Raw genomic sequence first — 132,974 nt, forward strand, 5'->3', positions numbered from 1 at the left:
TGCTAAGCAACGTTTTGGGAGGGCTCAGTGACTTCTCTCTGAAAGAACAGGAAGGGAAAATTATGACTTTAGTCAAGTCTGCTGATGAATTATTTTCCTTGCACGCCTCATATTGTTTTTGCAGGGTTGGGGCAGTGGGGAGGGCACAAATATGGTGATTTCTTTAGCTCAGGAAACTTCTGGTGTGGATCACTCCACTCTTGTACATATACAACTTACCTGCACTTCAGTCTTAGAGAAGCTACTTTTTCCACCCCTGTGATGGGAAAGTCCCCACCACAACATCCCAGGGAGTTAAACTATTTTGTTTTATTGTTAAAACTCTTACTGGGGGGGGGGGGGGGGGCTAGGTAATACAATGGATAAAGCACCGTCCCTGGAGTCAGGAGTACTGAGTTCAAATGCGGTCTCAGACACTTAATAATTACCTAGCTGTGTGGCCTTGGGCAAGCCACTTAACCCCACTGCCTTGCAAACCCCTCACCCCCCCCAAAGCCTCTTAGTCAAACATTTTCACAGACTGGTGACATGGAAAATAGCCGGGATTTGGAGTCCAAGGACCCATGGGTTGGAATCCTAGCACTACTCTTAAAAAAAACCACAACTTTTCTATGTGTAATCTTGGGAAAGTCATTTCTCTTTTATAGTTCACAGATGGGGACATCTCTAAAGAGAGGAATCAGACAAGATGATTTCTAAGGTTCCTTTGAACTGCAAACTTTCAACAATTCTTTAAATATATATTATCTGAATTCCCACCAGAAGAGACCCTGAGAAAATTAGGTTAGAACAGAAAGAATGGGCAAACGACTATTATGGCATATATCAAACTGTGACCCAGAGTCCTGATATTCTTTTTTCATTCCATTATCCTGCACTTACTGTGTTAGACTTATAGGTGACATTCAGTAAATACTAACTGATTGCTGTTGGATATTCCTTTTCCAGAGCTTTCCCACACTCCTTTTGACATCAGGAAGTATTGGGGGAAGCTTTTGAAAATTCTGAAGTTTGAAGGATATTCAGATAAAAGATAATTGACTTCAAAACTTCTTTTTAAAGTGTGCTATTGCTATATAGTAAATGGCCTCACGTGAATAAAACTACAGATATATTGATATCTTTCTGTTTTATAATTAAAGAAATCAATATCCCATCTTCAACATGAAGAGAATAACTGAGAGAATGAGTTAATCTGAGTGAGAAAGATATGATTATTTGCAAGAGAGTATGAAAGTGAATTAAATCCTTCTTTTTTAAAAAAATGGTTCCAAACATCCTATGACCCCTAAATGTTTCTCATGTAACCCCTTAGACTGGTAGTAGTGGAACAGCTTGCCCATTTAACTTCATTAATTAACCAGAAAAGTAGTCTAATATCTGAGTTGTCCACTAAAAGGTGTACTCTTTGAAAAAACAGTGTTGTTCAGTTTTTCCAGCTTTTCAAGTTCCTATGGATCTTAGCAAGTCAGGTCTTTCTATTTCCATTATCTCTCAAAGTCTATTCAAGCTCATGCATGTTGCTTCCATGACACTATCTATCTATCCATTTCATCTTCAGCCATCCCTTTTGCCTTTTACCTTCAATCTTTCCCAATATCAGCGTCTATTCTAATGAATCCCAACTTTTCATTATGTGATCTAAGTATTTAAGCTTCAGCTTCAATATTTGTCTTTCCAATGGAGAGTCTAAGTTTTTAAGTATTGAATTATTTGACCTCCTTCCTGTCCAAAGGACTTTCAAAAGTTCTCTCCAGCATCACAATTCAAAAGCATTGATTCTGAGGTTAGTTCTCTTTAGTAGATGAAATTCCACCAAAGGCTTCATTGTCCTCTTTTTGTCACCAGAGGGTGCTCAGTCTACAATTATCTAGACTATCACCTTGCACTGCCTTGAGGCAGGACTTCAAGAAGTACTAAATAGTTTAAACACAAACTGGCTTCTTGACCTGTACTATGGCCCTTTTCTCTGCTCCAGAATCTTACTGTCTTTTCAGGTTGGTCTTCAACAGCTATTTAAGTCTTTGCTATAGGCCATGACTCTGTTATAACTCATGGAAGTCCTACACTCAGGGAGATAAAAATCTAACAAATATCTCATTCAGCAAGTCCTGTTCCAATAGAGCCTCTGAGTGTTCCAGTTCTCCATACTGCAAGCAGAATAGAAGGAAAAGGATCCCAATCCTGTATTCCAGGGGACATATAGTTCTATATCTCAGGTTCCTGCTCTTAGTGAGAGCTACTTTCCTAGGAGTTGTGGGGATGTATCTACATTTTCCATGCTCCTTCAGTAATTGCATCACCTTTGCCCTAGAGGTAAAAAAAAAAAAATTTAAAGATAAGATACCATGATCACCTTGCCAGCAAACTTTATATAGTCAAGGCTATAGTTTTCCTACTAGCAATATATACAAGCTGTTTGAGTTGACTATAAGGAAAACTGAGCCCCACAGAATTGTCTCTTTCGAATTATGGTGCAAGAGAAGACTAGAGAGACCCTTGGACAATAAGGAGATCAAATTCAAATGATACTTAAATTAATTCAGACTATTTGATGGAAAATTAAATACTGAAACTGAAGCTTAAATGTTTTGGCCACATTATGAGAATGTAGGACTTACTGGAAAAGAGCTTGATACTGGGAAAGATTGAAGGCAAAAGGAGGACAGAGCAGAAGATGAGATGGATAGATTTGTTTGTTATGGAAACAATAAACAGGAGTTTGGATAGACTTCAGAAGATAGTGGAGCATAGAAGGGTCCATGAGTTCATTTCATTATAAAACAAAACAATAATTCAGAAAATGAATTAAGGAAAGATAATTTTAGAATATCTGAACCTTGGGCAAGTCATTTAACCCAATTGCCTTGCAAAAACAAATAAAAAATCTCTGGACTACCTGAAAGCCATAACCCACACTCTATCATCTCTAAAAGACCCTGCATGTCATATTTCAAGAAATTATAAGGGCAAATGGTCTGTTTTGGTCAAAGAGTCAATGAAGCATTTTAAATACTGATTGATTTTCTTCTAGTGGGATATAACCAAAGTAAAATATTTATTTGGAGTCTTGTGAAATGTCTTTACAAGAGCACTGGGGTTTAATTTTATTGTCCTGCTGAGGACAATAGAAGTAATATACTTTACTGTCTTGGCTCTCTACAGTTATAAGACACAATTGTATGGAAGAATTATTTTGAGTTCCTTGTGGCCTGTCTATCCACTCAGTCCATTAAAAGGCAATGGCAAAAAATAAAAAAAAAATAATGAATAATTAATAATTAAAAAGGCAATGGCTGGGGGAGGGGGGCAGCTAGGTATTGTAGTGGATAGAGCACCAGCCCTGGAATCAGGAGGAGCTGAGTTCAAATTTGACCTAGACACTTAATAATTACTTAGCTGTGTGACATTGGCCAAGTCACTTAACCCCATTGCCTTGCAAACCCCCACCCCCAAGAAAGGCAATGGGGTTCAATGGATCACACAATGTTCTTTATATTAAAAAAAGGGTGTGTATATGAAAAAAATGAAGTACAAGCAGTTTTTCTTTCCATCATGTCTAAATCTGACTTTTTTGGAACTTCTAGTCACTGTTCTTAGTTCTGCACTGCAAGAAAAACCAATTATAATCTCTCTTTGATATAGTAACCATTTAAATACTTAAAATGCAATGATCACATTTTCTCTAAATCTCTAAGCTTAACAGCATCAACTTCTTTAACCAGTTCATCATTCAGATTGACTTTCTCTGACTACTCCAGAGATAATGTCCCTTCTGAAATGTGGCCCTTGGATGCCACACTCTCCAGCAGGCTTTTCCCCAATTTCCAAAGCCATTAGTACCTTCTTTCAAGGCAGTTAAATGGTGTAGTAGATGCAGCCCTGTGCCTGGATTCAGGAAGATTTGCATTCAAATTTGACCTTAGACGTGTCAGTTATGTGACTCTAGGCAAGTCACTTTGACTGCCTCAGTTTTCTCAACTGTAAATGATAATAGCATCTACTCCCTGAGGTTACTGGGAAGATCAAATGAGGTAATATTTATGAACACTTAGCCCAGTACCTGGAATATGTAAATGTTTGCTTCTTCCATCCCTTTTAAGCTTATCTTTCATCTCCTCAACATGTCTCTTGTATAGATCTCTTTATGGTCAAATTGTCTCCTTCATTAGAGAATTCCCAATCAACCTAACTTGCTGAAACTCAGAACTCCTAAATTTAAGAGATCTTCCAGTCTCAGTTTCTAGCAACAGCAGGGATTGTGCTACAATGCCCAGCTACACCTACATAAATTTGCTCTAACTCCCATATTAGAATGGCAGCAGATTTTAAATTTTGTTTGATGTAAGTACTACTAAAAAAGAAAATTAGGTACCTTGTGGATAGAGAGCTGACCTTGAAACCAGGAGGACTTGAGTAATCCCAGGCAAATCAACTCCTTAAGGAGCTAAGTCAATGGTGTCAAACTCCAATACAAAAGTGACCACTGTGAAGGAGCAGCTAGGTGGCCCAGTGGATAGGGCACCGGCCCTGGAGTCAGGAGTACCTGAGTTCAAATCAGACTTCAGACACTTAATTACCTAGCTGTAATAATAATAATAATAATAATAATAATAATAATAATAATAACCTGTAATAACCTACCACTTAACCCCATTGCCCTGCTAAACCTAAAAAAAAGAAAAAGAAAAGTGACCACTAATCCTCATGTAAGGATTCCTGTGGTCATATATTAATTTAGTCTTAAAATTGAATGTTATGTATGTTTCATTGTATTTTTATTTATTTTGTTAAATATTTCCCAATTACATTTTAATATGTTTGGGTAGCACATAGGAGTGTTGTGGGTTTGACGCCATTTTGTTATTTGGAATTTTCTATATTAATGAAATTATAGTTGTCTCCCTAGTCCTAATAGAAAAATTTGTAATAAATAGTCCATCAAAATATTATATGAGACTTAGAAGACATTAGAATCAAAGGATTAAGAGCTGGGTAGAATTTTAGTTTAGACTAGAGAATCATATAGGAAACAGCAATGAATTTAAAAAGATCAGATAAAAAAGTAGATTTTTTTAATGTTACAAAACTATAGTAGAATTGTAATTTGTTATAGGAAAAAACCTAACCCATTCAAAGCTTGACTGAAGAGCATATTCCCTTCAAATGCAAATATAAATATCTGAAAATTATAAATACATTTAAATATATGCAAATATAATAAAATATATACAGATATAAACATCCTAAAAGTAATTGAGGCAAAATCTTCTCAGAATGATTCTAAGATCGGGGTCTTCTCCTAGCCCCAAATTGTGTATGTAGTCTCAGTAAACTGATCAGAGACAACAGACAAAGGAATTTTGAAATTAAATTATTTATATTTGGGAAGAATCAGCAACCCTGTGAGGTTGACAGATATCCTTTCTCAGTGGATTGTATTAAAAAAATCCCAATACCCTTTTTTATTGCCCAGTACTTTGCTTCCTGTCACACTTTAATATTGTTACTTTTGCATCATCTCCAAAGTGTGTGGAAATAGAAGCATAGTGACTCTTTGAAGGCTGTATAATAAAGAAAATTGGTATATAAGTCAGATAACTTTTAAATCAACCTTTTATGTGCAAGTTTGTCAAATCATCTTTTAGTGACCCACTATTTATTTAGTCTGGGCTGACAGTTAAAATATTTCAAAAATGGCTAGGAGCTATTTACCACAACCAGAAAAGGGTGGGAAATTATTCTTCAATAAGGATAAAGAAAAATGGAAACAATTAAACTCGTAGTTTAAATGACCAAATTAAAGCAACCAATTGATATTACAAGCCTTTATGATTATTCATTAATTAAATAAAATGATGGCAGGTTTAATCTCAAGGAACATAGAATGTAATAGCTACAAGTTATGTGATATATGGAAAAGATGTTACTTCAAAGTTAACTTGTCAGAAATTTAAGTTTCCAATTAAATTTAATCCTCTTTTGGTTATGCATCAGAAACAGATTTTTGTAATCCTTTATACCATTCAATTTTGACCAGTTAGAAAAATGTTATCTGCTCCTATGATGTAAATTGACTCCTTTTGTTCCATTATTAAATGTGAATTCCTAATGTCTCCTCATTCCCACCCCCCAACTTCCAGTCTTTTACCTGGTTTCAGGTAAAAGGGGGGGAGGAATTTCCCCTTTGCCCATCCAAGGTGGGATTATGACATAATCCAAACATTCCAAGGAGCACCCCATCACTCAAAAGGAGAGTTAAGTGCCTTTTCCAGTGCTTTTTGTTGTTCACTCTTTTCAATAGTGTCTAATTCTTTGCTATTCCTTTTTGAGACTTCCTTGTCAAGGATATCTGAGTGGCTTGCCATTTCTGTCTCTATCTCATTTTACAGATAAGGAAACTAAAGCAAACAGAATGAAATGACTTGCACAGGATCACAGAGCTAGTAAATACTTAAAGCCAAATTTTAATTCAGAGATCTACTCTGTGATCTAGGGAAGTGCCCTTGAGGTGCCTGGACCTTTCACTGCCCTAGGTAACTCTCTAAAATTGTAAACCCCAGCCTGGTGACAGATCTATTTCTGCAGAGGAAGTTTTCCTGATAGAAATCCCCTTACACTAATAAAATACCAGTTCTGGAAAAAATGAAACAAAAAACCAGTTCAGCTCTGGTGTTACCTTCTTTGCTAAGGCTCTCTTGGTTTCCTCTAGTTGTTTATACTCACTTTCTTGAGAATTTTTTGCATGTATTTTATATATTTAATTTTTTAAGTGGCCACTGGGGTAGCTAGGTGGCACAGTGGATAAAACTTGTGATCTAGAGTCAGGAAGAGTCTTGAGTTCAAGTCTAAACTCAGAAACTTACTGGCTATGTGATTCTGGGTAGGTGACTTGACCCTGTCTCAGTTTCTTCATCTATAAAATGATCTGGAGAAAAGGGAAATGGCAAACACTTTAGTCTCTTTGCTATGAAAACCACAAAAGGGTCATGAAAAGTCAGATATGACTGAAAATAACTGAACAATAACAGATATTCCTCTACAAGTAGAATTTAAACTTCTTGAAATCAAGGACTGCTTCATTTTTGTCTCTGTATTCCTAGTATTGATGCATGGAGTTATGGGAATATGATTCAGGGAGTTATGAACACAGGATATTTGTAATAAGAAACAGATTTTATAATCCTTTATATTTTTCAATTTTGACCAGTTAGAAAAATGTTATCTGCTCCTGTGATGTAAATTGATTACATGTACATTGTTAAATGTAAATTCCTAATGTCTCCTCATTCCCACCCACCCCCCAAACTTTGAGCCTTTTACCTGGTTTCAGTCATGTTGAGGGGGAGGGATTTCCCCTTTGCCCATAGTCTCTTGACCCTTCTGTACACAGAGAGGGGGCAAAAAGAGCCTGTCCCAGACTTCCCTTGGGTCCAAGTCTCAGCCTAGTCAGTTCTCCTGGCTCTCTCTCTCTCTCTCTCTCTCTCTCTCTCTCTCTCTCTCTCTCTCTCTCTCTCTTTCTCTCCCCTCTTCTCTCTCTCTCTTCAAACTACTTGCTGCTTCTCCAGGAGGAGAAAATATTTTAATCTGTATCCTTTGCAGGTTTATACAATAAATCCTAAGCAGTTTTAAAAATTCCAGGGCTGTGTATGAATTCTTTCACCATTCAATCCCAGGCAACAGTATTGTGCCTGGAAGATGATAGTTAATTCATAAATGTATGGGGAATGATTTAATGAGAACTAGGTTTGAGTCCTGATATCTCTACTTTTTCCTTATCTATAAATGGAGATAATATTTGTACTTCTTACCATACATAGGATTTTAGTGAGAGAAGTGCTTTGAAAATCTTAAACTTCCATAAACAAGTGCACTCTTTTTATGGCCTTCATTGAGAATGCTGCCAAGGGAAGACTTGATAGCTGGCTCTTTTTGTTCTTTGCATGGTTCAGAGCCATGATTTTCCTGCCCAATGGGCAATGCTTATAAAACACAAAGACAATACCAGTGAGGGGGTGAACAGATGCAGGGAAGAAAGAATCAAGGAAGTTGTCATGGAGGGAGCCCCTGAGCTAAGCCTTGTAGGAAGAGAAGGTGACCATAAGGGAGAAGGGCATTGTAGGTGTGGGTGCTAGCTTAAACCAATGGAGAGAAGTTGGAAAAAGCATTTTCTTTTTTTTCCATCCAGAAGCTACTACCCTAGAAAGCTGTGACACTGTTAGACCTATCTTTGTAGATTTGATGGAGGGGAACTTCTCTAGATCAGTGAAGAGGTAAACCTCATCAGTAATAGAAGTATGAATGGATGCATCCTATGGCATTGTTGGGGTGTGCCCCTATGGTTGGAATGTGCTGCTTTCTCATGCCTCCCCTTAGAATCCCCAAGTCCCTTTAAGGATAGGGAAAGTGCTACCTCCTGCAAGAAGTCTTTTCTGTTTGCTTCTAGTTGTTAGTGTTTCATCTCTCCTGTATTTGTTTTGAATCTATTTTGCATATAATTATTTGTATACATGTCTGTCTCCCCCAAAAGATGGTAAATTCTTAAAAGCAAGGACTAATTTGTTTTTAGTCTTTGTATGTCCAGTGCCCAGCACATTTTTTTTATTATTATTGTTCCATCATTTCAATTGTGTTCAATGCTCCATTGGGTCAAAGATACTAGAGGATAACCATTTCCTTCTCCAGTTCATTTTCTAGATGAGAAAACTGAGGCAAACAGGGTTAAGAGACTTACCCAGGATCATTCAGCTAGTAAGTGTCTGAGACTGAATTTGAACTCAGGAAGATGAAGTCTTCTGTTTCCAGAGCCTGTTTTCTATCAACTGTGCCACAAAGTGCAAGAATTGAGGCAAAGTTGTGTGATGTTTGCTAAATTGATACTCTAGCGAAAGCAGAAAAGTCATTTGCCTATACTTCCTGAGGGATACAGTTTCAGCCTTATTGCCACTTCTTAAATCTTTAACACATTTTCAGATTCCCAGAAATCTCTGTTCTATATATTAAAGAAACCAAGCCCTGGAGGACTTAATATACTAGGAACTCTTGCTTTATCAATCCCTTCCCTTCCCCCCCCCTCCACCAAAGGATGAGAGGGTCCTTTTCTCCTACATACTTTCCAATTCTGGAACTAACTAAATTATGTCATTGCTTCTGAAAATGGTGTTCAGCATAATCCCCTAGTGTTCTCCTCAACATCCATGAGAATTTTCAACTCCTGAGGGAACAAACTTTGCTTTTGGTTTTGTATTTCTAGAACTTAACAGTGTTTGGTAGATAATAAGTGCTCAACAAATAAATAAACAAATAAATAAATACATTAATTAATTAATTAATTAATTGATTCAGTCATTCATTCAGATAGCCATGCTCTGATCATTCTATTTCTTCATGGAAGCTTGTAGTAAATGACCACAGTCCTTGATGGATGGCCCTCCTTAGACCATTGTTTTCCTACAGACGCACCCTGACCTTTGTTCTCATAACATCACACAAAATAACTGAGACAAACTGTGAAATTAGGGGCCAGTTTATCTGCTTTGCCCATGACTAGATTAAGTGGAATATGATCCCAGGCTATAGCAAACCACAAATGAAGGACTCTGAGTAAAACAACAGAGGAAATATTGGAATATAATATCACTGGACATCATGAACCTTGTGGTAAGAAATAACCTTGCTAATCAGTTTGTTTCCTAATAGAAACATAGTTAGAGGCAGCATTTCTAGAGTGTTGAACTTGGAGGTGTGGGTTCAAATCCCACCTGTGATGTTTCTTAGTCCTGTGACCCTGGGCACAGTCACTTAGCCTCTAATAATAAAAGCTAGCAGCATTTATATGGTACTTTAAAGTTCATGAAATGTCTTATAGATATTATCCTAAAATAAATCAAAAACCAAATACTATCCTCACAATAATCCTAAGAGGGAGGTACTACCATTATCCTCATTTTTCAGTTAAGGGAACTAAGGTAGGTGGAGGTTAAGTAACTGTTTTGTGTCACACAGATGATGTGTCTGAATCTGGATTTGAATTCAGGTCTTTTTGGTTCTAGAATCTGCTGGCCAGCTATTGTTGTCTCTAGGTACTCTTGTCTCTGGTACTTATTACTTAGATGATTTCGGACAAGTCACCTCAATTATAAATGAGGTTAAACTAGATCACTTCTGAGGTACCTCCCAACTCTAAATCTGTATATGATCCTATGAGATCCTAAGTCACATTGCTGCAGCAGTTGTTGGGTGTGAGGAATCACTTCTAGAAAATAGAGATTTATTATTGAGTAGTTACAATACAAAGAGAGTGATAAAGAAGTTAAAGAGAGATTAAAGAAAACCTTGTGAATTGCTAATTAATCCTGACAGTCCAACTGCTAGTTTAAGAAGTCTGAAAGTAAAAAGAGGCAGAGCCTCTACAAGCATCTCCTTAAATGCCCACTCAGGGTCCATGGGAAGAGGTGGGGACTTGGGAGTGGCCCAAGTCCTGCACTGGAGGGTTTGCCCTTTGCGGAAGAATCAAGGGTCTCTGATTCTGACCTGGGTGGTCTCAGGATGGTGTTTCAGCCCCTGTGCAATCTAACTTGCCTAACCAATGAAAAAGTGGCCAAGGTCAAACTGGAGGTCAAGATGGAGTGTTTTAACAGAAAGATAGAGAAAGAGTGAAGATTTTTTTTAACAGTGCAAACAAAAGATTTACAAAATTTGTTTCCAATCAATTTCAATATTCCCTGCATCAACATGGGCTACAGCCTGAGTTTCCCCTTGCTGATAAAAATCACAGATCCTTCACATATTTGAATGTATTTCCTAATAATGGAATCATAAACAAAAATTACCACACTAATGCTCTGCCCAGAATTATGATATGCCATAGTGTCTCATTAACATGGGAAAGACTCTACCCAAAGCAAACTGAAACCTAACAAATATGGAGAAATATTACATATTAATCTCACAATACATGCATCATAAGAATTTATTGCTCAGCATAGTAAATTCAATTCTAATACAATGTCTTCTTTATCTTCCCTTTCCTTCACCTTAGTTCCCTTAACTGAAAAATGAGGATAATGGTAGTACCTCCCTCTTAGGATTGTTGGAAGGGTAATAAAATAAAAATTTTTTAAAAAAGAAATGCCTAAAATTTCACATACTTAAATTCAACTCAGGGTACAGTTTAAGAGGTACACTAATGATCCTCAATTTTTTCATTTTTGGCTTTTTATAAATAAAAAAAATTGTAGCTCAATGATTTGTAATTGTTCTCTACTAAAAGTCCAATTCTAACATCTTGTCAGATCATGGAAGTGGGATGCCTGAGTTTTTCTAATCTACTTAAAAATAATTTAGCCTCCCCAATTATGCAGCATGCTGCATATTCCACCTCCTCTTTATTTAAAGGCACTTTATTGTTCACTGTTCATCAGACCCAAACCCTGGTCACCAGACAGACTGCCCTTGGATGGGGATTCACAGCCATTCAGAACAGCAGTGTCTGATGAACTTAACTCTTCTCTTTACCCTGGACAGCATCCTCCTGTCCCAGCTAACTCATTTCCTACCCAAAGACGTTGTCTTGGGTATTTGATGGGGGGGGGTCTCTTCCTCCCCTCCCTGAAGTGCCTTTTTCAACCCCTGGCCTCCCATCTAGGATTTCCTTTGTAAGACCCTGAGTTTCAAAACCTGTGAACTTTAGCCTGAACACCTGTAAGATCCTGAGTGTCGAAACCTATGAACTGTTGCCTAAATTCTTCCCCTAAGTCTCTGCTTGGTCGACTAGCTGAGTTTCTGCCAGATCAGCTTCTGAAGATTCTGCCTGGTCAGCCCTCGGACCATGCAGCAAGGGGGCTTCTCCGAGGCCCTGCATCCAATAAGAACACGCAGCACCATCTCAAGACAAGCTGCAGGCAGATGCTTGAAACTCCCCTACCAAACCATATATATGGTCTCTCCTCACTTTACGCGGGGTTTCAGGATCCTAGCCCTGACCTAGGACAGAACCTTAGCTTGAGCTAGTTTAATAAACCCTTGCTATTGCATCTCCATCATGTTGAGTGCCTCTGTTCTGTAATAGGGGACTTTTCTCCAACCTTAACATTTGGGGGCTCGTACGGGATCCCCAGCAGAGGCCACAAGAAGTACTTGGAGGGGTATCTAAAGTAACTAAGTCTGCGGCTTTGTATTTGGACTAAGCTGGCAAAGGGTCTACATGGACACACTGCTAACGGTTGCCGGCAGGGTTGTGGTGGAAGACGTTCCCCAATCCTTCGGGAGGTCACTACTGGAAGGACTGACATTTGGAAATGAGATAAGGGAACCCTTCTGCAGGTCAGGAATGACTGACATATGGAAATGAGACAAGGTTAACCTGATTTTTCTTTTAGGACTTGGCAAGTGATACTTAGTCCCACTGGAAGGGATGGATGCTGACTGGTTATCTATCACCTTTGCTTCTTTTGCTTTGCTTCTGCTTTGCTTATCACTCTTAATCATTTAATCTAAGTTCCAGCTGGGATGGGACGGACCCAGACCACTCCTCAGAGCCTGCTCCTAGACCACTTTAAGGAGGTCAAGGGACCATACTCCTTGATTCTGTGCTGCCAGAGTGTTTCCCCCTCCTTCCCCCTTACAGAAGAGAGAGCTACTTCAGGAAGAATTAGTAAGTATTAAAAGGGACCTTACTTTGAAGTTAAAGAAACAGCAAATATTACCAAATATGTTAAAGAAATCATAGAAAGAAATGCTATTTTAATTTGAAAATAGGGAAAATAAATTTCAGAAATACAAGAGAGTCAGGTTAATCCTAAAGTGTATAATGTGGTTACCAAGATGCCTGTATAGGGGAAACTAAATAGTATTTTTTTCCCGAATGATATGGCATCATTAGAGCTTTAGGAATTTTATCAATATAGATTCAGATATTGTTAGTTATTACAGAAAATTATGGGACATGTAAGGTTTGAAGAATAGAAGACCAACACCCCCCAGAAAGAATCTAGGATGGCCTCTCTCTCTCTCTATAATAGTTATTCAGTTTGCTCTATTTGAAGAAGGGGGGGCAGGGAATGTTCTATTTGGGCTAGGGGATTTTTGAATGACTGCCTTCTCCAGAATTTTAACAGTTGTATTCAAGAAATGTTACATATTAAAACCTTGGAATGGAAGGTGCATTGTGAAGAGTGGAATCATAGATGTAGTATGAACTATGTGACTCTAGTTTGGAATGGTGTGACTTGAAGTCAGGGGGAGCTAATGAAAAGGAATAGTGGAAAATGTGAGTTGTGTAGTTTGAGTAAGAGATTCTGAAAGTACTGGGAAAGAAAATCCAGACTTAGAGACAATTGGGGTTTCTTTTGAACCATTTGTTAAGTAAGAAAAGTGGTAAAAGTATGTAGACAGAAGGTCTGAGCAGGGTTGACTTTGTACACAAAGATGGATTTTGGGAACTTTGGAAAAAGGTGTACAAATCATTATGAGTAAAGAAGAAAGTATAGAACTGTAAGTCTATAGGGAGATATGTGTTTATCTGAGATTGGGGTGATTTAAAATTGCATTAAATTGGTACTTTTTGCAATGTTTGGCAATGAATTGATAAGAAAAGTAATAAGCCCCATAAAGTGAAAAGTTTGATATGAAAGTGATTGCTAAGTAAATGTTAATTTTATTAATGATCCTATAATGTGCTAATCTAAAGATACCTGTAAATTGAATTAAGGGGTTTGTAAAGAATATGTTTGAGTTTGGATTCTGATGTTTTATGGCCCCCTCCAGAGTCATAGGAGTCAGGACAGACTTGTGAGTCAGCTTTAGAATAACTAAACAAGAGGAAGTTAATATTTTACACTGATTGGAATGTGGATCATGTATTTGGGAAGAATCTGGAGTGAGTAAGTAATGATAAACAGTAAAGGTAAAGAATTAGTGCATATCACTTTGATATCTCAAATTGTGGGGAATCTCTCATTCCCAGAACATAGAATGTTCTAATATTAAGAAATGTTGGTCAGTGAAGACAGAAAGTTCTTATAAGTGAAAACATTGAGAAGTCAGAATTGCACTGATGAAGATAAGAAGAATTTGCAAACTTTTTAGGCTTTTGGAAAGAAAATGATTTAAAACTAATTTGAATGTAACTTTTGGAATTTAAGAGAAACATGAAGAAAATCTTGTAGTCATAAGAAAGGATTTTTTTTAGCAACAATTAGTCTTAAGAATTCTTTGTATTTTAAAGGTTTAGGGAATAAAGAGAACATACATGCAATTGAAATATGCTGTGTACAATTAGTAAGCTTTGCATAAGAACAATTTAAACTACACTTTTTGAGATTTTAAAATTGTTTTGTAATAACAAATGAATTGAAGTTTCACCTATCACATTTGTAAAGATTTTGTTATGGGAAAAAACAACTAGAGAATACCTTGCCAATGGGTTATAGTTCTCAAGGTTCTTCTGGCCAGAAAATTTGTGAAAGGCTTTGTTTTTAACCTCATGTTTATGAAAGGGAATATTGATATGTGAGATCAGTGTAGTTTATTATCTGTTGAAGAGGAAATTATACATATTACTGCATTGTTAAATTTAGAACCCTCAGCCCCTGAATTTCCACACCCCATCCCCCACCCCTGTCACCAGGTCCCTTCTGTTCCCCCTTGGAAGATTCCTTCACTAGATAAAAAGGGGGGAATGCAATAGCAGGGAAGGTAATGAAAATTCCTAGACCTGGCTCCTCTTCCCCCTGAAGCAATCTACTCCCCTCTGGGAAGGTTCCTTCGCTGGGAAAAAAAAAGGGGAAGAAGGTAGCAGGAGGATGGTGGGGAACTTGAAAATCCCTAGCTACTTAAGCAGGGAAAGAACCCTCCACAGGTGGGATGTGTGATTGGAAAAAAAATTATCTAAGATCCAGGGGTTAAGAGACTCCTTTATTGAAAGGAAATCACGTTTAATGACTATCTGCTGGCCATGTGGCTTGAGTGATAACTCGAATTGTTTCTAAAGTTTGTGAACTAGAGTTTTGGAAAGCATTCTGAGGGTTCTAAAAGAAGAATACTAGTGTTGTAATATTCTGACAAAATTTGTACAGAATGGGAGGAATTAAATAACTAGATTGTTAAATTAGTTTGGGATTAAACTGTTTTAACACTATTGTAACTTTTGCAAGGAGTTTGGGATTTTAAAACTCTATTGTAACACCTTTGGGTTAAGAAAACTGGTATTGGGTTACTAAGAAGAGAAACACCTATGTTATCAGGGATGTTTACTGATGTCTTTTTGGGGAAAAGCTCTAATTGGTTTTAATGTTGAGTTTAATAATGCTAACAGTGTTTTTATTTTGGATAGAGCTTTTGGAATGTGAGTGCTAGACTCTCTGTATAAGGTACTCTAAAGTTTTTTATCAAACTAAGCTGTTGGAAAGTTAGTTGAATTGTAATGACATTGGGGTTTAAATGTGTCTTATGCATGAGATTGGATTCTGAGAATTTCGCTTTTGTTTTAAGGGAAATGAGATGTCTAAGAATCTTAATGTTTAATGTATATTAACAATGTATGTTTAAAGAAGTCAAGAATGTGGACTTCTCTCTTGATAAATGCAGACAGCTGATGGGGGCTCTGAACAAGTTGCAATTGTGGGCCCTATTGTAAGGTAACTTATTGATGAATAAGATGTTTTTATCAGTTATGTGATGTTCTTTTGTAACTGCAAAGAGATAATATTTGCAATATTTAGCTATCTCTTATGAAAATTTTTTTTAAATACTGAATTGTTAAAGCCTGGGATTAATGTGATTGCTTTGAAGAGCAATAAGAAAAACATGAAAAAGTAAGACACTTTCTGGGATAGACCTGTGGGTTCATGAATAATGTGATAATGGAGGAATTACTTTGTACAGTATAGTAATTTGTGTGTTACTCTGTTACTCACAGAAATTAATAACACATGTTGGAAATTTAAAGCTACCTAAGATGTTTAGATGGTTTTAAAGAATTCTGAAAAGTAATTTGTATGTTAGGGGCAGCTAGGTGGCACAGTGGTTAGAGCGCTGGCCCTGGAGTCAGGAGACCTAGGTTCAGGTCAAGCCTCAGATACTTGGTGATTGTCTACCTGTGCAACCTTGGGTAAGTCACTTAACCCCAATTGCCTTGCATGATTTCAGACAAAGGGATGTCTGAATGTAAGAGGTAGGAGACAGGCCTGTAGGGCCAGTCATAGTTAGAATACCAGATGTTAGACAAAAACCCAGGAAAAATAATCCAAGCTTTAGGTAGGGGGGTTTCATTAATTGGGACTCCATTAAGATTATAATTGGAATTTAGTGAATTGTATTCACTGGAAGTTCTAACTAGGTAAAACAACCATTTTAGATCACGGGACTTTTAATTCATTTTCTCTTATGTCAGATACCAGGATGGTCAACAAAAAGGAAATGCCACTGGGTAAATGTCATGTTCTTGTAGCCAAGGAAGCCAAGATGTCAGGTGACTGGGATGGGTGGCCAAAGGGGCGACCTCAGTAAGGCTGAGGTTGGACCCCTTTGACTTGATTTCCCCAAAATGACATTTGGATAATAATCTCACCTGGAAGAATAAATCTGGCCTAAGACATTTGACTTACCCATGTGACCTCTGCCTGGACACTGACATTCAATACTTCTATCTATAAAGGAATTTTCCTTTAATGTCCTGGATCTTTATGGTTAATTACTAAACAAACTAGAAAAAGAAATTTTAGGTGAATTGGATCTAATAGCCAGAGATAGGTTAGGTGTGTGGCTCTGACACCTGCTAACAGCTACATGTTATGATAGGAATTAAGTTTCTTGAATTTTTAGAAGGGATATTTAGGTAAGAAGAATGGGAAATCCTTAGGATATAGTTCTAAGGTCTAGCTTAAGGAAAGGAATGTGAGTCAGATAAGTATATCAGGAAAAGGAAAATCAATGGTATATTTGAGAATATTTTGAAAAATTTCATTTTTGGTTAAGGATGTTTGAGCCATTATTGTAATAAGAGCAAAGTTAAGATTGTTTTATTTTTAAACCATATGCTGGGTACTCTGAACTAAGATGATTGTTGAATGTATGTTACAAGCTTAAGACAGTATGACAATTCTCATTGGGAGTTCGCTCATATAGTAAAAGTTTATTGTTTAAAATTAAGTATGTGCATCAATATGGCAATAAGGCAAAATGTAAATTGCAATAAACTCCAAAATCTCATTGTCTTGTGAAGAAAACATGTGTTTTGATCTAAGTAAAATGTTAAGCAAATCCTTTACCAGAAGACAAAGTTTCAACTAAGTCACCTGAGCTGGAGAGAACTTTTTGGAACCGATTCAGAAGATGCAGAAGGACATCAGAGGTCTCCAGGAGAGAAGAGAAGAGAGCAGAGACACTGGATCAGTTCATCTCTACCATTTCTCACCAATGTTTACATTGTATTGTCAAGGGATCTGTTTTTGTAACCTCCCCTTGATAATGAGAACACCCCTTGCCAGAATAAGAAGGGAGTCCCCTCACTGCTCTAACCATAGCCACCCTGTTTGGAATAGCTCTGGTAGGAGTGGGCAAAGGGATTTCCTCTCTCACCCTCCATCAGAAAGGTTTCAACTCCCTCAGAGCAGTGGTATATGAGGATATTAGCAGAATAGAGGAATCAATCTCACACCTGAAGAAATCCCTCACCTCCCTTTCAGAAGTAGTTTTACAGAACAGGAGAGGCTTAGACTTGATTTTCCTACAGCGGGGGGATTGTGCTGCACTGGGAGAAGAGTGTTGCTGACCATATGGGTAGTCAGAGAGTCAATGGCTAAAGTAAGGGAGGGGTTGGCTAAACGTAGGAAAGAAAGAGAACAGCAAGAAGGATGGTTTGAAGCATGGTTCAACCAATCCCCGTGGCTCACCACATTGGTCTCTACCCTGATTGGCCCCCTGATACTGCTTTTACTCCTCCTTACCTTTGGGTCCTGCATATTAAACCCAGTGCTTGCTTTCATTAGGAACAGGCTTAACGCTATCCAACTAATGGTACTCAGGCAGTCTTACAATGGTCTCCCTCGGGGTTCTATGCATCCCTTTGAGGAGCATGAGTGCTCCTAGATTGAACAAGAAGAGGAGGGAATGTAAGACCCTGAGTTTCGAAACCTGTGAACTTTAGCCCGAATACCTGTAAGATCCTGAGTGTCAAAACCTATGAACTGTTGCCTAAATTCTGCCCCTAAGTCTCTGCTTGGTCAGCTAGCTGAGTTTCTGCCAGATCAGCTTCTGAAGATTCTGCCTGGTCAGCCCTCGGACCATGCAGCAGGGGGGCTTCTCCGAGGACCTGCATCCAATAAGAACATGCAGCACCATCTCTAGACAAGCTGCAGGCAGATGCTTGAAACTCCCCTACCAAACCATATATAAGGCCTCTCCTCACTTTACTTGGGGTTCCAGGATCCTAGCCCTGACCTAGGACAGCACCCCAGCTCGAGCTAGTTTAATAAATCCTTGCTGTTGCATCTCCATCGTGTCAAGTGCCTCTGTTCTGTAATTGGGGACTTTTCTCGGACCTTAACACCTTTCCTGGAATTGTCTAGAATGAGTACTTCTCAGCCTTGAAAGATAAAAATCTGTTTCCCTACCATTCTGGGTTGTTTCCACAATTTTCCATCATTCTCCCTGTTAATGCCAAGGGTTTCAGGTCCATTCAGAGATCCACCCTAGGGAACCCTGGAAAAGAAACAGGGATCTGGCTAGAAATCAAGCTGTGAGTGCTCCTTCCCCTGGTCTCTTCTGGGGCTTCCTCAAGGGGTTCTGAAGATCCCAAATGATACTCCAAATTGTTATAAATGAATGAAAAGAAAAACCTGCTAGAGTGAGAGAAAATTGTACATTTTATTTATGAACCTTGCAAGATATGGGTACCTCACCAGGCATGAGGCACGAATTGGTCTTGGAACCTCAGGTAATTTATGGTCTCCAGAAACTCTGTCCCCTCAGAGTTTGAGTTGAGATCTAAGATATGCCCCTAATGATCAACCCCACATTATATGACACATAATATGCTAATGAACCCCAGTCGTCACAGGGGGTGTGTAGGTTAATATTCAAGTACCTAATTGCTCAAACTCAGTTGCCTTACGTCAAGATCTCTAGGTTACTCTTGACCAGGTGTAGAACCGGATTGGGGTTTGCTATCCCTGGAATGGGATTAGGAAAACTCCCAGTCATGAGATTGACTGGGCCATTCCCCCTTTGTAATGGATTCCGTAAGGGCTACCCTCCACACCCTGTGAAGACCAACACCCTACATTCCTCACATCCATATATTTGAAATTTGAAATGTTTGAAACATCACTTTTTTTCTGAGAAACCAGTAGTAAAAAAATTTTCTCCTCAATTTTTTGTTTCCTTCTAATCTTGGCTAAATTGATTTTATTTATATAAAATCTTTTTATTTAAGTAATCAAAATTATCCATTTTTACATCCCACAATATTCTTTATTTATAAATCCTTCTCTTATCGATAAATCTGATAGGTAATATGTTCCATGCACCTTTAATTTACTTATGACATCTGCCTTTATGTCTAGGTCAAGTATTCATTTTGACTTATCTTAGTAAATTGTATTTGTCTATACCTAGTTTCTGCCAGATTGCTTTCCAGTTTTCCTGAATTTTTTTCAAGAAAATAATAAGTTTTATCCCCCAAACTTAGATCTTTACATTGATCAAACACTATATTATTATAGTCATTTACTACTGTGTATTGTACACCTACTTTATTCTTACCCACTGTTCATTTTCTTGGCAAGTTTTGATAATTCCAATCTTATAATACAATTTAGGATCATGAAACTAGTAGATCTAATTCCTTTGCATTTTTTTCATTAAATTCCTTTGATATTATTGACCTTTTGTTCTTCCAAATGAATTAAGATATTTTTTCTGACTCAATAAAATAATTTTTGAAAATTTAACTGAGATTACACTGAATAAGTAAATTAGGTAGAATTGTCATTGCTATTATATTGACTTGACTGATAGATACATAAACAACTAATATTTCTCCAATGATTTAAGTCTGATTTTATTTCTATAAAAAGATTTTATAATTATGTTCACATAGTTCTTGAGTTTATCTTAGTAAGTATACTTCCAGGTACTTTATATTTTCTGTGGTTATTTCAAATAAAATATCTCTTCTAGAAGGACATTGTTGGTGATATAGAAATACTGATAATTTATATTTATTTTATATACTGCTATTTTGCCTAAATCATGAACTGTTTCAACTAATTTTTTTACTGTAATCCTAAGGATTTTCCAAGTTGCAAAAGAATAATTTTACAACACTGTATGATGATCAACCATGATAAACCTAGATCTTCTCAGCAATACAAGCAATCAGACAATTCTTTTTTTTTATTTTTTATTAAAGATTTTATTTATTTTGAGTTTTACAATTTTCCCCCTAATGTTATTTCTCTCCCCACCCCCCACAGAAAGCAATTTGTCAATCTTTACATTGTTTCCATGTTGTACATTGATCCAAATTGAGTGTGATGAGAGAGAAATCATATCCTTAAGGAAGAAACATAAAGTGTAAGAGATAACAAGATCAGACAATAAGATATCAGTTTTTTTTTTCCCTAAATTTAAGGTAATAGTCCTTGGTCTTTGTTCAAACTCCATGGATCTTTATCTGGATACAGATGGCACTCTCAATTGCAGACAGCCCCAAATTGTCCATGACTGTTGCACTGATGGAATGAGCAAATCCATCAAGGTTGAACATCACCCCCATGTTGCTGTTAGGGTATACAGTGTTTTTCTGGCTCTGCTCATCTCACTCAGCATTAGTTCATGCAAATCCCTCCAGGCTTCCCTGAATTCCCATTCTTCCTGGTTCAAAGACAATTCTAAAAGACCTGTAATGAAAAATGCCTTTCACATCCAAAGAACTATGGAATTTGAATACAAATCATTCTTTTTTTTAAGCTCTTGCATTTGTTTTAGTTTTTTCATTCTTGTCATTTTCCCCTTTTTGTTCTGATTTTTTTCACAGTGTGATTAATATGATAACATGTGTAACAAAATTGTACTATATAGCTTATATCAGATACTTGCTATCTAAGGATGGAGGAGGTAAGAATGGGAGGAGGTAAGGATGGGAGGGAGAATACTTTACAAAAATGAATGTTGAAATTTATCTTTACATATAATTGGAAAAATAAAATAGATACCTTTTTTCCTCATTACCCATTCTGACTCCTTCAATTTCTTTTTTCTTCTCTTATTGTTACTGCTAGCATTTCTAGTATAATATTAAAAAATACTGATTATATTGGATATCTTTGTTTTACTCCCAATCTTCTTTGGAAGACAGAAGTCTTCTTATCCTCATTACAGATAATACCTGCTAATGATTTTGGATAGATATTTCTTTTCATTTTGCTGGTATTTCTGAATATAGTATGACACTCGTTCCAAATTCTGAACAGCAAAAGAAATTGAAAAGATATAGATAGGCAATACTGAGAAAATACACAATTCACAACAAAAATAATCTGGATTCTGGATGCAAAGAGAATTAAAGCTAAAAGAATTGTGTGTGTGTGTGTGTGTGTGTGTGTGTGTGTGTGCGCGCACGTGTGTGTGTGTGTGTGTGTGTGTGTGTGTGTGTGTGTGTGTGTTTAAATCTGTTTCTGCCTCTACCCCTATCCTCTCCAAGATTTCCATCTGTTTAAGACTTTACCATTCCACCTCTGGTCCTGGTTTCTTCAAAGCTGTCTCTACATTATTGTTGAAATTGTTTGAATTATCTTGCTTATGTCTACTTCATTATGCATTTATCCATCCTGGAACTATCTCCTTTATGATTTTTTTATACCAAAATAATATTCAAACACATTTATCTGTATAACTTGTTCAACCATTCCCCAGACGATATGCATGTTCTAAGATTCTAATCCTTTGTCATTGCAAAAAAGATAAAAACATTTTTGTATACCTTTATTTAGAGTTTGCTTTACTTAAAATTAAAATTTCCTTAATTCTCCTCTTCTTTCCTTGTTTTTCTGTTGAATGAAATGTATTTCTGTATCTAACTTTATGTGTTTGTATGTTTTCTTCCCTTTTTTTGATCAATTCAGATGCAGAAGGCTTGGTTATCCACTCCTCTCCACCCCTAATTCCTTGTATGTAGAATTCTACTTGTCCAAATTATGTGTTAATTTCCCCTTTATTTTTCTCTCTTACCTTCCCTAGTGTATTTCTTTTTCCTCCCTTTCTATTCTTCTTTTAAGATCATTAGGCTGTAACAGAGCCTTTCCCCAACCCTCTGTCTAATTAAACTCCATTTATGACCTCTCATGATGATAGAGTTGTAAGGTGATACATGTATCATTTCCCAGGCCTCATTTATTCCTTTTGATTGTTCTCTCATATTTACCTGTTTATATTTCTTTTGATTACTATATTTAACACTTCTTTTCATAAGAATGCTTGAAGTCCCCTATTTCATCAGAGATATGATATTTTTCTCTTGTAGGATTATACTTTTTCAAGATAAATTATTCTGGATTGTAAGCCTATATCCTTTGCCTTGTGGAATATTGCATTCCAAGCTCTCAGCTCTTTCATAGTGATGGTTGCTAAATCTTATATAATCCTGACTATGGTTCCATGGTACTTGAATTCTTTCTTCCTACATGCATTGGTAGAGGGATTTTCCTTATTTGAGAATTTTGTACAGCAGTGAAATGATAGGTCTGGTCCCTCTCCATGAACAAGCAAGAGGATCAATTTATAGATCTAGATCTATAATATAGATTTATAGAACTAGATCTGTAGTTAGGAAGAATTAAGTTCAAATTCAGCCTCAAGTATGTCTAGCTGAATGACTGAATAAGTCACTTGACTGCCTCAATTTTCTCAATTGTAAAATGGGGAAAAAATTATCACCTATCTCTTAGGGTTGCTGTGAAGATCAAACAATATTTGTAAGGTATTTAGTAGAAGGCCTTGTACTTGGTAAATGCTGGATAGTAAACAAAGAGCTGACAGTTTGCTGCTCTTCCTGCACTCTTAACTCGTTCAGTACAAAAGGTGAATTAAGTCGACTGTAGGAATTGGGTATGGGAGGCAGTAATGTTGATCTCTAGGGATCTGGTGTTATAGCTGTGCTTACACTCTGACTGATAGAAGTTGACAATACTGCTCATAACCTCAATTATATTAAAATGATTATGTTTGCAATAGCATGTAGCATTATTTTTAGTGTACAGTTACATGCAGGCCAGCAACTAATTCTCTTCCAAATCAACTGACTGAACAGCATTTTTTCAGCATCATATATTAACAAGTCTTACAAACTTATGAGATATGTATTGTGAACCTTTAAAAGTAAAATAATCTTAAAACATAGGGTTAAAATAATATAACAGAAAAAATATGAATTAGACCTAAAGTTTTTTTCTTTGACCATTACCCTATAAATGGAGGCCATTCTTGTAATGATCTCACCAAGTAGAGGGATATCAGAAAATTTATACAGCAACAGAGGAGTGGACAGAGAATCATCCTTCTATAATGCTATTTTGCCTGTGGGAGGTATCATTCTGTGTGTGTGTGTGTGTGTGTGTGTGTGTGTGTGTGTGTGTTTAAGTACCCAAAGGGCAAGGTAAGTATCCATTTCAAATTATAAAGGACTCAATTTTTTTCCGGATTAAGGAGGCAGGACAAGTCATCCTTTCAGAGTTTAAGGAGGATACATTCCCTTCCTAGAAACAGCTAATAAAATCTAGGAATAGTCTTTAAAACTTATGGTAATTATTATACTTTGACAGTAGTAACAGAGCAAAACATGAGAGACCTCAATGCACCACATACTGTAAACAGTGTAATATACCAATGAATGCAAATACTTGTTTTGGACATTACCATAGACTTCAACAATATAAATTGTAACTCCAAAACATTGTTTAGAATGATTTCTGCCATTATTTCCAACAAAGCATGTTATGTTGAAAACAAATGTTTTCTGCAAGCTTTGTTATTTAGTTGTTTTAGGTTCATTTAAAGTTAGGAAGAAACTGCCACTATAATCAATACCTTGTGAAATTTGTATTCTGGCCCAAATTTGGCACAAAATATTCAGTACTGGGACAAAAGGGGAAAAAAATTCAGTACCATAAGAGCTATATATTTTTTTCACTACTGAAATCCAATACAAGACCTCATTTCAGTCAGGGCATATTTCTTATGTTGAAATGTTCTGTGGCCATTTATGACCAGCTCTCATCCCTAGATCTGTGGACCTTTCTGTCTCCCTATGATTATAAATTTAAAATCTCACTAATAAATCTCAATTATGAGATCTGTAGTATCACTATGTTTTTTTCTTTGGCTTGCCTAATCAAGATTCAGTCTAATTTGGAAGAGGAGTTGTGGGAGGTATCAGTTTTCACAAAGATAAAGCAGGAACAGAAGCTATATTTTCTCCAATACATGGGATACACTCTCCCATATACTACCTCAATCCCTGTGGAGAGTGGGTTCAGATATAGCATAGTTTCTATATAGCAGTCATTCCTTGCTTTCCACCTCCCATCTCAGCCAAAGTTTACTTCCTAGGACAGCATAAGCTCCCCTTTGCCTACTGTTGGAGCAAGTAGGTGTCTCTCTTTGATCCTCACTATTTGACCTCCAAATCCTGGGTCATCTCAGATGAGGAGGGTCTGAAGCTTATAGAATTATGTCTCTCATTTAAACAGGACATGGGGAAGAGTAAGACTCTTGATTTAATTGCTAAATACCTCTTAAATGAACCCCAATTTCAGCTAAGCAATCAACAATCTGTCTCCTCAACCCATGATTAACAAAGTAGAACCAGTTACAGCATATCTGCACAAAGTTCATCTTGGACAGTGGAATGCTTCCATTAAATTTTAAATTCTATTAAAATCCAATAGCAAATTAGAAATTCTAAAAATTAAAGGAGAAATTAATAAAATTGACAGCAAGAAAACTATTGAATTAATAAATAAAACCAAGAGCTAGTTTTATGAAAAAAATCCAATGCAATTGATAAACCTCTGGTCAATTTGATTAAAAAAAAGAAGAAACCAAATTGCTAGTATCATAAATGAAAAAGGTAAACTCACCACCAATGAGGAAGAAATTAAAGTACTAATTCTAAATTATTTTGCTCAACTCTATGCCAATAAATTTGACAATCTAAGTGAAATGGATGAATATTTAAAAAAATATAAGTTGCCCAGATTAAATGAAGAGGAAATTAAAAACCTAAATAACCTTATCTCAGAAAAAGAAATTCAACAAGCCATTATTGAACTCCCCAAGAAAAAATCTCCAGTATCAGATGGATTCAGAAGTGGATTTTATCAAACATTTAAGGAACAATTGGTTCCAATTCTATATAAACTCTTCGGAAAAACAGGTGAAGATGGAACTCTGTCTAACTCTTTCTATGACACCAATATGGTGCTGATACCTAAAACAGGAAGAGTTAAAACAGAGAAAGAAAATTATAGACCTATCTCCCTGATGAATATAGATGCAAAATTTTAAACAAAATCTTAGCAAAACAACTACAACATGTTATCACTAGGATAATACATTATGATCAAGTAGGATTTATCCTAGGAATGCAGGGTTAGGAAATATTAGGAATATTTAGGAAATTAGGAAATATTAGGAAAACTGTTAGTATAATTAATTATATCAATAACAAACTTATCAGAAATCATATGATCATAACAATAGATGCTGAAAAAACGTTTACAAAATACAGCACCCATTCCTACTAAAAACATGAGAGAGTGTAGGAATAAATGGATTGTTTCTCAGAATAATAAGCAGTATCTATCTAAGACCATTAACAAACATTATATGCAATGGGGTTTACCTGTCAGATCTATGGAAAGGGAAGCAGTTTATGACTAAGGAAGAGATGGAGAACATCACTAAAAACAAAGTAGATGATTTTGATTACATTAAATTAAGGTTAAAGGCATTCCCAATAAGATCAGGGGTGAAACAAGGATGCCCATTATCACGACTACTATTCAATATTGTATTAGAAAGGTTAGCTTCAGCAATAAGAGAAGAAAAAGAAATTGAAGGCATTAGATTTGGGAAGGAAGAGACAAAACTCTCACTCTTTGCAGATGACATGATGGTATAGCTAGAAAATTCCAAAAAATCATCTAAAAAAACTATTAGAAATAATTAGCAACTTTAGTAAAGTCGTAGGATATAAAATATGCTCTCATAAATCCTCAACATTTCTATATATGACTAGTAAGATACAGCAGAAAGAGCTAGAAATAAAAATCCCATTCAAAGTGACCTCAGACAAAATAAAATACCTGGGAGTCTACCTACCAAGGCAGACTCAAAAACTTTTTGAAAACAATTACAAAACACTTCTCACACAAATAAAATCAGATTTAAATAACTGGGCAAACATCAACTGCTCATGGCTAGGTTGAGCTAATATAATAAAAATGACAATTCTATCAGAACTAAACTACTTGTGTAGTGCCCTACCAATCAAAATTACAAAAAAAAATTACTTTAATGAGTTAGAAAAAGTTGTAAGTAAATTCATATGGAGAAATAAAAAGTCAAGAACCTCCAGGGATTCAATGAAAAAAAAGTACAAAAGAAGGTGGCTTAGCCTTACCAGATCTAAAATTATATTATAAAGCATCAGTCATCAAAACTATCTGTGGTGGATCAGTGGAATAGACTAGGTGAAATAGCAGAAAATGATTATAGTCATCTGCTGCTTGTTAAACCCAAAGAGTCCAGCTATTGGGATAAAAACTCTCTCTTCAATAAAAACTGTTGGAAAAATTGGAAGTTAGTATGGAAGAAACTTAGATTAGAACAACACCTCACACCTTATACCAAGATAAGATCAAAATGGATACAGGATTTAGACATAAAAAACAATACTATGAGCAAATTAGAAGATCAAGGACTAGTTTACCTGTCAGATCTATGGAAAGGGAAGCAGTTTATGACTAAGGAAGAGATGGAGAACATCACTAAAAACAAACTAGATGATTTAGATTACATTAAATTAAAAAGCTTTTGCACAGATAAAACCACTGTAACCAAGATCAAAAGAAATGTAGTAAACTGGGAAACAATCTTTACAACTATTGTTTCTGACAAAGGACTCATTTCTAAGATATACAGAGAACTGAGTCATATTTTTAATAACAGGTATTTCTGACAAAGAACTCATTTTCAAAATATACAGAGAACTGAGTCAAATTTTCAAAAAACAATTCCCCAATTCCCCAACTGACAAATGGTCAAAGGGTATGCAAAGACAATTTACAGCTGAGGAAATCAAAGCAATTCATAGTCATATGAAAAATTGTTCTAAATCATTACTTATTAGAGAAATGCAAATTAAAGCATATCTGAGATACCACCTCACACCTCAGACTGGCCAATAGAACTAGAAAGGACAATGATCAATGTTGGAAGGGTTGTAGGAAATCTGGGACACTAATACATTGTTGGTGGAGCTGTGAACTCATCCAACCTTTCTGGAGAGCAATTTGGAATTATGCCCAAAGGGCAACAAAAATGTACATACCCTTTGATCCAACAATACCACTACTGGGTCTATACCCTGAAGAGATGAGGGAAAAAGGGTAAAAACATCACTTATACAAAAATATTCATAGCAGCCTTGCTTGTGGAGGCAAAGAACTGGAAATTAAGTGAATGTCCTTTCAATTGGGGAATGGCTTAACAAACTGTGGTATATGTATGTCATGGAACATTATTGTTCTATTAGAAACCAGGAGAGATGGGAATTCAGGGAAGCCTGGAGGGATTTGCATGAACTGATGCTGAGCAAGATGAGCAGAACCAAAAAACACTGTATACCCTAACAGCAACATGGGGGTGATGATCAACTTTGATGGACTTGCTCATTCCTTCAGTGCAACAATCAGGGATAATTTTAGGCTATCTGAAATGGAAAATACCATCTGTAGCCAGAGAAAAACTGTGGAGTTTGAACAAAGACCAAAGATTGTTACCTTCAATTTAGAAAAAAAAAGTTATTTTATTATGTAATTTTGCTATCTCTTATACTTTATTTTTCTTCCTTAAGGATATGATTTCTCTCTCTTCACATTCAAATGAGATCAGTGTATACCATGGAAACAATGTAAAGACTAACAGAATGCCTTCTGTGGCGGGGGTGGGGAGGGAAGCAAGAATGGGGGGAAATTGTAAAACTCAAAATAAATAAAATCTTTCTAAAAAAATTCTATTAAAATCCAGAAATGTCTTTCTGGAATCACTCTCCCTGGCTTCTTCCATTTGGGCTGGGTTTAGGCAGAGACAATATATTCTATAAGAATTGAGTTTAATTAACTATACCACAATTACATATGGATAGAATAGCTTCATAATTCAGAGATTCAAGTATTGTGAAATAGCCTATTCCTTCATAAATTTCTGTTTCCTTGATCTAGCCAAGATTTAGCTATACTGAGAAAGAAGTGTCTTCAATCTATAAAACCCAACAAATGCTTGTTGAATAAATGGGAAAATGGTCAGATTATAAAGTATTGTAAAGGATGAATACATTGCTAAGAAGTCATCTTCGAAATGGGGATTATGCTTGCCTGCCTCCCAGGTTCATTGTAAGAGAGTGGGAACCTACAGGGAAGTAAAACAAGTAAACAAGTAAAACAAAATTTCTTTTTGAACCGCACGGCTGGGAGTCCATTGGAATTACAACCTCAGAATAAATCCTCTCATTTGCTAGTGTTTGCTGCTCCTTCTGGGATTTAGCAGGCATCCTAGGAGGAGCAACAAACATCAGAACTGTCTGAACCCTGAAAGGATAGGGTACTACCATAGTTCATCTATGGTACCTTATGAATCAAATAGGTTTCTGAGAGTTTGGGGAATTTGTCACTTGTAAATATATTTATTGCTAAGATACATTTTACTCTATGGACTACTGATTATATGTAGGTTATAAATTGCATGAATTTAAAATTCTAGGATTTCATCTTAGCAGGAATTATATTTACAAGGGACATAAACTCCTAAAGCCCTCAAAAACTTCTTTAATCTATTTTAAGATTATTCTAGAGGCAGATGAATTTAAATAAGTCTTCTCTTGGCAAAACTCTAAAGTTGGCAATTTGTCCTTGTTGTCTCCTGGCACCCTCATTCTCCTTCAGTTTTATAGTCCCACCCTCACCCCCCCTCCTAGCCCCATCTACTTGCTCAGTTCTACCAACCAAAACTGAAGAGGACCAGAGAGACATTAACTCACATAACTTTAATTAACATCCAGAAGGTCTTAATTTGGGATCTGCAAGTTTGTTTTTTAAAATATATTGATAACTGTATTTCAATAGATTTAATTTCCTTTGTAAAGTTATGAATTTTATTTTATTCATTAAAAAAGTTACTTGGAAGGGTTCACAGTTTTCAACAAAGGTATCCATAACACAAAAAGATGAAGAACATTAGTTTTGCACCAATGTTTACTCTCTCCTAGGTGTTTGCATTTGTAAGTTTTTTTTTCTAATTGTAAAATGAAAGGCTTTATTTCCCAGATATAGGGATTTCAGACAGTAATAGAGAAGGGTTAAGTTTCTCAGCTTACAACTTGAAGTTTACAAATGAATTTTTTTGGTGTTTTGTGCCTATGGGGTTAAGGCAATGGGGTTAAGCAACTTACCCAAGGTCACATAAACTAGTAAGTATTAGATATCTGAAGTCAAATTTGAACTCAGATCTTCTTGACTTTAGGGTTGGTGTTCTAGCCACTGTGCCAACTGGCTGCCCACAAATGAATTTTTGGAAGAAAAAATTTTTTGAAAATTTAGAAAGACTTTTGTTTTGGTCTAATTGTTGGCTGAAGTTTAGTCCCATTGGCTTAGATTTTGCAGACTACTTGCTAATAATTTATACAAAACTTAATGTTTGCAAATCATTTTTTCTCATCACAATCCTGTGATGTAGGTAGTACAAGTATCATAGTCATTTACAGATAAGGAAACTGAGGTTTAGAGGAATGAAGTAATTTGTTCAGGATCACACCACTTATGAGAATGAAAGCATAGATTCAAAACCAGGACTCTGTGTCCAGCACTCTTAACATCAGGGGTGGGAACATTTGGTCAACATCTGATTGTATAAGGCCTGCAAAATCATTTGGTTTGGTACTGCCACTGCAACCACAGGCAGGATTCAAATTTAATAAATCTAGGGGGTTTTTTTTAGTAGTGAATTAATCTTTTTTCACTGCTTAACATGACTAATAATGACTAATACTCAGTAAGTGCTTAATAAATTCTTGATTGGACCATTTTTATCCTTGTTTTTGCTCTTGACATCTTCATTACTATACTCAAGTACAGATGGATAGGAGATGGACCTGTGATCTCAATAATAGAGAGAATTCCCAAATATTCAGCAATTTCCTCTAGCAGTGCAGGTCAACACCTTCTCTGCAACTTATATTTTTATATTCTCTAGGTTAATTTTTAAGTTGATAATTTTGTATGGCCTGTAAATGATGTTATAAATATCCAAATGTTCCTTGGTTTAACTCTACCATATCGTTGGGGGTTTTTTAAGTTTTTTTTTTTTTTTTTTTTTTGCAAGGCAAATGGGGTTAAGTGGCTTGCCCAAGGCTACACAGCTAGGTAATTATTAAGTGTCTGAGGTCGAATTTGAACTCAGGTCCTCCTGAGTCCAGGGCTGGTGCTCTCTCCACTGTGCCACCTAGCCACCCCCATATTGTAAAGTTTTAAATCTCCACATTTGCCTGGACTTCTTGTCAAGCACAAATAATTAAAATTAAAATTGGACAGCAGCTAACAAATTACTTGAATTTGAAAGTCTCAAGTACCATGAAATAAGAGGCTGCTTTAATGGTCTAGCAACCAAGCATTTCTTCCATTGATATAATTCAGAACTCATTTACATCTTTTATTCTGGGTAATTCTTGCCCATATCTTTCCATAAGTCTGCTAAAGACATCCTTGGTTCTTTTAGTATTTTGTGTTTGAGAATGTCCCCTTAGTGGACTGTCTGCTCAATCTCATTCTCATTATATGATCAACTTTTCTCCTTTCATACAGTTGTACAATCTCCTTAAGCCTCCCATCCACCTGAAAATTTGATTCTTTTAAGATTATGATGTTCTGTATTCTCCTATATACACTGAAGAATTTAAAGATCTTTAAAAAAAATTATTCTGAATTGCTTTATAGTCTGGCTAGAAGCAATTACCAGGATTGCAATTATATATGTAATTTCATTTTCATAAGTTATACTAGGACTGGGATTCAGTCATGGTAGTAAATCGGGAAAATATCTCTATCTGTTCTGTGTGAGTATTCTTCCAGTAGTTTGTATTCTAGTAATAAACCCTTTAGATAGACCAAGAGGGAACTGAATTCTATTCCTTGTGATCCAAAACTTTACTAACACATTCAAATTGCTTTTGGAATGAGTAAACAGAAGCATGGGTTGCACTGACAGTTTCAGTGTTTATTTTTATTTTTATTTTTTTAGGTTTTTTTGCAAGGCAAACAGGATTAAGTGGCTTGCCCAAGGCCACACAGCTAGGTAATTATTAAGTGTCTGAGACCGGATTTGAACCCAGGTACTCCTGACTCCAAGGCTGGTGCTTTATCCACTACGCCACCTAGCCGCCCTAGTCTTTAGTTTTTAAAGGGTGAGAATAACACATTAAATAAACAAAAGACAGTTTCTACTATAATTTTGCTGGGAGACAGATGAAGGAACCAATTATCCATATTTCTGTTTAAGTTTTTGGACAGTGGAGAAATTCTAATGAGAATTACCACTTTTCCATAATTTTTTATTTTTTCATTCTCATGAAGTAGAAAGGGCACTATTATTTTTAGATTCTAAACAGTAATTAGTCACCAGCTATTTAATGTGCACCTACTCTGTCCAATCAGTCAACAAATATTTATTAACCACTGACCATATGCCAAACTCTATGGTGAATGGTGGAGGTACAAGGAAAATGTTTTAAAACTTGTATGATTTTCTATTTAGAAAGACAACAAGTAAATAACTGTATACATGTGGGATATATTCCTCAGCAAAAGAAGATAAAGTCATCACTATTTGCAGACAATATGATGACTAAAACAGTAGTCTCCATATTGAAAAAAAAATGATTCATTAAGCTCCAGGAAGAAAATATTAGAAATATTTCTAATTCTTTTAAAAAAGAAATACAATAAGCTTAGTTAATATTTAACATAAAGATGAGCAACAGAGTCTGCATTTGTTTTCTATGCCAGTCACATATTTCATATGGTTCCCAAATTATTCAGGGAAAAGAGGAGATGCTCCCTATGCAGAAGAGGATCTTCTTTCCCTGTTCATTAATTTTAAGTGCATTGCAACAATTGTAGTTACATGTGCTCAACAGAACAAATTTCTAGATCATTTTTATTGAGTTTTAACTTAATGAATAAATGCTTTGAAAATATTACTGCAAAGAAACTACAGTTTAAAAATTATACTAAGGCAAAAAACTAGCACTGCTGAGCCTACTGCTTCTAGTAGGAGTTCTCTGTTGTACACATTCTGAGATTAAAAAGAGTGAGGATCTAATTAGGATAAAAAAAAAGTTGACCAAAAAAGAGAATTAAGAGTATTTGAGGGGTAGCTAGGTGGCGTAGTGGATAAAGCACCAGCCCTGGAGTCAGGAGTACCTGGGTTCAAATCCGGTCTCAGACACTTAATAATGACCTAACTGTGTGGCCTTGCATAAGCCACTTAACCCCATTTGCCTTGCAAAAACCTAAAAAAAAAAGTATTTGAAAAGTGTTCTTATATCTACTTTGATTATGAATCTCAACTTAAACATATAATTGTGCCTTGAAATATTGATGATATTATGACAGCATTATGATTAGTAAGACATTTAGAAACTAAGTTATTTTATCCAGTTTTTGTTGCTTAAAATGATGTGTGTCACCTATAAAATTCTCAGTGGAGAGAATGTTGAACCCTATCAGTTGGGAATACCTCAATTCAAATCCTGCCTCAGGTTTTTAATAGCTGGGTGATTCTGTGCATGTCACTTAAATGCTGCCTGCCTCAGTTTCCTCATCTGTAAAATGAGTATAATAAGAGCACCTACTTCCCAGGGTTTCATGAGGATGAAGTAAACTAATATTTGTAAAGAAATGTGGACTTCCGGCCAAGATGGCGGAGAGAAGACAGGCACATTTCTAAAGTCTCCTGATCTCTTCACCATCTATCACATGAAACAAACCTCTTAAAAGAAATCTGAACCAGGAAACCCAGAAAGAAAAGCCAGGAGAAAGAACATCTACCTCAGGGTTTCTCTCCCACAGCAGCTTTGGCCGGGTGAGTCTGGGCTCTGAGGGAAGATCAGCCCCGATCAGCCAGATTAACAGCTGAATTGGAACCGAGAGTCTGAGGGCTGGAGAGCCGGACTTGCTGGATCAGCGGTGGGGCTGGATGAAAGGGACTTGGGTCCACGGGGAAGTAAGAGGCACTGGTGTTGGTGCTGTCCCCATGGAGCTTGGGCACGGGGCTGGGAGGAGAGTTCATGTGCAGGAGAGCTGCGGACACCATCCCTGGGCTCCTCAGGTCTGAGAAACTCTTGAGTGCATGCCTCCATTGCACAGAGGCCTCCTCCCAAACAAACAAATGCAAACTACTTCTGCCTCAGGCCCAGGTGTGTGAGCAGAAGAACCAGCCCAGCTGAGGAATGACCTCAGGCCAGGGTAAAGCCCACCATTGATTGAAGGCAAAAGAATTCAATAGTTCCAACTCCTCCCTTCAGGCAAAGGGAGAAGGCCTCTCAACCAAGGTCACAGACACTCCAGAGAGGGCAACCAGCACCTCCTACTGGCTAGCCAGAGAAACTGCACTCAGTAAAGCCTTCAGCAATCTCAAGCCCAGGTGAACCAGCCCCCCCCAACTCAAAGTCTTAGCATAATGAAGAAGGGTCAGCGGAAAGGTGGATTCATAGAAAAATTCCTGGAAAGGAAAGAGTCCAACTCAGAGAGACCTAGAACCTCTGAGGAGAATACAATCTGGTCTCCAGCACAGAAAGACTTCCTTGAAGAAATAAGGAAGGAGCTTAAAAATTTGGGAGAGACAATTAATACCTTGCAACAAGAAAACAAAACCTTAGAAAGTACAATTGGACAAACACAAAAGGAGAATAAATCTCTCAGATCATCAATTGGACAATTACAAAATGAGAATAATTCTCTCAGATCCTTAAATGAGCAAATGCAAAAAGAAATTAATTCTCTCAAAACCTCAATTGGTCAAATGGAAAGCCCTTTCAAAAGTAGAATTGACCAATTGGAAAAGGAGTTGCAAAAGGGTTAATGAAGAAAACTCCTCCTCCCCCCAAAAATAATGGAGTCTACAAAAACTAATGACTCCATGTGATAGCAAGAATCAGTTAAACAAAATCAAAAAATAGAAAAAATAGAAGCAAATGTAAAATGCCTCATCAACAAAACCACTGACCATGAGAATAGATTGAGGAGGGGCAACCTGAAAATTATAGGACTTCCTAAAAACATTGAAGAGAAAAAAAGCCTGGACTTAATATTACAGGATCTAGTGATGGAAAACTGCCCTGATATCATGGAATCAGAGAGCAAAGTAGTTATTGAAAGAGTACATTGATCCCCACCCGAAAAATATCCTAAAATGAAAACACCAAGGAATGTTGTGGCCAAACTGCAGAACTATCAGATAAAAGAGAAAATCCTGCAAGCAGCCAGAAAGAACCAATTTAAATATCAAGGAACCACAGTAAGGATCAAGCAGTACCTGGTTGCATCAACTTTAAGGGAACGAAGGGCCTGGAACGAGATATTTCAAAGAGCATGGGAGGTTGGAATGAAGCCAAGAATCTACTTTCCTGCAAAGCTGAGCCTTCTCTTCCAGGGAAAAAGATAGACATTTAACGAAATGGAAGAATTCCAAAAATTTCTGATGAAAAGACCAGAGCTAAACAGAAAATTTGGACATCAAACAGGAGGTTCAAGAGACACATGAAAAGGTTAAAAGGGGGGGGGGGCGGTAAAAGGAAAAAAAATACAATCCAGTAAGTTGAAACTGGCTATATCCCAGCACAGGGGGAAAAAAAGATTCTCATAAACCTTGAAAAAATATAACTCTAACAGAGAGAATACACCTAGCCAGAAATGATGGACATTCATGACCTATCCATGAGACTACTCTCTAATGGGATGTAACTGGTTTTAACCCCACTTGGGAGAAAGACTCTAATAACTCTCAGGAATTTTGACTCTATTCAATAGAATATACAGAACTAGAAGGGGCAGACACTCAGAATTTTCTATGACTTAGATAGAATGATCTAAAAAAAAACATTACCTCCCGAAAAAGGGGGACAGGAAAGAGATGGGAGGAGGAAGGGGACTGAATGGGGTAAATCTCATTACAACAAGAGGTACAAAAAACTATGGTAATAGTGAGGAAGAAGGGAGCAGAGGAGAAACACCTGAATCTTCTTCTCATCAGATTTGGCTTAAAGTCAACCTACACATACGCAATTAACTTATAAAACATCTAACCTTTCAAGTATTAAAAGGGGAAAAGGGAAGGGGGGATGGAGAAAGGGAAGGGGAGTGGGGGAATAAGGGGAAATAACAAAAGAAAGGGGAAGGGAAAAGGGAAAAAGGGAAAGGGGAAAGAAAGAGGAGGGTGTGATATAGGAGGGCAAACACACTGAAGGGGCTGAAGGAGGTGGTATTCAAAAACAAAATACTAGGGAATATGGATAAAAGGGGGGAAGGGGGAAAAATACAAAAAGAGGGAAGATAGCACAGAGGGAAATAAAGAATTAGTAATCATAACCTTGAATGTGAATGGGATGAACTCTCCCTTAAAACGTAAGCAAATAGCAGAGTGGATTAAAAACCAGAATCCTACAATATGCTGCTTACAAGAAACTCATTTGAAGCAGAGAGATTCATATAGAGTAAAGGTAAAAGGTTGGAGCAAAATATATTTTGCTTCAGCTGAAGTAAAAAAAGCAGGGGTAGCAATCCTTATGTCAGACAAAGCGGCAGCAAAAACTGATAGCGTTAAAAGAGATAAGGAAGGAAACTTTATCCTCTTAAAAGGTACCATAGACAATAAAGTCATTTCAATATTGAATATATATGCACCCAGTGGGACAGCACCCAAATTCTTAGAGGAGAAGCTGAAAGAACTACAGGAAGCCATAGAGAGCATAACTCTACTAGTGGGAGACCTCAACCTCCTGCTATCAGATCTAGATAAATCAAATCATAAAACAAACAAGAAAGAAATTAGGGAGGTAAATAGATTGTTAGAAAAAAATTAGATATGGTAGACTTATGGAGGAAACTGAAGGGGGATAGAAAGGAATATACCTTTTTCTCTGCAGTACATGGAACTCATACAAAAATCGACCATGTACTAGGACATAAAAACCTAATGATCAACTGCAGAAAGGCAGAAATAGTGAATATATCTTTCTCAGATCACAATGCAATAAAAGTCACATGCAATACTGGGCCAAGGAGATACAGACCCAGAACAAACTGGAAACTGAATAACCTCATTTTAAAAAATGAGTGGACCAAAAAACAAATTATAGAAAGAATTAACCATTTTATCCTAGATAATGATAATAATGAAACAACATACCAAAACCTATGGGATTCATTCAAAGTGACTCTCAGGGGATATATTATAGCTCTAAATGCTTATATGAATAAATTGGAGAAAGAGGAAATCAATGAACTAAACATGCAACTAAAAAAATTAGAGAAAGAACAAATCAAAAATCCCCAATTAAATACCAAATTAGAAATTCTAAAAACTAAAGGAGAAATTAATAAAATTGAAAGCAAAAAAACTATTGAATTAATAAATAAAACCAAAAGTTGGTATTATGAAAAAACCAATAAAATTGATAAACCTCTGGTCAATTTGATTAAAAAAAAGAAAGAAGAAAACCAAATTGCTAGTATCATAAATGAAAAAGGTGAACTCACCACCAATGAGGAGGAAATTAAAGTAATAATTTGAAATTATTTTGCCCAACTCTGCCAATAAATTTGATAATCTAAGTGAAATAATGAATATTTACAAAAATATAAGTTGCCCAGGTTAAATGAAGAAGAGATTAAATACCTAAACAACCTTATCTCAGAAAAAGAAATTCAACAAGCCATTACTGAACTCCCTAAAAAAAAACCTCCAGGGCCTGATGGATTAACAAGTGAATTCTACCAAACGTTTAAGGAACAATTGGTTCCAATCCTATATAAACTCTTTGGAAAAATAGGGAAAGATGGAACTCTGCCTAATTCTTTCTATGAAACCAATATGGTACTGTTACCTAAACCAGGAAGAGTTAAAACAGAGAAAGAAAATTATAGACCTATCTCCCTGATGAATATAGATGCAAAAATCCTAAATAAAATCTTAGCAAAACGATTACAAGTCATCACTAGGATAATACATTATGATCAAGTAGGATTTATTCCAGGAATTCAGGGTTGGTTCAATGTTAGGAAAAATGTTAATATACTCAGTTATATCAACAACAAACCTATCAGAAATCATATGATCATATCAATAGATGCTGAAAAAGCTTTTGACAAAATACAACATCCATTCCTATTAAAAACACTAGAGAGTGTAGGAATAAATGGACTGTTCCTTAAAATAATTAGCAGTATCTATCTGAAGCCATCAACAAGCATTATATTCAATCGGGAGAGGCTAGAGGCATTCCCAATAAGATCAGGGGTGAAACAAGTGTGCCCATTATCACCACTACTATTCAATATTGTATTAGAAATGTTAGCATCAGCAATTAGAGAAGAAAAAGAAATTAAAGGAATTAGAATTGGGAAGGAAGAGACAAAACTCTCACTCTTTGCAGATGACATGATGGTCTATCTAGAGAATCCCAAGAAATCATCCAAAAAACTACTGGAAACAATTAGCAATTTTAGCAAAGTTGCAGGTTATAAAATAAACCCTCATAAATCCTCAACTTTTCTATATGTGTCTAGCAAGAAACAGCAGGAAGCGCTAGAAAGAGAAATTCTATTCAAAGTAACTTCAGACAATATAAAATATTTGGGAGTCTATTTGCCAAGACAGACTCAGAATCTTTTTGAAAACAATTATAAAACACTTCTCACACAAATCAAATCAGATTTAAACAACTGGGCAAATATTAACTGCTCATGGATAGATAGAGCTAATATAATAAAATTGACAATTCTACCAAAACTAAACTATCTGTTTAGTGCCCTACCAAAATTCCAAAAAAATTACCTTAACGAGTTAGAAAAAAATTATAAGTAAATTCATATGGAGAAATAAAAAGTCAAGAATTGCCAGGAGCTTAATGAAAAAAAGTGCAATAGAAGGTGGCTTAGCCCTACCCGATCTAAAATTATATTATAAAACATCAGTCATCAAAACTGTTTGGTATTGGCTAAGAAATAGAGTGGTGGACCAGTGGAATAGACTAGGTGTAAAAGCAGGAGATGATTATAGTAATCTGCTGTTTGATAAACCCAAAGAGTCTGGCCATTGGGATAAAAACTCCCTCTTTGATAAAAATTGCTGGGATAATTGGAAGTTAGTATGGAAGAAACTTAGATTAGACCAACACCTCACACCCTTTACCAAGATAAGATCCAAATGGTTACAGGACATAGACATAAAAAACAATACTATAAGCAAATTAGAAGATCAAGGACTAGTCTACCTGTCAGATCTATGGAAAGGGGAACAGTTTATGCCTAAGGAAGAGTTGGAGAACATCACCAAAAATCAATTAGATGATTTAGATTACATTAAATTAAAAAGCTTTTGCACAGATAAAACCAATGTAACCAAGATCAAAAGAAATGTAGTAAATTGGGAAACAATCTTTACAACTAATTATTCTGGCAAAGGATTCATTTCTAAAATATACAGAGAACTGAGTTATATTTTTAAAACAAAAAGCCATTCTCCAATTGACAAATGGTCAAAGGATATGCAAAGGCAATTTACAGATGAGATCAAAGTAATCCATAGCCATATGAAAAAATGCTCCAAATCATTAATTATTAGAGAAATACAAATTAAAGCTTCTCTGAGGTACCACCTCACACCTCTCAGATTGGCCAGTATGACCAGAAGGGATAATGATCATTGTTGGAAAGGATGTGGGAAATCTGGGACACTATTACACTGTTGGTGGAGCTGTGAACTCATCCAACCCTTCTGGAGAGCTATTTGGAGTTATGCCCAAAGGGCAACAAAAATGTGCATACCCTTTGACCCAGCAATACCATTACTGGGTCTATACCCTGAAGAGATGAGGAAAAAGGGTAAAAACATCACTTGTATAAAAATATTTATAGCAGCCCTGTTTGTGGTGGCAAAGAATTGGAAATCCAGTAAATGTCCTTCAATTGGGGAATGGCTTAGCAAACTGTGGTATATGTATGTCATGGAACACTATTGTTCTATTAGAAACCAGGAGGGGGGCAGCTAGGTGGCGCAGTGGATAGAGCACTGGCCTTGGAGTCAGGAGTACCTGAGTTCAAATCCGACCTCAGATACTTAATAATTACCTAGCTGTGTGGCCTTGGGCAAGCCACTTAACCCCATTGCCTTGCAAAAAAAAAACAAAAAACAAAAAACTAGAAACCAGGAGGGATGGGATTTCAGGGAAGCCTGGAGGAATTCGCATGAACTGATGCTGAGTGAGATGAGCAGAACCAGAAAAACACTGTACACCCTAACAGCAACATGGGAGTGATGTTCAACCTTGAATGACTTGCTCATTCCATCAAGTGTAACAATTGGGAACAATTTTGGGCTGTCTGCAAAGGACAGTACCATCTGTATCCAGATAAGGAGCTGTGGAGTTTGAACAAAGTGCAAGGACTATTACCTTTAATTTAGGGAAAAAAACCAGATAGCTTATTGTCTGATCTTGTTACCTCTTAGACTTCTCTTCTCTTTAAGGATATGATTTCTCTCTCATCACACCCAATTTGGATCAAGGTACAACATGGAAACAAAGTAAAGACTGACAGAGTGCTTTTGGGGGGGGGGGGAAGATTGGGGGAAAATTGCAAAACTCAAATAATATCTTTAATAAAAATAAATTTTTAAAAAAAGAAATTTGTAAACCTTAAAGCTCTACATAAATGCTAAATACTGCTATCATCATCATTATTTTATTTATGATCTTTGCACACTTTAAAAAACAACTTGGGAATACATTTTTCTAAACTATTTAAAAATCTTCTAAATGAGTTTCTGTGACTTTTGAAGTTATTGTTAAAAATATCTGTAACACTTTTCAATTCATTTGCAAGAACAATAGATTGACATCAGAGAAGATGAACATGTGCAAGCTAACAAAATGAGCATCATGATTTAATGAGTGGAACCAATGATATACTTTTTTCCATTTGAATCTCTGTATAATTACAAAGTATCTTTTTCAGTTATATCAAAACCAACTGTCAAAAGACCTAAGAACCAGATTTTCATTTAATCACATCACAAAGTGTTCAAGATTTAAAAATATAAGAAAACATTCAATCATACTATCATTAAAAACTTATTAATACTAATTCCCCCTGAATAATATTTTAGTGGGAGCAAAAAGTTTTGTCAGGGTTAATAAATAAAATAAATATTATTTTAAAAATATTTATTTCATCTTTTTTTACATTTCTACTTTAGATATGTTTTACAAGGCATATCATTATTGGTATAGGAATATATGTATAAGTTTACAAATGTATGTATATGTATTTATATTAAGAATGTATGGTCAAATTTTTTTAATGACAAGTACACAATCAAAACAATTTTGAAGTCAATAATTTATTAAGTTAGGAAAGTTAGGGATCCCATTGAGCATTACCATAGGTTTCAACATTTGTAACTGGAAAATGTGAAAAAAGAGATATTGTCCTTTAAAAGAAGTAAAATGTAGGATATATTTTAGACATGATAAGTTTTCATTTTTTTAACAAACCACATTATATCCAAAATATTGGTAACATTTAAAAAATTAAATAAAAAATCCTATGATTCAATCAAATTATTTTGTGCTTTTAGTATGGTCTAGCAAAACCATCTTTATTTTTCTATGAAGAATTTGCTCTGAGCTTTTCTGGACTTTTCCATGGTTTCAAAAGTGATCATTCCTTTTGGTAGCTGCAGCTTGCTATTCTCGGTATCCAATATATTCTCTGCCTCACCTAAAATAAAGCATGGGAAAGATTTCAATGACATTCTGGGAGAACAACTTGATGGCCAGCACTATTGAGTTTGAGCTATAGAAACAAAATGTCATCTCAATTCTCTGTGCCTCAATTTCCCTCATCTATAAAATGGACTAGACAAGATAATCTCCAAGATCAAATCAGCTATAAAGATAACTTGGTGATAGACCCAGTCTGAAGCCATTTCAGTTTAAACTGGGCCATCACTTTGAAAATCCATCCCCCAGAAGAATAGCCTTTGGCATATTAAGGGTCCTTGCCTCAAACAAAAAAATTGAAATGCTCTACAAGTATATGCTTTCTAAAAAAGGGAGTAACTTTTAGAAACTGCTTTTTTGGTCCCTTGAGCCTTGTACTAAAGGCTTAGGCCATTAGCTAAACTAAAATGAATTTATGTAATAGTCAAAAATTCCATATTTTCATTCTGTATCTCCCCAAAATCACTTTGAGGATAAAGGAAATATGTTACAGTAGGAGGATCACTGGATAAGAAATAAGGTTAACAGGTTTCTCACCTACAATTTTATCTCACTAGGGTGATCTGGAGTCACTTAGCTTAATTAAGATTTAGAATTGCAAAGACACTTAAAAGTCATTTAGTCTATCCTTCACTTTTTTGTTATTGTTGTTATTACTGTTGTTTAGTTGTTTCAAACATGTCCAATTCTTGCTGACCCCATTTCCCATTTGGAATTTTCTTGGCAAAGATACTGGAGTGGCTTGTTATATTCTTCTCCATCTCATTTTACAGATGGGCTGTAACAGAGTTAGATGACTTGCCCAGGTTCACACTGCTATTAAGTGTACAAGGCTAGATTTGAAGATGAGACTTCCTGACTTCAAGCCTGGTACTCCAACAACCATGCCATCTAGCTGCTTGGTCCTTCATTTTACAAATAAATAGAGTTTCAGGAGGGTTTGTAGTGATGTGCAATGACACAAAGTAATAAATGGCAAAGCTGGGCTCTGAGTCCAGGTTTTCTGATAGAGGGGTCTATTGCTTGGTTCTCTACTCCACTCATCTCTTTGGCTTCCAGCTTTCTTATCAGTAGAATGAAGGTGCTGGACTAGAAAGATCTCTAAGGTTCATATGAGCACTAAGACTATTGCTGCTTCTCAAGATAGCAGTTTGCTATCTTCCATTAAAAAACTCTACAGGATAATGTTATACTTTCCGTATAAAAAGACTGGTGTTGGAGTATTTTAAAAATGCATCATCCAAAATGTTATTTTTCTGATTTCAGATCAATTATTAATTGAGCTTAATTAATCAAAAAGGATTTTTAAATTATAATTTTAATGTACAACGAATAATTTTTAAAAACATAGTCATGACCACTAAAGATATGATTCAATGTAACTTATTACAGTATATGTACATATATATTTTTATATAGGCATATATGCCTATATAAATACTACTATATCCTTAATTTCCCCAACTAGTTTTTCTGATAGACCTTAATATACATAATCATATATACATATCCATATAAATATCCATATATATTGTCCTAAATTTCTCAGAAAACTAGCTTTCCTGATAGATCTTAATGTATATACACACACAAACTAATGCACACAAATATATATATGTATTACATACAAATATGCATACTACTATATCCTAAATTTTCCAGAAAACTAATTTTTCTGATAAACATTAATTTGGCAGATGCAAAATTCTATTTAATCTACTGTGAAATGCCAGGACTTTAGTTTTTCAAGGTTAAATATCTATGGCCAACCCTGTTCCTAGAAAAGAAACTTTTCCTACATTAGTCATAAAGCTCAATTAATGTGGTAAAATTAATTTGACATTTTTAGATAATGTATTATTTTTATGATTCAAAACTGGATTCCAAACTATATATAAATGAGACACTTTAATCTTAGACTCATGAGATCTCAGAAAGATGAGCAACATAAAACTGAGTCAGTAATGGAAATGGGATTTGACATGAGCCCAGTCATTTTAAAATCTATAACCCATTGTTCATACAGATAGTGCCCAAATTATTAACCAGTTGTTTTTTCATTGTCTGGAATTTGAATCTTTTCCCAAAGGCTCAGTGTCATAAAGGCTAGTTAGTTTCCTAGGCTAGCACACAAAAGCCTAATTAATGAATTCACTCTAAGCCTCTGACCATCCTCAGTTAAGTGAGCAGGTGATACAGCAGTTACTACATGCCAAAGGGCTAGGATAGAGGGAGGACATTATCATTTTGGGTAGCAATTCCAGCTCATGAAGTGGAGGTAGCATTCATGAGGGGAGGACAATCTGGTCTTCTTACAAATAGGGTGTTCCCAAATCATGGGTTCTTAAGTAGAGAACTACCTGTACTAAAACATAAATTGGGCTATATAAACATTCATAAAGGTACATACATACCTTTCATCCTCTGAAGAAGGGTTCCGTAGCCCATATCATATTGATAAGCAAGGATAAAACTTAATGGAATAACAGGGACAAAGAAGCCTGGCTGCTTTTTTTTAATTGCTCTGTTCAAAGAAAAACAAATAATAAAAATCATTCTTTTAAGAGAAATAATTATCTCAAGTCTCTCCCATAAGATTTATCTTGTTGTTAGGAAGAAAGCTCTCTATTTCAAATGAGACCATAGATCTTTTGAAAGACAAATGATTATTGCAATAATAAGAACTTTCAAATTCAGCCTTAACTTTTAACTAAATGGTTCCCTTTACCTCTGGCATCACTATCATCAAGAAAACTTTCACACTTAATATATGAGCAATGAGCCTTATCTTTGTGATATATATGTGTGTGTGTGTATTCTAAAGAGAAAAAAGTCTATTCCATTTCCCTTCCCAGAGAATCTCCTAAGGAAAAAGTGCTCTGTCTCTGTCCTGAAAACCAATATAATTTTTGCCTCACATTACTCCGTCTCTGAGAACTATGCAAAAGAATGATGGAGTGAATTCTGGAACGACCCAGTTGTCATAGCTCCTGCTGTGTGGCTCTTGCTACACAATGTATGGCAATAATGAAGCTGTCCAATAAAGACTCTTCCATTTCTGGATAGGAATAAGAGATAGTTTTCTCCCCTTGCCAGCATGTCTTCAGAGAATTTGCTTTCTTGATTTTAAGACAGCACTGTTTCTAACTTATGAGTTGTAGAATAATGTAGGATAACCCTAATAATGTGACTACCCTTTTTCTATAATGCTATTAATAAACTGACACTAATAAAGGAAAGGGAAAAGACAGGAAGAACCATAGATTTAGAGATAGAAGGATCCCAGGTTTCTTGTAGTGTAATTTTCTAATTTTTTAAGTAAGGAAACTGAGGCCTAGGGAGGTCAAGTGATTGACCAAGGTTTCATAGGTATCAAGTGTCATAAGCCCAATTTGTGCCCAAGTCTTCTGACTTTCTTTCCCCCTGATTATACTGCTTTCCATATAAATCACATACAAAGGAATGCCCTATAAGGAGCTACTTTGGTTCTGCATTCACTCTTTGCAATTAAATTCCACTTTAGCCAATTTTGTGACAATGTGATAGTAAGCTCCCATTTTGGTTTAATCACTAATTCATCTCTACTATGAAGAAGTGATTTTGAACTCTTAGGAAATTTCTACTAAGTCTAATATTGACCCTAAAATAGACAGTGTTTCTATCCTCCAAGAACCAATCTAGTTAAGTGTATCACTCAAATATTGGCCATCAAATGATTAATTTTTTGGCTAGTCAAACATGAAACTGTATACTAAAGTCATGGAAGGGTTGAAAAATGTATTAGTGGAAAGAGTACCTATAGTGTTAAAACTGGAGGTCTTCTGAAGAGCTGAAGCATGATAATAACAAAGGGGAGGGGGAAGAAAATATTGGATATCTGTTGACTTTTTCTGATCATAATATAAACATTTCTAAGTAAAGAACAAATCACATACCCAACTGTGAGACCAATGACAGCAACGCCAAAAAATGTCCCAAAATATTTGAGGAATTCCCTTGTCGAAGCAATCTGCATGGCCATCTGCCTCTCTCTCATTTCATTTTGTAAGGTTAATTGCCTTTCCATCTAAGGAGAAAAGAAAAGGTAATGCGGCTATTTAGTTTTTAAAATAAGACCAACTGTTAACTTTTTGTTTTTCAATTCTCTTTTTACTATATAGTTCCTTTCCTCATTCCCACCCCACCCCCCAAACTTCACTGCAAACTTCCTTAAATAATCCTATGAAATGCATTAAGTCTAATCTTAGTAAATTATACTCATGCCATAGGCTAGGAAACTAGGTGGCACAGTGGATGAAGTGCATAATAGCTCCTACAGGATAATATTTATAAAGTGCTTGGTACAGTATAAAGACATCTCCATTCCTTTAACTACTAATCTTGAAAGTGATATCTGCCTTGATCATGCAGATAAAAGAACTTTGAGAGTTTGCCCCCAAGCTCTTAGGTTCCAATTATAGAATATTGAACTCCAATCAAAAGCCATTTTTCCAAAGTCCAAGACATATCTCTGGAATCTAGAAGCAACATTATCTACAAAAGAAATTTTCTGGATGATTCAATTTATTAAAATAATGTATATATAATATCTTTATAGCCTGTCTTATAGAAAGTGGGGCAATTAGTGTTTTGAATCCTTGTTAAGAATCAGAGACTCAAAACTTTGGATTTTAACTCAGCTGTTGATCCAAGGTGTGACACTGCAAGGTGATAAATCCTTTCTAGGTAGTAATTTAGTAATATGGAGAAAGGAAATAAAAATGACAAGTAGTCAAGAATAATTAAATTGGGTATATTAACTTGGTTATAAATATACACCCAATAATGATTCTGTAGAACTTTGCACAAATTATATTTTCTGTGCTATTTCCCTCTTGGTAAGAGGGAGATCATTACACCTGTTATCTAATTTCCACAAAATCTGACATTTAATGTTTGTGATGAGAAGAAAATTGATATTGGAAAAGCAACTGACCTGGAAAATAGTTTAAGGAAATACACTTTTAAGAATTATTGACACCAGATGCCTGCACCCTGCGTACTGTGCAGCAGAGAAAGAAACTATTTTATTTCATCTAACCAAATGGAGAGAAGACCACTACCATGCCTCAGTTATACCCAGCCCTGGCGGCTGAGCAAAAGAAGGAACTGTCGGACATTGCTCTTTATCTTGTGGCTCTGGGCAAGGGCATCTTGGCAGCTGATGAGTCCATAGGTAGCATAGCCAAGTGGCTGAGCCAGATTGGGGTGGACTGCAGGCAGTATTGGCAGGTTCTGTTCAGTGCTGATGGATGGATCAAGAAATGCATTGGGGGTGTCATCTTCTTCCAAGGGACCCTCTACCAGAAGGGCGATGATGGGATGCCCTTCGTCCACACCATCCAGGACAAGGGCATTGTTGTGGGCATCGAGGTTGATAAAGGTGTGGTGACTCTGGCTGGAACTGATGGAGAAACCACCACACAAGGGCTGGATGGGCTCTCTGAACGCTGTGCTCAGTCCAAGAAGGATGGTGCTGATTTTGCCAAATGGCGCTGAATGCTGAAGATCAGTGATCATACTCCCTCTCCCCTGGCAATCATGGAAAATGCCAATGTGCTTGCCCACTATGCCACCATCTGCCAGCAGAATGGCATCATGCCTATTGTGGAGCCTGAGGTCTTGCCAGATGGAGACCATGATCTCAAACCATGACAGTATGTCACTGAGAAGATCCTGGCTGCTGTCTACAAGGCCCTGAGTGACCACCATGTGTACCTTGAAGGGACACTGCTCAAGCCCAACATGGTGACCCCTGGTCATGCCTGCCCCTTCAAGTATACCCCTGAGGAGATTGCCATGGCAACTGTCTCTGCCCTACATTGAACTGTGCCTCCTGCTGTCTCTGTCTGTTCCTGTCTGGAGGTCAGAGTGAGGAGGAGGCCTCTCTCAACCTCAACGTCATTAATCACTGTCCTCTTCCCCGGCCTTAGGCATTGACCTTCTCCTATGGGCATGCCCTCCAAGCTTCTGCTCTCAGTGCCTGGCGTGAGCTGAGAGACAATGAGAGCGCTGCCACTGAGGAGCTTGTCAAATGGGCAGAGGTAAATGGTCTTGCTGCCCAGGGCAAGTATGAAGGAGGTGGAGAAGATTCTGGTGCAGCTGGGTAGTCATTCTACATTGCTAATCATGCCTACTAAGGCTGTGCACACCTATACCCAGCTCACACCACCCATACTAAGCTTTATATAGCCACTGCCTTGAACCAAATAGCTATACAGAATAGAGGGAATAACACCCTTTCCACGCTCTAGTCAATCTCCCCCCCCCAGCCCCCAGCATCACTCCCTTTTGTACTGTTACACCTTGGGAAGGGAGGAAATGGAGAGCCCCTGTGGGCCAAGACAAAGAGAATCTGGGTGAGGGACTGTTGCTAGATCTGAGCAGGATATCTGGGTTATGACTCCCCACACTGTCTTTGTGTGGTATCCCCCTACTTGCTATACTTGTGATTCTTTAACTTCTCCCTGGACTCTCATCCCTTTCCAGGGTTATGGGGTTGGGCCCCAATTCATGCCACACCTTCCATGTGGCTATGCTGTGTAGTGCCTCAAACAAATGTCAGTGATGTATGGAAAGAAAAAAGAATTACTGACAACTTGAAGGCCACAATCAAAAAATGAATCAAAGGCCACAATCAAAAACATTATCCTTCAAGAAATTATCACAGAAAACTGCCCTCATATTCCAAAACCAGAGGATAAAATAGAAATTGAAAGAATCCACCACTCATTTCCTGAAAGAGATTCCAAAATGAAAACTCTCAGGAATATTATAGCCAAATTCCAAAGTTCCCAGGTCAAGAAGAAAACACTGCAATCATCTGGAAACAATTCAAATATCATAGAACCACAATCAGGATAGTACAAGATATAGTAACTTTTACATTAAAAGACTGTAGGGTTTAGAATATGATATTCCAGAAAGAAAAGGAGCTAGGATTACAACCAAGAATCACCTATTGAACAAAATTGAGTATTATCTATCAGAAGAAAAATGGATATTTAATGAAATAGAGGACTTTCTCTTATGAAAAGACTAAAGCTGAATAGAAAATTTGACTTTCAAATACAAGACTATAAACAGAATAAAAGTAAAAGGGAAAGAGAAATCATAAGGGATTCAAGAAAATTAAACTTATTTACATTCATACTTGTGAAGATGACATATTTAACTTAAAAATGTTATTGTTGGTGAAGTTAGAATGTGTGTGTGTGTGTGTGTGTGCATATATATATATATATATATATATCTCCACACACAAAGATAGAGGACATCAGTGTGAGTTGAATATGATAAGATGATATCTAAAAAATAAAATAAAGAGGTGAGAAAAAAGAATGAACTGGGATTGGGGAAAGGAAGAGTTAGAATGGGATAAATTATCTCACATAAAAGAGCTTTTATAGAGGAGAAGATGGGAAAGTGTGGGGGGGTAGGCACAGTGCTTAAACCTTAGTTTCATTATAATTGGTTGAAAGAGGGAATAACAAACACAAATTTGTTGGGTATAGAAATCTATCTTATTCCACAAGAAAGTAAGAGGAGAAGGGGATGAGAGAAAGGGTGGGCATATTGGGGAGGTAGCAGTCAGAAAAAAAACACTTTTGGACAGGGTGAAAGGAGAAAGAGAGTAGCCTGAAGGGGGGGGGGCGTAGGGGGGGAGATGAAGCAATGGGATGGAGGGAAATACAAAGTTAGCAATCTATTCACAGTAAACTGAAAATAATTTCCAACAAGTTTCTCCAATAAAGGTTTCATTTCTCAACTGTATAGATAACTGATTCAAATTTACAAAAGTAAGAAACATTCTCCATTTGATAAATGGTCAAGAGATATTAACAGTAGGGTTTTTTTTTTGTTGGTTGGTTAGTTTTTGCAAGGCAAATGGGGTTAAGTGTCTTGCCCAAGGCCACACAGCTAGGTAATTATTAAGTGTCTGAGGTCAGATTTGAACTCAGGTCCTCCTGACTCCAGGGCTGGTGCTCTATCCACTGCACCACCTAGCCACCCTAACAGGCAGTTTTTAAGATGACATAATTAGTTATCTTTAGTCATATAAAAAAATGTTCTGAATCACTATTGATTAGAGAATTACAAATTAAAACAACTTTGAGGTACCATTCCACACATAAAAGATTGGCTAATATGACAGAAAAGGAAAATGACAAACATCTTAGGGACTGTAGGAAAATTGAGACACATACATTATTGATGGAGTTGTGAACTCTTTCTGGAGAACAATTTAAAACTATGCCCAAAGGGCTATAAAATCATGTAAATACTCTTTGATCTAGAAATACCACTTATATGACTTTATCTCAAAGAGAAGAAAAAAAGGAAAAAGTTCTACATATACAAAAAATATTATAACTGCTCTTTTTCTAGTAGCAAATAATTGGAAATTCAAGGGATGCTCATCAATTGAGCAATGGCTAAGTAAATTGTGGTATATGATTGTGATGGAATACTATTGTATAAGAAATGATGAGCAGGATGCTCTCAGAAAAAAAATTGAATAGTGAAATGAGAAGATCCAAGAGAACACTGTGCATAGTGATAGCAATATTGTACAATGATCAATTGTGAATGATTTAGTTATTCCCAGGAATGCATTGATTCAAGACAGTTCCAAAGAACTAATCATGGAAGATGCTATTGCCAGAATAAGAAATGATAGTATCTGAATATAGAACAAGACATCCTTTTAAAATTTTTCTTTATTTTTCTTTTTGTCTGTTTTCTTTCAAAACATGACTAATATGGAAATGTGTTTTACATGATTGCACAAATATAATCTCTATGAAATTTCTTGTCTTCTTAATGATGGGAGAGTGAAGGGGAAGAAAGAATTTAGTACTCTAGATTTTAAAAAGCAAATGTTAAAAATTGTTTTTACATGTAATCGAGGCAAACTAAAATATTAAATTATATTATTACAAAATTTAAACATATTGTGAAAGTAGAAGTTCTCAAGATTAAAAGATGAAAGGACAGTCAAAGAAAGGACTGTCAACAAGCATTTATTAAAAGCCCTCACTATGTTCCAGGCATTGTGCCCTCATGGAGCTTTCATTCTAATGGGGAAAATTATATTAAAAAAAGAGCTGAAAATCTAGGAGAGGAAAAAGGACTCTTTGGCCTGAACTCCTTCTTAAAATGGAGGTTCTGGGATGAACTAGCTGATCAGAAGATGAGACCACAAGGGTAGAAAGTACTTCTAATGTAGAAGTTCTGTTGTATGTCCTTCTTTCTTCTTCTTTTTTTGTATGTCCTTTCAAAGAAGATCAATGACTTCATGAATTAGTGATTCCTGAATTGGCTCCCTGAATTGGATTTAAGTGAAGCAGCATTGCCCCAGTCATATAAGTCCAGTAACAAGATAAAATTTAAAATGCAATGTATGATCTTGGCATTTTCCAAGTCTAAGTTATAACAGTGCTTGCTTTAGCAACCTTCAGGATCATTGGAACAAATTGTTCTTGTCTACTTAGTCCACTGGGAGAAGTCTTCACATGCTTGGAGTAACCATCTCCCTAATTCACCAACAGGTTTAAAGTCTGTAGGCTATCCTCAACCTACCATCAGAAGTGGAGAAAGAGGCCAAAAAAATGAGCAAACAACAGCAGAAGAACTTGACCAAAGAAAGTTATTATGGAGCCTCTTCGCTGAAGTGGTTTTACCAGGGTGTGGTCACTTGCCTGCTACAGTTTCTTGGAGCCCAGATTAGAGTTAGGTGATAGATGGACACCATAGGTGGGTGAAACAGTCCTGAAAATGGATCAGTAAACCTTCTCACCAGAGGGGCTAATCCCCCATGAACATACCATACACTCCAGTATAAGAAGCAGTCCTGGGAAGGAATAAGCCTCTAAGATAGAGGTTTCCATGAAAAATGGTAGAGAAAATACTGTGGAGATAAATGGCCTGGAAAGGGATAAGGATGATTGATAAGGATTTCCCTAATAATCTCTTAAAAACAACAATAACCACAAAAATCTGCCTTTTAAATGCAAATTTTCCTATCTCAAGATTTCAACAAACAAAAGAATAAAAGATGCTTGCTTATAACCTGAGTTCATATGTTTTCTAGTAAGTAGGATATGTTCCCTTCATTTCTTCAATCCCAGAAGCATATGAGCCCAAGCCTCCCAATGGAGTCTAACCTGCAGGTAGAACAAAGACCAGAAGACTAAGATTCTTGAGATTCTAATCCCTAGACTCCATTAACTAGTTGTGATCCAGACTCTCAACCTTAATATTCTCATCTGCAAAATAAGAGGGTTTTATAACAGTCAGCCTGCAAACTTCTGATACACTAAATTTTTACTACTAAATGTTTTTACTTTTTAACCTTAAAAATTTAACAAAATGACCCCCTTTTTCTTGCTCCTGGTAACTTGAGCTTTTTTTCTTTTCTATAGCACAAGGTCCCTGTCTAGTAAGTGTCCAAGACTAGCTTTGAACTTGGATATTCATGATTCCAAGTCCAACAGTCCATCTACTGTGTCACCTAGCTACTTTTCTTAAAGATGTGGAATCTGTGACCATGGAAGTTTTCTAGTTATTCTAAACTTCCTTGGCAAAGTCTTAGCTTAGGTGGTCATACTGTGAAACACACTTTCCACTAATGCAAATGGATTTTGAAAGTAATAGACAAGATTATTAAAACACTGTTGGATCAGAAGAACCCATACAATCATGATTATTGTATTTATATATTTTTATATATGTATAGTTTTTAACCATAATTTACATCAAGCTGAGCTTTTACATCAGTGATTTCTTGCAGAAACCCATTTCCATTTTTTTAGACCTCTATCTTGGGAAGAACTTATTACATTGAATTAATCACTAAGTCATTTCTGAGAAAGGAAGTTCTTTCCATATTCATGATACCAAGCACATGTCAATGGAGAAATATTAATTCACTGTTATTAAATAGGCAACAAACTCAATTTCTTAAAATTGAAACATAATAATTTTTATACATTGCTGTGCTTTCATTTTCAAAGATATGATGTTTCTCCAGAAAGGTGAATCCAACCTAGGGCTGAGCAACATACTTTCCTTTTTAGTTTTTTTTTACTGTTTAATTTTTATAAGAAGAAACAAATCTTTGATGTTCAATTAAAAACAAGTCTGAATAGCTACCAAGAAGAAGAAAGATATGACCATAACAGATATTAAAACTTAAATTATGGTAGCTTTATCCAAAAATATTTTTGTTCTAAACTTCTTTGAATATTGTTTTTATAAAAGTTGCAATTATATTTTATACTATGGGTTATTCATACACACTGAATTCTTCTTATTGAGATTTAAATCCTAATTTGTTATTTAATAACCAAGTTTGAATAAGAAACTTTAGTTACTGAAAACAATAGTGTCTATGCTCACTATCATATCCCAAGATACAAGGAAGGAAGGGAAAAAAAAGAAAGGAAGGAAGGAAGGAAGGAAGGAAGGAAGGGGGGGAAAGGAAGGAGCTTCTATCTACCACCTTTATTAAACATCTATTATGTTCTAGATACTGTGCTAAGTACTTTGCAAATATCTCATTTAATTCTCATAACCATATGGGGGAGATACTATTTTTATTACAGTTCTACAATTGAAGAATTTAAGTATAAATACAACATCCTATCCACTACCCACCTAGCTATGTCTAGATTACATATATAAGCATAAGTATTTAATCTTTGGCAACAAAACAATTTTAAATAGATGATCTATGATCAACAAATATTTATTAAGTATCTCTTACATACAAGAGCTATGTGAGATACTATGAGGAATATTTCCTACTTCACCCTATTCTCTCTAAGTAGTTCTTCACTATTGAATTTTACAACTACTTGTTGGATTCTTGACAGAAACCAAATTAGCTTACTATATTATAGTGTGTACGTATGTGTGTGTGTGTATATATATATATATATATATATATATATATATATATATATATATATATATATATAGAGACAGAGAGAGAGACAGAGAGAGAGAAAGTCCCATGGAGATATTAAGGAGCAGGTGCATCAATTATGTCAATTATTGATGCAAGAATTTTAAAAATATTTTACTATAATTTCTCCTGTGAAGACGTACTTTAAATATAAATAATTACAAGCAAAGATAATTATTGCACTTTGAAATAAAAATCTTGCTATCTCTAGTATTTGAAAAATATAGGGGCATCTTGAGGGTACAGTGGATAGACTGCCAGACCTGGAGTCAGGAAGACTCTTTTTCTTGAGTTCAAAACCGGCCTCAGACACTTTCTGTGTGACCCTGGAAAGTCATTTAATCCTGTCTGCCTCAGATTCTTTATTGGTAAAAATAAACTGGAAGAGGAAATGGTAAACCACAAGAGTTCCTTTGCCAAGAAAACCCTAAATTGGGTTATAAAGAGTTGGACATGACTGAAAACAGCTAAATAACAGCATGTGTAAACGTATGATATCAAAGTGACAGCTTAGGCCTTTGAGGTAGTACTCTTACCTTTCAGTCCTTCTAGAATTAACAATCATAAGGTATTTCCTGTATCACAGCATCTATTTTATCCAATAATTCAAAGACCCTATAACTCTATCAAATTGCTTAAGAGTTTATTCACAGGGGCAGCTAGGTGGCGACGTGGACAAAGCAACGGCCCTGGAGTCAGGAGTACCTGGGTCCAAACCTGGCCTCAGACATTTAATAATTACCTAGCTATGTGGCCTTGGGCAAGCCACTTAACCCCATTGCCTTGAAAAAACCTAAAAAAAAAAGTTTATTCACATCCGGTTCATTTTTTAAAAAATGATTTAGAGGTTTTGATCATCTGTGTAGAAATGGTTACCTTTAAAGAGGAACGCTACTAGGTTTTTCTACTAGAATTAGATTCTAGGCAGGATGGCCCTAATTATCTGGAAACTTTTCCTTACTTTAAAACCAAATTTGTACTTTGTATTTTCTCCCCATTGTTCTCAGTTCTGCTCTCTAGGTCAGTAAAGACCAGTTCTAATAACTCTTTATCTGGTGACCCTTTAAACCCTTGAGGACTGCTATCACTTTCTCCCCTTAAGTATTTTCTTATCAGAGTTAAACAATCCTACTCTCTTTAATTGATCTGTCTATGGCATAAACTTGAGGGTCATCACCCTCCACCTTATTTATATCATTCTAAAAATGTAGTTCAATCAACTACACATAATACAGCCAATTCTCACTTAACATAATCCATTCTGCAGACCTTCCCCGTCCTCAGAATGTTGAGTACAGCACCTTCCAATTCCCTCTTTCTGGACAATATCCCTTTCTCATTACAGCCTAAGATCATCTTATCTTTCTTGAGTGCCATTCTACTTCCTGCTAACTAGATTAGTTAAAAACTCCTAAACTCTTTCTTCGTAAATTGCTTTCTAGCCATACCTCTTCTATCTTTCATTTATGAAGGTGAACTCTTAAATTCAAGCATAAGACTTTATAGTTATCCCTATTAAATTTCATCTTATTAGATTAGGTTCAATGTCTCTTCCCACTTGTCAGTATCTTCTTGAATTTTGAATGTGACATTTATCCCCTAATTTTTTGTCAGGGGCATCTCTGATAAGGCTTCTAGAGGTGTTATTCAATTCATTGATAAAATGTTAAACAAGAAAGGGTCAACTACAGAAACCTGTGGATATTCCAGTAAAGACTTGCTTTTCAAGTTTATGTCAAACTACTGTACATTTGGTCAAGCCATTTCAGTTCCAAATCCACAAGTGTATGATGATCCAGTCAACATCTCACCATCTTTTCCACAAGAAAATTATGAGAGGCTTTATTAACTACTTTGTGAAAATAAAGAGAAATTATTTTGAATTCATTTCCTGATCTGTCAGACTAGTTACTCAAGCTACAAAGGAAATCAGGTGAATTTGGCAATGACTTATGTTTGCTGAAATCACACTGTTTTTTTTATCACCATTTCCCTTTCTATTTATTCACAAACCAGTCCTTTAAAATTCTATAAATGTAAAAAAAAAATTCCAGAAATCAACATCAAATTCTTTGGCTTAGAGTTTACTCCTCAAATTCTTCAAAATAGAGTTCTAATTTCTCCTTTTCTCCCTCTAGTAAGTCTGAGAGCCAAAAAGAAAAGAATAACTTCAGAATCAAGCCTAAGATCAGAGCTAACTTCTGATTCCAGTGAGAAAGTCCTTAGAGTCCCAATAAATATATCCAAGATCTAAGTGACATAGATGATACAGTACAAGTTACTTAAAGTTCATATTCCTTGCTTACAACTAACAACATAGAGAGATTATTTCCTAGTAATAGTATGACTTGTCCCTCATTTTCAAAGAAGACCAGGACAACAGGGAGGTGATGCCATGACAAATATGTGAATTGTATTTGAGTGAGGTGGGGAGCTGTGGCTATGTCACCAGCTTCACTTTCTCCTCCAGAGCCATCTGAGTCCAGTGCCTAGATATGAATCAAGATGACTGGAGATGGAGCAATCAAGGCTAAGTGATTTGCCCAAGGTCACACTGCTAGTGAGTGACAGATGTCTAAGGCTGTATTCAAACTCCTGTCCCAAATCCAAGGCCAGTGCTCTATCCAATATGGTACTTGCTGCCCAAATGCAAAATAGACCTACAGACTGAACTTGTCTGTTTTCTTGTATTGCCAAACAGAAAAAAAAATATATGAGGGAGAGAAATAAGAAACCTATCAACTAAATTCTCACCAAACAAATCACTATTAATTCACATAAATGATATGAACATCAACTTACCTAGATCTGGTTGTAACTGAGGAGTTAAAAAAGAAGCCTATAATTATATGACATAAATGACTTGACACCTGCCTGATTCCTAATTACCAATACTCATACTTCTAAAAAATTGTAAAAAAAAATACTAACTAAATGAATATACCATAATTTGCCATGTATAAGACACACCTTAATTTGGGGGCCCAAAATTTGAAAAGAAATGTATTACATAAAATTAGTGAACTCAAGTTTTATTCATCATGGAATAAATATTCTGCTCATATGAATATTTTGCTCATAGCTTTTAGACATCTTTTAGGCAAATCTGGTACATGTATGCATGTCTAGTCCATTCTGTTTCATGAACCTGAAGGACCAATTGTGTCCTCCTTTGAAATCAGTCACTTCTTTTCCATCAGCAATTCTTCTTGCCTCCTGCTGAACAATCTTTCTCAGCACAGGAATTCCAATGACTCTTTGCTCTTCAATCCATCTCTTCAATTCCCTCTCTAACTCAGGGCATTTTTCTGACTTGCCTCTCATGGCCTTCTTCTGCCATGGTGTTTTCTGTCGGGTTTCTTCTTCCTGTAGCCAGTCTCGGATTGTTTTCTCAGTTGCAGGAGGACTAAACTGACGTTCAGCAGTACGATTTCCATTCACTTTTGAAAACTGGATCACTTTTAACTTGAATTCAGCACTGTTACCAAAATTTTTTCTGAGTCTTTTCAGGGCAGAATGAGGCAAAATGTAAGCTAATAATATACAGGTAACAAGTGTGAAACAATGAGCACAAAGACAAGTGTGAAAAAGCAGAAAATGTAAATAAAAAAATCTGCAGTCACTATATAAGATGCTCCCAGTTTTTAGACCCTCAAATTTCTGAAAAAAGGTGTGTCTTATACATGGGGAAATATGGTAACTGTTGATTGAAAATCCTCAAGTGTCTATAGATAAGCACAGAATTTTAATTGCCTTAAGTAATGCTCTGCTTTTAGAACTGACAGACAAATATGTCAAAACACAAAACCTGTCAACTACACTGTGTACTCCTTTGATACAATTAAAAGTAAATACAAATCTAATCAAAGTGCAAATACCTAAAAATCTAGTGCCAAAGATGTATGTTAAATGTTCCCTTAAAAGTAACACAGTGGAGATGGAAAAAGTCATGGCCATATAAATCTGGGGTCTCCCATCTGCTATTAGCCATGTTACCTTGAATAATTCAGTTTTTCTCTCTCTCAGTTTTATTATAAAAGAATAAAAATATTATTTAATTATATAAATAAATAAAAATATTCATTAATAATTTAATATAAAACAAGAATAAAAAATATTCTGTAAATAGGAAGCTACTGAGCAAATTATACCTTTCAATGACATGCATATAATTTTTTCCTAAAAGGCTTAAAAATGACAAGCATAGAACTAAATATTCTGATTTACCTAAAAAAAGGATATTTGAACAACTGTCCCTTTCAAAATGGTTTAGGAATAAACAGGGACACTGAGATATCAAGACTGGTTGTGGAACCACCTCTGTTACCTATTAAATAATCTACTGATGATCTCTCAATATAAAATTACTATGAAAATAAATTTAAGGAAAAAACTTGACAAATAAGTCTTTTGGAATTAATCTTTTAGAGCCTTATTTTCCTCATCTATAAAATGAGAAGGTTGAACTAGGTGATTTTTAAGGTTCTATAGAGTTCTAAATCTATGATCCTAGGATGTGCTTTATAAGATATAATACACTTATTAAAAGAATGAACTTTTTAAAAGCATGAACCAGCATGAATAAACTAGCTTCCAAGAAAAAAAGCAGTCATCTGCTGTTTATTCACACTGACTCAGAATCAAACCAAATCACTCCCACTCCTATGAAAAATTATATCTTGGAAATCAATGACAGTATCACATTAACCTCTCAAACTTACTTCCTTGCCCTTAAAGGCAGAGAGATTTACAGAGATTTGTCATTTGTAATATTTTTATGATTTGGTGGGAAATAAGCTTCTCTTTTCAGTGATAAACAATTTTAAAAGTCATGTGATAAAAAATGCCATCCACATCCAGAGAAAGAACTTTGGAATCTGAATGCAGATCAAAGCATAATATCTTCATCTTTCTAATTTTCTTTTTTGCTTTTTCCCTTCTAATTTTTTTTTTCATTTTGGTCTGATTCTTCTTTCACAATGTGACCTATATGGAAATATGTGTAACACAATTGAACATATATGATCTATATCAGATTACTTGCTATCCTTGGGTGGGAAGTGGGAGAAAACTTTATAAAAGTGAATTTTGAAAAATTATCTCTACATATAATTGGAAAAAATAAATAAATAAAATAAAGTTATAATATTTCTTAATATTTCATTAACAGAAAGGCAGCATGGAATGGTGAGTAGAGAGCTGATCTGAACTCAAGAAGACCTGGATCAAGTCCCATGTCTGACACATATAAGACTTTAAGTTGAATAGACATTGTTAATCTGCTTTGGTAGAGGGAGTTGCCTCATTGTCAAGTACCCTCTACCAATGAAATCACAGGATCAGTACCTATCCATATTCCACTAAAATAAATATCCAATGACAAACAGTTTCTATTTATTTCTTTTTTTAACATTTCTTTAAAAATGTGAGTCACAAATTCTCTCCATCCCTTCTTGATCTATTGAGAAGGCAAGTAATATAATAATTATATATGTGACCTCATACAAAATATATTTCCATATTAGCCATGTTTCAAATAAGAAACATAAAGAAAAGTAAAAATGTAATCTTCAATCTACACCTACAGTTCATCAGTTCTCTCTCTCCAAAGATAGATATTATTTTTCAGCATGTGTTTTTTGTATTTGTCTTAAATCATTATATTCTGATCTTGATCAGAGTACCTAAGTCTTTCATAGTTGGTCATCAGTACAATAAGGCTGGTATTGTGTACCATGTTCTTCTGCTCACTTCACTTTGCATAGTTCATATAAGTCTTCTCAGATTTTTTCTGAAACCAGACACTTCATTATTTTTCATGATACAATAGTATTCCATCCCAATCATAAACCACAAGTCATTCAGTTATTCCTTAATTAATAAGCATTCATCAAATTCCCAATTCTTTACCATAACCCAGAAAATTGTACAAATGTTTTCTTGTACAAATAGGTCCTTTCCCCCTTTTTTTTGAGCTTTTTTAGGATATAGACCTAGGAATGATATTGTTGGGTCAAAGAATATACACAATTTTATAGCCCTTTTGGGCATAGTTCCAAATTGTTCTCCAGGTTGATTTCAAATTTTTCATAATTTTATCAATAGTATTCTAGTAAACCTATTTTTCTACATCCCCTCCAACACTTATCATTTCCTTTTTCTGCCATGATGCCCTATCTGATAGGTGTGAGGTGGTGGCTCAAAGTTGTTTGAATTTGCATTGTATTAATCAACAGAAATTTAGAGCATTTTTATGTGACTATTGATAGTTTTGATTTCTTCTTCTGAAAACTGCCTGTTCATAATCCTTTGACCTTTCGTTAAGTAGAAGATTGCTCTTATGCAACTTTAGATCTAGTATGGTTAGCCCACTTTCCTTTCACATTTGTTTTTCATTGATTCTCTTAATATTATGAATCTTTTGCTCTTCCAAATGAATTTTATTATTTTGCTAGCTCTCTAAAATGTTTTTTGGTAATTTGATTGGTAAGACATTGAATAAGTAAATTGATTTATGTAGAATTGTAATTTTTAATATAGTGACTCAGACTACCCATAAGCAATTAATATTTCTCCAGTTGTTTAGATCTGTCTTTATTTGTGTTCTGCAATTATGTTTTATAAAGGCCCTGGTTTTGTCTTGGCAGGTAAACTTCCCAATATTTTATAATGTCTTTAGCTATTTTATTTTATTTTATTTTAGCTTAGTTTAATTTATTTTAGCTTAGTTTTTGCAAGGCAAATGGGGTTAAGTGACTTGCCCAAGGCCATACAGCTAGATAATTATTAAGTGTCTGAGACCGATTTGAACTCAGGTACTCCTGACTCCAGGGCTGATATTCTATCCACTGGCCACCTAGCTGACCCATCTTTAGTTATTTTAAATGGAAATTTCTCTTTTCATCTTTAATTGCTGGGTTTTTTTGGTTATATAGAAATGAAAATAGTTTGTGTAGATTTGTTTTAACTCCTACAACTAATATAAAGTTGCTAATTGTCTTGTGTGGGATAAAAATCCACTGTAAAAAAAATATAGACACTCCTCTGAGCAAAAAAGAAAATTTGTTTTGGCTTTTCTAGAGAAAAGGGCATACTCCAAGTCTCACAAAGGTAGTAAAGATCAAGTTGTTGCCCCAAGGTGACAGTCAAGCAAGATTATATGGCCCAGCATGTTTCCCCACTCCCTACCCCCCTCTCTTCCAACCTGATTGGTTAAGGTTTTCAGAGTTACAATCTTTACACAAAAATTCTACCCAGCAACAAAGAGGAAGAATAAAATGTTTTCATATAATATTACCTCACCATCGTGAGGGTATTAAAACATTTCTAATGTCCTTTTTGTTATCTATCTAAATAAATTACTGTCTGAGTATACAAGGTCTTCTAAGGAACTCTACTGTCTTCTTAGTTTAGTACTTATCAAACAAGAGAAGGCAGGCTACTGTTCTCACAGTCTATTATCAAATAGGTAGCTAACTAAGGCTGCAAGGTCTCTTCTCTGAAGTATTCCACTATTCCCCTCCACCCCAACAGAATCAAAGCAAGGTCTTTCTGGAAACAGTCAACTGTTTCACTCCCTAGCAAAATCGGGTGTCTGACTGAGAAAGCAAGGCCTCTCTTCCTCTTCTAAGAATAGTCTAAGAGTAATAGGCTATCTTTGTTTTAATGATTTTTAACCCTGAGAGGACTTCACCAGGAATGTTAACTCTTTTTTTCTTTTTTTAGGTTTTTGCAAGGCAAATGGGGTTAAGTGGCTTGCCCAAGGCCACACAGCTAGGTAATCATTAAGTGTCTGAGACCAGATTTGAACCCAGGTACTCCTGACTCCAAGGCCAGTGCTTTATCCACTATGCCACCTAGCCGCCGGAAGTTAACTCTTAAGAGGGAATATTCCACTCAGTCTCAATCAGCTTCTCAGTTGATTCTCTGGGGTTCCCTTTAAGTATACTATCGATAATATATAAAAAGTGTTAGTTTATTTCCTCATTGTCTTTTTTTATTCCTTTAATTTCTTTTTCTTCACTTATTTTTATAGATAGGTTTTCTAATACAATATTGAATAATTATGGTGACAATGGACCTCCTTGCTTCACCCTTGAGCTTACTAGGAAGGCTTGCTGCATATCTCTATTACAGATGATTCTTGTTCTTAGTTTCAGATAGATACTATATCATTTTAGGAAATGTTCCCTTTATTCTTGTGCTTTCCAGTATTTTTAATTAATGGTTTTTATTTAATAATTTTAATTAATTAATTTAATAAAAATAATTTAAATTGCATTCTGTGAAAAATTTTCTGCATTTACTAAAGTGATTATATTTTGTTCTCTTTGTTATTAATATATAATTATAGTTTTCCTAATATTGTACTAGTCCTAAAGTCCTGGTCTAAATACCTTCTAGTAACAGTATTTGACCTTTGTAATATATTGCTATAATCTCCTTGCTAGTATTTTATTTAAAATTTATGCATCAATATTCAATGGAAAATTGATGTATAATTTTTTTCTCTATTTTTACTCTCCTTAGTTTAAGCATCAAAAATCATATTTCTTTAACAAAAGGAATTTGATAGGACTTATTTATCTACTTTTTAAAAACAGCTTGTATAGTATTGGGATTAATTGTTCTTTAAATGGTTGGTAGAATTCACTTGTAAAGTCATGTGATCCTGGGGATTTTGATGAATTGTTCAATTTCTTTTTTCTAAAATAGATTTATTTTGGTATTCTATTTCTTCTTCTGTTAATCTGGACAATTCATACTTTTGTAAATACTCGTCTATTTAACTTAGATCATCAATTTTTGATTGAGAAAATAATTGAGAAAATAACTTTTAGTAATGTTTTAATTTCATCTTCATTGGCAGTTTATTCACTCCATTTTTACCCTAGCAATTTGATTTCCTTTCTTTATAAAAATCAAATTAATCAGTGGTTTAATCTATTTTATTGCTTTTAAAAAATAAAATCAACTTTGAGCTTTATTTATTCATTCATTTTTTATTTTCAATTTTGTTCATCTCTCCTTTAATTTTTCAGAATTTCCAATTTGTTGTTTAATTGGGGATTTTTAATTTGTTCTTTTCTAGTTTGTTTTTTTAGTTAAATACCCAGTTCAATGATCTACTTACTCTTTTTTCTCTTATATTGATGTTATATGTTGAGAGATTATAGTTTCCCCTAAGTACTGCTTATGGATCTTTTGTCTAATTATTATGATTCTTTTTAGTGAAATTTTTTTTTTAGATTTTTTTTTGCAAGGCAAATGGGGTTAAGTGGCTTGCCCAAGGCCCCACAGCTAGGTAATTATTAAGTGTCTGAGACTGGATTTGAACTCAGGTACTCCTGACTCCAGGGCCAGTGCTCTATCCACTGTACCACTTAGCTGCCCCTAATGAAATTATTGAATGTTTTTATGATTTGTTCTTTGACTCACTCATTCTTTAGAATTAGATTATTTACTTTTCAATTAATTTTTTTTTGGCTTTTGCAAGGCAATGGGGTTAAATGACTTGCCCAAGGTCACACAGCTAGGTAATTATTAAATTTTTGAGGCCAGATTTGAACTCAGGTTGTCCTGACTCCAGGGCTGGTGATCTACCCACTGTACCACCTAGCTGCTCCCTCAATTAATTTTTAATTTATTTTCTACAATCCTTTATTAAACATAATTTTCATTGTACTATGGTCTGAATAGGGTGCATTTAATATTTTTGCTTTTCTGAATTTGTTTCTGATGTTTTTATGCCCTAATATATGGTCAATTTTTGTGAAGGAACCATGTACAGTTGAGGAAAAAATGTATCCATTCAATTTTAATTTTCTCCATAGAGCTACTCTTCTAAAATTATATTCATCTCTTTAACTTCTTTCATTCTCATTTTATGGTTAGATTTATCTAGCTTTAAGAGAGTAAGGTTGAGGTCCCCCACTAGAATAACTTTACTATTTCCTTCTGGAATACATTTAACTTTCCCTTTAAGAATCCGAATACTCTGCCAGTTAGTGCATAATACGTATAATATTTTTTCTTTTATTAAAGATTTTATTTGAGTTTTACAATTTTTCCCCCAATTTTACTTCCCTCCCCCACCCCACCCCCATGGAAAGCAATCGGTCAGTCTTTACTTTGTTTCCATGTTGTACATTGATCCAAACTGAGTGTGATGAGAGAGAAATCATATCCTTAAGGAAGGAACAAAAAAGTATAAGAGATAACAAGATCAGACAATAAGATATGTTTTTTTTCCCCCTCTAAATTAAAGGGAATAGTCCTTCAACTTTGTTCAAAGTCCATGGCACTTTATCTGGATACAGATAGTATTCTGCACTGCAGACAACCCCAAATTGTCCCTGATTGTTGCATTGATGAGCAAGTCCATCAAGGTTGATCATCACCCCCATGTGGTTGTTAGGGTGTAATATGCATAATATTGATACTGATTCATGCTCCATGATGCATTTTTAACAAGATGTACTTTCCCTGCTTATCTGTTTTAATTAGTTCTATTTTTGCTCTGTCTAAGATCATAATTAATTACCATGACTTTTTTTTAACTCCAATTGAAGCATAATAGATTCTGTTCAGGTGTCTTTGTTTAATTCTGTGTGTCTTTCTGCTTAAAGTGTTTCTTGAAAACAGTATTCCTTGTTGTTGATTCAGCTGTCTACTTTCTTTTTATGGGAGAAATCATCCTATTCACATTTAAATTATGATTCGGTAGTGTATCTAACCTGAAGCAGAAGAAAAATCAGATATACCATGTGACCAAAAAATTTTAAAATGATTGATGATTACTTATGTATAGTGTTTATTACTAGTTAATTAAATATATAGGGTTGAGGTACAATGTATGGAAACTTCTTCATCTCAGGGATGAGCAGTCAGTACCAAAGCTATATTCTAGAAGTTATTTAAAAAAGGAAATACTCCCAGTAAAGTGAAACACTGATTAATTCAGCAAGAACAGAATAAAATTTTACTCACAGATTTTTACATCTGTCTACAACTTCATCTAAATTATTAAGATTGTCTATTGTGGTTAAATATTTGGCTTTGCTTTAATTTATTTTTATTTTTGCTACCAAGCTATTATTAACCCTCTATTAAGGTGAATTCCTTGTTAGAAATTCTTACAGAATATTGTACAGAAGCTGGGGGGGGGGGGGGAATAATTTAAATTAACACTTTCCATAATAGCAAAACATTTTACCAGTGTCACAGTATAGGGCAGCAAGAACACCAGTCTCTAAGGAATGGAAGACTAATTTCACTTAGAAGGCAATGGATACCTAGCTGTGTGGCCTTGGGCAAGCCACTTAACCCCATTTGCCTTGCAAAAACCTAAAAAACAAACAAACAAACAAAAAACAAAGAAGGCAATGGAAAAGTATTATGAGCAGGTTACATCAGTGAAAAACTCTTTAGAAAAATAGCAATTCAAGGTGTTATTCAGGAACAAAATGACAAAAAAAGAAAAGATGGATTGTTCATGTGCTGAGTGGTCTGTATCATAAGAAATGATAGCCTCTAGGATCAAATACAAAATATTCTGTTTGGTATTTAAAACCTTTCAGAATCTAATTGCCTCTTGCCTTTCCAGTTTCTTATACTTTACTCTCCATTATATACTCCTTGACCCAATGACAAGATCTCATGGTTATTCCAGGAACAAAAAACTCTTGACTCCAAGAATTTTCTCTTCCTATCTCCAACTCCAGTAATATCCCTCCTCAATTGTGCCTACTTTTTTAGCTTCCTTTAAGCCCCAACCAAAAATCTCATTTTAAGCAGAAGCCTTTGTAAAGGCTTTCTCTTTCCCAATCTCTCTTAATTCTAGTGCTTCATCTTCATGTATTATTTCCTATTTATCCGATATATAGTTAACTTTGCATACATTTGTTTGCAGGTTGTCTCCCTCATCAAATTGCAAACTCCATGGTGGGGGGGACTGTCTTTTGCCTTTTTTTGTATCCCCTGATAGTAACTGAGATATAGTAGGTGCATAATTAATGTTAACTGATTGATTATAAGGTACAGATAAATATGGGAAGACTTATGTGAACTGATAAAAAATGAAGTAGAAGCAGAGCAATTTATTCAATATCAACAATATCATAAAAATAAACAACTCTGAAGGATTTAAGATATTTCATCAATACAAGATCAACCACAATTCTAGAGAAGCAAGAACAAAGCATGCTACCCACTTCCTAATGGAAGTGATAGATTCAGTATACAGAATGTACAATTTTCTACAGTGTCTTTGTAGAAATGTGTTTATTCATGCATATTTGTTTACTAAGGTTTTTAAATGTTTTTAATGAAGGAGAAGAAAATAAAATAAATGCTTATTCATTTGAAAAAAAACTCAAGGAAGGTGTTAGTTAGACCCACTGTGGAGACCTTTCAGAAGGACAGAGAAGAGTTGCACAGACTAGGAAAAAGATGAATTGTCTCTGAATTGCATTGTTTAAATGGAACAACTCTTGAACTGAAGAAATTATAGCTTATTTTGAATATCTTCATTAAAATACGGTATCACTTATGATTAATAATTATTTATGCTCCCCACCCTCTATCTCTCAAGAAGAGAATTGTTTGAATTTTTTCAATATTAGATAATGTAGCCTCTATAGCTTTTTTCATTCATTTAAGGGTTAAGAAAGACAGAGTAACATCACAATTTAAAATCAAGCTTTCATTATGCCTAAATTGGCATGAATCAATGATACAATTTTGGTCAATCATATATGACCCAAATGTATGTAAATCTATTTTTAAAGGAACTGCAAATAAAAAAAAAACTTTAGGGATTAGGTCAGTTCTTCATAACATAATAAAATTTAAATGTCAAGATAATTTATATATATAATTTATATATTGTGTTAATGATAAAAACAATTGGTCATTAAGGCTGTGGAAATTAAATATGGACACTTTTTACTGAAAGCAGTTTGGAAGAGCTAGATAGTTAGTGAATATAGCGCCTCCCCCCCCTGCGTTCAGAAAGACTTACTGGTTGTGTGAGTCTGAATGAGTTACTTAATTTCTCAGCCTCACTTTCCTCATTTGTAAAATAACAACACCTAGCTCACTTGGTTGTTGTGCAGATCAACTGAATTGAAATATGTCAGATTTGCCAATAAGTGATTAGCTTTTGACACTCAGCAAGCCACCCAGCCTCTCTTGGACCCAATTTTCTCTTTATGTAAGAGGGAAGATTTTAGCATCCCCAAAATTTCAAGGCAATAATTGTATGTATCTAGAGTCTATGAATTATTTGATCAAGAAGAATGATGCTGTTCTTGATGTCCTCCCTCAATCAGGTAGCTGACTAGTCAAACATTCTTGTTATGTTGGCAAGAAGTGACCAGAATACTACAGAGAAACAGCTAGACAGGCTGGGATTGCAGATGAAGGGAAGACAAAGTTACAGATTAGTACAGACTGCCTAAAGCTACAATGATCAGATTAAAGGTTAAAGGTCGATTATTTTTTCTTTCTTTTCTTTACCTTCTCTCATTTTCTTGTGCTCTCTTTTCCTTTTACTGCTTATATTTTCAGTTCTGCTCTTTGCTTTCATTCCTCTCCTGGGATTAATTCTGACTCTTTGGACTTTGGACTCTTTGAACCCTACCCTGGAAGGGTCACTCAGACCCTGAATTTTTCACAGTGAAAAAACCCAACACCCCTGCAGTTCCTTACACTGATTGGCTGGTTTCTCCCAGAATTTTCATTTTAAGAAAATAAATGGTCCAAATCAGCTATGTCTTTACTCCTCAGGTTCTCCACTCTAGATTCTCCAGACTTTTGCTTTCTGTCTGCCTGAGTTCCTTCTTTCCCATCTTCTTTTCAGTTTCCTTTTATGCATGTCTTCCCCTTACAAGGTATGCAAGTTCCTTAAGGGCTAGCATAGGTTTTCTTTTTTAATTGTAATAGCAGCAGCAACAGTAGTAGTAGTAGTAATAGTAGTAGTAGTAGTAGTAATAGTAGTAGCAGCAGCAGCAGCAGCAGCAACAACAACAATAGCTAATAACTATTAGAAGTAAGGTTTACAAAGTGCTTCAGTAATACCATAACCATCATCCTGGGAAGTAGATGCTTTGGTTATTCATGCCATTTTACACACGAGGAAACTGAAGCAAGCAAAGATTGACTTAATCAAGGTTACACAGCTATTAAGCATCTAAGGCTGAATTTGAACTCAGATTTTCCCAAATCCCAGTCCAATATATTTTCACGGCTTAACATAATGACTAATAATGACTAATACTCAATAAGTGCTTAATAAATTCTTGATTGGACCATTTTTATCCTCGTTTTTGCTCTTGACATCTTCATTACTATACTCAAGTACAGATGGATAGGAGATGGACCTGTGATCTCAATAATAGAGAGAATTCCCAAGTATTCAGTAATTTCCTCTAGCAGTGCAGGTCAACACCTTCTCTGCAACTTATATTCTTATAATAATGCAACCTCTATAGATCAAAAGGTGAGGCTTGAACACAGATATTCCTGGATCCAAGACTAGCAATCTATTGTGCCTCACTGTCTAGTCAAGAATATATATACAAAAAAAAGTAATTTACCTATTACTAGCTATTAATGCTTACTTTAACAATATAATGTTATGCTATATGTATAACTATGTTATTATGTTATAAATGCCATATGTATTTATGTGTACCATTGTGCACATGTACCACAAAATAGTACCTTACTTTATGCTTTGGTAGAAAGTTTTAGGAATTGATATGGATGAAAAAATTCATATATGAGTAGCCAATTCTTTAGTGTTAAGACTTCCTGCATTTAACTAGGCTCTTCCTCCTCATAGCCATTTCTTGGTTTCCCGGGCTTCCTACAAATTACAGCTTCTGAAAGAGGTCTTTTCTGTCTATGTCCATATATTAAAATTACACTGCTAGTGCCTTGCTTCTGAGATTACCTCCAATTTATACTGTATAGATGTTGCATGTAATTCATTTGCACATTTTCCTTCCCACTGATGGTTGAGACATGTTTTTTGCCCTTTTTTTGTATCTCTTGTGCTTTAGCACAGTTCCTAGCAAATAATAAGTGCTTAATAAATGCTTGTGGCTGATGATAATGTCCTTTGTACAGCAGATATACATTCTATTTCTAAGTCCCTTTTCAATTCATTTCAATTTGGGTGGACTCTTAGGACTTAGTCTGGGAAAACCTACTGTTACTGGGGTGGCTAGGTGGCACAGTGGATAGAGCACTGGCCCTGGAGTCAGTTGTACCTGAGTTCAAATCCGGCCTCAGACACTTAATATTTACCTAGCTGTGTGGCTTGGGCAAGCCACTTAACCCCATTGCCTTGCTTAAAAAAAAAAAACCCTACTGTTACCTCTGAACAATAATACCTTTGAACAGTAATAAGTTAGGGAATACTTCAGTGGAGGAATTGTTCTGTAATCTTATTACATTATTTCATATCTAAGAGTTTAAGAAAAAACTCCTATTTTTGTCCCTAAAAGTCAAATGATGAACTCCCAAAGCAATGCAAGGTATGGTTTTTCAACTGATTAGAATGAAAATAAACAATTGTACACTGTACAATGACAATCAAATCTGATTGCATTCATATTTTTATTCATTCAAATTAATGTTTGAATTGGTGATTTGATCTGGATAAAATGGTGCACTTGAGATGATTTAAATGTTCTGGTTCAATATCTTTCAAATCTAATTTTATAGGTTTGATTATTGTTCAATTATTGACTTACATGGGACTTTTGAAAGTAACAATGCTTTTGATGCATGGTTCAATAGAAAAGAAATAAGATTTATGGTACTATTTGGTTTAAGTCCCTGCTTTAAGCATATTCACTGAAGATTTATTATAAATAAATGGATCATTACATTAAGAAATTTATTCAATTAGGATGATATGACTTGAATACAATTAGATGTTTAAATGTCATAACATTTTTGTTATGTACGCTATCATTGACATTGAGTTTTTAAATCATATCATTCATGGATTAGATGCCAAATTATAGCACAAAATCATAAATTATAACTGAGCACCAAAAATTGAAAATATTGATTTTTTTCAGAAGTTTAACTGGCTGAAATGAGCATCTTACTATCACCATCAGCAATCTCAAGGCTTTATCAATCTCTATTCTTTACATATTCCAGGAAAAAAATCTGAGACTATTATAGAAAAGCATTTTAAAAAAACTTATACTTAGCTATTATATTTAGCTACTTTAGGACAATTAAGATGGGGAAGGGAATAAGCATTTATTAAGCACCTACATATAAGAGGTAATGTGATAAGCATTGACTAATATTATCTCATTTGATGCTTATACCAACTTTGTGAGGTAGATGCTATTATTTTTAACTCCATTTTACAGTTGAGAAAACTAAGACTTAGCTGGGGTCACACAACTAAGTATCTGTGGCAGAATCTGAACTCAAACCTTCCTGACTCCAGGTCCAGAACTCTATGTAACATTAAAAGGGATAAGAAATTGAGAGGAAAATTCTATTTGAGCAACATCTTGCAAAGCATATTTTTAAAGGGTCTTCTTTATCTTTTGTAAATTTGGTATGGCTACCTTATCTTTATAATATGGATATAACATATGCTGCATGCTGAGCAAATATTTGAAACCCCAAACATGTAAACCAATGAGAGAAGTACACCGGTCTGCCCAAATGTCAAATGGTGACTTCAGGTGGGGCTAAGGAAGGAGTCGTGCAGAGGAAAATGGTGGTATTAAATTAGGCAGAATTAAATAACTACAAGTTATTTATTAAGTAACTTTTAAGTTACTAAGGTAAATTAAGAGGGCTTTTAGAGAAACGAAAATACAAAATGTAAAGTAAAACTAGGCAGTACCACTGTCTACTAGTATCTAGAGGGAACCATATAATGCTATAATCAGTCTAATTATTGAGGACTTTAACACAATATGGCCCTTATCCAAGGGAAATGTGTTGTATTAGAGGAAGCACTATTAAAAAGAGCTGGGTTAAAATCTTGACCCTACTACTTACTATTTGTGTGACATTGGGTGAGCTCTTTAACCTTCCCAAAGGCTTAATTTCCTCATCTATAAAATGAGAAGGATGGAATAGGTGATTGTTAAGGTCCTTTCTGTCTCCAAAGCCTCTGATCCTTTATAGATGGCTAGAGCCTACCTCTACATGGCTTCAGATCAAGGGCTTTCACTAGAATCTTTACCTCCCCAAATACCAACAACACAAACTCAGATACAAGGCTTTAGAAATTTCAGTTACAGACTTAACAAAGATATATCTGATTTATGTCTTATAAAAACTAATAGAGATGCAAATGTTAGAACTTTCTACAAATATTAATCATTATCCATGTTTGTGTACTTTATAAATGAGGGATTTTGTAGTAGTAATGTCATCAAAGGAATGTATGAACAAACAAGGAGATGGACCAGTCAATAGATGAAGATAAGTGATAACTGATGAAGATCCTATATGCTCCGTTAGCAGTCACACAATTCTCATAATATCAAAAAAATGTGAGGAAGACCCCAAGAACAGTGTATAGACATCCTCTGGCAAATTTATGAGAGAATATTGACAAAAATGCATAATCTGGCCAGGAATGGTTGGATTATGATTTGCATAGGTAGAAAGAATATTACAGCAATGAAATAACAAGTCCAATTGAGAATATGGATATGTTTACTACTTCAGAAAACTGAAAATATATAATTAAACATTTAACCCTCAGAAATAGAGCACAACAAAAGAAACATTTGCTAACAACAGACATCTGAGGTCCCTTCTAACTCTGCAACCTAAAGATCTGGTTCTTTTAGTATACATGAAAATCTGGGACTATGAGAAGAAGATGGCAAAAGTGCTCATATATCTACTTAAAATAAGGAAATTGGTTGAGATCACCTGACATCATTATGATGCTTTGTCAGTTCTATGCTCTTGCACCATTCCTTTGTTCTCTCTCTGGGCGACATCATTCTAACTATTTATCTCACATGCCTCTCATCCTTTTCCTATTTAGGCCTCTGCTAGTAAACCCTAGGTTTGTACTTACAGGCTCTGATATATTTTGGGTTTCCTTGAAAAAGTCCAAGATCATTCAGTCTATCACTTCCTTCACCTTGCCAAAAAAGAAACATGATGTAGTAAAAAAAAAAGTAGTTTTTTTTGATATTCTATTTATTTTTCCAACTACACGAAATAGTAGCTTTTCAACAATCATTTTTTTTGTATGTTTTGAATTTCACATTTTTCTCCCTCCCTCCTTTCTCTCTCCTCTCCCCTGACTGAAAGCAATCTAATATAGGCTATACACATATAGCTACATATACATGCTAAATATAGATCCATATTAATCATGTTGTGAAGAAAGAATCAAATCATAAAAGGAAAAAAATTAAAAGAGAAAAAAATAAAAAATACTCAAAACAAAAATTGAAGATAGTAAACTTTGGTCTGCATTTAAACTCCACAGTTTCTTCTCTGGATATAGTTGGTATTTTCCATCATAAGTCTTTGATTATTGTGCTGTTGAAATGAACAGGTCCATCATAGTTGATCATCACTTAGTGTTGCTATTATTAAGTATGTACCATGTTCTTCTGGTTCTACTCACTTCACTCAGCATCGGTTCATGCAAGCCTTTTCAAGTTATTCTGAAGTCCTGTCCTTTATGATTTCTTATAGAACAATAGTGTTAAATCACATTCATATACCACAATTTGTTCAGCCATTTCCCATTTCCATTTCTTTGCCACTATGAAAAGAGTTGCTATAAATATATTGTATATATATATGGAATTTTTACCCTTTTTTTTGCGATCTCTTTAGGATATAGACCTAGTGGTAGTATTGCTGGATCAGAGGGTAAGCACAGCTCTATTGCCCTTTGGGTGTAATTCCAAATTGCTTTCCAGAAAAGTTGGATCAGTTCACAGCTCCATCAACAATGCATTGGTGTCCCAGTTCTCCCACATCCCCTCCAATATTGATCATTTTCATTTTTAGTCATATTGGTCAATTTGATAGCTGTGAAGTAGTACACCTCAGAGTTGTTTTAATTTGCATTTCTTTAAGCAATAATGATTTTGAACATTTTTTGTAAGACTATAGATAGCTCTAATATCATTTGAGAATTACCTTTTCATATCTCCTTTTACCATTTATCAGTTTGGTAAATGACTTATATTCTTATAAATTTGACTCAGTTCTCTAAATAGTTTAGAAATAAGTACTTTGTCAGAAACAGTAGTTGTAAGATGGATGCAACTCTACTCAGCAGTTCAGAGCTCTAGGATAACCCTGGGAGACCTGTTAGGGACAACACCATCTACATTCAGAAAAAAACAAAACTAAACAAAAAACCCCACATAATCTGAATAGATACTATGCTCCCCTTTTAAAAAAACTTCTCTTATATTTTTCCTTCCTATTTCATGGTTTCCTTTCTTTATCCTTAGTTCTAATTCCTCATACACAAAATGACTAATATGTAAGTATGTTAAACACAAATGAACATGTACAACTTTTACTAGACTGCCACTAAGGGGAGGGAAGTGGGAAGGAATGGTGGTAGAGAAATGTGTAACTTATAAATATGCAAGTAGATGAATGCTCAAAATATTTCCTAACATGTACTAGGAAAAATAAAATAAAATAACAATAAGGTCCCTTATAGTTTTAACTGCTATGAAATTTGTGGAACTTACCCTAATGATGGGGTATATTTATTTCATCTCTGATGTGAGCTCATTGCTGATAAGACCACCATCATTTTGGGACATCTGTCCCTCATTCATACTGGTAGGATCATGATGCTTATTCCATTTTACTCAGTGAAGCAAATAAAAGTGGAATTAAATTTTTACGTTTGTAGGAAAAACTTGGCTTTATTTGTTTATTTTTATTTCATTTCAAAGAAATTTTCTTTTGTTTCTCTTCATGAAATATGAATCATTCCAACATTTACAACTTTAAAAACTTTGTCCAATTTTAAGATCCTCCAACTTGCCATATAAAAAATTGCCTTATTCTTGTGAGATATATTGTTTCAATCTTTGTTGTCCCTGTGGAACCATCCATGGCTAGGTTTCATTTATTATACTTAGACTGATAATGATATAAAATTGTGACAAAGTAATACTTTATTTCTATCATTTGAGCACAGCTCACCCAAAGGGCAAAACCATTTTTCTTATTTCATTGTCCTTTCTAAAGAACTTCCTTTAAAAAATCCATTGGAGAGAAACATGGTCATAAATGTGTAAATGACACTTGAGTAGGATCATGAGATCATAGATCTTTTGCTTGAAAAGGCCAATTAGTTGAATCTCTTTTTGTAGAAACTGAAGCTCAGGGAAATTAAGTGATTTACCCATAGTCATAGGTATACTGTCAGAGATAGTCATTAAGTCTCACTCTTCTGTGTCCAGAGACAGTCCACTGTACCATGCTGCCTCCCATTAGTACAAATAGTTTATATTTTATAAGTTCTATGTATATATGTAAATATATTTCACACACACACATATAAAGTAATTAAGGTACATGACAAAGTATTGATTATTTCACAGGGTAGTAATGTGTTTGCTCAAGAAATTATGGCAGAGAAAGTACCCTACTTTTATTACTAAGGATTGACAAAAATTTCTTATTTATGAAAACTCCCTGTTCAATCACAAAATTATGAAAAATTGTGCTGAGACACTCAAATAATTTCTAGTTCATTTCCCTGTCCCAGCAGAAAAGCATAGGAATGATCTAATAATGTAGATGATTGCTACCTGCTCTCAGAATCATCCTGTGAGGGACTGTCATTTCCTTCCTAAGAAGTTTATGGCTACATCTTTAACTGACTGTCAAATGTTAATTTAACAAATAAACATTCAGAAGGTAGAAAATATTATTCTCCATACTAATGAGGTATTTTATACATTTACTTTTCTAGTTTAAGATCTGAAATCCTTTTAAAATTCATTAGAAGTTATGATCTAGTCCAAGTAATACTAATTTTAGGAAAATTACTTAAGGATCTTGGGTAATGACTAAAATTTATTGTCATGTTCTCAGAAAAGGCATCGATATTAATATAAGCTAATAAAAAAGCTACCTGACAGATAATGGATATTGGACTAGTCCAACAATTTTAGAGTCTGACAAATGATAACAATAAACAGTACTATAAAATAATTCAAAAGCTTCTCGTCCAAGTCATTAAGATCCCGGATATGAATCATAATTCATTGAGTCTTATTCATGTCCTTGAATGCAAAAGTTTGTCACTGATTCATTTTTATTACTTCCATCTTTGTAACTCTTTAAAATAAATATTTATCTTATTGTAAATGCTGAAAAAACAAACTAGGTTTATCTCAATTCAATAAATCACTGAGGCAAGAAACTGTCTCATTCCTTGTAATTGTTGCTCCACAAAACTAGTTTAAGAGAATCCCCCCAAAATGTGCAGAAAATACAAACCATCTTCATGAAACAAAATGACAAGAGATAATAAAAAAATTTTTTAAAAGATCTATTAATCTTATTAATTTACTTTTCTCCTTGAGAGCTTTAACTTTATATAAACATTCCTAATCTAACAGCAAATTAAAGTTTAATTAGTGTTGGATAAGAAACTGCAGTGTAACATACAATTTTGAGAAAGAATCGTTAATGCTAAAATTGTTTATTGATTTTGCAGAGTTGACCTGGAGGTACCTGGAGGTCAAAGAGAGGGGGTGTGTGTGTGTGTGTGTGTGTGTGTGTGTGTGTGTGTGTGTGTGTGAAGATTTGACTTCTCCATAAAAAAAGACAGAACTGTGCTTCAGAAGGAATTAAGAGTATCACAAATAAACATGAAAAGAATTCAGGAAATACCTGAGCTCCAAGTACCTCCAGGTCAACTCTGCAAAATCAATAAACAAGTCCTGAGACTAGCTGGGATTTCATCTCTTTAACCTTACACTGTTGAAGGACACCAAGTACAGCTACTGTCCAGACTCAGTCCTGAACTTTGACTGTAGGGGAAAAGGTGCTAGCACACACCTGGGTGAGTATAGTAGCAGAAAGGAAAAGGTCTTGCTGACTGTGGGTACTTGCAGGAGAACAGAGATCTTGGTTTGCAGCCACTGGAAGGGCCATAAGGAACAAAATCATTTGTAGGTCAGTGTAGTAGGGGGTCCTAGCCATAGCTTAGGAATAGAGAGGAGAGCCCAAGGTTGAGCTCCAGGACAGAGCTCAGAAAATAATAGTAAGAAGGCCCTGAGACTTGGGGTATAATTCCCCACACCTTGGGACTAGAGCTTGATTACATTAAAAGCTACTTATAACGCAGAGCCAAGATGGCGAAAAGAGAGGAATGTCTCTTAGGCGCTCTCTCATAAGACTTATAAACTAAGGACTCTAACAAAATTTTCAAGAGACAGAACCCACAGAGGGACCCAGAGAGACAGTTCTCCTACTCAAGGTAACTTGGAAAAGAGCAGAAAGGCTCTGCTCCCCAGGGTCTGAGGGGCAGCCTGCCAGAGGGGTGGCCCTCCAAAGCAAAAGAACTTCAGCCTTCCAGAGGCAGCCCCAGGACAATGGGAGCCCCGGCTCACAGCAGTGGGGGAGTTTCCTGACCTGCGCCCCGGGGAGCACTTGGCACAAATTGGGGGAACAGTGGGGGAAGCTCTGCCAGAGTGAAGTCCAGCCCTCAGGGCACACAGCAAGAAGCTTGGCCACTGCATTCCAGATCCAGGAAACAGAGAAACAGGCGGAGGCAGTAAGCAGGAGCCCCCAGGACAAGAGCCCATTGAGCTGAGGGAGGGGAGTGAAGAGAGAGACTGCCGAGCTCTGTCCTCTGCCCCTGGAACAGGACTCTGGGGCTCTGACCACACTCAGATCCTGATAGCAGTCTAGCCCCCCCCCCAATAGAACAGCAGCCCCACCCCTCCACCTCAGCCCCATGGTAGGGGGGCGGCGCATATGGTCATTCACAGACCAAGAGGGAGGACAGAGCCTCACACACTGAGGCCCTTGTGGGAGTGTCCCAAAAGCTCAGGAAACACCCCCAAAACAGGCTTAGGCTGGGGAAATGAGCAAGCAGAGAAACAAGAGGAACACCTTTGAGAAATATTTTGCATATGAGCCCAAGAAGGATCAAAACACTTAGTCTGAAGATGAGGAAGCTCCTGCATCTAAAGACTCCAAGAAAAACAGAAATTGGGCTCAGGCTATGACAGAGCTCAAAAAAGACTGAAAATCAAATGAGGAAGTTAGAAGAAAAACTGGGAAAAGAAATGAGAGAGATGGAGGAAAAACATGATAATGAAGTCAACAGCTTAGTCAAGGAAATCCAAAAAAAATGCTGAAGAAAATAGCATGCTAAAAACCAGCTTAGGTCAAATGAATAAAACAGTTCAAAAAGTTATTGAGGAGAAGAATGCTTTAAAAAGCAAAATTGGCCAGATGGGAAAAGAGATTAGAAAACTCTCTGAGGAAAACAAATCCTTCAGATAAAGAATAGAACTCAGGGAGATTGATGAATTTACAAGAAATCAGGACTCAATACTTCAAAACCAAAAGAATGAAAAATTAGAAGAAAATGTGAAACATCTCATTGAAAAAACAACTGAAAAAAACAAAGAATAAAAGGGGGCAGCTAGGTGGCACAGTGGACAGAGCACCAGCCTTGGAGTCAGGAGTACCTGGGTTCAAATCCGACCTCAGACACTTAATAACTACCTAGCCGTGTGGCCTTGGGCAAGCCACTTAACCCCATTGCCTTGAAAAATCTAAACCAAAAAAAAAAAAACAACTGATATGGAAAACAGATTTAGAAAAGATAATTTAAAAATTATTGGAATACCTGAAAGTCATGATCAGGAAAAGAGCTTTGACATCATTTAAAAAGAATTACTACAGGAAAATTGCCCTGATATCCTAGAAGCAGAAGGCAAAATAGAAATGGAGAGAATCCACCGATCCCTCCAAGAAAGAGATCCCAAAAAACCAACCCCTAGGAATATTATAGCCAAGTTCCAGAACTCCCAAGTCAAAGAGAAAATATTACAAGCAGCCAGAATGATACAATTCAAATATCGTGGAACTGCAGTCAGGATCATACAGGACTTAGCAGCAACTACATTGGAAGCTCGTAGGGCTTGGAATATAATATACCGGAAGGCAAAAGAGCTTAGACTGCAACCAAGAATCAACTACCCAGCAAAATTGAATGTCCTCTTCCAGGGAAAAAGATGGACTTTCAATGAACCAGGGGAATTTCAAATGTTCCTGTTGGAATGGCCAGAGCTGAACAGAAGGTTTGATCTTCATATACAGGACTCAGGTGAAGGAGGAGAAGGGGAAAATATGAGGGACTTAATGATGATAAACTGCATGCATTCATATGAACCTTCTCAGTTAACAGAGCAGGTAGAAGGAGCTTTTATAGTTGAAGCACAGGAGAAAGCTGAATTTGAAGATAAAATATGGTGTAAAAATGGAGTCAATAGGAAAAAAAAGGGAAATGTAATGGGAGAAAGAAAAAGGAGAGGGGAAACAGGCCAAGATATTTCATATAATAAGATTTTTCTTTATTACACTGAGCTATTGCAATGATATGGAAGGGGGAAGGCAAGGGGGAATGAGGGAATCTTTTCTCTTATCACAGGTGGCTAGGAGAGGAAACAGCATATATACTCAATGGGGTATAGGCATCTAGAGTAAGAAGGAGGGGGGGGAGCAGGGGGAAGGGGTGGGGATGTGAATAAAGGAGGAGAGGATGGACTATGGGGGGAGAGTGGTCAGATGTAACACATTTTCTTTTTTACTTCTTGCAAGGGGCTGGGATTGGATGGCCTGTCTGGGACCATAGGGCCAGGTGGATGCTGAGCCTAATGGGTGGTATGGGGTTTGGGGCCTCGTGGACCCAGGGCCAGGGGATCTGTCTTCTGCACCACTCAGCTACCCTACAGCAGAGTCAGAGTGAAAGGAGAGAGAAAATATAGTACATGGTAGTGGAGAAATAAGAAAAGAGGGAGTTGTGATCAGCAATGGCAATGGTGAAAAATATGGAAGTAACTATTGTGATGGACTTATCATAAAGAATGTGATCCACCCATGACAGAGTTGTTGGTATTGGAAGAAAGACTGAAGCACATTTTTTATTATTATTATTATTTTGGGGGGGTGGTGTAGGGCAAATGGAGCTGGATGGCCTGCCTGGGGTCGCATAGCAGGGTGATTGTTGGGTGTCTGAGGCGGGATTTGGACCGGGGTGCTCCTGGCTCAAGGGCCAATGCTCTGTCTGCCACCCAGCCACCCCTACTATTATTACTATTTTATTTTATTTTGGGTCTTTTTTCTTCTTTTTTTGGTTTTTGCAGGGCAGTGGGGTTGGGGTGGCTTGCATCTCACACAGCTGGGTGACTGTTGGGTGTATGGGGCCGGATATGGGATCAGGTGCTCCTGGCTCCAGGGCTGGTGCTCCATCCTTTGTGCCACCTGGCTATACCTACAATTATTACTATTTTTTTATTTTAATTTTGTTCTCTCCCCTTTATCACTCAAGCGAGTCTATATTTTTTGGGGGAGGGGTATTTTGTTTACTCTTAAACAAGAATATTTTATTAATGTATATAAAAACATTATTTCTACAAAATGAGAATAAACATTAAATATGAAAAAAGCTACTTAAAATAAAACAAAAAATAATATAAATGAGTGAGGAGAGGAGAAGGAACTCAATATAGATAACTACTATAGGGATAGAGAAGATTTGGGTTCATATTCACCTTTTTTTTTCTTTTTTTAGGCTTTTTTGCAAGGCAATGTGGTTTGCCCAAGGTCACACAGCTAGGTGAATATTGTGTCTGAGGTCAGATTTGAACTCAGGGTCTCCTGACTCCAGGGCTGGTGCCACCTAGCTGACCCTGGATTCATATTCAGAATAAGAAAATAGAAGTAAAAAAAGCTACTTCATTTTCAATGAGAAATAGCAAATAGTCACAAGTACAAAACAAGAGTTCTTGGAGGAAGTTGGAGGAAAAGGACTTTAAAAATCAAATGAGAGGAAATATTAGGAAAAATAAGAATAATCCAAGAAAATCAAGAAAATTATGAAAATCGGGACAACTAGGTGGAGCAGTAAATAGAGCACCAGCCCTGGAGTCAGGAGCACTTGAGTTCAAATTCAACCTCAGACACCTAATAATTGCTTAGCTATATATCCTTGGGTAAGTCACTTAATCTCACTGTCTTAAATAAAAAAAAAGAAAAAAGAAAAAAAATTGTGAAAATAAAGTCAACCATCTTGAAAAAGAGAATCAAAAACTTAAGAAAATAATTCCTTGAAAATTAGAATTGGGCAAAGGAAATTAAGGATGTACTAAGACATTAAGGATATAAAAAGGATATAAAAAATCAAAAGGATATAAAGGATATAAAAAGGATATAAAAGGATATAAAAAGGATATAAAAAATCAAAGAGAAGGTAAAATATCTCATCAGAAAAACAACTCTTCTGGATCACAGACTAAAGAGAAATAATGTAAGAATAGCCCAACTAGCTGGAAATTATGATTTTATAAAACAATCTTGATAATATTTCAAGAAATTATCAGAGAAAATTGCCCTTAAGCAGAAATAGAAAAAAATACACCAATCACCACCTGAAAGTGATCCCAGGAGGAAAATTTACAGGAATATGATAACCAAATTCCAACACTCAGGCAAAGAAGAAGCAACAAGAAAAAAATAAATAACATGGAGCTACAGCTAGAATTTCAGAATACCTAGCAGTTACTATTACATTTGAAAGACCATAAGTCTTGGAATATTATATTTCATAAAGCAAGAGAGCTGGGGTTACAATCAAAAATATCTTACCCAGTAAAGTTAGTCATTATCCTGAATATATACATTTTTAAAAAGGACATTTAATGAACTGTAAGACTTCCAAGTATTTGTGACAAAAGCAGCAGAACTTAAGGGAAAATTCAACACATAACATCCAGGAGAAATATAAGATAAACATTAAAGACCAATTATAAGGGGCCCAATAGGGTCAAATTGTTCATTTCTTTCTTATAAAGGAAAATGTTGTTAGTACTGTTATGACTGTCATCATTATTGGGTAATTTGAAAGAAAGGCTGAGTATGACAGGATACTTCTAAAAAAATAAAACTGTAGGGAAAGATAAAAGGAGTAATTATCTCATACAAATGAAGCATAAAAGGAAAAACTGATGTTGAAAAAGATAGTAGAGGGAAGGGAAGTCTGAAACCTTGCTTTTGTCAGGAATGGATTAAAAAAGAAACAATATATATATATATATATATATATATATATATATATACACACACATAATACATGAACATATATCTACATGTATGTATATGTGTATATATGGAGAGAAAGAGAGGTATTAATCTTCTGAATTCAGAAAGAAATATGAGGGCAAGGGGATAGAGTTGGAAGAGAAGTTAAGGAGGACTTTCTAGAGAGTTGGTAGAGAGGTTAAGCAACAGGAGAGCAAGGTAGTAGGTAGAAGTAAAGCAGAGGAGTTGAGGAGGTAATTATAGAATTGTAGCTTAGAATATGAATGGGAAGAATTTACCCAAAAATAGAAACTGAAAGCAGATTTAAAATTTGAATTTAACAATATGCTATTAAAAATGCCCTAAAACTGAGAGATACAGAGGCAGTTAGGTGGTGTAATCAATAGATAGAGCACCAACCCTGGAGTCAGGGGGACCTGAGTTCAAAGTCAGCCTCAAACACTTTGATACTAACTGTGTGATCTTGGGCAAGTCATTTAATTCTATTGTTCCCCCCCCCAAACACATACACACGAACACACACATAGCACAAAACAAAAAAAAATGAGATACACAAAAAATAAAATAATTAGAATTTATTATGAAAAAAAGCAGGAATAGAAATCATATTCTCAAAGTTAAAGCTAAAATAAATATAATAAAAAAGGAATGCCATTGTATATAATTAACATTATTCAATATTGTTTTAGATTTAAAATAACTAGACAGTATAAAATATGTTAGAGGATATATGTCAAAAGAGCCACAAGAACTATATGAACATAATCATAAAACAGTTTTCATCCAAAGTCATATCTAAATAATTGAAGTAATATCTACTGTTAATGGTAAAGTCAATACAATAAAAAGGACAATTTACGCTAACTAATCTATTTATTTATTTAATGCCATTCTTATAAAAATAACTAAAAAAATATCTTATTTGTTTAAAATAATAATAGTAATGAAATTCATTTGAAAAAACAAAAGGTCAGGAATTTCAAAGAAACCAGGGGAAAAAGATGTAAAGGAAGTGAATTCAGTAGCATCAAACCTTAAACTAAATTATAAAGTGAGAGCATTACAGAAGTATAAAATGGATAATTTTGATTACTTTAAAAATAAAATTTTGTTATATGAATAAAATCTATGCAGTCAAGAATAGAAGGAATGAAAAACTGGGGAAAATTTTCATAGATAATGTCTAAGATAAGATGTGATTGTATTGGAATATTGCTTGAATGTAGGAAATGATGAGCTGATTGATTTAGAAAAATATGGAAAAGGATGCTATCTACCTTCAGACAAACCAGTGACAAGTGAAAATAAACATAGTCTTTTATATATGTGAATAAGTGCATATTATATATATGTTTATGGATATACATATATATATATACATATACATACATAGCTTTCTTTAGGATGGTGGAGAAGGGAAAAAATAAAGTAAAAAGTATACAAGAAAACATACAAGAAAGCAAAGAGGGGGCAGCTAGGTGGTGCAGAGATAGAGCATCAGCCCTGGAGTCAGGAGGATCTGAGTTCAGATTTGACCTCAGAAACTTAATAATGACTCAGCTGTTTGACCCTGGGTAAGTCACTTAACCCCATTGCCTTGCAAAAAAAAATCTAAAAAATAAAGAAAGCAAAGAAAAGCTGAGCAGCTTTGAAAAGAAAGTATTTACTATATAGATTTTCTTGAAATGGAAATTTTTTATTTTATATCAATTCCTCTCTCTCATGGTCTGCTTTTTATTTCTTTTCTTATTTTGTATTTAAGTTTCAAATACATTTTAAAGTTTACCAAATAAAAAAAAATCGGCATGGGCACATTCACTTAGAATATTTCCATTTCTAGAACTGTCGAATTTTTTTCCCAGACCATAGCCTCCCTATGAAGATGATGATCTTCATCAGGTTCTCAAACTTACTTATTCTCCAAATGTTCAAAGCCTCCAAAAGTTTCTGCCATTGTTCCTAAAGGGTGCCAAGAAAGAAACTTTAGATGGATCCTTACAAATCTACCATGAAAGTTGTTGTCCTGAAATTTGTGGATCAATGCTGTCATTTTTGTGCACAAAAGGACAGTATGTTTCTAAATAGCTTTGTGGGATTTTCTGATTTGAGAACAAGATGTATTATACTTTCAATAGTCACATGATAACTTGAAAGAATGTAAGCCTACAGTATAATGTTTTTCAAATAGTTCAGCCTTTATCTTCCAAGCAATGGCATTCAGATTGTTTTCTTTTTTTGTGAATCAATAAATGATTACATTTCATCTATTGTCAATAGTTTCAAAGATAAATGGTTTTGCTCAATTTGTATTATGCTCTATCAAATCCTAAACTGCAGCACCCAAAACATGTCAAGAATCAAGGATTCTGGATAAATCTGAGACATAAACACTTGAAAACAATGTATGATAGTCATATTTCAGAAATCTTTTTGGCTTCCACCATTAATTCATCAATGTAATTTGTAACAATTGGAACATACTATAGTTTTAAAAAATGCTTCTTAATATATTTTGTTGCTTTGCTACTTAGGATAGAAAGAATATTTTCAAATTATACTAAGAAGAATTTGACATCCCAATAGTTCAAGTGAAATTTCTTTTCTTTTACAATTGTCAATTTTCTGAATTTTCTTGACAAAGAAAAAATATCACACATTTAGTAATATTATAAATTTAGAAATTTTAAATTATTTCCCCTTTAGTGTTGAGGAAAAGATGATTTTCAGAGTTTCATTATTCAGAATATTTTTGATCATTTTAGTAAAAGTGAATTGAGATTCAGAGCATAAAATAAATTTATGAAACTCAGTGGATATAACAGTTTTAGGTATCCACTGCCCTCTTTAGTTTTCTAAACTATTACAGGGAAATTCATGGTACATTGGGAAAAACAATGGATTTGGAATCAGAAGAACTGGAATTCCAACTTTACTATTTGCCACCTGTAACTTGGAGTAAATTTTTAATCTTTATGTGTCAGTTTTTCCACCTAAAAAATGTAGTTTGTTGGACAAAATTATCTCCAGAATCTATTCTAGCTCTAAAGTTATGATCTCTATGTGCTTCAATCAACCTAAGGTTACAGTTATGAATGGATAAAATATTTATTAAGTGCTTATTGTAGGCAAGATATAGTACGAAGTTATAGAAATACAAATATTAAATGAACAGTCCCTACCTTCAAGGAGATTATACTATAAAGGGAGAAGGCAATAGGGGGCCTAAAAGGATGGGGAGAGAGTCATCAAACAGAAGTGGAGAGTCCCAGGTTGGAGTTTTCTCAGACAAAAATAAAAAGGAACCCAGAGAGAATCCAGATAAGAGTAAAACAAAACATGATTAGGATTTTTCTATAAAATCGTGATCCTTTGGAAGTTATTAATTTGTTCCCAAACTCTACTTTTCTGTCTTGTGTGGTTTTCTAACTGGGACATTCAACATTTTAATTAGTGTATTGTGAATCATTCAGTTAAAACAAAAAAATTTCTTTCAAGGACATGGTATTAATGGAATTGTATACGATCAATATTACAAATTAAGATAGATATCAATTGTTGGAAAGTCATAACTAGAAACGAGTATGAATTATAAAAATCATAAATTTCATCTACTTATTAAATTTAAAGCGCTGAAATTAACTCTGACAAAGAATATTAAGATTTGTAACATGCTGACAGGAAATAAGATAACTAAATAAAATTTAAAAAATTTAAAAAAACAGCTAAGTCATCTCATATGGCTCTCTGGTCACCAGATGTATAAGTACTCATGAGTATAAGTAATAATTACCTTTTTAGAGCACAACTTGTTTAAAACATCCCTATATAGTGTCATACTACACTAAAGTTAGATTTGCTAAGTAGTAGGTTGATCAAAAACTTATTAAACACCTACTATGTCCCACAATGGGAATATAAGTCGCACAAGCAAGATAATTTCTTTCCTTAAGTAACATACATATATATGTGCACATTTATACATATATACATAGCATATGGCATATCTATCTATGTATTTCTAAATCTAGATGGCATGATATAGAGAAGGCTGGGAAGTGATACAAGAGAAGAGGTGAAGTTTCCATTATGAGGTTCAAAGATCCTAGGAGGCAGAGTCTAAGGAGGAAGTTGAGGCATTATAGAACAATCCTATATGATGACCTCTGGTCAAACTGCATCAGAGTTCACAAGATGGGATTATTAATTCAACTCTCATTTTATTAATGAGCAAACCAGAAAGATTAGGTAACTAGCCCAAGTTTACACAAGTAATTAAATGTCTGAGCCAAGAAATAAAACTTTTCATTCTAAGCACAGTGCTCTTTTCTACTATACAATGTTGCCTTAGGAAAAAAGCATGTCATAGGGGAAAGAGCATTAGAATGAAGAAGAAATGGGTAAAAATCCCACTTGTTTCTGCCTGTATAATTTTAGGCAAGTCACTTAACCTCTATGGATCTGTTTCTGCATCTATAAAAGAAGAAATGTGACTAAAAGTTTCCTAGGATTCTACCAAGATTTTAAATCTGTGATCCTTTGTTCATAAGCATCCCTCAGAGCTCTGTCCTGACCTTTTCTTTTCTCCCTATATACTGCTTCACCTATATACTACTTCACCTGATGATCTCATCAGGTTCCATAGATTTAATGACCATCTTCATTCTGAAGATTCTTAAATCCAGCTATCCTGCCCCCACCTTTCTGTTGATCTCTAATCTCACATTTCTAATTCTTTCAGATGTCTCAAGTTGGATGTGCAATAGACATTTTAAAAAGTGAAATCATTATCTTTTCCTCTAAATACTTTCCTTTTCCCTCCTCAATCCCTGAAACATTCCCTATTAATGTAGAAATTTATCACCAGCCTCCTAATCCTCCAGATTCACAATTTAGCAGTCATTCTCAATGCCATACAATCTCTCACACACTGGCCCCATTCATATCCAATCTTTTGCCTAAACCTGTTGGTTTCAGCTCTATAACATCTTTTGCACACATAACCTCTTCTCTGATAGTCACCACTCTAGTGCAGGACCTCATCACCTCACACATGGATTACTAAACAGCCTATTGATGGGTCAGCCTGCCTCAAGTCTCTTACCATTCCAATCCATGATACCATCAGTCACTAAAATAAGTTTCCTAACTTTCAGGTCCAATCATATACATAACTCAAATTCCTAACCCCACTCAATTTATCCCAATGACTTCTTATAACCTCCAGGATCAATTACACAGTCTTTAGCTTAGGATTCAAAGCCCCTTTTAAGGTAGCCCCATCCAATTTTTTTTTAAAACTTTCTTATATCTAGCTCCATCCAGTATTCTTATATCTAGCTTCAATCCAGTAACACTGGCCTTCCTACAGTTCCACAACCAAAAACCTTCCATTTCTCAGCTCAGGGCAGATAGATTTGTTTTCTCTGGATGTACTTCCTTACTTGGAATACTCTACCTCATCATCACTGACTACTAGCTTCCCTCAATTTCTTTAAATCTCAATTATAATTCCAGTCTTATTCTCTCATATAGAGACATCAAAGTCCAGTGGCAAGCCAGAAGTCAAGACAACTGGAGAGGGTCAGGGATGCAGTGGAAGATCCTGGATTGTCTTTTGTCTCTCTTTGTATCCCTAGTACTTAACATCTAAGTATCTGGTCTGTAGTACTGATTAATTACCTTACAGTGGAAAATTTTCAACAAACTCTCACATGACACTGTCCTTATGTTGTGCCAAACTCAATGCTATGAGCAATTAAAAACCTAAATATTTAGTAGAAATGATTATTTTTGTGGATTTGGAAACTGCATAAAATTATTTTCTATATAACTTGACATCATGAGGGGGATATTATTTGAATTATTGAACAAACTGGTATTCACCAGAATTACTATTCTACATTCTTGATTTCAAATAATTTATGATCCTTATAATTATATATATATGCTGCCCCATTAAAGGATCTGTCTTTTGTTAACAAGAAACTTAATACTGCTAGAACCATAGAATTAAAAATTCTCAACAATACAATTTTAAAAAATATATATTTCTAGTATCTATCATCACAAGTATCTTAGTACAATAACTATAATATGTAAAAAAGTATTTCCTTCAGATTTTATATGGGACTTTTTCACAGGATTACACAGGAACAAGAATAGATCTGTTATATATAATTATGCTATTTCCTAAGTTTTGTGGGGTTTTTTAACAAGAAAAATTAAAATACCTGGAGTTTTTTAATAAGAGTTTAATTTATTATATAATGGAATATTCTCTACAAAATACTACTCACATACCTCATCATGGCACAGAGATGGCTATAGTATCCCAAAGGCTATGCCAGAAAAATATAGTCTCATTTTCTTGTCCTAGTTACACTGATTTTGTTCATTCAAAAACTTCTAATTTCCTATAGTCAAAATTATTGATTTTATTTTTCATAATTATCTCTTTCTGAGACAATAAATATTTGATTAAGAGCCTACCCCCTTGGGCAGCTAGGTGGCGTAGTGGATAAAGCACCAGCCTTGGAGTCAGAGTACCTGGGTTCAAATCCAACCTCAGACACTTAATAATTACCTAGCTGTGTGGCCTTGGTCAAGCCACTTAACCCCATTTGCCTTGCAAAAACCTAAAAAAAATAGTCTACCCCCAGGTTTATCTGAGAAAGTTACATTATCATTCCCTTTTAATTTTTTCTCATTTGATCTTTTATATTCAGACTTTAAAAAATCTTATTATGGTAAAAAAAAAAAGAAAGTTTGTCTAAATCTATTTTTTTGTCAAATTGGTTTTCAGTTTTCCCAGCAATTCCTGTCAAAATATTTCACTGAGGGGCAGCTAGGTGGCACTGGGGATAAAGCATCAGACTTGGAATCAGAAGAACCTGAGTTCAAGTACAGACTCAGACACTTGACACTAGCTGTGTGATTCTGGGCAAGTCACAACTCCCAATTGCCCATTAAAAAAAAAAAGAAAAAATATTTCCCTTAGTATTTTAAACTCTTAGTTTAACAAACATTGGGTTATTGAATGTTTCTGATGTTTGCTTACCTAATCTATTCCAGTGGTCTACTTTTCTGCCTTTTTGACAGTACAAAATAGTTTATAATATGTGAGGAATGGATATGTGTCTATTTACCTCCACTTGTAATTTTATGAAATTATTATTTGTTTTGAAATTTTTGACCTTTTTTCTCCAAATAAATTTTATTATTTTGTCTAGCTCTAAGAAGTACCCCTCTGAGTAATGAGTATTAGTCTAAATTAGGTAATTTAGACTAATATTAGTCTAATTAGAACAGAACTAAATCTATAAATTAATTTAGGTAATATCATCAGGAACAAGTAATGTCCCTCCAATTACTAAAGTCATTATTTCTTTAAAGAATGTTTTATAATCAAATTTATGAAAGTGTTAAATATATCTTGGCAGATTAACTCCCAGATATTTTCTACATATTGTAGCTATCTTGAATGTATGATCCCTATCATTTCCCCTTGATTTTTTCATTGCTATTTAGAAATGCTAATTGTTTTGTGAATTTATTTTGTATGTTTTTACTAAAACTATTGTCTCAGTCACTTTACTGATTCTTTGTAGTTTTCCAAATAAAAAAGTATATCATCTGCAAAGAAAATTTTGTTTCTTCTTTTCTAATATTTATGTTTCTAATTTCTTCTTTCTTTAAAAATAAATTTATAGATTTTTATATCACCTAAATTTCCTTATATCTCTTCCCCTTTTCCATTATAGTCAATCCTTTATAACAAAGCATTTTTTCTTTTTTTTTAAATTTAAGACAATGGGGTTAAGTAACTTGTTCAAGGTCACTCAGGCAATTATTAAGTGTCTGAGGCTAAATTTGAACTCAGGAACTCCGGTGTTCTATCCACTGTGCCACCTAGCTGCCCCCAAAGCATTTTTTTAAATGAAAAGGAGCAAAAGAGGAAAGAAAATTTACCATAGCTAACAAATACAATGAAAACGTTCTAACAATGACTGCAATGTTCCAAACCCATACATAGACTCCTAAATCTCTGCAAAACAGTAGAAAGAAGGGTCTTCTCTATCATTTCTGTTTGGCTAAGCTTGTTCTTTTATGATTTTGTAACATTAATTTTGATTATTTTTATGGTGATTCTTCTTTCTATTTACATAAAGTCATTGGGTATAATATTTTTTGGCTCCTTTTATGGCCCAGTAATGTTGCTTTAAAATGTATGTACTAAGGGGCAGCTAGGTGGCGCAGTGGATAGAGCACAGGCCCTGGAGTCAGGAGTACCTGAGTTCAAATCCGGTCTCAAGACACTTAACAATTACCTAGCTGTGTGGCCTTGGGTAAGTCACTTAACCCCACTGCCTTGCAAAAACTAAAAAAAAAATGCATGTACCAAAATTTATTTATCCATTCCCCCATCAAGTCATCATCTACTTGCTTTTCTAATTGTTTTACACCACAAAAAAATGCTACTATATGTTTTGGTATTAAGGGGGACTTCCCTTTTCATTGATGATCTCTCATTCTCCACTGGGACTTCTAAAACTACATCAAAGAACAGTGATGTATTCTTACATTTAAAAAAAATTATATTTACAAGAAAAATTTGTATAGCTTCTTCACTGGAAATAATGCCAGTCCATATAAATTGAAAAATGAAACAGACAAGACTTTATTTTCAGTGAGTAGTTTTTAAGTCTCAATAAATTTCTTTTTCTTTTCTTTTTTTTTTTAGGTTTTTGCAAGGCAAATGGGCTTAAGTGGCTTGCGCAAGGCCACACAGCTAGGTAATTATTAAGTGTCTGAGACTGGATTGGAACCCAGGTACTCCTGACTCCAGGGCCAGTGCTTTATCCACTGTGCTACCTAGCCGCCCCGTTAATAAATTTCTTATATCTCTTTGTAACTCATTCATCTTTTCTTCTTCCCCTATCATTACACAAGAAGAGCTCTTCCTTTTCTGGACTGAATCTTCACCTAACTAAGAGCTTGAGTCCATCATTTCCTTCCTCTATAAGGCTTTATTAATTTCCTTATCTTTCCCCTTCTTTCTATAATCACAGTGGAGTCTGAGTCTCTCAAACCAATAAATAAAACCTCTCCCCTAACTCTTCTGCTTTTTCCAGTTATCATCTTAATTTCCTCCCTTCCTTAAAAATAGAAGAGTGTATACACACACACACACACACACACACACACACACACACACACACACCACACACACATATATATGTATGTATATCTTACCTGCATTTCTTTACCACCAATCCAACCCTAAATTCCTTATATTCTGGGTTCTGCCCCTGCAATAATACTGAAACTACTCTCCCAGTCACCTTCTGATAAATGTTTTGCACTTATAAAAGTAGTGTATCACATCAAGATCTCATGGAACTTTTATCTTGCTTATTCCTTGTGCTTCACTTTCCTCTGCAAATTATTACAATCCAATTTTGATTCCATTTATAATAGCAAAATGAATTCTCAATCCATTTGTGTCACTTGACATCAAGATAATGAAGAAGGGGAAATAAGAAGATAGTTGTGCCATCTAGTGGCACTGGAAGAATACTAATTTTTAACAATGAAATCAAGCTTGATACTTAAAACCAATTAGTTATCCTTAGGTAACATCAGGGAGGTAGATAACATGAGAAACTGCCACTTCTGGATAATCAAATATTTCATTTTAGCAAAGTAATATGAATAGCTTCTCTCTTAAAATCTTTTACCAAAGATAGGTTTTTTTTCAATTTTTAAAATCTAAATTCATAGAATTAAAGAATTATAAAGTTGGTAGGGATCTCAGAGGATTGCTTGTCCAGCCCCTACCTGAATAGGTATATGACATCACTGGCACATATTTATACAAACTCTTCTTGAAAACTTCTAGTGAGATAGATCTTACAGTTACAGAAATTCTTCACATTTCTGGACAATTCTAATTATCAGGAGGGTATTTTTTTGCTGTTGGAACTGTAGTTCTGAGGAATGCCAGGGGCAGCTAAGTGGTGCAGTGGATAGAGCACTGACCTGGAGTCAAGAGGATAAGAGTTCGAATTCGATCTCAGACACTTGCTACTTACTAGCTATGTGACCTTGGGCAAGTCATTTAACCTTGATAGTCTCACATCCAAGGATATCTCCAGTCATCCTGATTTATATCTGGTCACTGGAGGAGAAAGTGAGGCTGGTGACTTAGCACAGCATCTCCCTCACTCAAATTCAATTCATGTGCTTGTCATGACATCACTTCCCTGATGTTATGGATCTTCTTAAAAAAATGAAGGAAGAACATTATTATTATTATTATTATTATTATTAATGCCTTTCTATGACTTCCATCTATTGATCCTAGTTTGAATAGTTTCAGATTTTCTTATATTAGTAAAGGCATAATTAATTGGAATGTTTAGATTAATTTGATTTTTTGTTGTTAAGTGAGGGTTAATTGAAAATTCTTTTTTAAGTTTCAAACATTACTGAGAATAGTTCTAAAAAGTATTGGTAAAGTATCTTGAATATAATTGAATCTTTGATTTAGAATCTTTGAGTATTCCAAAGTCATGATAACATAACAATAATTATAACTGGGTAGTGATGTAAATAAAAGTTTAGGAGACTGGACTGAAGTCATTCATCAAACAGCTATTTATGTGAAAATCTACTCTCTGTTTAGCACGTAGTACACTCCTGAAGTTGCTGACGTTTTAAAAGAAAAATTTTAGTGTGATAGTATATGTTGAGATTTGCCTAATATTGGAGCACAGAGAAAAAAATGGACCAAATGATTCAAATTAGTTAGGTCCCAATTATCTGGAGTTTTGTCACTGTATTTATTCTGTTTAATCTCCTGAAGAGCGAAACAGTGGTCCACATTCAAATGTGCTCCATCAAAATGGTTCATCACAAAGGTTCACATTCATAAGTCAAGAATGTGTAACCAAGTCTTTTTTTTTTTTTTAGGTTTTTGCAAGGCAAACGGGGTTAAGTGGCTTGACCAAGGCCACACAGCTAGGTAATTATTAAGTGTCTGAGACCGGATTTGAACCCAGGTAGTCTTGACTCCAGGGCCGGTGCTTTATCCATGCTTTATCCACTACGCCACCTAACTGCCCCATGTGTAACCAAGTCTTTATAACTTCTTTAATATTTTAAAGATCTGTTATTTCATCATTGTAGATAGTGACCCTTGATTGATAAAGAATAACATATCTAGGAAGTTAGCAATGAATGCTAGGAAAAGCATTAGCTCTTGAGTCAGAGGATATGGATTTAAATCCTACCTCTGATGTTTACAACTATGCAAATTACTGAACTTCCCTTTACCTAGATTGCCTTATCTACAAAATGAGGGGGATTAGACTGCCTTTAACTAAGGTCCTTTTCAACTCTAGATCTACGATCCTAATAATTTTTACAATTTAATAGATAATCTTCAGGAGTTAAAGGGGCCAACAAAAACAACCCTGGTCCCTTGGTCAATCTTCTGATTCAAATTCAGGCAAGGTTAAATCTAATCACTATCCATATGATTCCATCAACAGTCCTGTACACACAAAGTCTTCTAGCTCTTCTTGGTAGTTCCTGATAGGGATAACACTTGGTTGATATTCCTTTTAAATGTCCAGAGCCACATCCAAAGCATAATGAAGTAGGATTTAAGTGGATGTCAATTCTTTATTAAATCTGGAAATATAATATCAGAATAGAATAAGGAAAAGGGCAATTCATTTTATAAATCAATGGCTTATCCCTAAGGTCATTTACACTCAAAGTAAGATTCCCAATGTGAAGGGCCTCTGGATCATAGGAGTGGTTTCCATCCAACTAAAGCAGCTTAAATTTATTATCAGATGGGATATGATCCATTGAAACCTAGACCAAAATGAATTCATCTTACAAAAACATATCTAATCCCCGGAAAGGCCTAGAAATTTACCAAAACTTAACAGAGTCCTTAAGACAGAATGATGTAGAACTGGTCAAGAACTTAATAGACTACTGCAGATAAAATCTATTTTTTAAAATATTTCTTATATTGGTTTTAGTCCTGACCTACATTAAAATCAAGAACAAATCTGTTCTGGGGTTATGTTGTAGGCACAGTTTGTCTTTCTCATCCCTTATTGAGTATAAAGGTTGTCAGGTTGTTTAACATGGGTTGGCTGTAGAAAGATTATAAATTTAGATGAATAGCTCTCCAAATTGCTCACCAAATGCAATGCTTTTCATTTTTCATTTTCAGTTTTAAATCCTTCATTTATTTTGCCCTCTTGGTAAAATTGATCTATTTTTCTATTGTAAAAACAGCCTTCTCTTCTCCTTCAAAAATAAATATCTACACATATCCTCACCACTTGTTCTTCTCTTTAAAAAGTCTTCTCTTTTGAAGGCCCCATCTATTAATGCCAGAGGGCTAGCAGGAGTTACTGGGCTGGATTTTAGAAAGCTATGGAGCTAATCTTATTTTTAAATACTTGATTTTATTCTCCTTTGCATCTTGACAATGTTTATTATGGATGTTTTGCTTTAAAATATTTGATGTGGCTATGGCAGAAACATGATAAAAATTTCTGAAATTCCAACATAAACATTTTATAATTTATCTGGATCAGGTATCTAAAAAGTATCATAGTCACTAGATAACTATCCATTTCATCTCTGTAGAATAGATTGGCCTTGACAGATTGATAGAATAGATTGGCCTATTATATATTTTTCCAATCAGTACAGAATATAAAGCAATTCATTCATTTCCATTGCAACATTTTAAATTGTAATGATTCAATGAAGTTGAAACATGAAATCATACCTGAAGTCGAGCATTCATGAGCATAAATTCTTGTTGCTGTTTCATGTTTTCATTCATATGTTTTGAAAAAAGAAATCCCATTTTGATCTAAAATGTAGAAAAGATAAGATATTTATTAATGCTCAGTTATTCTAACACAATAAATATCTTATATTTAACCATAAACTTAGTTTCAAGTTTTTCCTCCATGTGCATAAGAACTTAAAAAATCTTTTGGATTTATTTCCTTCAATATAATTGGGTCTGGAACCAGGGAGATCCAAGTTAAAAATCCAACCTCAGACATTAGTCATGTCACAATAGATATGTCACTTAAACTCTTTCTACTTCACTTTCCTTAACTATAAAATAGAGAAGATAATAAAAGTACCTACCTCACAGAGGTAGGTGAGGAACAACTGAGATAATATTTGTAAAAAGCATTTAGTCTAATAACAAATTTAGTCTAGTAACAAATATTTGCTCCTTTCCCTCTCTCCCTATATCTTACCCATGAGTCTTCAAAAGATTTGAGTCCTAGCTCTGCCACTAACTGAATGACAATGGGCACATATATTAACCACTTTGGACCTCTGTTTTCTCATCTGTAATACCAAGGGGTTAGACTAGATAATCTCTAAGGTTCCTTCCAGCTCTAACATTCTAGGATTCTTTATATAGTATAGGGATGTGTTGTAAAAAGTGGAAAGAGGTCACACTCTACTCCATGGGAATCATACTTAAGTGGCTTTGATTGTAAATGTGAAAACACAACCTTAGATAAAACTAAGGAGTAAATTTTCAAACATTTTCCATTCAAGTCCTACTCTTTATGAGCCCATTGCTACTTTCTTGGCAAAGATATTGAAGTGGTTTGCCATTTTCTTCTCTAGTTTGTTTTACAGATGAAGAAACAGAGGCAAAGAGAGGTAAGTGAAAGTCTGAGGTCAGATTTGAGCTCATGAGGAAAGTGCCTTTGACATGGAATGTCAAAGCCACCTCCACTGTTTAAGATGGAAGAGTTAGAACAGCTTCCTTCTATGTAAGATAATCAGTATAGGTGCTTAGTGATTCTTTTTGAGAGCAAGAACAAGAACTGGGAGGATTCTGAACCTTTGACTGGGGCATTTTGGTCTTGACCAAATTGGATCCAGGAATGGAAGTGAAAAGATCATTGGTTGTGTGCCTACAGAAAGGGAGTAGAAAGGAAGGTAAATCTAGTTGGCTCAGTGGTTAGAGCAATGAGCCTTGAATGAAGAGGAGCTGAATTCAAAATAGACTTCAGACACTTGATAACTATGTGACCCTTGGCAAAACATTTAAGCTCTGCTTCAGTTTACTCAGTTCTAAAATAACAATATCTTCTACTTCCTAGGGTTGTAGTGAGGATTAAATGATATAATACTTGAAAAGTAGTTCAGTATCTAATACATAGACAACTTTATAAATACATGTTTCATTACTTTCTGCCTCTGACTGTAGACAGGACAGTTCATTTTGAAGGTGTAAGAATTGGGTACTACTATGGCCTGAGGCCATACCTACTGAGGCCATACTTCTGCCCACCTCTGGCCAGACAGAGCAAACAGTCCAGAGTCCAATTGCCACTCCCTAAAGGATTATCCCAGTAAATTGACTATTAAATAGTAAGTCACAGTCATTTGTCTAGATCCAATATTAGGAGTGTCTTCTTTCTTCTACCTCCTTCAATTCCTGCTTCCAGGAAATTTTCTCCAACCCCAGTTCATTCCATTCAGGAAATAGCTTTTATTCATTCATCAAATAGCTTTTTCTTAAATGATATCTGAAGGTAAAACACTACTGTTCTGTTAATAAAAAACAGCATGAAATGACTGAAATAACAAAGGATTTGGTCCTAGGTTTGAATCCCCTGTGAATTCAAGTCATTCCTCAACCTGTTTGCTTTTCTGTAAAAACAGAAATCAACGTACTTTTTATGAGGTTATGAGGATAAAAAAAATGAGAACATGCTTGGAAAGTGTTTTATAAGACCATAAAGTGGTTACATAAAGTTACCTATTGTTTCCTTTTTATAGTGAGCTATAGGAGGCAACTGTTGTCAAAAGACTGTTAAAAAGTATCCCTGCTGGGCCACTTAACCTTGAATATGACCCGGACTCTCAGGGTCAACCTGAGGGCTGTTAGTATAAGGCTGCAACAAAACTACCCCAAAGTATGACGTAATCTACATGTGATTAGGGATTTAGGGTCCACAGGACTGTAGAGGTCACCTACTCCGGTGCCCTTGCACCCCCTCTTTTGGAGGGGTGAGAGAACGGGAGCCCAGAAGGGCCGGGCGATTTCTTCGGGGTTCCACTGTGACTTTGGGGGAACAGTGCTCCAAGCCCACCGCCACGCGGGGACTTGGCCTCCCCGGCCCCTCGCGGGCGTGGCCAGGGTGGGCCGGACAGGCAGGAGCATGCGCACCCCACGCCGCCCCAGTCCCCGCTCTGGCTCCCAGCCACCCCCCCTCCCGCATGCCCACGTGCCCGGACCCTGGGGGTGCAGGGGACAGCCCCGGGGCCTGCCCGCTCCTCCCCTTCCCCGCCTCTCTGCAGGCCTGCTCACCGGTCCCGGGGGCTCCAGCCTCTGCTGTCCTGGCTCGGCCTGGAGTCGGGCGGCCCCGCCTGGCCAGGGTCCAGTGGGCGGCTCAAGCTTTCTGGGAGCCCGCGGCCAATCAGCGCGCAGCCTGGGATTCCTTAAAGGAGCAGCCTCCTTCTTGGACCCGGTTCTTGTCCTGGTGACTGCCCGCAGCCTTTATTCCCCTGGCGTCTGTTCATGCCACCTCCACCTGAGCACACCTGGATGGTGGTGCCTCTGGCGCGGGAGAAGGGGACACGTCTGGCACAGGAGCGCTAGGGAGACGGCACCAGAGGCTTGGCTTTTATAGGAACGTGGATGGGCACATTTCTGTTTTTGCAAACTTTTGGTTTCCTTTTGTAGTCTTAAGTCTTTTATTTTTTGCTTTTAAAATTCTCAGCTCTGAGAAGGGATGTATAGATTTAGCCAGACTGCCAAAATTAGGGAGATAGAGACAAACAGACAGATAGACTAGACGGACAGACAGGTTGATAGCTATTTGAGATCTGTAAGATTTTACAGTTGAGGAGCCCGAGCAGAAAGAAGATGTGGGCAGGGTAGGGGCAGCTAGATGGCTCTGGCCCTGAAGTCAGGAGGACCTGATCTTAGACACTTACTAGCAGGGTGACCTTGGACAAGTCGCTTATCCCTGATTGCCTGGCATCCAGTCCTGATACATATCTGGTTACTGGACCTAGATGACTCTGGAGAACAAAGTGCAGCTGGTGACTTAGCACAGAACTCCCTCACTCAAATACAATTCATATTCATGTCATGGCATCATCACCTCCCTGACTTCATAATCTTCTTTGAAAAATGGGAGGGAGAAAGATCAAGCAGCTAGTATATGTCTGGGGTGGAAGGCCAAGTCACACTTCCACCACTCTCTGACTGGAAATAACACAGGTTTCAACAAGCTGAGTCAAGATTCAAACCTAAGTCATTTGACTCCAAGTTTAGTGATCTTACTACTTTATGATGCTGATCTTTGACTCTACTGCTGTATTCATTATATCACATTACAGATAAAGAAACTGGAAACTCATTTACATGATCTGTTCAATATTTGTTAAAGGCCACAGATGATGCCAACTGAAGAGCAAACCTAGCTCCCCTGCCCTTCCAGTCCAACAAAACCTCACAGAGAAATCCAAATTTTGATCCAATTAGGGGCTTAATTTGAATTCTGCTCCAAATCTTATTACCTAGTAACATGAAATATGGTCTTCAGGAGCCCTCAAATAATCTTCCTGGGTTTTAGCCTAGGATTTTCCTCTCTACCATGCTGCCACACTATTCAGTCCTGACATACTGTGATAAAAGTACTTTAAAAAATTTTAACCTCCTATATTGTTACAAAATCTAGTGGTAAGCACTGGAACCATGAATACAATTCCTTTTCTCAAGAAGCTTACTTTCTAAGGGAGAAATACATCCAGAAGTATTTACAAGTACAAAGATGCAGTTATTTGTCCTTTATTTTTCAAAAAGGACTAATAGCATCATGGGTGGACATCTTGACTCATGTGTTGACTGAATTTAAGTGAGGCAGAGTTGGACAAAGTTACTCTCTTTTCCAAAGTCATCAGAGCCCAGTATGACATGACAAAAGTCAGAATACAATCTGCAACATTGGTGTCTTTGATACTTGACTAAGCTCTCTAAGCAGTCCACTGTGCCAGCTCACTTTTGTGAACCTTGGAGCAAATTGTTTTTATCTGCTAGGAAAAGTCTTCATATGCTTGGGTAGATGTCCCCCTAATTCACAGACTGGTTTGAGGCCTGTAGATTACCCTCAACTTGTTTTAATCCATCTGAGATGGTTTGCCAAGACTGTTAGCTGAGTTGGAGTGTAGTCACTACAGATGATAGCTTCTTGGAACTACAAGTGAGAGTTGAGTGTCCAAAGGTGGATGAGCAGCCCTGAAAAGGGGTTAGAAAGTCTCATGCTGGAGGAAATAGTCCTCCTTTAAAAACCCATACATCCATAATAATCCATTAATAAGTGTATATAAGTAAATATTAAGAGAATAAATTCAGGTAGTTAAGAGTGGGAGGCTGCTAACAGTTGAGGAAGATCAGGAATGTCTTCATATAAAAGGTAAGTAATTCCTAAGCCATATTTTGAAGCAATACCTAGCATTTGAAAGAAAAAAAGGGGAAATTATGAGGCAAAGGTGAGGGAGTCCATTCTAAGTAAAGGAAAATTGGTGTTTGAGCTTGGGAATTGAGGGACAGTATAAAGGCAAGGAGGTAAACTTTGCAGTGTCCTCTGTCAGTAATAAAGAGAAGGCTAGTTTGGCTAAACCACAGAAGGGGAAGTATGGTGCAACAAAGCTAAAAAAAAAAATAGGTAGGGAACAGACTGTGAAGCATTTAAAAAAGCTAAATGGAGAAGTTGGGGTTAAGAGCAAGAATAATTTACCCAGTAAAGTTAAATAATCCCAAATGGGAAAAAAAGGAAATATTTAATGAATTAAAGACTTTCTGGTATTTGTAATAAAAAGAACAGAACTTAATGGAAAATTCCACATCAGATTCAGGAGAAATATAAGATAAATATTAAAGACCAATCATAAGGGACTCCATAAGGTTAAACTGTTTGCTTCTTACATGGGAAAATGTTTATCAGTACTCTTATGACTGTCATCATTTTGGGGATAGTTTGAAAGAAAGGCTTAGACTGAGATATGTATGATGAATTAAAACTAAAAAAAAACAACTGGGTAGGGAGCAGATAGGTGGCCCAATGGATAAAGCACAGGTCCTGAAGTCCAGTGATGAAATAAATAATTTGGCATGTAAGAAAAATGATAAAGTAAATGATTTCAAGTTTGAGCTGAATGATGAATTCACAGAGACAATGACCCAGAATCATGAGGGTCAGATAGAGTTTATTACACTTTTCCAAGTGGGCTGAGGTTTTAAAAAAACAGGGAAAAACTTTTTAAGAAAAAGGCAAGAAAGGGAGAGTGACCTGAGAAACACTGAGGAAGGCTTGTGGGGGTGGGGGAGGGGAGATGTTTTCTGCACAAGTGTGGTCTATGAAATCACATCAGAAATAGTGAAGAATAGTTTGCTCATAACTGGATAACATTGTTATCTCAACATCGTTTGTGTGCCTCAGTGGGCCAGGTAGTTCTGATATACATCTGGAGCATGCAACTTTGACATAAGGTGTTTAGTGGACATAGTGTACATTATATGAGGATGATTTCCAAGCAAATACAAAGTTTGTGAGTTAGTTATTGATATAAGGATAGCACAAAAAGACACAAAATAACAAGTTTTTTTTCAGGGATGTTAGAAAAACATAACATAAAAGATGTGCTTTGTAGGGAGAAAGACAGATAAGTTAACTTATTGGTTTTCTGCCTGTATTTCATCACATCTAGAGGACCTGAGTTCAAATGCAGCCTCAGGCATTTAACTTTTACTAGCTGTCTGACCCTGGGCAAGTCATTTAAGCCCAATTGCTTAAAAGAAAACAAAAAAAAGGAAAAAGAAAACAAAAAATCTGTGTAAAGAAACAGAAAAAGGAACAATGATCTCATACAAAGAAGGCATGAAAGGAAGAACTGATAAGGAAGAAGCCAGGGGTTAGAGCTGGTAGTGCTGAAACCTTAACTCTCATCAGAAATGGGTTAAAGAGGTAACAACATATACTTCTAAAAGAATATAAAATTTATATAGTTAAAAAGAAATACAATATGAGGGCATAAGAAAAGGGAGGGACTTTTAGAAAGTTGTATAGATTAAGAATTAGAAAAGGGAAAGGATAAGGGAGAAATTCAAAGATATGTAGATTAAGGTGGAGAGTGGTGGGGGAGAGGATAAAGGAGGTGAGATGAGTAAATTAAGAAAAGGGAGGGCATAGTATTCAGAGTCAAATAGATGAATGAGGTTGTTGTAGTTGTCTTCCTTTTATGGAGGGGTAGGGTGGTTGTTTTTGCAAGGCAATGAAGTTAAGTGACTTGGCCAGCATCATTCATCTAGGTAATTATTAAGTGTCTAAGGCTGGATTTGAACTCCAGGGCCACCATTCTATCTACTGTATGGCCTAGCTGCCCTTGTCTTTCTTCTTAAGAACACTCTACTTTCTTGATATAAATTCTTCTAGTTCTTCTAATTCATTTAATTTGGGGCTGCCACTTTGGTTGAATATGAATATTTAGCTTAGAGAGCTGTGATCAGTCCAGCACTATGCACCACACATTGCCTTTGTCACTCCCACATTTTGTCTGTCTCTTTTCCTTATAATCACATAGTCTAATAGATACCAATGTTTGCTGTGAGGGTGCATCCAGAAAGTTTTATTGAGTTTAGGTAAATGGAAGACAGTGTTTGTAATGAGGTCATGACTCTTCAGTAGAAGATGACCATTACTGTTCCTGTTTCCAATTGTATTCCTCAGGGAATCAAGGATTCCCTGCCATACCTGGTAATCTGAGCCTATTCTAACATTTAAGTCACCCAGAATTATAAGCTTATCCTCTTTTGGTACACTGATGATAAGGGACTCCAGGTCTTCATAAAATTTTCTCCAACTTCATCAGAGTTCAACATGGTGGGAGCATAGGCACTGATGATGGTGGCATGATGCTTTCCTAGAAGTGACAATCTCATTGTCATGACCCTGTCATTCACTCCTTTTGGTAGGCATTCAAGAATGTTGACTAGATTAATTTTGATTGCAAAACTTACTCCAAGTTCACAGCATTCCCTTTCACTAGAACCATTCCAGAAAAATGTGTGTATCCAGCTCTGACTTCAGTAAGCTTTCCTTCATTTGCCAGCTTTGTTTCACCCAGGACTACTATTTAAATACCATACCTGCTGTGTTCTCTGACAACAAGAGTTGTTTATTTTTCAGGTCTATTGGATCCTATGTTATCTATGAATGTGTGCCCATTCCATGCACCAATGGTTAGTGGAATCTTCTTTGAAGAACATTTGTAGATTTTTTTGTATCTCTATGGGATTCCCTGCATGCCGCAGTAATCAGGCCATGGTTGGGTAAACAGACAATTTTTTTAGGGCACATTTTCTAGCCCTTATCACATCATGAGGCTGCTCAGTCACCCAGTGGGATGCTGAATCCCACTGCTTGTTTCAGTAGAGAAACAACCCTTTGGCCCTGGGCCAGCTGACCACAGCTCCCAGTGTATCCACACCTGCTGCTTCATCATTTGCCTATTGCCTGTCAACTTTGAGGAATGGTAATGAGTGATGTCTTTTGTTGCATGTATAAATTAGATTTAAATGAGGCAGAGCTGCACAAAGTCATTGACCTTACTCTGTCTTCCAAATTCATCATGATCCATCATAGCAAGACAGTCAAGACAACTGGAGATGGCCCTAGATACAGTGGATGACCTGGCGTCTTCAATGTCTAACCAAGTTCTAAGATCTCCACAGCACTTGCTTCAGCTGGCTTCATGGCCATTAGAACAAAATGTTCTCCTCCACCCATTCCACCAGTGGAAGACTTTACATGCATGGGATAGATACTGCCCCCCACCACCGATTCACCAATGAGTTTAAGACTCCTTTGGTTACCCTCTATCTGGTTTAGCCTGCCTGCCAAAATGGTTTACTGGGGTGTGTCCACTGTGCATGCTACAGCTTCTTGGAGACACAGTTGAGAGTTAGGTGGCTCAGGTGGGCATCAGTGGTGGAAAGCAGCCCTGAAGAGGGATTGGCAGCCTTCACACCAAGGTACTAGTCTTCCTTGAACACACCCTATACCCAGTTGGCAATAGTGGGCAGCTTTCAGAGATTTGGTATACAGCACTGCATTTGCTCTTCTGTGCCAGAAAACTTGCAAACACCAAGACTGATTTGATGAAAATGATAGGGGAAATACAGAAACTTCTAAATGAAAAATGAGAACTCCACAGGGTTTACCAGCAGGATAGTTCATCAATTTCTTGGCCCAGTAAGTAGGCAGATGAAATTCAATTTTATACAGACAATAGCAAACTAAAAAGCTTTAATGATGCCCTGAAAGCTATGTGCCAAAGACATATGCTGTATCTCAACTACTCAGTGCTGATGGATCCACATTGATTAATAATAATTAATTAATAATTGATCCCAGAGAAATGGGTCAAACACTTCCATAGTGTTCTTAACAGATCATCTTCAGTCAATGCAGAAGCCATTGACCACTTACCTCAAGTTGAAGTCAATCAGTCTCTAACTGAAATTCCAAATGAAGAAGAGCTTTTGAATGCCATTAGGCTCCTTTCAATTGGCAAAGCACCTGGTGCTAATTCTATTCCAGCTGAGATCTACAAGGTGGGGGGGTCCATTGCTCATCTAAAAACTGACTGAAATTTTCCAGGTTATATGGCACGAAGAGGTTATCCCCCAAGAAATCAAGGATGCTTCCACTGTCCATCTCTATAAACATAAAGGGAATAGATTGTCCTGTGATAATCACAGGAGTATTTCTTTTTTAGTCATTGCTGGTAAGTTTCTTGCTCAATAGATTGATCCTTCACCTGGAAGTTGGTCACCTTCCTAAGAGCCAACGTGGAACAATCCACATGGTGTTTCCTGCCCAACGACTCCAGGAAAAATTCCAGGAACAGCACAGAGGACTGTATACAACATTTGTAGATCTGACCAAGGCCTTTGATACCATCAGTCATGAGGGTTTATGGAAAATTATATCAAAATTTGGTTGCCCAGAGAAGTTCATCAATTTTGTATGTTAGTTCTATGACAGCATGCATGCCCCAGTTCTGAATAGTGGATGATGCTCTCAAGATTTCCCAATGGAGTAAAACAAGGATTTGTCCTTGCTCCCATACTTTTTAGCATGATGTTTTCAGCCATGTTATCAAATACCTTCAAGGAGGATGATCGTGGCCTCCAGGTCAGCTACTGCATTGTTGCAAATTCTTCGACTTGAAAAGGCTACAAGCCAAGACCAAAGTGGAGGGAGTGTTGGAGTATGATCTTCTGTTTGTGGATGATTGTGCACTCAAGGTAGCCTCTGAAGCTGAGATACAACAAAGTATGGATTGATTCTCTGCTGCTTGTACTAATTTTGTTCTAACAATGCCAAGAAAACACAGGTGCTCCATCAGCCAGCACCACACCATCCATATGTGGAACCATAGATTACACAGCAAATGGAGAAGTTTTGAGTACTGTGGACAAGTTCACTTACCTTAGAAGTGTCCTTTCCAAGGTGGTACACATTGACTATGAGATTAACACATGCACTTCCAGAGCTAGCTCAGTATCTGGGAGGCTCTGAAAGAAAGTATGGGAGAGGGGCAGCTAGGTGGTGCAGCGAATAGAACACCAGCCTTGGAGTCAGGAGTACCTGGGTTCAAATCCAACCTTAGACACTTAATAATTACCTAGCCGTGTGGTGTTGGGCAAGCCACTTAACCCTATTGCCTTGAGAAAAATCTGAAAAAAAAAAGAAGTATGGGAGAGAAAGGGTATTAGACTGACTACCAAACTGAAGGTCTACAGGGCCACTGTGTTGACCTCATTGCTATATGCCTGTGAAACCTGAACAGTCTACTAGTGTCATTTCAGGAAACGGAATTGCTTCCAATTAAATTGTCTTAGGAAGATTCTGAAGATCACCAGGCAGGAGAAGATACCAGACACTGAGGTCCTTTCTCAAGCTAAACTGCCTAACATTCCAACATTAGTACAGAAAGTGCAACTACAATGGTCTGGACACGTTGTTAGAATACCAGATGTAAGTTTGCCAAAAAAAAAAAACAATTTTATAGAGAACTCACACAGAGCAAGCACTCACAAGGAGGTCAGAAAAAGTGATATGGAGACACCCCAAAGGTCTCATTGAAGAACTTTAGAAATGATTGTACAGCATGGGACCACCCAGCATGCTGTGCCCTCATCAGAGAGGGGACTATACTCTATGAGGAAGGCAGAATTGAAGCAACCCAAAGGAAATGTGACATACCTAAGTTTAGAATACCCACCCAGGACTATTTGTGCCCAACCTGTGGTAGAGCATTCTGAGCTCATATTGGTCTGATCAGCCACAGTCAGACACACTGTAATTTGTCTCAAACACAGTGATTACATTTTGGTCTTCTTGGATAGGGAAGGACAAGGAAGGACAAGTACCAATCTTAAGAAGACCATGGGGTGATGTAGTGGATCGAGCACCAGCCCTGGGCTCAGGAGGACCTGAGTTCAAATCCTACTTAAGACACTTAATAATTACCTAGCTGTGTGGCCTTGGGCAACCCCATAGCTTTGCAAAAAAAAAAAAGACCATGACTTAAAAAACTTTTACCAGACTATTTTCCACCAAGAGAAAGGGGCAGAGGGATGGTAGAAAAATGTGTAATTTATAAATTTGCAAATGGATGAATGTTGAAAAAACTACCATAGCATGTAATTGTAAAAATAAAATAAAATATCAAAAAAAAGAAGGTCATGACTTCTGGAAGGTGATGAAATGACATGATAATAAACTGAATGGCTTGAGTGTCTGTTTTTGTGTGTCTGTGTGTGTGTGTGTGTGTGGCAGGGAGATGAGGAGGTGAAGGCTGGGCTAAGTCACCGGCTTTACTTTCTCTTCCAGAACCATCTGGATCTAATGATCAGGTGTGGATCATAGTGACTGGAGATGCAGACCAGATCAGGATGACTGCATGCAGTGGGAGACCTTGGCCTTTTTGAACTAAATCTTTTATAAGTCTCAGTTTGACTGAATGCCCTTTCAATGATTAAAGCTAGGTAAGGAAGAAATGCAGCAAGAGGCAAAGAAAAAACCTCAACCTAGTTAAAAAAAAAAAAGAAATAAAAGTAAATCAAACTGGGAGAACAAGATCCTCAAGGTTTCTCAGTGAGAAAGGCAGGTAAGAAAGAAAGAAATGAAACTTAGAATAGTCTCTTTTGCATAGTCAAAAAGAAATCAATCTGGGAGAGCTTCTGATCAAAACATCTGATCCAAACTGACAAATGGGGCCTGGGACCTATTGTTTACCAATCAATGAGAGCTAGAGTGATTTAGGGTCTGTAAACCCAAGATATCTTACTAGTTCTTAAAGTAGAACACCTAAAGAAAAGGAAGGGAAGAAGGAAGGAAGGAAGGAAGGAAGGAAGGAAGGAAGGAAGGAAGGAAGGAAGGGAGGGAGGGAGGGAGGGAGGAAGGAAGAAAAGGAGGGAAGGAAGGAAGGGAGGGAGGAGGGAAGGGATTCTGAACAGGATAATTTTTTTTTCAATAAGTCACAGTATCTCAATTTTGCAACCCAGAGGCATAGGAGGACTGAAATTAAAGTTGGCTTGTGGATTCTGTATCCAGGCTGGGAGCCTGAGTGGAAGAAATAGTACCAGCTGTGGGAGGTGGCAGGAGTAACAGTAGTAGTAGTAGTGGCTTCACCAAGAGCACTCTTGTTTAGAAAAATATAGAGGATTCATGTATTAGCACCCAGAACAGGATTAGGCACCATTTAGAAGTTCCTTTTAACCATTATCTGATTCTGGTTCATAGTTCCTGTGAGGAATGAAGGGCATTGTTGGTCATCACAGGGTGTGGAGGGGGGCCCCTTTGAAATCCATTACAAAGGGGGAAGGCCCCCAGTCAATCACAAAACTGGGAGAAATCCCATTCCAAAAATGACAAACTAGATTAGAATAACCTAGTCTTGACCTTCTCCTTTGCACATGCTCAAAGAAATCTATCTGTTCTTGCTCAGGGGAAACATAGGAACCAATGTACCAATTAGATTTGTGACCCCATCACACAGCTCAGTGATTGTTGGGTGTCTAGGGCCAATTGTTGGGTGTCTGGGGCCGGATTTGGGCCCGGGTGCTCCTGGCTCCAGGACCTGTGCTCCATCCACTGTGCCACCTGCGTGTACCTATTATTATTATTATTATTTTAATTTTTTCTCTTTCCTTTATCGCTCATGCGGGTCTATATTTTTTTGGGGGGGGGTGTATTATGTTTACTCTTAAAGAAGAATATTTTAGTAATGTATAAAAAACATCATTTGTACAAAATAAGAATAAATAAAATAAAAAAAAATTTGTGACCCCAGCTTATGATTGGCATGAATGGGGCAGAAACAAAGTCTTTCGAAGTGCATAAAAGAGCTTGTATGTTGGGATTTCCCCACCCCTCTCTCCCACCATGAGAGAGGTGTGCCATTTTGCTAAGATCTCTTAATAAAAACCATTTTAACCATTTTGGACTAAGTATTTTCAAGCCATTTATAACAGTTCTTAAGCAGAAAGGAGTATTAAAGTTTGCAGTCTTGAGGAAGCCGAAGCTCTACCTGGGTAAGGACCAGAATGCATACTAGAAGGATAGTGTCTAGAATTCTCTGGCTTACACCACAGCAGAAGCATCAAAAACCTACATGCCCCCAACTCTAACTACAGTAGTTCAGACTAGCCAGAGGGAAGCAGACATAGTTAGCAATCATAACTATGACTGTATATGGGATGAACTCATTCACAAAAGAGAAATGAATAGCAAAATAAATTCGAAATCAGAATCCAAAATAACTCCTTGCAATTGCTTAATTTCATATTTATTAGTGGTTTTTCTACCCCTTTCATTTTTGAAACTAATGATTTGATTTTCTTCTTTCTTTCTTTTAAAATCAAATTAACCAATCATTTATCTATTTTATGAGAATTATGCCCAAAGTGTTATTAAACTGTCTATGCCCCTTGGTACAGCAATATCACTACTAGGTCTGTATCCCCAAAAGAACAAATAAGAAGAAAAATGATGCATATGTGCAAAAATATGTATTGCTGCCTTTGTGTTAGTGGCAAAGAATTACAAATTGATACCCATCAATTGGGAATGACTGGACAAGTTGAGTCATATGATTATTATTGAGTTCTATTTTACCTCAAGAAATGATGAAGTGGATAGTTTCAGAAAAACCTGGCAAAACTTATGTGAATTGATACAAAGTAAAGTCAGCAGAACATTGTACATACAACAGTATTGTAATGATATCCAGCAGTGAAAGACTTAACTACTCTAATCAAGACAATGATCCAAAACAATCCTAAAGTACTCATTATTAAAAATAAAAAAATGCTATTTACCTCCAAAAAGATGAACTCTGAGGAAATATTGTAGCATATTTTCTTTCACCTTATTTTCCTTGCCTTTTTTTCTTTTATACTATATTTAATGTGTAAATATGTCTTATATGACCTCTTCTGTGTAATGGGTATCATATTTCTTGTGGGGGTGGAGAAGAGTGGGAGGGAGGGAGAAAATTTAGAACTGAAATAATTTTTTTAAAATAAAAATTTTTTAAGAACCTTTAGACTAGAAAATAACTTTCAATTAACATTTATATATCAAAGGATGACTAAGCTGCCAAACTCGTAAAACCATTGATAAATGTTAATACTACTTTTATTTCTCCATTATATATATGTGTATATATATACACATATATATGTGTGTGTGTGTGTGTGTGTGTGTGTGTGTGTGTGTGTGTGTGTGTGTGTAGTGAGAAATGTAGGGTGTTGGTCTTCACAAGGTGTGGAGGGCAGCCCTTAGGGAATCCATTACAAAGGGGGAATGGCCCAGCCAATCACAAGTCTGGAAGTTTTCCTAATTCCATTCCAGGGATAGCCAACCCCAAACAGGTTCTCAACAGGTCAAGAGTGACCTAGAGATCTTGACCTAAAGCTATTGAGTTTGCACAATTAGGTAATTGAAAATTAACCCACACACCCTCTGTGATGATTGGGGTTCATTAGCATATCATGCATCTGATGATGTAGGGGGGGAATCATTTTAGGGGCATGTCATGGAATGGGTAGACCTCTTAGATTGTAACTGAAACTCTGAGAGCCTATGAACATCCAAGAGGGAGGGGAAAGAGTTTCTGAAGATCATAAATTACCTGACTTTGAAGACTAATTCATGCTTCAATGCCTAGGTGTGAGGTACCTGTACCTTGTAAGGTGTATCTTGCAAGGTTCGTGAATAAAATGTACAATTTTCTCTCACTCTAACAGGTTTTCCTTTTCATTCATTTATAACATATATATATGTCTGTGTGTGTGTGTGTGTTTTGAAAATAACCATGATCATGAATATAGTGATTTAAACATATGAGTATAAAAGGAGCTATATAATAATTTTTAGGAACAGAAATTAGTAATATTATGTTATTTTAAATATTGAAATGAATATTTTATAATGAGTTATACTGGATTACCTAAGGGACAAAAATCATAGGTAGAATCATTACCAACTCCTTCTACAAGGTCACTAAAGGTGACTAATCACTCCTCCACCAAGATACTTTTCCAGGTCTATAAAATCTTCAAGAGAATATGTTGTATATGAGTTGCCACTTTTGATCAAAGAAAAGAACACATGTAAACTTTCACTGAAAATTTTCTATACACTATTATACAATGTAGATTCAAGATTTTTTTTTCTTTGCAAGGCAATGGGGTTAAGTGGCTTGCCCAAGGCCACACAGCTAGGTAATTATTAAGTGTCTGAGGCTGGATTTGAACTCAGGTCCTCCTGACTCCAGGGTCAGTGCTCTATCCACTGTGCCACCTAGCTGCCCTCAAGATTTTATTTTAATTGACTTGGTTGAATAGAAGTTAACCTTAAAAGTTCTACAAAAACATGTGCTTTCCAAACATATGCTAAAATCATACAGGATTCTTTAATAAGTATAAGCAAAGTAATAACTTTGTTCAACCATCCTCTGATTATTAGTATCAAGCATAACATAAAACAGGGAGATCCAAAGGAGAGTCCAAATGGGAGCAGGATTAGAATACAGAGGAATGTCTATTTCTTCTCTAAGTCATAAGAAGTTGGATTAGTTTCCCAATATTGAGCTATCATCTCTATAGCACTTTATTTTTTATTTTTATTTATTTTTAGGTTTTTGCGAGGCAGTGGGGTTAAGTGCCTTGCCCAAGGCCACAAAGCTAGGTAATTATTAAGTGTCTGAGACCGGATTTGAATCCAGGGACTCCTGACTCCAGGGCCAGTGCTTTATCCACTGTGCCACCTAGCCGCCTTCTATAGCACTTTACAAAACACTTTTCTCACCACTGTGGTAATATAAGAACAATTATTTATATTTTCCAGATGTCAAAACTGAACCTCAGAGAGTTGATTTGCCCATAGTTACAATGATAGGAAATATCCAAACTGGGACTCAAACTCATGTCTTTTGACTCTAATCATTCCTTCTGTAACTTCATGTTTCCTCTCTAGCAAAGATCTTATATGAACAAACTGAACAGGGCTTGAACATGTAGCTAAAACAAAACAAAACAAAACAAAAAACTCATTATCTCACTACAGTGATTCTCTATGAGGAATTTGAATTAGCAAACACAGAAATAAGCTTAGATCTATATTCCCCTAGATGGCGGCATTAGCTTTTTAGAAAGACTAATATATTCTTCCAGTAGGTTTATAACATTTAGAGTTGGAAGGGATTATAGAGATTATCTATTCCAACCCCAAAATTTTACAGAAGAGTAGCATAAACCCAGAGGTTTCTTCTTAAGCAAACCAGTCTTCTAAAACTTAAAAAAATTGCATATATTGAGATATGAATGAAAAAGGATGCTGTGCTTGGTAAAGGGTAATCAGGGAAGGTGACTGCAGCAAGGACAGAGGAACTATATTGTAAAAGTTGGGGAAATTTCCACTTCTTCCCAAGCAGAATCAACAAACACTCCCCAAGTATTATTCTTGCTTCATGCATAATTAGGCTATAGAGATAATGGAAGACTTAAGATGCTCTCTGGAACACAAAAAGCTCAGATCAGAAATCAAAGAACTCAATTCAATCCATTAAATATTTATTAGTTCAGACTAGACTATGCTAGACAATGGAGAAGCAAAGACAAAATTTTTAAATCCTCCCTGCCCTCAATCAATTTTCAGGTGGGTGGGTGGAGGATAATGCAAACTCAGATAATTACAAAATATGTGTAATGCAGATAAAACATCATTCCCATCATAAAGACAATAACAAATGAGGGGATGACAGCAAATTCCTGAAAGAAATGGCACTTGATCTGAAACTTAAAAGGAAACCAGAGTTTCCTCAGAGGGGAGAGAGTAGGTCTGGCATGGGAAATAGCCTGTGCAAAAAATATTGAGAGAACTGTAAATTTGGTTACATTTATAATCATCAAGGTCAGAAACAGAGTTGACCACAGAAGAGGAAAAAAAAGAAAGAAGTAACAAATAAACATTAGACTGAAAAAGAGCAATAATGCCTAGAAACTGTCTATATTTAGATTGCAGTTGGTGTCCATTATCTAAAATCTGTAACAGGATAGTGTAGTTGCAGTGGTGTCAAATTCAAACAGAAATAGGCTATTTATCGACTACATATTGATTTAGAAAACTATAAACTAATATTATCTATGTTGTATTCTATTTTTATTTATTCCGTTAAAGAAATTTTCCAATGATTCAGTGGCACTGGAATTTTCAAGCTGTGAATGTGATATCTTTGGCATACTGAATAAAATGCTTATCTCCTGGCCAGGAAGACCTGGGTAAAATCCCCCCCTCACCTAAGTTACTACTACTGAGTAACAGCAGTGAAATTACTTAAATGTTTTCACTTCCATGTAACTCAGGGATGGTTATGATATGAAGTGGAGGATAAAGTTCCCATACTGAAGATATCATAGGTGCTTAATATATTGATATATCTAAAATTTATTTTAAAGAAAGGGAAAAGGGAAGCAATATTAGCAAAAAGAAAGACTCCTTGCCCTTAAGAAATGTGCATTCTAATGGGGGAAAGCACACACTAGAAGGAACTGAAATGGAGTGTAGGAAGGAAGATGAAGCTGCCTGATATGGGACATGGTTCCAAAGTTCAGAAATTAGGAAAAGGACTGAGAGGGGAATGAAGGCCAGTTTGAGTTCTTCTACAGAATGAAAGCCTCAGAAGAAACTCCGGAGATTTTCAATGGGAGAAAGGGGGATTTGCAGGTTGAGTAGACCTCAGGGACTGTTACATATTGGACCAAAAAGTACCAAAATGGCATATTAACAAGGGGCCAAAAAAATCTGTTTGTTTCTCTACCCTTCTCTTTCCCCATAACTTATGCTATCTTTTATGAGACTTAGATAAATACTTACAGCATACAGTTTAAATAGAAGAATCACATGCAAGATAGATCAGTTTAAAATAGGATAAATCTTTTATAGATTGATGTCCTTTGTGGGTTGTTTTTTTCATCACAGTCATTCCCCAGTTACTCCACCCTTTCCATTAAATCCTCCATTGTAAGGAAGAATAATAGTAAAGTAAGTTAACTGTGTTGGATAATAAATTTGATACTTTGTACTTACAGTTTCTTATCTCTATGCTGAGAGGATGGATGTGGGTTCTCTTGAGGTAATATTTAATTTAAGCTAAACTGCCTTAAGGCAGTGAGGTGACACAGTAGATAGAGTACTGGACCGGAAGTCAGGAAGGCTTGGACACTTATTGGTTGTGTGACCCTGGGTAAGTCACTTGTCTCTGTTTCTCATCTTTAAAATGAACTACATAGAAGGAAATGACAAATTCTAATATCTTTGTCAAGAAAATCACAAATGGGGACAGGAAGAGTTAGCTACAACTGAAAAGATAGCACAACAACAAAAAAAAGAAACCGACTTTTTTGCATTGTTTTAATTTACATGACTGTAGTTGTATATCTTTTTTTCTTGGTTCTGCTAACTCTTGTTATCACTTTCCTGCTTTCCCTAGTCTTTTTCAAATACAGCTAAAATCCCGTCTTCTATAGAAAACCTTTCCTGATCTCCTTCTGTCCTACTGTCTTCTCTCTGAATATAGTGTATTTATACATAGTGGTTTGGATACTGTCTTTAGAGTCATTGAAATCCCTAGAGCTTAATAAAAGCATATAGTAGGTGCTTAATAAATGTATATTTACCAACTGAATTCTTCATATTATTTTTCTTATGATATTGTAATATTCCATTGCATTTATATACCACAGGGGCAACTAGATGTCTCATTGGAAAGAGTAGCAGTACTGTAGTCAGGAGGACCTGAGTTCAAATGAGAGTACTTGAGTTCAAACCTGGTCTCAGACATTTGATATTTACTGTGTGACCTTGGGCAAGTCAATTAACTCCATTGCCCACCCAAACAAAACCAAAAACTTTTTGCTATCACAAGGAGGGCTACTATGAATATTTTGGTATACATGTATGGGGCCTTTCTGACATTGATCTCCTTGGGATGCATGTCAAATAGTGGAATCACTGGAAATAGTTCAAAATTGTTTTGAACCAATCATTAGCTCGCAAAACATTACATTTGTGCTACTGTTTTCTGACTATACTGATTATTTCTAGTTTTTATCATTTTTGCAAATTTATCAGGTATGGGGTAAGCTTCAGAAGTTTTTAAAAATAAATTTTTATTGATATCTTTATATTCCCCTTTAAATCATCTACATTTACAAATTTACTGTAAGGGCCACTTTCTTGCCCTCTCAAAAAAGTCATCCTTTCTTCAGGCTTCTAATCTCGTATTTCATGGGCAGTTAGGTTTGTAATCTATAGAGCACCAGCCCTAGAGTCAGTAGGACCTGAGTTCAAATCCAGATTCACATACTTTACTGGCTATGTGACCTTGGGCAAGTCACTTAACCCTGATTTCCTCACATCTAGGACCATCTCCAGGTGTCCTGATCCATATCTGACCACTGGACCCAGATGACTTTTTTTTTTTAGGTTTTTGCAAGGCAAATGGTTATGTGGCTTGCCAAGGCCACACAGCTAGGTAATTATTAAGTGTCTGAGACCAGATTTGAACCCAGGTACTCCTGACTCCAGGGCCGCTGCTTTATCCACTGCACCACCTAGCAGCCCCCCCAAATGACTTTTGAGGAGAAAGAGAGGCTGATGACTTTTCACAGTACCCCCTACTCATGTCTAGTCATTGTATCACTTTCCTCATGTCATACTCTTCTTCCATAATAAAGGAAAAACAACAGCCAACTTTCATTCCTAACTACCTTTCAGACATCTCAAACTGGATTCCCTGTAAACATCTTAAAATGGTTATGTCAAAATCAAATTCATTATCTTTCCCCCCTAAATCCTCCCCTCCTCTTCCTATTATCGTAGAAGGCAACACCATATTCTCAGTTCTTCAGGCTCACAACCTGGGAGTCATCCTGAATTCTTCATTATCTTTTATTCCGTATATCCAATTTCACTTTTATAACATATCTGGAATACACCTCTTTCTTTCCTCTGACATTGCCACCATTGTGGTATAGATTCTAATTTCATGTCTGGATTATTGAACTAGTTTGCTGGTGAGTCTGACAGACTCTAGTCCCTCCCCACTCCAATCCATTCTCCCATGAGTTACTATTGTGATTTTCTTTTTTTTTTTTAGATATTTTTAAAAAATTTTATTTAAGGTAAGGGGATTAAGTGACTTGCCCAAGGTCACACAGTTAAGCAATAAGTGTTTTTTTAAATTTATTTTTAATTCTCATTTTGTACAAATTTTTTTTTACATTAATAAAACATTCTTGTTTACAAGTAAACCAAATACCCCTCCTCCCCCATTAATATAAATAGACTTGCTTGGGCGAAAAAAGTAAAAGGGAGAGAAAAAAATTAAAATTAAAAAAAAAAGAATAGTAATAATTGTAGGTATGGCCAGGTGGCGCAATGGACAAAGCACCAGCCCTGGAGCCATGAGCACCCAATCCCATATCCAGCTTTGTAAACCCAACAATCACCCAGCCATGTGACATGCAGGCCACCCGATCCCCACTGCCCTGCAAAAACCAAAAAGAAGAAAAAAAAAGACCCCAAATAAAATAAAATAGTAATAATAGTAGGGGTGGCTGGGTGGCAGACAGAGCATTGGCCCTTGAGCCAGGAGCACCTGGGTCCAAATCCGGCCCCAGACACCCAAAGATCACCCGGCTATGTGGCCCCAGGCAGGCCATCCAGCCCTACCTGCCCTGCACCCTCCCCCAAATAATCATAACAAAAAATGTGCTTGAGTCTTTGTTCCAACACCAACAACTCTGTCATGGGTGGATCTCATTCTTTATGATAAGTCCATCACAAAAGTTATTTCCATATTTTTCCACCCTTGCCATTGCTGATCGAAACTCCCTCCTTTCTTCTTTCTCCACTACCATGTACTCTATTTTCTCTCTCCTTTCACTATGACTCTGCTGTAGGGTAGCTGAGTGGTGCAGCAGACAGATCCCTGGTCCCGGGGCCAAGAAGCCCTGAGCCCCCCTACCACCCCTTAGGCCCAGAATCCACCTGGCCCTGTGGTCCTGGGCAGGCCTTCCATTCCCAGCCCCTTGCAAGAAGTAAGAAAGAAAATGTGTTATATCTGGCCATTCTCCTCCCATGTTCCATCCTCTCTTCCTTTATTCACATCCCCCCCCCCTTCCCCCTGCTCCCCCCCTCCTTCTTACTCCAGATGTCTATACCCCATTGAGTTCATATGCTGTTTCCTCTCCTAGCCATCTCTGATGAGAGCAAAGGTCCCCTCTTTCCCCCTTGCCTCCCCCCTTCCATATCATTGCAATAGCTCATTGTAATAAAAAAAAAATCTTATGTGAAATATCTTGGACTATTCCCCCTCTCCTTTTTCTTTCTCCCATTCCATTTCCCTTTTTTTTTCTATTGACTCTATTTTTACACCATATTTTATCTTCGAATTCAGCTTTCTCCTGTGCTTCAACTATAAAAGCTCTCTCTACCTGCTCTATTAACTGAGAAGGTTCATATGAGTATCATCAGTGTCATTTTTCTATGCAGGAATGCATGCAGTTCATCCTCATTAAGTCCCTCATATTTCCCCCCTCTCCTCCAATCTCCATGCTTCACCTGAATCCTGTATCTGAAGACCAAACCTTCTGTTCAGCTCTGGCCATTCCAAAAGGAACATTTGAAATTCCCCTGGTTCATTGAAAGCCCATCTTTTTCCCTGGAAGAGGACATTCAGCCTTGCTGGGTAGTTCATTCTTGGCTGCATTCTAAGCTCTTTTGCCTTCTGGTATATTGTATTCCAAGCCCTAGGAGCTTCCAATGTAGTTGCTGCTAAGTCCTGTGTGATCCTGACTGCAGCTCCATGATATTTGAACTGTGTCCTTCTGGCTGCTTGTAATATTTTCTCTTTGACTTGGGAGTTCTGGAACTTGGCTATAATATTCCTGGGGGTTGTTTTTTTTGGGGATCTCTTTCTTGGGGGATAGGTGGATTCTCTCCATTTCTATTTTGCCTTCTGCTTCTAGAATATCAGGGCAATTTTCCTGTAGTAATTCTTTGAAAATGATGTCAAGGCTCTTTTCCTGATCATTACTTTCAGGTATTCCAATAATTTTCAGATTATCTTTCCTAAGTCTGTTTTCCATATCAGTTGTTTTTTCAATGAGATAGTTCACATTTTCTTCTAATTTTTCATTTTTTTGGTTTTGAAGTATTGATTCCTGATTTCTGGTAAATTCATCAATCTCCCTGAATTCTATTCTTTGTCTGAAGGATTTGTTCTCCTCAGAGAGTTTTCTTATCTCTTTTTCCATCTGGCCAATTTTGCTTTTTAAAGCATTCTTCTCCTCAATAACTTTTTGAACTGTTTTATCCATTTGACCTAAGCTGGTTTTTAGCATGCTATTTTCTTCAGCATTTTTTTGGATTTCCTTGACTAAGCTGCTGACTTCATTTTCATGTTTTTTCCTGCATCTCTCTCCTTTCTTTTCCCAGTTTTTCTTCCAACTCCCTCATTTGATTTTCAAAGTCTTTTTTGAGCTCTGTCATAGCCTGAGCCTAATTTATGTTTTTCTTGGAGCCTTTAGGTACAGGAGCTTGTGCTTCCTCATCTTCAGACTGAGTATTTTGATCCTTCTTGGGCTCATTTGCAAAATATTTTTCAATAGTCTTCCTTTTTTTTCTCTGCTTGCTCATTTTCCCAGCCTGGGCCTGGTTTGGGGTGCTTCCTGAGCTTTTGGGACACTCCCACAAGGGTCTCAGTGTATGAGACTCTGTCTTCCCTCCTGGTCTGTGAATGACCATAAGCACCCCCCTCTGCCACAGGTCTGAGGTGGGGGGGCCCTGCTATTCTATGGGGGGGCCTAGACTGCTATCAGGATCTGAATGTGGTCAGAGCCCCAGAGTCCTGTTCCAGGGGCTGAGGACAGAGCTCTCTTCACTCCCCTCCCTCAGCTCAATGGGCTCATGCCCTGGAGGCTCCTGCTTACCAGCTCTGCCGGCTTCTGTTTCTGGCTTTGGGCTACAGTAAGACCAAGCTGCTGGCTGTGTGCCCTGAGGGCTGGGCTCCACATGCTCGCTCCGGCAGAGGTCCCCCGCTGTTCCCCCACTTTGTGCCCGGTGCTCCTCGGGGTGCAGCTCAGGAGACTCCCCCGCTGCTGTGAGCCTCACCTCCCAGCGCCCTGAGGCTGCCTCTGGGTGGCTGAAGTTCTTTGGCTCTGGTGGGCCACCCCTCTGGCAGGCCGCCCCTCTGACCCCGGGTAGCAGAGCCTTTCTGCTCTTTTCCAGGTTACCTTGAGTAGGAGAACTGCCTCCCTGGGTCCCTTTGTGGGTTCTGTCTCTCGAAAGTTTAGTTAAAGTCCTTAGCTGATGAGTTTTATAAGAGAGCTCCTAAGACTGGATCCCTTCTTGTCGCCATCTTGGCTCCGCCCCACTGTGATTTTCTTAAGGTTCAGATTCTACCATGTCATCCTTCTATTCAATAAATTCCAGTAGCTTCCCTATTACCTCCAGGACCAAATGCAAAATTCTATATTTGGCATTAGAAATCTTTCAGAACTTAGCTTTTTCCTACCTTTCCAATCTTGTTAGACTTCATTCTTCACCATCTACTCTATTTTTGGGGGTGGGGGGAGAGTTTGCAAGGCAATGGTCTTAAGTGACTTGCCCAAGGTCACACAACTAGTAAGTATCAAGTGTCTGAGGTCTCCTGACTCCAAGGTCAGTGCTCTATCTCCTATGCCACCTAACCGCCCCTACCATCTATCTTTTTTTTATTTTGGGTTTTTTGCTTATTTGTTTGGGTTTTTTTTGGCAAGGTAGTAGGGTTAAGTGATTTCCCCAAGGTCCCACAGTTAAGTAATTATTAAATGTCTGAGGCTAGATTTGAACTCAGGACTCCAGGGTTGGTGCTCTATTCACTGTGCCACTTAGCTGCCCCACCATCTATTCTTTAATTCAGTTGCTCCACAAACAAGATACTCCATATATTTGGAGGAGGGTTTTTCTTAAGACTTTTCTAAGCATTTATCTCATTGTTTTCCATGCCTAGAATGTTCTCCCTCGTCACCTTCATCTACTTCACCTACTAGCTTTCCTGACTTTCTTTAAGGTTTTCTACAGGAAGTCTTTTCCAACTCTTTTTAATACTTAGTGTCTTCCCTCTGTTAATTATTTCCTAATTTATCCTTCATAAAGCTTGTTTGCACTTTTTTGTTTGCTTCTCATCTACTCTAATAGATTGTGAGCTGCTTGTGGGCAGAACTCTTTCGTCTCTTTTTTTTATATCCCCCAACATTTAGATAGTGCTTCGTACAGATTTGTCATGTAACAAATGTTTATTGATGAATTCATCACCTCTTTAAAAAGAGAATAAAAGGGACTGAGAAACAATTTGAAAATGTCTGATATTATCTATAATGTTCCATACCCACAGTTTTTACCCCTGCAAATAAGAGTTGCAGTTTCTTTTATCACTTCTTTGGTGTGAAGTTTGGTCATAACATTTTCACAGAATTTGATTCCAATTGTTTTATTGTAGTTGTTCTTTCAATTTACATTATTGAAGTCTTTGAGAACCTTGTTTTCTTGGTTCTACTTATCTCATTTTATATCCATTCATGTGTTTTTTCTGTGTTCTGTGTTATCACCATCTAATTGATGGTTACTTAGTTTGCTTTCAGCTTTTTTGCTACCACAAGGAGTGCTGTTATGAATACTTTGGTATATATATATATATATATATATATATATATATATATATATATATATATATATTGTTTTTCTGACATCTTTCAGTGAATCTTTCCATGGAAATGTCATATTCTTTTATAAGATTACCATAAATATATGAAATAATAATTAGCATTTATATAGTGTTTTAAGTTGTATAAAGTATCTTATAAATATTATTTATCTTTATAGTCCTTCTGGGAGATAAGTGCTATTTTTATTCTTATTTTATAGATGAGGAAACTGAGGTTGATTTGACAGGCCATACTGAGCCACCTAGTTTTTAAACTTTGTTATACTTTATGTGACTAAAAATTGTGGGACTGATTTGAAAAAAAACAATCTTTAGAACTCACAACTATTGTCTCATTCTGAGTGTTCTCTGCTGGAAGTTATTCTAATAGTGTGGTCAAAACTTAGGGCATTTTTTTTCTCTGCATGTCACATTCTCTGAGATCTTTTATATTTGCTTTCAATATAAAAGACATATGAGGAAATCACTCCCATTGTTATAATCTAAGAAATTATATTAACTAACATGATCACCTCATTCAGCAGAGTTAGTTCTGAATGATTTTTGGTCCTTTCAAAAATCAAATCTACCACCAAAGGATAAAGATTTATCATTGTAAAGAATAGAGGGGAAAACTCATCAAATACTGCTAGTGATTTTGTGAAAAACATATTAGATGAAATGACATTAAAAGGAATGGTGAGTTTTGTAGAACCAGTATCTCTGTACTTGTCATAAAGGCAATTAGGTGACACAGTAGATACAGTGTTGGACCTGCAGTCTGGAAGTCTCAGCTTTCTAGTTTCAAATCTAGCCACAGACACCTACTAGTTGTATAACCCTGGTCAAATTTTTTCATCTGTAAAATGAACTGAAGGAAATGGCAAATCACTCTAGTATCTTTATCAAGAACACCCTAAATGGTATCACAGAGTTGAACATGACTGAAACAATCATGTCATGACAACAACATGCGTAAACAATATGGTGACATGAGATTAATGTCAGTAGGGCTCAAGTTCTGTATTGGATCATTACTAGTCACTTAAATTATCACTGTGGGGGCAGCTAGGTGGCATAGTGGATAAAGCACCAGCCCTGGAGTCAGGAGTACCTGGGTTCAAATCCTGTCTCAGACATTTAATAATTACCTAGCTGTGTGGCCTTGGGCAAGCCACTTAACCCCATTTGCCTTGCAAAAAAAAATAAATTATCACTTTGATGTTGGGTTTTCTGGGTTCTTATTAGTGAAGAACTCATAAACCACCTAAACCCAGAGTACAAGTATAAAAAGAAAAAAAAATGATTAGGAAAATTATAGTAATCAAATAAAACAAATGATAGAGAAAGCTAGTAATTTAAGCATCTTATAGAGGATTAAGAACACTTTAAGAGTACAGAGCTAGGCATCTAGGTGGCACATTGGATAAAGCATTGGAGTCAGGAGCACCTGAGTTCAAATCTGACCTCAGAGAGATGGAGAGAGAGAGAGAGAGACTTCCAAGGTTCTTCTTTTTAAGTGAGATATAGGAAGATTATACCTGGATTACAATGACATTTACCTCACATTTGGAACTAGCCTGCCTCTTCCCCCAGGTGAATATATAGCAGAGGTACATCATATACTACATATACAAATAGTGAATATGTGTGATCAAGGTCCATCACATACTACATGTATAACTAAGTGAACACAGTGACTTAGAATTCACAAGAGCACAAGGGGTGTCTGTTGCTAGAAATGGGGTTTTACAAAAACCAAAAAACAAACACTTTAACAGTATGGAAAAGATTATAAAAATTTGTTTTCAATATATAAGATTTTAATATTTTTCTGTGCCCATAGTTCCTTTGCATCAATTGAATCAAAGAATTAAACAGTATTTATAACCAGGTTACACACTGTTACAATAGGATTTGTTATAATAGTTTAGTAATAATATTTTGCAACATTGTATAGTACATACTTGGGTCAGCTACGTGGTACTGTGGATAGAATCTCTATCTAGAAAATAAAAATAAGAGAAGCTGTGAGGATAAACCAATATATGTAAGACAGTAAAATTTAAAACACTATATAAATGATAGTTATTATGTCATATATTTAAAGAAACCTATCATATAAAACAATGTCACTGATATGCACGTGGAAAGATCCATTGAGAGATGTCAGAAAGGCCTATGTATATATATTCCAAAATATTCATGACAGCACTCTTTGTGGTGGCAAAAAATTGATAGCAAAGGGAGTAACCATCAGATCATGGAAAAACAAATGAATGGATGCAAAATGAGATAATTAGAACCAAGAAAACAAGGTTCCCAATGACTGCAATAATGTAAATTGAAAAAACAACCACAGTAAGATTGTTATGACCAAGTTTCACACCAAAGAAGTGATATAAGAAACCACCTCTCTTCTTTGCAGAGGTGAGAAACCGTGGGTGTGGAACATTGTAGATAATATCAGATTTTTTCAAGGGGTTGGTTGGTTGTTTTCCCCAAATTAGGCCTAAAGTCAGAAAGACCTGAATTCAAATGAGGCCTTAGAAACTTATAAGCAGTGTGACCCTGGCTCAGTTTCCTAAATGGCAAACCACTCCAGTATCTTTGTCAAGAAAACCTCAAATGGGATTGGGCATAACTGAATAATAAAATGGTACATAAATCTATTCAGAAAGGCATTCTGCAGCCTTTGAATATTCTGTCTCATCTGGCAAGGCCAAAGTAGAACTCATGGGAACAGATCTCAGTTGGTCATAACAGGATCACAGAATTAGAACAGGAAGAGATGTTAAATTATCTAATCCAGTTCTCTCCAGTCTCCTCATTTTACAGATAAGGAAATTGAGGTGTACAGGTTTGAAATGAGTTGCCCCAGATCAGAAAGTTAGTAAATTGAAGCTAGGATTAGAACATAGTCCTCTGATTTGGTGGCAAGTGTTATTCTTGTCATGCATGAGAGGATAGATGAGGTGAAATGCTTCTCAGTAATTGGTGGATAATACAAAATCAACCATTGTCCTGAGAAATAGAAGAGGGTGTTGTCTGATCAGGAGTCGACAACCATCACTCAATAAAGGCTTAGTTCTAACTATTAGGGTCCAGATGTAATAGAACTGGTAGCCACAAGGAGTTAGGTAGAGCAAAGGATAAAATGACAATGATTGCTGACCTCCACTGCTTCAGGGACATTAAGCTTTCTTCATTATGTGCAAAAGACAAACACATTTTTTTTTAGGTTTTGGGGTTTTTTTTTGCAAGGCAAATGGGGTTAAGTGGCTTGCCCAAGGCCACACAGCTAGGTAATTATTAAGTGTCTGAGACAGGATTTGAACCCAGGTACTCCTGACTCCAGGGCTGGTGCTTTATCCACTGTGCCACCTAGCTGCCCCCAGGACAAGCACATTTTGATAATGAATGTGAGACTATACAGACTTTTCCATCCACTCTATGAACTCTAGCTATTATAAGTAGTGTTCTTATCACGTCATTGCTGAGTACTTTCTCTGGGGATGAGGGTACTGAGTTGAACCAATAAAGTTCAAATAAATACCTCTAGGAGGAATCTCCTAGGAAGGAATTGTTGACTTTCTTTTTTTTTAAATTCTATGTTTTTGAACAGTACAGGAATAAACTACTGATCAAGACACAAAAATCTAAAAAATGGAGACTGACATATTGGTTACTAATAGACTGTCTCAGGGATATTGGCAGCTAGATCAAGTCTTTTAAATTCAGATTCCAAAGTATTGAAGTACAGCTATTAGTCTGTACACCAGTGCTGAGCTTTAAAAATTACTCAAATTAAGAAACTCATATCTAGGTTAAAGTTCTCACTGAATTTCTCTATTCATCCAGTCATTGCTAGCAGGTAGATATCAAAGGGGAGGGATAACAAATAGCTTTTTTAAAAAAAAACTTTTCAACATTCATTTTTGTTTAATATTTTATTTATTTGTTTTTCCAATTACATTCAATGGTAAATTTTACCAATCTTTTTTTTTGGCAGTTTTGAGTTTTATATTTTCCCCCTCTCTCCTTTCCCTCACCACCCCCCAAGAGAAGGCAATCTGATATAGGTTAAACATTTAAAACCATGTTGAATAATAAATCCATATTGATCATGCCATTAGAGAAGAATCAAATCTACATGGAAGAAAGAAAACAATGAGAAAAAAATGATAATACATAAAACAACTTTTAAAAATTGAAGATAATATAGCTTTTGGTCCTCATTTAAACTTCACAGTTCCTTCTCTGGATATGTATGGTATTTTCCATCTATACCTATTTTCCATTTTAAAAGACTTTATCTTTTTATCAATTGTCTTTGATTATTGTTCTGCTGAAATGAAGAAGTCCATCATAGTTGCTTATCACCCCATGTTGTTGTTAGTATATATAACGATCTTCTGATTCAGCTCATTTCACTCTAAATCAATAATGCAAGTCTTTCCAGGTTTTTGTGAAATCTCACCCCTCATGATTTCTTATAGAACAATCAAGTTCCATCACATACATATACCATAATTTGTTCAATCATTCCCCAATTGATGGACATCCCTTCAATTTCCAGTTCTTTGCTACTACATAAAACTGCTATGATTATTTTTGTACATGTGGGATTTTTGCCCTTTTTCATGATCTCTTCAGGATATGGACCCAGGATTGGTATTGCTGGATCAAAGAATATGCACATTTTTGTTGCCCTGGGCAAAATTCCAAATTACTTTTCAGAAAGGTTGGATCAGTTCACAACTTCACCAGCAAAGCATTAGTGGGGGCGGCTAGGTGGTGCAGTGAATAGAGCACGGCCCAGAGTCAGCAGGACCTGAATTCAAATCCGACTTCAGGTTCTTAATAATTAGTTAATTAATTAGTTGTGGGGTGGCTAGGTGGCACAGTGTATAAAGCACCAGTCCTGGAGTCAGGAGTACCTGGGTTCAAATCCGTTCTCAGACACTTAATAATTACCTAGCTGTGTGGCCTTGGGCAAGCCACTTAACCCCATTTTGCCTTGCAAAAACCTAAAAACAAAATTAATTAGTTGCGTGATCTTGGGCAAGTCACTAACCTCACTACCTTGCAAAAAAAAAGAAAAACCAAAAAAAAAGATATTAACAATGCATTAGTGTTCCAATTTTCCCATATTTGCCCCAACAGTGATTATTTTCCTTTCTAGTGATATTGACCAATCTTATAGGTATGAGGTGGTACCTCAGAGATGTTTTCATTTCTATTTCTCTAAATTCATATGGATGAACAAAAGGTCAAGAATATCAAGGGAATTAATGAAAAAATGCAAAGATGGCCTTTGTCAGAAACACTAGTTATAAATATTGTTTCCAAATTTACTACATTTCTTTTTTTTTTAAGGTTTTTTTTGTAAGGCAAATGGGATTAAATGGCTTGCCCAAGGCCACACAGCTAGGTAATTATTAAGTGTCTGAGGTTGGATTTGAACCCAGGTACTCATGACTCCAGGGCCGGTGCTTTATCCACTACGCCACCTAGCCACCCCTACATTCCTTTTAATCTTGCTTGCAGTGGCTTTATTTGTGCAAAAACTTTTTAATATAAATAATGTAATCAAATTTATCCAGTTTGTTTTTTATAATGTTCTCTATCTCTTCTTTAGTCATAAATTGCTCCCCTTTCCATAGATCTGACAGATAAACTATTCTTTGATCTCCCATTTGGATTATAATATTACCTTTTTTTGGTCTAAATCCTATACCCATTTTAACCTTACCTTAGTATAGGGTGTGAGATGTTGATCTATACCTAGTTTCTGCCATACTATCTCCCACTTTCCCCAGCAGGTTTTATTGGAGTGAGTTCTTATTCCAGAAGTTGGAATCTTGCTGTTTCTCTTGTACTTAATTTATTCCATTGATTGACTACTCTATTTATTAGCCAGTACCAGTTTTTGATGACTGATGCAATATAAGATAATTTTAGAATTGGTATAACTTAGGCCATCTTCCTTTTCATTTTTTCATTAATTCCCTTGATATTCTTGACTTTTTGTTCCTCCATATGAACTATTTTTTTCTAGCTCATTAAAGTAATTATATGGAAGTTTGATTGGCATGGAACTGAATAAGTAATTTAATTTAGGTAGAATTGTCATTTTTATTATATTAGCTCATCATGCCCATGAGCAATTGACATTTTTCCAGTTATTTAGAATTGATTTTATTTGTGTGAAAAGTTTTTTATATTTATTTTCATATAGTTTATGAGTCTGCCTTGGCAGGTAAATTCCCAAGTATCTTATACTGTCTGCAGTTATTTTAATTGGGAATTCTCTTTCTGTCTCTTATTGCTGTATCTTGTTAGTAATATATGGAAATGCTGTAGATTTATGTGGGTTTATTTTATATCCTGTGACTTTGCTAAAGTTACTAATTGTTTCCAGTAGTCATTTTTTTGTAAGAGTTTTGAGTTCCACATTTTTCTCCCTCCCTCTCTTCCCTTTGCTCTGCCCCTTCCCCTTGAAAATCAGTAATATAGATTATACATGTATAACTACATTAAACATTTTCATATTCATCATGTTTTGAAAGAAGAATCAGAACCATGAAAAGGAGAGTAAAGTATAAAATAAATTTTCAAAATTTAATACTGCATACTTTGGTCTGTATTCAGACTCCATAGTTCTTTTTCTGAATGTGGATGGTATATTAAATTGAGTTCTTTAGAATTGTTTTAGATCTTTGTACTGCTGAGAAGAGCTAAACCTATCATAGTAGTTCATAACACAATGTTGCTGTTAATACGTACAATATTCTTCTGGTTCTGTGCACTTCACTCAGCATCAGTTTATATAAGGCTTTCCCACTTTTTATGAAATGCACCCATTCATGATTTCTGATAGAGCAATGGTACTCCATCATATTCACGTACCACAATTTGCTCAGCTATTCCCTAGTTAATGGGCATCCCCTCAATTTCCTATTCTTTTCCAATTCAAAAAGAGCCACTATAAATATTTTTTGGTCTTTTTTATGCTCTCCTTGGGATACAGACCACCTAGTAGTTGTATTACTGGATCAAAATGTATGCATAGTTTTTTTAATTGCCCTTTGGGCATAGATAACAAATAATTTTTCAGGAATTTCCACAGCAGTAGAATAAGTGTTTCTCAAGGTTGAAGTTTGAAGATGGCAATATCAGTGAAATAAGAGCAGTTTCCCAAATTTAAAGAAGACAGCCCTCAAATAGACATCTAAGGCTGCGTGTGTGTGTGTGTGTGTGTGTGTGTGTCTTTTTTTTTTAGGTTTTTGCAAGGCAAATGGGGTTAAGTGGCTTGCCCCAGGCCACACAGCTAGGTAATTATTAAGTGTTTGAGACCGGATTTGAACCCAGGTACTCCTGACTCCAGGGTCGGTGCTTTATCCACTGTGCCACCTAGCTGCCCCAACTCTAACATTTCTTTAGAATTCATCCATTCACTCTACAATCAGTAAGGACTGCCTCATGCAAAGCAATGGAGGAAATTCAGTTCCATTTTCTTCCAATAATATCTATAATCCACCAGCAGGAGGAGCTCCTAGATACATCAAATGTCAAAATGAGCAATCTTGAATTTTTAAGCGAATAATTGTTTGTAACAGATCCTTTTGGTTCCTGGTCATAAAAAAAATGGAGCATAGATAAAAAGATTATTAAGGGGCAGCTAGGTGGCGCTAGGTGGATAGAGCACTGGCCCTAGAGTCAGGAGAACCTGAGTTAAAATTTGACTTCAGACACTTAATTACCTAGCTGTGTGGCCTTGGGCAAATCACTGAACCCAATTGCCTTGCAAAAACCTAAAAAAAAAAATACAGAAAAGATTATTAAACAAGGTCTCCAAGAGGTAGAGTGGCAAAGTAAAAAGTAGGTTTGAAATGAGATCTTCTTTTGAATCTTGGCATTAACATTTAATGCCACTACGGACAAGTTAGTGAACTTCTTTGAACCTTGGCTTTCTCCCCTGCAAATTTTCATATTATCTGCTTCACAGTATTGGGAGGATTACTTTAGTGATGTGAATTAATAATAGATTTAGTGGAAAAGACAGGACATGCACACAAGAATTTAAAAAAATAGAATATGTTAGATGCATAAGAGAGGTTTGAATGTCATATTTACACCTCAAGAACATATACATCTTCATGAGTATAAATGAAGAAGAGATATTTTTACCATGGTAAACTATCCTTTCCCAAAGCATATATTTTAGTGAACCATATTTCCTTGGAAATAACATAACTGATAGCTTCTCTAACCTTCCAGTGAATGAAACTAAACTCCTTTGCTGACTTTGTACTTGTTTTTACATGCTAATATTTTGATAAAGGTACTGTTCTATGTAACAAGAGTAACAATAAAGGTTTGTATTCTTGGCATTATCCTTGACTCCTTATTCTCCCTTCAACTCACAAATCCATTCAGTTACCAAATCTTAGCAAGTCTACCTCTTCAACATCTCTCACATCTGCTCCAACTCTCAAAGTACACACTTTAGTTCATTTTAGACCTTTATCATCTCTTACCTGGCTTTTTGGAATGGCTTTCTAATTAGTATTTCTATCCAAAATTTCTCACCACAAATATGTTACCCAAAACCCTACTTCCAAAGTGATTTTCTTCTTCTTCTTTCTTCTTCTTCTTCGTCTTCTTCTTTTTCTTCTTCTTCCTTCTTCTTTTTCTTCTTTCTTCTTCATATTATTATTATATTATTATTTTAAATTAATGTACAATTTAAAAAAATTTATTTTCACAAACCATATATATGAATATATGCATATAAAATCATACAAAACTTATTTCCACTTTAACTATACCACTATTAACTATATCAAATAAGGAAAGCAAGAAAATTATATTACAATTTGCATTGAGTTTATCATTTCTTTCTGGAGGAAAATAGCTTTTTTTAAATGAATTCTTTGGAATGGTTTTGAATCATTGTCTTGATCAGAGTAGCTAAGTTTTATCACAGTTGCTTATCTTTGCATTATTGCTGTTAACCGTGTACAGTGTTCTTGCTTTGCCCCTTACTTTGCATTAATTCTCAGTTTTTTCTAAAATTAGTCTGCTTGTCATCTCTTATAGCACAATAGTACTGCATCATAATCACATGTCACAACTCATTTAGCCATTCCTCAATTTATAAGCATATCCTCAATTCTTTGCCATCAAAAAATGAACTGCTATATTTTTGTACTTTATAGGTTCTTTTTCTTTTCTCTCTTTCTCTCTCTCTCTCTCTAGGTTTTTGCAAGGCAATGGGGTTAAGTGGATTACCCAAGGCCACACAGCTAGGTAGTTATTAAGTGTCTGAGGCTCAATTTGAACTCAAGTACTCCTGACTCCAGGGCTGGTGCTCTATCCACTGTGCCCCCTAGTGGCCCCTCTTTCATCTCTTTAGGGTACAAACTTATAGTAATATTACTGTCAACAGGTTTGCATAGTTTTATAGTGCTTTGGGCATAATTCCATATGTTTTCCAGAATGGGTGAAATAATTCAAAACTGCCAAAATGTCCCTAATGTCCCTATTTCCTTCCATCCCTTCTAGCATTCATTATTTCTGATTGGTATGAGGTGATACCACTGGTGTTTTAATTTGCATTTCTCCAATCAATAGTGATTTAGAGCATTTTTTTCATATGACTAGACAGCTTCAATTTCTTCTGAAAACTAACTGTGTAGGTCTCTCTGTTTCAAGTGTGTCTCTTATAAACAAGATAATCTTGAATGATTGTTTCTAATCCATTCTGTTATTCATTTCTGTTTATCGGTAATCTCATGTAATTGAAATTTATGGTTAGGATTATAAATTATGTATTTCCATCTATCTTTTTTTTCTGCTTATCCTTCTCTCTTTCTTTTTATTCTGTCCCTCCTCAAAAATCTGTTTTGTTTCTGACCACTGCCTTCCTTAATCTCTTCTCCATTTTGTCACCACCACCACTCCCATATCTCTATTTTCCCTACATCCCCTATTTCCCTATTGGATATGACAGATTTGTATAACCACCTGAATGTGTAAATATATTTTTCTCTTTGAATCAATTCTGATGAGGTGATGTTCAATGATTTTTCACCCCACCCCCAATTTCCCCTCCCCATAAAAGCTCTTTCTTGCATGCCTCTTTTATGTGAAATAATGTCCCTTATTCTACTATTGCTTTCCCCTTCTCCCAGTGCATCTTTCATTCTCATCTTTTATCTTTTTTGGAGGGAGATCATCCCAACTTAGACTCACACCCTCTGTCTTTGTAGTCTCCTTCTAACTGCCCTAATAGTCTTAATGTTCTTGGTAGTTACATCTATCATCTTCCCATATAGGAATGTAAACAGTTTAACCTTATTGATTCTTTTATGATTTTCTTTCATATTTAACCTTTTTCTGTTTCTCTTGAGACTTATATTTGAAAGTCACATTATCTACTTGGTTCTGATTTTTCAACAGGAATGCTTGAAAGTTCTTTATTTCAGTAAATATTCATTTTCTCCCAGAAGGATTATGCTCAGTTTTTCTGTGTAAATTATTCTTGATTGTAATCCTTACTTGGAATATCATATACTAAACCCTCCAATCCTTTAATATAAAAGCTGCTAAACCTTGTATGATCCTAACTGTGACTCCATTATATTTGAACTGCTCCTTTCTGGATATTTATAGTATTTTCTACTTGGCTTGGGAGTCCTGGAATTTGGCTATAATATTTATGGGAGTTTTCATATTAGAATCTTTTTGTGGAGTAATTGGTAGTTCTTTCAATTTTTATTTTACCGTCTAGATCTAAGATGTCAGTCCAGCATGCAAGCCTCATTGTTTCCCACCACATAGGTAGGTGTAGCCTCTTTTGACTAGCTGTCTTTCACTTTAAAACTGGTGATATCATTTCTCTGATTCCCACATTCTTTTGCTATCTCTGCTTCCTCTTTTTTCCTCTGGTTCTGAAAGATAGGTCTGGTGATTTTTGTTTCTATATTGTATTATTTGTCCTCAGTTTCAGGTGGCCAGAGGGACCCTCATAGGACCCAGTGGTTCAAACCTTGATAACTGAAGACAGGATTGCAGCCAAGGTCGGTGAATCTAACCACGTCTAGCATGAAAACCCTGGAAACCAAGATCAAGGAGTTTTAGTCTTGGAACTGACCCTGCACTCTATTGGAACTAAACTAAATAATAAACCTAATTTTCTTCTTTTCCCCAGAGACTGAGGTGATGCAAAGGAGAAAGGGAATTATGCCTTCCACATATGGAGGAGTATTTTTGTATCATTGTTATTATACCTTTGAAATAAATATTTCTGTATGAAAGCTCAGTTGTGGGGTACTTCCAACATCAGTGGGGTGCTTCCAAAAGACAAGGATTATCCAAAAACAGTATAGTAAAAAGAAAATGCCAAAAAGAAAGTAGTGAGAAAAACCAAACAATTTGTGGTATATAAATGTAATAAAATATTGATAACTGATGTTTGTCCTTCATTCTCAAAGAAGACTATGACATCAGGGGTGGTGAAGCCCTGGCAACCATATGAATTGGATTTGAGTGATGGGGGAGCTGTGCTAAGTTACCAGTCTCACTTTCTGGGTCCAATGGTCAGATGTAAATCAGTATGACTGGAGACAGCCCTGGATGTGAGACAATCAGGGTTAAGTGACTTGCCCACAGTCATTCAACTGGTGTGTCAAGTGTCAAGTATCTGGGGCTGGATTTGAACTCCTGTCCTCCTGACTCCAAGGCCAGTGCTCTATTCACTGAGACACCTACCTGCAGTAATAATGAAATATTATTATACTATAATAATTAAACAGACTTAACTGGAAAGGCCCTGATGAACTGATGAAAAGTGAGGTGAGCAGAATTGGAGAATGATTTATGCAATGATAGCAACTTTAGAGAGAAAACCAATTTAGGAAGATGTTAGAACTCTCATCAACACAATGATAAACCATGAGTTCAAAAGATGAAAAGTGAAACATGACACTCATCTGACATGGCAATAATGAATACAGAATAAAGAAAGAGATATTTTTGGATATGGCTAGTGTGAGAAGGAATTTTGCTAAACTATGTAAGTGATGGTTATATTTTGAAGATTACTTTTTTATTTTCTCAATTAGGAATATTGGGGAAAATAGATCTTAAAAATACTTGCTAAACAAATAAAGCACTGCTGTTTATTGTTGTTTTGATTTGCATTTTTGGCAATTGAGTTTAAAGACCAAGAAAGCTTTGAGGATAGATGCTTTTACTAAATCACTTTGCAAAATGCTTCAAGAAATCATAAAATATTTAGTATTGTTCTTGTTCCTTGAATTTGGACTGATTAAAATTCTAATTTGATTGTTGACTCTTCATTGTAAAGTAACTTTAGTGATGCATGATTATTTTTTCTCCTTAAAAAGTTTTATGACAACTCCAAGTGGTTCATATGAAAAGAAAATGAGGAGCAATTAATTTTATTCTCATATATGTACTCATGTACTTTAGGGGACTTAGGTAATAGACTTGAACACATTTATGAGTTAATGGATTTTAAAAGTAATTCTGTATTCTGTAGCATTGTAAAGTATTTAATTTCTGTTGAACATAAATAAAGCAATACTTTTGGAGATAGAAAAGTTATTATATGAGCAAGTTAGAACTAGAGGGAAAACAAAATGGAAAAATATTTGCAGTAAATTTCTTTTAAATCAGTCTGATATCTAAAACTCAAAAGAAATTGATGCAAATATATGACAGGAGCAATTCTCCAATACATTTTGGTCAAAGGATATAAATAGGCAAGTCACAAAAGAAAAAAAGGCAAGCTATCCACAACTATACAAAAATGTTACAAATCATTTATCAAAGAAACACATGAACCTTAAAAAAAAGGGGGGGCAACTAGGGGGCACAGTGGATAAAGCACAGGCCCTGGAGTCAGGAGTACCTGGGTTCAAATCCAGTCTCAGACACTTAATAATTTCCTAGCTGTGTGGCCTTGGGTAAGCCACTTAACCCCATTTGCCTTGCAAAAACCTAAAAAAAAACCACATGAAAAACAATTCTAAGATTCTACCTTATACTGAAGTACAGTATCAATATTTGTGTAATCCCTGTATAGAAGGAGTCCTTGACACCTTTATGGGCTCCAAGAAACTCCTCAGAAATATAACTTTGTCTAAGCGCCTTTGGGTTTGAAAATAATCTGACAGGATCCAAATGCTTGACTCTGGGGGTCACAGATATACCATAAATTTGTCTAAGATTCACAAAGCACCCTTGTTAGCCTAATTATCTTGCTGTATCTGTAAAATTCCTGCTTCCTCCCAGTTACTGCCTCCCCTTCCCCAGATGTGGCTGGAACCATAAGAGAGTAAATTTCACCCTCAAACCTGTGGGAAGCCTGTGAATATGTGACTCCCTCTGTCTCAGGAAACATGTTCAGACATAAAACAAAGACCCTGACCCTTTCCTACTCTGTCTAGTCCCCATCTATACTGAACCATATGTTTACATATGTTTGTAGTAGTATGCCAAGACAATATATCTAACTGCTGTCTTTGCTTCTGTATCCTGTTTGCTCTCAGTACCCCTCCTCCTGAACACTATAAAAACCGTATCCCCTGAACACTCAGGTACTGTCTGATTTCATCCCCAGGCAGTCCCTGGGACATGAAAGCTCTCCAAACTTAGCAAATTTTGGTCTCCTTCTTGCTCTTTGGGTTCAGCAATACCAATCAGAGTGGCAATGATGACAAAATGAAAAACGAAAATTGTGAAAGAATCTAACAGGTGTACTGAGGCACTGTTGTTGGAGCTAGAAAGTGATTCAACCATTCTAGAAAGCATTTTAGAACTGGCTTGATAAAGTCACCAAATTGTGAATGATAGCATTTGATCAACCTACATGTGCAAACAACATTCATGTACAAAAATATATTAAAATGTTTATAGTTGGAATTTTGTTGTTGTTGCAAGCAACTGGAACTAGGGGGTTGCATATCAGTTAGAGAGTGAGTGAACAAATTATGGAGCATTTAGTGAAATATTATTGCATCATAAGAAATTACAAAAGTATTGCATTTAGAGATACAAGGAATAATAGCCAAACATATAAAACAGAAGTTTATAGTTTCATATATAATACTCATTTTTAGCTTTTTAAATAAAGTGAAATGTTCCTATCAATGATGTTTTAAATTCATAATAAAATATTTTAAAAGTCATGGATCATAGATGTCTATCTGTCATTTTTCACCAAAAATGAAATTCTTTCTTAGAATATGATTTTTAGAAATAATTCTCCTATATAGAAATATATAGGACAGACTCAAAATCTGACATTTTAAAGAAAATCTTTAATTCAAAGTTGCCTTCCTGCCAGTAAGACAGAAGAAAATAAGCACAAACACAAGTAGAATCTGCTTCTTCATGTAAAAAGCTAATTATGAAATGTACAAAAAGAACACTGCTTCATTTCTGTTTAGAGAGCAATTTTGTTTTTCTAAGTAAAATAAATATAAAGAAAAGTTTCCTTTAGCAAATATAAAAATTCTTTAATTAAAGGCAGTCAACTATTGGTTGACTGAAGCATCAATCAAAACTGTGGTAGCCTTTAAATAGTGAGCCAGCCAAGTCTGCAGACAGTTAAGATAGGAGGAACCCTATGGGATAGTAGTCATTCCATATGATTGGGAAGAATACCAGCTATGGAGGGGAAAATCTAACTCTTGAGAGTGAACTGTGTGCCTTTTCTCTTATGTTTCTCCTATATTCCAGTGGAATATAGAACCTTTCTTATACCTTTCTATTGACAATGGTGTTTTCAGCAACATAACTCATCCAAAAGGAAACAGCAGACACAGGCCTAGAGTACTC

General features: G+C 36.0%; 1 protein-coding gene and 1 pseudogene across 2 annotated transcripts; one reads left to right on the forward strand and one right to left on the reverse strand.

Moving 5' to 3' along the window:
• Nucleotides 1-39,484: 39,484 nt before the first annotated feature.
• Nucleotides 39,485-96,171, reverse strand: PLGRKT (plasminogen receptor with a C-terminal lysine). Of its 2 annotated transcripts, none has more exons than XM_074197472.1 (5): nucleotides 93,511-93,564; nucleotides 82,604-82,649; nucleotides 45,271-45,401; nucleotides 43,750-43,859; nucleotides 39,485-41,333 (listed from the first exon to the last, which is right to left on the reverse strand). In XM_074197472.1, exons 3-5 carry the CDS (start codon nucleotides 45,399-45,401, stop codon nucleotides 41,212-41,214), a joined length of 363 nt encoding a protein of 120 aa, XP_074053573.1. In that variant the 5' UTR covers nucleotides 82,604-82,649; nucleotides 93,511-93,564; the 3' UTR covers nucleotides 39,485-41,211. The 2 variants fall into 2 exon arrangements, with proteins under 2 accessions (XP_074053573.1, XP_074053574.1); XM_074197473.1 differs by lacking the exon at nucleotides 82,604-82,649 and adding an exon at nucleotides 96,079-96,171 and having other exon boundaries at nucleotides 39,491-41,333; nucleotides 93,511-93,597.
• On the forward strand, nucleotides 46,436-47,514 carry LOC141494844 (fructose-bisphosphate aldolase C-like; annotated as a pseudogene).
• Nucleotides 96,172-132,974: the final 36,803 nt, after the last annotated feature.

Source organism: Macrotis lagotis, chromosome 8 (genome assembly GCF_037893015.1).
Source record: "Macrotis lagotis isolate mMagLag1 chromosome 8, bilby.v1.9.chrom.fasta, whole genome shotgun sequence".
NCBI classification, from domain to species: domain Eukaryota; kingdom Metazoa; phylum Chordata; class Mammalia; order Peramelemorphia; family Peramelidae; genus Macrotis; species Macrotis lagotis.

Bases quoted from the DNA above. Each gene is read 5' to 3' on its own strand.
- PLGRKT (XM_074197473.1), bottom strand. From the start codon at position 93,591: ATGGGATTTCTTTTTTCAAAACATATGAATGAAAACATGAAACAGCAA. The intron at 43,860-45,270 runs GTATGTGATTTG...TTCTTTGAACAG, and splicing joins GTCATTGGTCTCACAGTTGG to AGCAATTAAAAAAAAGCAGC. The intron at 41,334-43,749 runs GTATGTATGTAC...GCTTTATTTTAG, and splicing joins CCTTCTTCAGAGGATGAAAG to GTGAGGCAGAGAATATATTG.